A 138386-nucleotide genomic window follows, 5' to 3' on the forward strand; every position below is an offset into this window, starting at 1 on the left:
CACAAGTAACTGTAGTTAGATGCAGGTAACATCTGTAACATCTCAGATGGTGACTTGGGCGGGACACTTGACAGGCTGTGCTCAGCTGAGGTGTTGAGGTGGCTGAGTCACTGTCTCTTCTCATGTAGTTTCAGGGCTTCTCAGTCTCCATGTGGCCTCTCCAGCAGGGAATCGGGGCTTATGTATCTGAGCTCTCAAAGGCACAGAAGTACGTGCTGTCAGACCTTCTTTAGGGCTTAAGTTTGGAAATGGCATCACTTCTGTCATGTTCTGCTGGTAAATATGAGTCACAAGGCCAAGCCCAGAGTCAATGTGGATTGGAACTGGGCAAGGTGGGCCTACCAAGAGGCTCATGGGAGGCCATCTTTGGGAAGCAGCTACTACTGGGCCAGAGGCTGGAAAGTCTTTGCCTGCAACGTGGGGATGTAGTGGTGGGTGATAAAGCTGGAAAAACAGACAGGGCAAGGGTCAAATGCAAGTTTCCATGCCCTGCAATCCCAAGTTGGGGGGGGGGGAGAAGCACCCCATCTTTGTGAGAAAGAAATACCACGATTCTGGCAACTGTCTCCCCAAACCCAAAATGCCATCAGTCGTCTCCCCATCTCCATGGAGGGGGATGATGGTTAGGGGCCATGTAGGACCCACCGTGTGTCAGAGGGGCCAGCACTCTCCCTCCCTCTGCCACAGCAGAAATTGAGATCTCAGAAGTCTTTAAAAAAACAGTCTTTTACATCCTAAAGGTAAAAATCAAATCAGCTACTCCCTGCTTAAAACTTTTTAACACTCGTGACATAAAATCCAAATACCTCCCCACAGCCCTCGCCTACACGATTTTTCTCATTCTGTTTTCCTCTCCTACTTCATCGTGGACCACTCTTGCCCTCACCAACTCTGCTCTGACCACATCCACCATCTCACATCTCCTTCAACCCTCCCTCCTGCCCCAGGGCCTTTGTATCTGCTCTCCCTTCTACCTTTAGCTTGGAATGCCCTTCCCCCTGCTTTTTTATGGCTTACTGATTACTCTGATTTACCACCCATCTGCAACATCACCACCCCCTCCTTCCCATTTTCATACTTTTTGCATTTCCTGCTCAGCAATTATCAGTGTTAGATTATTTTTAAATGTCTCTGTTTATGTCTCCCATTTGAATGTGAGCTCCAGGAGGGTGGGTTGGCTTCACTGCTCCTGCATTTCCAGCATGCAACATAAGCTCAACACATAGTAGGTGCTCGGAAAATATGCACTAAGTGAACAAATGGCCTTTTCCTCATTGTGGGAGAGTTTGTCCTTTACCTTGGACGGTGACCTTTACCTTGGTCAGTCTGACCAGAGTGACATGGTCAGACTTCTGCCTTTAAAGGTCCACCCTGGTAGCTGGGGAGAGGTTGGGTTAGAGGAAGGATGCACCTAGGGGAGGAAAATCAGAGAGGAGGCAGACAAGACTGGGAAGGGAGGGCAAGGGCAGTGGAAAGCAGGTAAGAGACCTCAGTCCCCAAGGGCAGGGGATCTGGATGTCAAAGAAACGTTATCTTACAAGAATCAGTTCATTAGCTCCTGATCTCTGTAGCTTTGATTTCCTCCTTTTGCTGACTTGCTCCTTTTCTATCACATCTTGGAGTTCCCAGGCTATCTGCGGGAAAGAGATATTAGTTTCCCTTTAATTGCTTTGCTGGAAGCCCGTGCCTCAGTCCATCCATGCCCTGTATTTCATCATTGTTTGGCCACAGACCCTGGGAGACTGGCTTTGGCAAAGTCCGGGCCACAAAGGGGTTCAATGGACTATGTGCAGCTTTGCCTATCTCCCTCTGTGTGGTCCTCTGGGGGTACCCATACTTCCTCCCAGAGAGGGAGCCAGGGCTTAGCAGAGAGCATTACATGTAATAAACACTTTAAAATGTTAGGTAGTAGATGAGTGGGGATGGCCAAGTGAGTGGGTGGGTGGGTGGAGGATGGATGGATATTTGGACTGGAGGATAGGTGCATGAGTGGGTGTATGGATAGGTGGATGTGTGAGTAGGTGGGTAAGTAATTGGGTATATGGGTAGATGGGTGGGTGGGTGGGTGAATGGGTAAATAAATGCACAGTTGGATAAATGGTTGGTGGGTGAATGAATGGGTGGAAAGATGGGTAGTGAATAGAATATGTGAATGAATAGAAACAAAGATGGATGTGTGAGTGTATGAGTACATGGACTGATAGATGAGTGGGTAGATAAATGGCTCAGTGTGTGGTTGGATAGTCTGGTGGCTATATGGTTGGATAGTATATGGATGGTTGAATGAATGGCTGAGTTGATGGGTAGGTGGTAGACAAAAGATGGAAGAAGAATGGGTAAATGTTTGGGTTGGTAAGAAACCCAGACTCACCCATTTACCAGGAACCTGGGCCAGGAAACCCAGGGCTGATAAAGGCTATCAGGCTAGCATAGAATGGGCACTAGAATCAGACATCTGGTCGCTCAAGGGTCATCCAACAGCTAATAGGTATTTATATTAGAATATTCAGCCAAAGGGTGAGAGAGCTAGAAAGACTCTTAAGTGAGGTTAGATACATGCAAAGCATTTAGTACAATGCCTGGTATATAGTAACAGCTCAATGTTAGCTGCTATTTTCCAGTTGTTGGTACTACTGTTATATTAATGTGTACTTCTTAGTGTTAATCATGGTGCTAAGCACTTCATATGCATTATCTCATTTGTCCCCCCAGCAACTCCGAGAGGTAGATGCTATCATTAGCCCCATTTTACTCATGATTATGATTATTATTATTATTATTGGGTGTGACAAAAGAGAAACAGGCAAGAAGACTGGAGTTCAAGCTGGTGGAAAATTCCCTGGGGCTGCTGGGAGTTTGGGCAAGCCACAGCAAAGAGCAGTTGTCTTGAGTGACATCTACTCAGAGATGTCAATGATTTCCCTTGAGCCTTTGGGTGCCCCCATAACTACCCTCATAGAGTAATTATTCCTTCCCAGGGGTCTGTGGGGGAGAGGGGAAAGGGGATTAATTAGTCATGCTCAGTGCCCAGAAGTGCCAAGAAAACTGAGGACACTCTGTGGGGTTATAAATAAGTGATGGCTGTTATTATGGAGTTTAAGAAGGAAAAACTGGCTTCGAGTGGATAGATCACTTGCTACCACAGTTTAGAGGGGGTTCACCTGTATTTACAGTGACGAATTGGGCTGATTTGATGTCGTTCGGCCTCAGGTAAAAATCTCAACACATTTTAGCAGGAAGTCTGCCAAGAGGCCATGAGCAGATAGGGTTTGTGACTTGCTGCTCGTACTCAGCTGTCCACTCTCTGGTTTGACCTTTGCGATGCTGTTCCCCTTGTGAGCTTTGTATCTTTCCCATCTGTAAAATGACATGTATCTTTCCCATCTGTAAAATGACCTGAACTCTTACCGGGGGACCCGTTCTCTATAAAACATTTTGAATTTTGTTGTTCTTTTTGCCCTGGGTCCTGTAAGTTCATTTTCTTTTCCCCTGTTTCTTATAAGTACGTTCTAAGGAGATGGTAAACTTTGGGTTTGTGGAGAAAGAATTGTATCAGTTGGCTCTTTGGGACATAAAGGAAAATATCATAACTTAATCTGGCTTAGGAAAAAAAGGGAGTATTTAGCAGCTCACACAGCTGGAAAAATCCAGGGGTATTACCTTCAGGCACATCTGGATCCAGAAGTTCTAAACCTATATTGTCAGGACTACTATCTCAATCTCTGGGTCTACTTTCCCCTGAATTGGCTTTATTTCTAGGTAGTCTCTCTTCCTACGATGGCAGAAAATTCTAGGCAATGAAGGCCAGATGTTTCCAAATAGTTACAGTCTTCATTCAGAAAATAAAAATTCTAAACTGGGTACAGTGCAGAGCCTGGGGAAACAGAGAGAGACTAGACCTATTCCACTGTCCGCACTTCCAAGATCCAGGCGTGGGTCTAGATGTTCTTTATCTAAACCCGGAACCAAACTTTGCAGGAATTGGGCCACCCAGAGGGAAGAATCTGAATGACAAGGAACATCTAGAAGTAGCCTCGGGCTTGGGGAAGCCCCCCAGCAGAACCCCCCCCCCTCCCCACCCCCCAGCAGAACCCTGTGGCTGTGAAATTTCCTAGCCACCTTCACCACCATCATCCCAGCCCAAGCCCATCACCTCTGGCCTGGACAATTGCAGATGTCTCACAAGGAGTCTTCCTGCTACCTTTGTCCCCCAAACCCTTCATAATGCAGCTGGAAGAATCAGTTCAAAAAATATATCAGCACATGGGACTTCCCTGCTTAAAACTCTTATCATGGCTTCCCATCAGGATTAGGAAAAACTCAAACTCATTCCTTAAACTTGAGAGTAAAATCCCAACAAGGCTCTGCATGACCTAGTCCCGTCCACCTCTCTAACCTCCCTTCCCAAGGTCATTTCCTCCTTAGGGCCTTTGCTCTCTTTGGCTCCCCTGCCTGTCCCCCCTTCCTCGGAACTTCACATGGTTGTCTTGTCCCTGACCTCAGGTTCTCACCTTAGATATATCACCTCCTCTGGGAAGTCTTCCTTGACTGTCCAACCACTCTATCTAAAGTCGCTGGCACCTCTCTCAGACATGCTCTATCACTTCCACTTGTGTACTTTTCTTCATGGTATTTATTACAATCCAAGTGATCTGGTTTCTTTATTTAGCTTGTTTATTAACTGTATTCCCCACCAGAATATAAGTCCATGAACACAGGGTCTGCCCATTTTATTCTTCTCACTGTGTCTCCAGTGTCTCGAGTAGCGTTTGGCATATAGTAGATGCTCACTAATTAGTGGTTGAGAGAATAGCGTTTCCAGACCAGCGAATACCTTTGCCTTCTGCTAAATTGATCTAGGGTTTCTCAGCCTTGCCACTATTGACATTTAGAGCTAGAAAATTATCTGTTGTGGCTGTCCGTCCATCCTATGCACCTGGAGGATGTTTCTCAGCATCCCTGGCCTCTACCCACAAAATGATGACACCTTGGACAAGGCTCATGATGATGGAGGTGATGAGAAGTAAACAAATTTTAAAAATATAGTAATATTATGCACAACACTATGGAAACGAATCCCTTCGTTTAAGAAATGAAGGGAAGAGCCAGAGAGGGGAAGGGGCCCTATGGCTTTAGTCAGTTTTTGTCTTTTAGGGAAGCTTTGCTCATCTCTTCAGGTAAATCCTTTGGTTCTACATTCATTTCTGGAGATTATTTGATGGATTCTGTCTCCTCCACTGGACAGGAGATCCAAGGGAGGATGCTTCCTTTGCTGAGCCTGGCACAGGGCCAGGCACACAGGACGTTCTCAAAAACCAGATGCCCAAGGTAACATGAATAAATGAATGAATCACCAGGCTGTATAAATCAGCTGACCCCTCACTCTCTCTTCCTCTCACCCTACTTTATTTTTCACCTTAGTGATTATCACCAGCTGCCACATTGCATATTTATTTGTTGATGTATTTCATTGTCCGTCTTCCTCCACTAGAACCCAGAATTCCATTCTGGAATTAGGTTTTAGCAACTAGCATGGAAGCTCATGAAAGCAAGGGCTATTTAAAATTGCAGTCTGCCCCCACCCCACCCCTGCCTCTATCCCTCTCCTCTTCCCTACCCTCTCAGCGCTTATCACTGCCTGACATATTTCTACTTGACTTTCTTGTTTTTCATCTGTCTCCAGCCAGTTCTACCAGGGCCGCACGCTGGTGTTTGGTTCACAGCTGTTTCTCAGACGTTTATCCTAGTGCCTAGCACATAGAAGGCACGCACCCCCACGTTGTTGACCTGACAAAGGATGGAGGGATTGCGACTCAGCCAGGGAAGGCAGCCCAGGTGGGAAGGGCCGGACCGCCAGGTGCATCTCCTTCGCCCAAAGCCCCAGCCCGCCCCCAGCTTCACCTGGAGGCTGGGCCGGGCAGGCAGGAGTTAAGCGGTGCTCACGCTTCCGACCCGCAGGTGGCGCCGTCCCGCCTCTGTGCCAGACTCCGGGCGCTCCGAAGTGCGGGACAGAATCGCAGCCAGCGCGGAGCCGAAGCTCAGCCCCGACTTGTTGATCTCGCTCAAGCAGCAGCCGCCGCCGCCGCCGCCGCCGCGGGAGCAGGAGCAGGAGCAGGAGCAGGAGGAGGTGGAGCAGGAGGCGCCGCCCGACCGCGGACCTGCCACCCGCGCACCCAGCGTTCGCCCGCGCCCCCAACCTCGGAGAGGGCGCCCGGCCCCGCGGCGCCTGCAGCCCTAGCGCGTTGCCTGCCCGGCCGGCGTAGGCCGGGCCCGGCCCGGCCCCGGGTCCGCCGCTGCCCGCGGGCGGGGGCGCCCGGGCGGCCGGGGCGATGCGCGGTCCCTGGCCCCGGGAAGCGGCCGCCCTGGGGGTGAGTGTTGAGGCTCGGGGACACGGGGGGGGGGGGGGGACACCGAAAGGGGGCTCGCCTGCCGCGGCTCGGCCTGTTGGTCTACCCGGGCTCCGCGGCTTCAGACCGGGGAGGGGGGTTGTGTGTGTGTGTGTGTGTGTGTGTGTGTGTGTCGGAGGGGGGGGGGGGGGTCCTCGGGCAAGGATTGGGGCCTGGGTAGACGCAAGGGGAGAGGGAGTCAGGCTCATAGGTTGGGGGGCTCAGGACTGCCCCCGAAATCACTAGCGCGCGGCGGGAGGAGGGCACGTTTTGAAAAGGCCAGAAAATTCAGCTCCTTTCCCCGCCTCCCACCTCCCCCACCCCTTCCCTTCCAAGCCCCGGGAAAGGCGCAGAACCCGGAGTTATAAAAAGCCATCGCTGGAGAGGAGCGAGGAGGAGGAGGAGGGGTGGGGGGAAGGAGGAAAGGAAGAATGAAGCAGGTGGATCCGCAGGACTCGGCGTGCCCCTCCTGCGGGGGGGGTAGGGGGCACAGAGGGAGGGGCGGGACTCCTTTGCGGATCTCGGTTTGGCATCTTCATAGCTCAGTTGGTCCCCAGAGCGACCTCAAGAGACGCTCCCGTGGTTTAGGGAGCGGGGTCGCTCCGGAACAGCGACGCGGTCTTGACCACCCCATCTGTTGTGACCCCCGACAGGTGGGCACCTGGACCCCCACCAAAAAATTCCCCCAAAGCTTTTAAGGTTTAGAAAAAGCAAACCCGCTGCCACCCCCCACCCCCCACCCCAGAGCTCTCAAATTCTAATTATTTCGGAGCGGGGGGAAGGAATCGATGAGAAATCTAAAAAAAAAAAAAAAAAAAAAAAGTTTTTCATGCAGCGCCCCTCTCTGCCCGTTGCGGGGCCTGGTTCGGGACTCGACGGGGAGACCCAGAAAGAAGAGAGTTTCAGCACTCGAAGGGGAGGACAGCGCCCCGGGCGGCTGGGTCGGGCCTGGGCAGCAGAACCCCGGGGTGGGGCCTCCCGGGTGCCCGGTGCGTCTCTTGGGGGCCCTCTCCCCGCCCCGAAGAGCGGCCCCTCCCTCCACCCGTGGGGTGGGGCGGACTTCAGCACCGGCGGGAGGGACAGCGCCAAGCCTTTCTGCACCCCCACCCCCCACCCCCTGAGCCGCTTAAGCACCGGGAAGGTCAAGGCCGCTTGGGGTCCCGGTGGAGGGGTGGGGAGGGGCCGCGCCCAGCTCTCTGTTTGCTGACCCGCGTCCGCTTCCTGCCTTGCAGCGGTCGGGATGGAGGTGAGAAGACGGCCGTGACGCGCGCCCGCGCGGCCCCCTGCACCCCCAGCAGCCCACAGCGCTCCCTGCCCCCCTCCCCCGCGGCGGCCGGCCTTGCCGTCCAGTGACAGCGGCCTGGGGGGGCAGGGGGGGCGGGGGCAGCCGGACCAGCGATGCCGGCGGGCATGACGAAGCATGGCTCCCGCTCCACCAGCTCGCTGCCGCCCGAGCCCATGGAGATCGTGCGCAGCAAGGCGTGCTCAAGGCGCGTCCGCCTCAACGTCGGGGGTCTGGCGCACGAGGTGCTCTGGCGCACCCTGGACCGCCTGCCCCGCACGCGGCTGGGCAAGCTGCGCGACTGCAACACGCACGACTCGCTGCTCGAGGTGTGCGACGACTACAGCCTCGACGACAACGAATACTTCTTCGACCGCCATCCAGGCGCCTTCACCTCCATCCTGAACTTCTACCGCACCGGGCGGCTGCACATGATGGAGGAGATGTGCGCGCTGAGCTTCAGCCAAGAACTCGACTACTGGGGCATCGACGAAATCTACCTGGAGTCCTGCTGCCAGGCCCGCTACCACCAGAAAAAGGAGCAGATGAACGAGGAGCTCAAGCGGGAGGCAGAGACCCTGAGGGAGCGAGAGGGGGAGGAGTTCGATAACACGTGCTGTGCAGAGAAGAGGAAAAAGCTCTGGGACCTCCTGGAGAAGCCCAATTCTTCCGTGGCTGCCAAGGTGAGTCTGGGATCTGCGGGAGATTGTATCGGTGGCTCTGCTTGTGTCTCCAGATGGAGGACCGCGGCCTGGTGTGTGTGTTGGGGGGGGGGGGGGTCCTCTGGTTTAGTTCCCAAATGAGACCAGAAAGGGGAGGGGCTATGGCCCAGGCCTCAGAGATGAGGACCAACCCCTTTGGACTGTTCCTATTTGCATTGGTGACCTCATCCCTTCATTATTCAATACCTCGACTTTGTGGGAGACAAGGATTTGTGGAGGCATAAAAAATCCACAGCAAAGGGGTGGGCGCTGTAAATAAGAAAGCACAGAGCGACGTGAAAGCCTTGCTGGGATGGAGTAGAGTGTGGTCTGTATACACAGTGCTCCCTTGTGGAGTCCTAGACCCAGACTGGAGGGGGGGTGGTCACCTGCGATTCTAATACTTATCCCTGTATTCATCACCCCACTTTGCCCCAAGGAAGAAATGAAAGCAGCTTACAGACATGCTTGGAGGACACTGAAATACTGTCAGGCAGTTTTAACATAAGTAAGGAAAATGAGGCAAAGAGTCTCAGGGGTGGGTGTGTGCATGCATGACGAATGCAGCTGGCTGTGGATGCTTGTGGGCGAAGGGTCACCCCTGGTTTGTTCTTTCTTTATTTGTTTGGTGAGTTTATTCCAAGAATGATTTGGTGCAGCTTGTAAAGATGCTTTGGCTGTCGAAGAGGATGTAAATTTTGAAATAAGAGACAAAAATGAGGCAATGTGGAAAATGAAGCAGAAGGAGACAGAAAGGCTTCAGTCACACTGAGTGGACCAGTGTGCTGTTGGGTAAAGGCAGAGGCTGTAACAGACTGAGGAAGACTTGGGGTGGGGGGACAGGCCAGGGAAGGGGGTCACTGGTTGATGAGCGGCTTCTTTGTGTTGAGCTGGCTTCTGGGAAGGCCTCGGCGAGATGGGGCCTGTCTTCAGGTGGCCAACAGGCAGGGTGTCGGGAATAAATGACAACACAGTGTGCTCAGCACTCTAAAAGAGGTTGTGGGAGGCCCGGAGGGAGCCAGAAAAGAGAAGTGTTGATGTTGAAATCCAGGAAGACCACTTTGGGAAAGATATGTTGGACATAACTCACTTTCTTTTTTTTTTTTTTAATTTTTTTTTCAAACGTTTATTTATTTATTTATTTATTTTTTTTGGGGACAGAGAGAGACAGAGCATGAACGGGGGAGGGTCAGAGAGAGAGGGAGACACAGAATCGGAAACAGGCTCCAGGCTCTGGGCCATCATCAGCCCAGAGCCCGACGCGGGGCTCGAACTCACGGACCGCGAGATCGTGACCTGGCTGAAGTCGGACGCTTAACCGACTGCGCCACCCAGGCGCCCCGAACATAACTCACTTTCGAAGAGTGGGGCCAAGAGGAGGGTGGGGGTGGAGTGAGCAGGTAGGTAAATGTATTCGTGGCAAAAAGAAAAAGGCAGGAGGAAACATATATATCAGCATCATGTATCTGCTCAGGTTGCCTCCCGCCCGGCCTGGCCACTCCTTGTGGGATTCCCCTGGCTCAGGTAGCCCATTACTGAAGATCCACCTGCAAGGCTGGGTCCTTTCACTAGATCGGGCTGCCCAGGAAGAGGCCTCTGAGAATGAATGCAAGAGGAGGTGGCTGGTAGGACGGTGGAGGGAGGCCTGAAGGTTTTCTCTCTTCCCTGGCAACCCTAAGGAGAGACTTCTAGGACTGGTTTCTTCTTCTGTGGGCTGCCTCTGACCATAATCCTGCCCTAGGTTTCGTGTCCAAAAAACCTCTCTCTTAAGACAGTCACTCACCCTTAACCGGCTTAGGATCAGCAGACTTACTTTGCTATTTCCAGGCCTGACATGGGTTCTTCCTACACACACCCTATTTAGGTCCAAACATGACTCTTCCCCCTCCCTGTCCTGTCCCTAAGACATGAGACTGAGGGGCCACGGGGGTCGAGTCGCCCTCCCACAGAAGAAGCAGGCAAAGGACCGTGTTTGGGTTGGAGTCTGGCAGCGAGATAGGGGAGCTCAGGCTTGCAAAAGACGCCGTCTGGCAATAAACAGCCTCATCTTGCCCTCGGGTTAATCCGCTCGCAGGGACGAGCTTCATGACCTCTCCGTGATCCCAGGCTCAGGCTGTCAGCTCACATTCCTGGCAGATGGACAGTCTAGGATATTCTTCAGGCAGAACTGAGATGGGGAGGCAGGCAGGCTCATTGATCCTCAGCAGAAATCCTGACCACCATTGATCAAATATTTTACTGTGCACGAAATGTAACAACACAATTAATCCTTACACCAGCTCTCTGTTGTTATCCCACCTTTCACAAATAGGTTCAGAGAGGTTGAATAACTTGCCTAAGGTCACACAGCAAGCAAACAGGCGTAGCCAGAAGTTCAAACCCAAGTGTCATTTTGAAGACCTTGTTCTTTCCATAATGATTTAATGCCACAGACTCCTCCCTAGTCTCCCCGCTTCCACTTTTGCCCCCTGCGATCCATTGCCCACACAGCAGCCAGAGTGAGCTTTTCAAAATATAAATTGGATCACATTATTCATCTGCTTAAAATCCTCCAGAGATTTCCCACAACACTCTGAACAAAATCCACACCCTCCACCATGGCGTACCTGAATCGCCACTGAATCGGTCCCCACGTCCTCTCTGAATTCACCCGTTCAATCTCCTGTCATTCACTGGGCTCCAGACCCACTGGCTTCCTTGCTATTCCTGAAACCGGGCAGGCTTTAGCCTTCCTCGGGACTTTTGCATTTGCTATTCCTGCTGCCTACAATGCTCTTCCCCAACTTGTCCCGTGGCCAGCTGCTTCTCCTCATTCCTCATTTGAGCAGGTCCCTGTCCAAATAACCCCTCCGCAGAGAGACTTTTCCTAACTCCAGTCCAAAACAGCCTCCTTCTCCTTACTCTCTGCGACCTCACTCGGGGTCTTTCCTGCATAGGCTTTAAGCACCATCTGAAATTGCGTTTGCTTCCTTTCCTTTCTCCCCCTCAAGAGTGTGAGTGCCACGAGTTCCATTTGCTGCTCTGTTCCCGGCACCCATCAAGGTACCTGGTACAGAGGAGCTCCAAATGACTACATGTGGAATGAATGAATGAATGGATCAAGCAATCCGTCAGTCAGGGTGTCTCAGGTTTGGGGGCTCTGTCTCTCCTTCCTCACTGCCTGCCTGCAGCCCAGCTTCCCGGGCCTCTGGCCTCCTTCAGTTGTCTGCACTTTGCCCATCCCACCCCGTCCATCCCCCCACTTGGTTGTCTTGCTTGTCAGAACAGTAAAGCCTGTGGAAGTTTCTTGGAGACCACAGAAGGAGATGGTCAAATGAAGGATCATTCCCAGGTGGTTGTGAGATACAGAAACAACCTTACCTCATGTGTTTAGAGCAAGGACAGACCAGGGGTCTGGGCCCAGCCGCATCACCTCCCCAGTTTCGGGCCTCACGTAGGTTCTTCGCCTCCGTAAACCCTAGCCTTCCACCTATAAATTGGAGCTAAGAGGCCCACCTTGCAGGGTCATCAAGAAATCATGTTTGTCAAGATTTATAGCACAGTGCGCGGAGGAGTAGGTGGGGCTTTCTTGCTATGAATAATGAGCGCAGGCCCTTCTCTATGACCAGGTGGGCTGAGTTGCGACAAACTATTTCCTTCTGATAGCAGTACTGGAAGACAGAGCTGACGCTGTTAATAATTGATGGGATGTTCGGCAACGGGAGGCAAGCCAAAGCACAGGCCCTGGCCTTCACCGTCAGGGGCGTGGAAATCAAAATCCATTAGGCAAAAGGCAACGTGATTGATTCTTGTTGGGAAGCTGGGGTCAGCCCCGTTGGAGCGACGGGGCTGTGGTCCTGGGCCACCCCCGGGTTTCTGCTTTCTCGGAAAACTCTACAGGCTTTTCTCAGCGGGAGAGCAAGAGGGAAATAATTTGCGAGGCCAGGAGTGTCTGCCCTCCCTGGAATAGTCTCACGGCATACATCTCAGTCTGAGATAATTTCCTGATTTCCAGATTGGCTACTGTTTATGGTGCTAGGCACTGATTAGAGGTACTTTATATGTCCTGTCTCATTGAAATCCCTTCAACAATCCTGTCAGATAATCTGCCAATTTGGACTGCAAGTAATGAACTAGAAGACTCAAAGTGGCCTCTGCAAGAGGGAAGATTCTCACATAACAGAAAGCTCCAAGGTAGCTGGTTTCTGGTTAATGGCTCCATGATGCCATCAGGATTCTAGAATCTAGAGTCCTCCAGCTGGCTTGGTCCTCAGGCTGGATGCCTCATGTCACAAGAGGGCTAATGTAGGCCCATGAGATCCACCCAGGGAAGAGGGATATTTCCTCCTGTGTACCACCTTTTCTCTGAGAGGCAAACCTTTCCCAGGAGGCTCTATGAGACTTCTTTTCACATCCTATTGGCCACAATCTGGTCACATGCTCCTGTTCTCACTGCAAGGAAGCCTGGGGGAAGCAAGTGTGGCATTTTCAGATGCGGGAAAGAATGGCTTTGATGAGGGGTATTAAGACTCAGGGGCACCTGGCTGGCTCAGTCAGTTGGGTGTCTGACTTCAGCTCAGATCATTTTCTTGCGGTCTGTAAGTTCGAGCCCCGTGTTGGGCTCTGTGCTGACAGCTCACAGCCTGGAGCCTGCTTTGAATTCTGTGTCTCTGGCTCTCTCTGCCCTTCTCCCACTCACGCTCTCTCTCTCTCAAAAATAAATATTAAAAAAAATTTTTTTAAACGGATTCTTTCACAGAGAGTAAATGGAGGCTCTGAGAGGTGAAGTCACTTGCTAGAACTCACATAAGCAAATGCTCAGCGAATATTTTTTGAAGGAATGAAAATGGGGTTTGGACCAGGGTTTGAAGCCAGCTTGGTCTGGCTCCCAGCCTGCGTTTCTTAATCCTGGAATCTTGGGTAGACCTTTCAAGCTGTCAGAGCTTCAGTAAGCTCATCGGCCAAATGGTAGTTATAGCCATGCCCACCTCTTGGGCTGTTTTGATGACTCAGTGAGATTTCAGATGTGAATATAATTTGCAAGTGGAAAGTACTTTATATGTGTGAATAATCATCATTATATATTATTATATTCAAAAGCAGGAATGGTCTTTATGTAATGGCAGCGATCAGTATTTTGCCCACCACAGATTTGCTTAAGAATCATCTCAGGTGAAAGGGTGGGGGCGGGACCTGGCTGGCTCTGTCCGGGGAGTGTGCAGCTCTTGATCTCAGGGTTGTAGGTTCGAGCCCCACTTCGGGTGTAGAGATTACATAAAAACAAAATCTAAAAAAAAAGAAGAAAAAGAATCATCTCTGGGGTCCAGCAGATGTGATTCTGTCTCAACTCCATGGCTTGCCAGTAATATGACCTTGGAAGTTCCTTTCCTTCTGTGACTCAGTTTCCTCATCTAGGAAATGGGAATTATAAGGGAGCCCACCTCAGAGGGCCATGAGGAGATAAGCTGCATAAAGTGCCTGGCACGTGGTCAGCATTCGATAAATGACAACAGTGATTATTAACGTTATCATGGAATTCCTCTATACTAGCTACACCCTTGGTTGGCAGCCTTTCCTATTACAGTGTTGTTAATTGCCGGGTCACTGCCTGCCCCTTTGGGACTTCATGCCTCTAATGTGATGATGCTTCTGCTTCCTTGACCTGAGCCAGGGGGCTTCATGTATTATCATTAAGTCGTCCGGCTGAGGTTCTTGCCAGCCCCAGGTCAGTCATCCTAGATGTCTGTATTTATTCCTTGGAGACGAAATTGCAGAGATCCGGAATCCTGGCTGTGGGGTCACACAGTCCTGGGTTGGAATCCCAGCAGCTGTAGCTTCCGTTTTCTAATCTGTAGATGAGGATGATAAGAAAACCCACCTCATGGGGTTGCCCGAGGGATTGAGTAAGATAGGGGATGTAAGGCATTGAAGTCGGGCTTCAGAAATGCCGTACCCCCTTTTGATACAAGGAAACACGGAGGATGCTTCAACTAGCCTGGGTCCTGCATCGAGCTGGTGAAAGGTCAGGGACCGTTTCCAGGCCTTTCTGACCTCACTGGTACCCTCATCAAGGCTCAAAGATCTTTCCATTCCTTTGGAATCGATCAGGATCGCACCTTGGCAGTGGGTCTCCCGGGGGTTTTGAAAGGCTACAAGATATGAAAATGTGAAAATGCTTAGGAAGGAAAGTGTTGGCCAAATGAACGTTTGGCCAAAGCTTCATTAACTGAAAGAGAATAATAAACACCAACTCCATACCCAGGACTTTGTGTACTTCCTAGACTTAATAGTATCATGGACGGGAGCCCTGATTTTAGAGCTGGGTCGCCCAGGTTCAAAGTTGGGTTCCTTTACTCACTAACCGTGTGACTTGGGACAAAACGCTGTGCTTCTCTGTGCCCTGGGTCCTTCGCTCATAAAATGAGGGCAGTAACAGTGCCTGTCTCCTTGAATTGCTACCAAATTAAATGGGTTAATGCACGCAAAGCACTTCGAATAGGGTCTGGCACAGAGAAAGCATTCAGTAACTGTCGGGGGGGTTTGTTTTGTTTTGCTTTTAATTGTCATTGTCTCATTTTATCCTCCTGATGATCCTGCCAGATCAATAAGCTCCTTTTCAAAGAGTTGTTCTTCTTTTAAAATGGTACATGCTCATGGTAAGGTGAAGTTCTATAACTTGCTCAACAGCAAGAGGGGCCATCGGGACTCGGCCCTGATAGAGGGAGGACATGCGGGTCTTACCCAGATCCTTTTAGCTCTTTCCATTTCGGGGCCACTAGCCCAACCCCCAGCCACCTGCACCTGCTGTTCTTTGCCTTAGAGGCTCCCTCTGGCCAGTGGAGTCCAGTAAAGACAGGGACCTAATGCCCCACCCAGAGCAGCCCTCAACTGCTGCCTGATGGGGGAAGGTGGCAAACACTCCAGTTCCCTCACCCTGGAGGGGGTTATAACTCAGTGCCGGGTGGTCTACACTGGGCCCCAGAGTTCCTGAGAAGAATTAAGCTCCAGGCGCCTACGGTAAGTAGTTCCTTGCTTGACAATACACCCAGTTTGCTTCTTTCCCTCCCCGTCTCACGTCCCCTCTCCCCTACCAGGGTTTTCTGGGATCCCTTCCCACATCAGCTGCTTGTGCTTGGATCCCTGACTTCGATTCTGGTCCTGGGGGAGCGAGCCAAAGATCTGTGGGAAATATTGTCTTGCGGGCCAGAAAGGCCTCTTATGACAACACCCCCACCGGAGACGGTCTTAAAAGAAGAAAACCCAGGGCCGGCGGCCTGCGTCGGCCCCTTCCCCATCCCTCCCCGATAAAATGAGAAACAATGGCAGCCGTAGCTACCACTCACGGCTTCCAGTGAGGAGAGCCAAGCACAGTGCAAGGAACATTACATGCCCACCGGATCTGATTCCCACATCACCCAGTGAGGGAGGGAAAATTACCCTCGTCTTGCCGCCATGGAAACTGAGACCCCGGGAGGCAAAGTGGCCGGCCCACGGTCACACAGGGAATAGGAGGACTCCCTGACCGGGAGCCCGTGGTCTGGCCTCTGTGCTGTGTGGATAGCCTTCCAGAAGTAAGAAGCGAGCCCAGGGATGCCACCCCCAGCTTTGCCTTCTCACCGTAGGGAGAATGGTGTGAGGGGAGAGATGTATTTGCTGTCTCCCACCTGACTTGGGGGTGTTCCTGGCTCCTGATCCATAAGGACCTTGCCCCCAAAGGCTTCTGGATGGGACCACTGGAGACGCAGGGTTAGCATTAAGCATTATTTTCATAGGTAATTTCACCGATAAAGTCCACGTCCCTTGAGCTTTGAGAAACACTTCTGCCTGGGCCCCACAGTAGGAATATAACCCCCAGATGATTTCTTGCTTTATTTATGGCAAAATACATATAACATAAAATTCACCCTCTTAACCATTTTTAGGTGTGTAGTTGAGTAGAGTTGACTGTATTCACATTGCTGTGCAGCCAGTCTCCAGAGCCTTTTCATCTTGCAAAACTGAAGCTCTGTATCTGTTAAATTCATTCCCTACCCCTCAGCCCCTGGCAATCATCATCCCGTCTCTATGAAGGTGATTGCTCTAAGTACTTCATATAAATGGAATCATACCGTATTTGTCTTTTTATGACTGGTTCATTTCACTTAGGTCAGCGTCTTCACAGTTCATCCATGTTATAGCCTGTGTCAGGATTTCCTTCCTCTTTAGGGCTGAGTAATACTCCATTGTATGTGCGGGCCATCCTTTGTTTAGCCCTTCATCCATCCATGGATGGTTGGCTTGCTTCCACCTTTCGGCTACCGTGAACAATGCCGCCATGACCATGGGGGTACAAATACCTCCTCAAGACCCTGCTTTTAATTCTTTTGGGTACATAGCCGGTAGTGAAATTTCTGGATCGTGTGGTAATTCGATTACCACCATGGAACCGCCATATTGTTGCACCATGGTGCATTTCCGCCAACAGTGCACAAGGGTTCCAATTTCTCCAGTCCTCACCAACCCTTGGTATTTTCTGTTCTTTTGATAACAGCCACTCTTTTGGGTGTGACGTAGTATCTCGTTGTGGTTTTGATTTGCATTTCACTAATGATGAGTGATGTGGAGCATCTTTTCGTGTGCTTTGCTGGCCATTGCACACGTTCTTTGGAGAGATGTCTATTCAAGTAATTTCCTTATTTTCTAATCAAGTGGTTCATGTTCGGTGGTCGAGTTGTAGAGTTCTTCATATATTCTGGGTATTATAACACCCCTTATCAGATATGTGATCTGCAAATATTTTTTACCATTCTGTAGGCCTTTTCCCTTGAGTGATTGTGTCCTTTAATGCACCTAAGTTTTTAATTTTGATGAAGTCCTATGTGTCTATTTTTTTCTCTGGTTGTCTGTGCTTTTGGTGTCGAAGTGAAGAAGTCCTTGCCTAATCCAATGTCCTCCATCTATCTTTTCTTCTAAGAGTTTTATACTTTTAGGTCTTACGTTTAGGTCTTTGAAACACTTTGAGTTAATTTTTGTGTGTGGTGTAAGGTAAGGGACCGACTTTATCCTTTTGCACGTGAGTGTCCAGTTTTCCCAGCACCATTTGTGGCTCCAGATGCCTTTGACTCCTGGGAAGAGCCCTGGGGTAAGGAGAGTCAGAGGTCCTGACAGATGTAGAGTTCTGTACACCGTGCTGGGGATGTAGAGAGGTGCCGTCTGGGTAATTGTTGACAGAGATAAGGGACAGTCCCTGACACATCCAGCATGGCCCCCCCATTCTCCTTTTCCACTGAAGAAAGCTTTGTGGAATGCCAGTCTCTCTCTCTCTCTCTCTCTCTCTCTCTCTCTCTCTCTCTCTCTCTCTCTCTCTCTCACACACACACACACACACACACACACACACACACACACACACACGTGGGTGACCCCTGTCCAGAATGTGGCCACTTCTCACTGCCCCACTGCTGCGTTCCTGACTCAGGTCCCCCTCCTCTCTTATCTGAACCACTGCAGGAGCCTCTTCCTGTCTGTGCTCCCACCTCCCCACACCCCCGCAGTCTATCCTCCACATGGAGCCAGAGGAACTTCTGAGTCAGATCTGCTCACCCGCCCTGCTCAGAATCCTCCCATGGCTCCCATCTCCCTCGGAGAAAAAGCTCAAGTCCTATCATCCAGGGCCCTTGTCTGGCATCTTTCCTCTCTCTTCCAACATCCTTCCGGCCCCCTTCTCTACCACCCTCCCTCTCTCCATCACTGCAGTCTACCCACAGTGGCCTCTTTGCTATTCCTCAGGCATACCAATCTCCCACCTCAGGGCCTTTGCATTTGCTGTTTCTTCTGCCTGGTAGTCTTCCTGCAGATAGCCGTAAGACTCACTGCCCACACTCTTCAGATCTCAGTTCGAATGTCATCTTAGCGAGGCATTCCCAACACTCTCCATCCCCCTCTCCTGCTTTATGTTTCTCCACCTGACCTAGCATATAATTACTTAATTATGCAATTACTTTTTCTGTTCCCCACTTGGATACCAGCTTCAAAGGGCAGAGCTTTTGTCTGTTTTGTTCACTGTTGTGTCCCCAGTGCCTAGAACAGTGCCTGCCATAGAGCAGGCACTCAGTAAACGTTTGTCAAATGAAAAGTGTTATCCTAAAGATAACTGATAATACGCACTAATTGATGAAAAAAGCAATTTGGCGTACCAACTTTGGGACTTTCATTGCTGTCACTAACACATTTTTGGAAGTCTGACTCGCATGGACTTCAGCTAAGCTCTGGATGCAGGATACTTCTGGACGTGGTTTCTCAACCTCAGCACTTTGGACATTTGAAGATGGATAATCCTTTGTTGTGAGGGGCTGTCCTGTGCATTGTGGACGTCCACCCCCTGGATGTTGCCTGGAAAGTGGGCATTTTACAGAAATAAAGGATGACCGGCTGCCAGGAGGATGTTGCAATGTTCCAAGCAAGAGAAGATGGCGGCCTGGGTGGGGGAGGGTGGGGGCAGAGGAATCTGTGAAGACTATGTGGGATGTGGGGGCAGTTTCTGGGCAGCCATAAACCCTCAGCCTCCATCAGCATCCGCGGACGCCCAGTCTGTGTCTCAGGTCTTATGCCCTGGCCATTTTCTAGCTGTGAGTCCTTGAGCCACATGGCTCAGTTTCCCCTTCTGTAAAATGGGTCCAATCATAGCCCCTGCTGCACAAAGACCTTATGAGGATTAGATAAGGTAATATGGTAAATAACGATAAGAAACATGTAATGCCCACAAGATCAGTATCAGCTGTACGATTATGATTGGCTGTGTTCATTCAGCAAGATTTGTTGAACACCTACTGTGTGCTGGGCCCTGTGCCAGGTACTGGGGACACAGCAGAGAACAAAATAAAGATCCCAGCTCTAATGGCACTAATATTCTAGTAGGGGAGAGAGTGAAACCATTCAAAGCATTAACAAATACGGAAACTGACCAGAGCAAAGCAACTGTGAAAAAGGAGTCATGAAATGACCGGGAAAGATGAACACTGGCTGGATATTTGGTGCTATTGAGGAATTAATGCCATTTTTTAGGTATGATCATGTTATTGTGGTTGTGTTTTAAAATACTCATCTTTTAGGGGTGCCTGGGTGGTTCAGTCACTTAAGCGTCTGACTTCAGTTCAGGTCATGATCTCACAGTCAGTGGGTTCGAGCCCCGCATCATGTTCTGTGCTGACAGCTCAGAGCCTGGAGCTGCTTCAGATTCTGTGCCTCCCTCTCTCCCCGTGCCTCCCCTGCTTGTGCTCTGAATCTTTCTCTGTCTCTCAAAAATAAGTAAACATTAAAAAAATTTTAAATATTCATCTTTTAGAGATACAAACTGGAGTATTTTGGATGAGATTACAAGATCAAATAATGTAGTATTTTGGTTGATAACAAATGCCATGAAGAAAGGTCAGCAGGAAGGAGAGAGTGTATTTGACCGGGGTGGGGGGGGCAGTTTATAGGAAAGGGCTTACCAAGAAGATGCCAACTAAATAAAGACTATCAGAAGAGGAGAGGAGGAGGTATGTGGACTTTTGGGGAAAGAGTGTTCCTGATGGAGAAAACAGCATGTGCTAAGGCCCTGGGGCAGGAGCATGTCTGGGTCATTCAAGGAACAGCCAGGTGGCCAGTGTGGCTGAAGCAGAGTGAGCCATCCCGGGAGGTGGGGAGATAAGATCAGAGGGGTGACCTGTCACTGTTGGAACTTGACCTTTCCACTGAACTTCCACACTGGCCTCCCTGTCTCCAGCCTTCCTCCTCCAGTTCATCCTCTGCAGAGAACCAAGAGGCATCTTTCTCATATATAATCTGCTCACATCCCCCCTTCCAAAAACCCCTCCATGGGTCTCACTACTCCCAGGATAAAGCCCAAATTCCTTAGCCTGACCTTCAAGGCTCCAGCCAACCACCCCATATTCGCTTCTGCCCATACGCTGTCCACGACCCCTCTACTCATACCACACTCAGCTTTTTGCATTCCCAGAATGCAAAAGTCCTGCTCCATACTTTTGGCCAGACTGATTCTTCTGCCTTGTCCCCTTTCTTCCTCTCATCTACCCACAGCTTCTCTTCCTTCACCACCCACATCCTCTTCAGGCAGCACTGGCTGCTCCCTCCTCTGTGCTCCAAAAACCTGATGTTCATACCTTCCTCGCACAAAACACTGTTAAGTGTAGCTTCTGGGTTGTTATGTGATGCCAGGCCTGCCCCACAGAGAGACAGGAATGCTTAAAAAAGTAGGCTCTGCAGCCTGACTGGCCGGACTCAAATCCCAGCTCAGTGACGATTCAAGCTGTGTGTCCTTGGGAGGATGACTTAACTTTTCTGGGCTTTGACTTCCTGATCCATAATTTGAGGAGTCTCACAACAGCCAGGGTGACAGTTCTATCTAAAAAAAAAAAAAAAATTTAATGTTTATTTATTTTTGAGAGACCGAGCATGAGTGGGAGAGGGACAGAGAGAGAGAGGGAGACACAGAATCTGAAGCAGGCTCTAGGCTCTGAGCTGTCAGCACAGAGTCCGACGCGGGGCTCGAACCCATGAACCCTAAGATCATGATCTGAGCCTGTCGGATGCTTGACCAACTGAGCCCCCCAGGCACCCTGACAGCTCTATCTGAAGCACTCAGAGCAGTCGTGGGCACTCAGCAAGTGTTCAGTACAAGTTAACTATTGTTGTTGTTATTATTTTTGCTTAAGTTAAGTGTTAGTAAATGTTTGTTGAGTGAATGAGTGTGCAAACTTGCATGATCGTGTGATGATTGGTCAGAGGGATCTCCCCTACAAACAAGGGTCTCTCAGGTGTACCTCCTCCGTATCCTTCCACCTTCCAGGTCTCTACCTGCCCACTCTCAGGCCCATGTTTCCTGGGCCAGGAAGAAGTGGCCTCTGGCCTTCATTCACAACAAGGAGACACAATTAAATTAGACACTTGAGGTGTTTGCCTCATGCCCTGACTGTTCCATTTTTGCTCTGCAACAAGGCTGGTCTCCACCACAATTGCCCACTGTGGCCTGGCAGGCGGACGCCGTCTACGAGAATAATGTTACGTTTGCCAATTCCACACCATCACTCACATCCACCAGGTAATGGACCTGGAATCAAACAGCTTCTAAAAAGAGGTCATCATATTTCACTTATTGCTACCCAGGGCCCATCCTGGAGTCGTTCAAGGCCTGTGTGATCCACGGGGCCCTTCACCGTGGCCAGCTCTGCCTCGTAGAGTCCTCGTGGACCCAAGGGCCCCAGTGAGGCAGCCCACGACTCCCCTGCCAGGGACACGTGAGGAGCAAAAAGAAGGTAGAGAGGGGATGATGATATTGGCCCTGTCTTCCGTCTTCTCTTCATGCCTGGAATTCCCAGCGTCTCTTTGAAGGGGTCGACTTTCCTCCATCTCCCGTGCCGTGCATATGCATACACATCATTTATTATTGTTTCAAATAGTGACCACAATTTCAGTCATCCTCTCCCATTCCTGGATTCAAAGTTAGCTTCCATTCTGGTCTCCTCTGGTTCTTGTAACTTTATATGGATACGTGTGCTTGTTTTGAGGTCCTGCTTCAATGCCACAATGTTGTTTGTGTGACAAACATCCACGGGCTTGTTACTATATGCTAGGCACCATGCTGGGTGCTTGGGAAGGACTTGTGTATCTATTGGTTAGGATTCTTTTGGTTGCAAGTAACAAGTATACAGCTCAAACGGACCTAAGCAAAAAATGTAACTGAAAAGTCCTGGGTTAGGGATGGCCTCAGGCAGGGCTGGATCCAGGGGCTTAAACATGCCATCAATACTTAGTCTCTGATATCTCTAAGCTCTGGCTTCTCAGCAGGCTATAACATGGCTGGAAAGATAATCTCCAGCAACTGCAGGCTTCCATGGTGGGGGGGGGGGGGGGGTGGGGGGGTGGGGAGCAAGTTTCTTTCCAAATAAATCCAGCAAAACCCCAGGGCTGTTTTCGTTGGCCTGTCCCTAAGCCAATCACTTCACCAAGTGTGGATCACATCTTAGAGCTGGGAGGGGACCCAGAGATGGAAGTAAAGGAGATGGCACCCCAAGGAGAGATTAAGTGCTGCTACCAAGACGGGAAATAAACGTAAGCTGGCAACTCTACAGCCGCCATGGAGTTTACAGCCTACTGGAGAGAGAGATGCACTAAAAAAAAAGTAAATGAAAATAATCACAGAGCATAATGTGTACAACTGTGAAGGACAGAAGCAAGGTGGGTTTTTTTTTTAATTTTTTTAACGTTTATTTATTTTGAGAGAGAGAGAGCACGCGCGCTAGCAGGGGAAGGGCAGAGAGAGAGGGAGGCACGGAATCCAAAGCAGGCTCCAGGCTCTGAGCTGTCAGCACAGAGCCCAACATGAGGCTCGAACTCACAAACCGCGAGATCATGCCCTGAGCCGAAACCAAGAGTCAGACACTTAATCGACTGAGCCGCCCAGGTGCCCCTGAAGCAAGGTATTTTGACAGAGAACAAGAGGGTGTGGTCAGAGAGGGCCTCACAGGGCAGATGGTCCTTTCTGAGAACCTGTACTTGACCTCCTTCCTTCCCGAATTGCAGAAGCAATCTTTCTTCAAGTTCTTTCTCTGTTGCGCCATTTAGCATCCTTCCTCTTGGATTCTATTCTATTTTCTTCTGACCTTGTCTTATCTCCATGAGTAAGGCAGGAAGTTCTCAAAATCTAGGACTGTTTTGTATTCATTTCTGTGTTCTAAAGCCGGGTAGGTGGGTTGCTTGTTTTATTAATAAAATTCTACTGGAACGTCTGCCACATTCACTTACCTGTTATCTGAACCTGCTTTTAGTTACAATAGCATTTACAGGAAAAGTTTGCCGGCCTGTATTCTAAAGTTGCCTCGGGGCCTGATGCAGAGTAGGGGCTTTGTCAGGAGGGCTTTGGAGGATGGCCAGAGGGAATGAAGGTACAAGCTACCTGTGTGACCTTGAGCAAATTACTTAACCTCTCTGGTCCTCTGACTCCGGATCTTGCAACACCAGCTGCCTTTTCTCATCCTTCAGATCTCGGCTCCTATGTCACCTGTTCAGAAAGGCCCTCCCTGACCTTGAATGACCAGTTTGGATCTGATGGCACTTACACTCTTCCCGCGATAAGATGTCTCTCTGCTTTATTTTGAAGTTAGGGCCACCTGGGCGCGGACACCCTTCTCCTCACTGGTGTTTTCCCTCATCTCCTGTGCCACCTCCCTGGTAGCATAAGTGGAAAGAACTCTGGACGCCTGGGTTCATAATCCCAACACTGCCACATATGAGCTATGAAAACCTGGGCAGACAGACCCTTCATCTCTGGCCTCAGCTTTCTCAGCTGGGAAATGGGTACGGCATCGTCAAGCAGGAAAGATCTGCGCGCCGGATTGGCCAGCACTGAGCCGGGCCAAGCGCACGTGCTGTGTTCATGATGTTTTTCATCTTTGCCTCCTTTTCTCAAGAGGGAGAGAAGAAAGATAGTCGACCCCAAACCTTGCCCTAACGAGGCCTCTGATGACACCTTGCCTGCCCGAATTCTTCGCACGACGCCTGTGCCAGGGAGTGGCTGGAGGGTAGGCAGCTTTATCTTACATAAAGCTCTGTGTAAATGCAACCCAAGGCAAGTCCCGTAGTCCCCCTCCCTCTCCGTCCAGGTTGCTGCCCCCATGCCCCCCACCCCTACATAAAAGTCTGAGACCCTTGCCGGCCTCGTGATTAACAGACCAATTCAAAGAGGTGGTTTTCCAGACAGATTAGAGAAGTGCGCGTGCGTGCGCGGGCACGTGTGCGTGCACGCGCGCGTACCGGATGCCCCTAATGACTGAGTGATATGCTGACCCGGCTGGTTGCAGAATCTGAGGGTGGCGGGAGGGGTGCGCTGCAAGATGAAATGCAGTCCCCCTTGTGCGAAAACCCCTAAGCATTTCAAGACAGCGACAGCAGAGCACGCAGCCAAACTCGGGGCCCTTCTGGTCGCAGGGCCCCGTGGGACCATGCAGGCTGCACCCCCCCCACCCCCGTGAAGCCGGCCCTGCCTGCTAGGAAGACTCAGAAGTCCTGGGGGTGAGGAGTGTGGAAAGTCCTTCAGTCCCGGTGACTCTATCAAGGAAAAAGTACCTCCCCAAGCTCCCTGCCTTGGGACACGGAGGCCAGAGCTGGGACCTCGGACTCAGATGGCCACAGGGGCCAGGTAGGTAGTGATAACAAGTGAAGCAGGTGGATGGAAGAACTGTAATAAGGCAAGTTCAATGAGCAAGACAGTTAACACTCAGCCTCAGTGTCAAGGAGGCAGCAGGGAGTGGTGGGGACTGGGGCATATGCGCCCATCAAGAGAGGCAGCTGCTGTTCAGCTCCGGGCTGGGTTCTGGGCCCACCCAGCGATTTTATTTTTCATTTGAGACCTCCCAAGTTACTAATGTTGGCAAGTAGTTTTTTAAAAATTAAACCATTTCAGTGGGCCAGACAGAGTGGTCTTGTGGACCACTTTCAGCCATTAGGGCTCCACGTTTGATCCTTGAAGCAGAGAGCCTTCTGATGGCTAGAAGGAGAAGGAGGAATCATTTCTCGCCTCTGAGGCCCTCCCGCCTAGAAGGGAGAGGTGAGGGTGGGGCTTGGGGGACAGAAGCAACGGGTCCCCCTCCCCTTTTCTTACTCTCTGCTGTCAAGCACAAGACAGGGTGGCAAGTGTTTGTTGAATGAATGACTGTCCCACCCAGCTGGGACTTGGCTTCAAAACTCAAGTCACCCCCAGTGGATGTTAACACAAGTCAGGGAAATTCACAGGTGAATCGTTAACTAATTAGCTAATAAGATCCAACATCCCCCTACCCAACCTCCAACCAGAGCAGGAAGAAAAGGCTACTGCAGTTGCTGTAAAAGGCACTGGATATTAAGTCAGCAAACTGGATTGGATCTGAGCCTCAGTTTCCTCATCAGTAAAATGGGGTTGTCTAGAGAACTGAATGAGAAAAAGCATGGAAAGTGCTCAGCAAAGTGCCTGATGTGCAACCAATATGAGCTGGTGCTATTTTTTACTGTTATTTTCATCTTTCTTCCTTATGCAAGCATTTGGCTTATTTCTAGGGACTGTGGGCCCATGGAAGCATTTATTGTGTAGAATTAAACCTTACATCCTTGCAAAGTAATGTCAGCTTTACAAATTCAGGCTGGGAAGCTTGAACATTCGGGAGTTCTTGGTAGAGACGGGGTGCCCAGGGTTGGAATTCTGACGTTCAAGATCACAGCAGTGATGTTCGTTGTTGGAACACCGCTATTCAGGGTCGCAGTTCTGGGATTCAAGGTGGGAAGGCTGCCATCCATTGTCAGAATCCTCAATCCGTAATTGGACCCAAGGGGTACACGGCCAGGGTATCGCCACTCGTGATCGAAACTCTAGCGGGCAAGGTCGGAACGCTGATGTTCCAAGTTGGAACTGATGTTCAGAGCCTGAACTTTGAAGGTCGAGGTCAGGTCACCTCAGTGGCGTTCTGGCAGGCGCACTGAGAACATTGATGTTTGGAGTCAGAACTCTTGTTCCTGACTCGTTATTTTGTGGGTTTCATCCCTTACGTGTGTCATTAATGCTTCATCATCCACCCTCCAGGGAGCAGTTCCTGAGGAAATGCAAACCACAGGAAGTCCCCAAACCTCCATCTCGCCTCTTTCTCTTGCTGTTTCTGATGCCCATCCCCTCAGGCGGCGCTGTGAGAAGTGACACGATCCTCAGGAAAGCGGCTGCACACTGACTCCCCAGCCAGAGACCCTTGACCTGTTGTCAACCCCATTTAATCTTCTTTGTCTTGCCGGTTGACCTGGAGCGGGCCCAGGGGAGCAGCCCTACCAACCCCAAGGGAGTGGGGGGTGGGGGGCAGTGGGCAACCCGGATGATCTCACCTGGGTCCCATTATCCAGAGAAAGGCAAACGGTGTCAGGCAAGGGTCCGAAAGGATGCCAGGGGCGTGCGGCTTCCTGGCTCTTGAGAGGCGTGGCTGGCGGCAGCCTGTGGGGAAGTGGAATAGTGTGCTGGTCACTGTGGTCCCCACAAATGCACTGTGAGTGCCAGCTGGGCGGGGAGCTTCATTGGCGGTGGAGTGGACAGGTGCTAGGGAATCGTCTTTACAGCCTACTCACGTGCGCATGTGCACACGATGGGCACTCAGTGGCGCTTGGCAGGGACAGGTGGCTCGCTAGGTCTCATCCCGTAGTAAATGCTAGACAACCCCTCCCCGACCTTCACGCGCCCTGCTCTCTGACCTCCACCTCCTCCCTCCCCGACCTTCACACTCCATTCCTTTATCATCCCTTAGTTTTTTTCAAGCCCCTCTCACCACCTGCTATATTCTAGGTTTATCTGACTCATCTCGCTACATTATAAGCTCCATCAGAGAGAGAGTTGGTCAGGTTCTGCTTGTGTCTTCTCATCTTCTCGGTGTTAAAACTGTGCCTAGCATATAGTAGCCACTAAATAAATATTTGTTGACTGACCGAATGAACGTTGCCACTTCAGATACTTAAGAGAGTTTTTCAAGCCTCGTATTATTTCATGCGGAGTCTGCCTCCTGTCTCATCCACTCTGTCTGTACAGAGGTTTTGGATGGGGATGAGGGGAAGTGGCAAGAGGGAGGGGCATTCACCCCTCCATGATTTCTCATTGCTCTCAGGATAATTTCCAAAGCCCTTATTTGACCACTAAGGGCTTATAAGAACTACCCCTGCCTTCATATTATACACTTTAAATGACTTCCTATCTCTTTTCTCGGATCCTCAGGACTCCATTCTGGGTCTTACCTCAGGACCTTTGCACATGCTGTGCTAACTAGAACAATCTTGCAGCCCCCCCACCCTGGCCCCCTTGGTCTCCTTAACTCATCTTTTACGACTCTACTTAAATAGCTTCCTCCTGACTTCCCAAACTGAATGTCATTTCCCTCATGATGGGCCCTGGCATTTTTTTCTAAGAATTTGCCATTAGCCCCCTCAGTCAGTGCTTTTGGATTCCAAAGTTCAACAGTGGGGGATAATCTTCCCTGAACTAGAGGTTTCTTATGAGGGAGGTGGCAAGAGCCCCTTCCTTTTTACTCAGAAAACTGTAGAACCTGGCCCTTCCCCCAGATATGAGATGCTCTCACTCAAGGGAGGAGTTCTGGTCTCCCCGGGAGATTTCTTAGCTGCCTTCCAAAGCTTGTCCCATACAGCTCATCACCACGGGCCCTCTGTCCCCTCAGCTACTTCTCCCCCTCCAGCTGTCCTGGAGACTCTGAGGAGTTTAGAGACAGACTGGGTTCTGACAAGACCCGCATAACACCCACGTATCACTCCTACGTCCCTCTTGACGGACAGACTGGTGAACTCGTTAATTCGTCCAGCCCTCACTGCACCCTATGAGGAAAGGACTGTTATTATCCCCCATTTTACAGATGAGGAAACTGAGCCCAGGGAGGTCAAGTGACACATGTGAGAATGCAGCTAAAAGGTGCAGATTTGAGCCCAGGCACTGAGCCACTGATGCCCTCCACTCCCCCTGGAGCTTCCCTCCTTTCTTCGTTTTACTCCTAGACTGCTTGTCTTTCTCTTTCTTCTCTTCTCCCTTTTCTCCGCAAGCAGCCCAAACTCCTCTCGTTGTGTGTATGCTTTGCTGTACTACTCAAGCCCAGAAATCATAAGGGCAGCGTTGTGTTTGGTTTCTTCACATCTTTATCATGTAAGGGAGGGAGGAGGGGAAAGGTGGGAGTTTTCCATTTGACTGGAAGGAAAATGGGGCGAGGAAAGGGGGCACATCTTCTCCCAGGGGTCCAAAAGGCTCCATGTGACCAGCCACTCACCCCCGACTTCATCTCCTGGCTTCCTGTGTGCAGCCACACTGATCACATACTTACTAAGGGCCTTTGCATATTCTGTTCCCTCTGCCTGAAATGCTTTTCCTCTCTACTTCACCCAGTTATTGCCTGCTCATCCTGAAGCTTTCAGATCGAATGTGCCTTCTTCATCCAGGAAGCCCTCTCTGATCTCTGAATAGGCCAAATCCCCAGTTATGGTTTTCAAAGTTCTACCCGTCTCCCTTGGTTTGGCCTTGTTCCCACTGTAATGTCACATTCATGCATGCAATTATCTGATTACTGCCTGCCCTCCCCCACTCGGAGTGGACTGTGGGCTCCCTGATGGCTTGACTTGTTTGTGTATTCACCTGTCTCTTCTGCACCTGGCATGGTGCTTCCCTCCTTAGGAGTATGCTGTAAAATTGTGTTGGATAGATGGATGGACAGACAGAAAAACGGAGGGAGGGATGGATGGATGGATGGATTCAGAGGTTATCACAGTAGGCAGAAAGCAGGCATCACACTCCTTTCAGGGGGGTGTGGGTGAGATAGTCTGAAATGTCTAGCTGAGACTCCAACCAGAAGTTTCTTACCATCCAACCCTGAAAGGAACAAGGGTGCCAAAATCTTTGCACATAGCCAAATCTTCTCTGGTGCTCAGGATGTGCTGAAGATAATGACGGTGTCTTTTATCAGCTTTTAAAGGTACCTGCTTGGGTGCTATTGAATTTTTCTTAAATGCTGCATATAAAGACTCTAAACCCAGGTAACAGAAGTTCTGAGGGATCCCAGTGAATTCCCCCAGAAATGTGGTTTATTTGGAAGTTATACTACCTTTGGGGACATGGTTCCAATCTCAGTTCCAGCCCTAGTGCCTGTGGCCTTAGAAGGTCACTCCCCTCTCTGAAGTGACATTTTCTCCAGACTCCATCCTACAAGCACCAAGGCCAGCAGAAAGAGAGGCCTTTTTTCCCGGCTATTCCAGCAAAAGTTCCAGAATTGGCTCTGACTGGGTACATTTTAGTCACGTGCTCACCTCTGAAACAATTCTTGTGGCCAGAGCAGAACGTAAGTGAGACCAGTTTGAGTCATAGACTACTGGGTCCAAGGGAAATACCCGAAATAGAATTTGCTTAATATTCTTCTTTAAATTAATTCACTTATTTTACTGAAATCAAGTTGTTTTGCGGGGAAATTTGGTATCGTGAAGAGTTGGTACCATTAGTTATAAATCATGTTGTGAAATTCTAGCCCGATGCTGGAGGCTGACACCTGCTTTCTTCGGGTTAAAAGGGGAGATGTACACGTGTTAGAGAGGTGTTAAAATCCCGTTAGCTTAAAAGTGGACTTTCCCCTTAAGGGAGTCCAAAGGTTTGAAGGAGAATCAGAAAAGCTAGCGCTGCTCACTCTGGATCAGTGTGAGTTGATGTCTTGTCCCCGTGTGGCTAAACCAGTCTCGGCTGCACATGAGAACCATCTGAGGACCTGTGAAAGTCCCAATGCCAAGTCACCACCATCCCCCCCACCCCAGACCAATTAAATCAGAATCTCTAGGGCGGGCCCCACGGCCTGGTATTTTTCAAAGCCCCCAAGGTGATTCCACTAACGGCGAGGCTGAGAAATCCAGATCTCAGTGCCTCTAGTGCTGCTGGCATGTGCCCCACTTTGGCATGGGCAGGGTCCACCGGGCTGCAGGAAGGGGCTCACTGGGAGACTGGGCTGCCCTGGGCCGGTCAGAGTGCGACGGAGAGTAGGATCCGGTTTCTCCAGGGAATGAACTGAGTAGGAGTCCGGTGAGGGCCGTTTCACACTCTCAAATGGGAAGGAAGTGCAGGTTCCTGGGATGAAGCTCAGCTCTCACACTGATCCCACCCCCACTATCTGGGACCCACTGCTCGGTGCCTGAACCAGCTGGGAACTCTCTCCATCCATGTGTCAACCGCCTCAGACCCAGCTCTGCTGCTCGTTAGCTGTGTGGCCTCGAACAAGTCACCCAGCTTCTCTGGTCTTCCTTCAGGTTCCCCATCTGCATCATGGGAGCACACGGCTGAGCCCTGTGATCCTTAAGTGCCTTTCCCCTTTGGGCACCTGTGAGTTTCCATCAGGGAGGCAGCCGTGGGCCAACCCCACACCCAAGCCTGAGAGGTCAGGGGTTCCCAAACCCGAGCAGAATTCAGACTCCCAGGTCTCTCCCCCCAGATCACAGAATGGAGGTCTCTAGTGGAAATACATTCTCACAAGGATCTCCGTTGCTGCTGACCGAAGCGGCCCTCAAAGTGTGCTTTAAAAGCGTATTGCCGGGGCGCCTGGGTGGCTTGGTCGGTTAAGCGGCCGACTTCGGCTCGGGTCATGATCTCGCGGTCTGTGAGTTCGAGCCCCACATCGGGCTCTGTGCTGACAGCTCAGAGCCTGGAGCCTGTTTCAGATTCTGTGTCTCCCTCTCTCTGACCCTCCCCCATTCATGCTCTGTCTCTCTCTGTCTTAAAAATAATAAACGTTAAAATAAATAAATAAATAAATAAATAAATAAATAAATAAATAAATAAATAAAAGCGTATTGCCTGTGCCTTAGGGTTCATCACGAGAGCCCCTTATCCAGAGGTGCAGCCCATACGAGCCCCGTCCTCCTCACAACAGCCTCCTTTTTGCAGGTGAGGAAACGGAGGCTCAGAGAGACCCAGTCATTTGCCCAAGACTCTGCCAGGGCTGGGATCTCAACACTGAACCTGCCAAACTCGAGAGCTGGTGTTCTCCCGTGTCTCACCGTCCATTGTTAAACGGCCACCTCTACCGGCGGCACTCTTTCTCCCTTCCCCGCTTTATTGTTACTTTTCCAGAGCAACTGTTACCGTCTTGCTCTCCACACCCCTGAACCCCTTGCATATATGCTCCATGCGAACGGGGTTTCTGTTCACTACAGTCTCCCCCACACCGGAAGGAGTGCCTGGTACACAGTAGGTGCTTAATCAACATTTGTTAACCAAGGGGGTCACTGTGCACCTCTCTAAGCCTCAGTTTCCCCATGTGTAGCATTGAGCCCTTGGCTCGCTGAGCTGCAGGTGTTTTGCTCACTGTAGAGTGCTGTGCCCAGGGGAGGGAGGGTTCAACTTGGCAGAGGTAAAGGTGAGGAGTGGCCCTGCCCTAGGCCCTGCTCAGGGCTGCTCAGGGCTCACAGCTGGGATGGGGGCTGCAGGCTAGGCTGTCACCTTCCCAGGGACCCTCTGCCCCCTGGCTCCTACTCCATCATGCCACCTCCCCACAGGGTCGGGTCTGCCACCCCACCCCCACCCCTCTCCCCGCCTTGGACGGTCCCGGAGCCTCCCCTGAGGCCCAGCCAGGCCGCTTTGTCTTTCTTGACCTTGTAACTTCATCTGCCCTGCCTGGTCCTGGAGCCGGGCCCCATCCTGTCCTGGGTCAGGCCTCTGCAGCGGGCATATCCGCTCAGAGAGCCTGGAGGCCACGCTTCCAATGTGCTACCCTCGGTGCCTTGCAGACTCTGGAATCCTGTTAGCCTGGACATGTGAAGTGCTTTTATTTCTTTATTTTGGTTTGATTTTTGTTGTTGTTCTTCAAACACCAGATGCAATGGCCTGCAATGGAGGGGGGTAGAAGAAAACATCATATCTTTTCAGTTTTTTCCTCCTTTCTCGTGAGGGTTGGCCCTAAGGCGGGGAGGTGTAGGTACCGATGAATTAATGCAATGAGAGGGGCAGTCATTGCAATGAGTGGTGGACACAGTGGGGCCTCACCCACATCCCCTTTCCGGGCTGGTGCGGCCCACCGACTGTGAATAGCTCATAGTACCCTCGGCCAGTGGGAGTGGCCTGCCTGGGGGTCTGCAACCCACAATAGCTCCCACCCCGCTGCGGGCGGCCTGCAGCCAGTGACTCACCGAATCAAGGGTGCGGAGGCCTTCTTACTTTAAGGTGAGACCAACTCCGGGTGCTGTCCACACTCCTGAGCTCCCCGTGGGCTCAAGCTGAGCGAGCTGCCTGCTGAGACCACTTTCCAATGCAGGTCCTGCCCTGGCAAGTCCGGCTTCCCTCTCTCTCCCTTCTCCCAAAGGTACTTCCTCAATGCATCTGCTCCCTAACAATCCTCGCCTCAGGCTCCGCGTCTGGAAGCACTCACCTGAATCCTGAGAGGAAGTGGTCAGTGTGTTTAAAACTTCCATCCATGTGCAAGTGCTGGGGATTGAATTAAGACTGACCCTCCGCCTAGGGCAGTCTGTCCCCTCCCCCAGCATCGCCGTCTCCCCTCGATCTTCAGGGTGGGCTCTTATTGGCTCAGTCCTCACGAACACAGTCCCCCCCAGGCCGCACCCCGTGCAGTGTCCTGCAGGGCCCAAGAGTTTTGCTTCTTCTGCTGACTTGGTGGGGACCATGGCCAGAGTGGGCTGCAGTCCAAGCATGTGTTTGCAGAGTGCTTTTAAAGGTTGGCCTGGCCCTCCCTCCCCACCCTCTCTGCCAGGAATGCTCCCCCTCTCCAGTGGAGAAGCTCTGGCAAGCCCTGGCCTTGTTTCCCTTTGACCGGCATTTCCTGAGCGTTAGCCTGGCAGGCTTCTGCACCGACCCTGGATGGTGTAATGAGGTTGGGGAGGCTCCGTGCCAGCTTCCCATTAATGTGGGCCTTTGCGAGTGCGTCGGGGGCTCCCAAATCTTTTGGCCTGCTCAGGTCAGGAAGTAGAGAGGGTGAGCCAGGCAGGGAGAAAATGATAGATTCAGGGGCGCTAAGGCACGGTGTGACCTTGGACAAGTCACACCCCTCCCCAGGTCTTAGGTCCTCCTGCTGTAAAGAAGGGCACTGGGCTCCCTGCTGTACGCATCCATTGGAAGAACATTTATTGAGTACTGGGTATATGCCAGGCACTCTTATAGGTGCCAGGAACATAGCAGTAAACAAAACAGGCAAAATCCCTCCCTGGTGGGGAGAACATCACCACCAGTGGGGAAAATAGCAAGAATGTGGGATTCAGAATTAGAAGATCTGGAATTTTTGCAATTGACTTCTTTGAACCTCAGTTTCCTCATCTGCAAAATGGGGTTGTTCTGAGGCATTGTTCTTGGTGGTAGCCACATCAGACATTGATTAAGTGCCTGCCATGTGCCGGGCCACAGACAAAGACGATAATACCCTCATAGTCTCCCCGTGAGCCGTGATACTGAAATGGTGGCAAGGGGAGAATCCAGAGCCAGACTGAGTTCATACGCAACTCTGCCATTTCCTCTGCCGTGTGACCTCGGACAAGCTGCTGGGCCTCTTTGTGCCTCGGGTTCTTTACCTATAAGAGAGGGGTCATACATAACTATATCTAGACCCTAAGGTTGCTGGAAGGATGCACTTGGGTTAGGACTGGTGCATCCCTTAAAACAATGCCTGGCAGGATAGTAAGTGGTCAGTCCGGGGAAGTTATTTATGATGAAGTGGGTGTTAATCATCTCATTTTACAAAGGAGAAAACAGATTTTAAGTGTTTGCCTGAGGTCATCCAGTAAGAAGTTGCTGAAGGAGATGTCGGAGGAGACTTCCCAAGGTCTGGACCCAGGGATGGGAGCCCCATTACCTCCCTGAGCCACCAGAAAGCCTGGTGGGGCCAAGCCGAGCTGCAGACTGAAGCCGAGAGATTTACAGCTTGGAAATACTGTGTGCGTGGGTGCGTCCGTGAGTTCCCGGGCACACATGTGCAGGTGTATGTGTCTGTGTGCACTCGCGTGCCCACATTTGAGCACGCGTAATAGTTATCATCAAGAAGAACATACAGTATGGTTCCATTTATGTGGACTCCAAGAGTAGGCAAGACTAAGCTATGGTGCGAGAAATCAGACCCGTGGTTGCCTTTGGGGATATTGACTGGAAGGGGGCCCGAGGGAACTTTCTGGGTGGTGGAAATGTTCTACACTTAGTTGGGGTGGTGGTTACACAGGTGTAACCACTTATCAATGGTTAAGCGCTGAACGCTTAAAACTTGGACATTTTCTGATGTGTAAATGATACCTTAATAAGAGGGTATTGGGGGAAAAATGATGCCTATGAGATCTCATTCATTGAGAGCTGACTAACCACATGCCAGGCACTGTTTCAGGCAGACGTGGCTCCATCAGGCAAGCACAGTAGGGAGGTGACAGGCGTCCCAAGGATTTGTGAGCTGCTGTTGGCTACAGGTCTTGCCCTGAGAAGAGCCTATATGCTTAGCGAGTTAACAGAGCCTTCCTGCCCACACCCTTCCTGCCTCTGGGGAGGACCCGAAGGCTCAGAGGGGATGAGCAAGTTATCCAGGGTCAAACAGCCAGTAGGCCACTGACCCAGGGACTGAGCGTGGGTTTCCAGCCTTGCAGGCATTGAGTCTCTCCCAACGACAGTTCACACCCACGAGCAGCTTTCGTGATTTTTCTGCCATTTCCTTTCACTAAAGGTATACTATTTTGTTAGTATTTTTTCCCTTAGCCAGCTCTGTTTTTAAATTTAAGTAAGTTTATTGTAAAAGGAACCTGCCATTAATGGAGAGCTGGGATCTGTTACCCATACATTGAAGTAGAGTGACCACCTGTCCCGGCCTCCACTTGCCTGGAAACTGAGGCGGTTCTCGGGACATGGAACTTTTCCATTTAAAAATCAGGGTTTTAAAATCCTGGCAAGCCAGGTTGAGTAGGTCAACCTAAATGGAAGACGTTTAAAAATAAATACTACGATGGGTGCCTGGGTGGCTCAGTCGGTTAAGTGTCAGATTTCGGCTCAGGTCATGATCTCATAGTTTGTGAGCTTGAGGCCCGAGTAGGGCTCTGTCCTGACAGCTCAGAGCCTGGAGCCTGCTATGGATTCTGTGTCTCCCTTTCTCTCTCTCTCTCTCTCTGCCCCTCCCTGGCTTGTGCGCGCTCTCTCTCTCTCTCTCTCTCTCTCTCTCAAAAATAAATAAATAAACATTTTTAAAAAATGAATACCGTGAAAATGAACTAGATCGTCAAGCTGTAACTGGCCCCCGTGGCCTGCCACAGGTTCTGAACCCAGAGCCCATTTTCTGTGCTGAGAACAGAGCTTGGTTAGGCTGGCAGGCAGACTCACTCTGATTGGCTTGAGTCAGTGCCCAGACCCAGCCAATTGGCATCACCGGGGGAATGTGCAGTTCTGATTGGCCAGGCCTGGAGCTAGAGCCCGGGGTTAGCCTCAGGAGGGGCATGTCGCTCCAGAGTGGAGGGTTGGTTTCCCAAAAGCTTGAGAGGAATTTTTTTACCACAAGGAAGCCCCCCGACAGGCGTGACACAGCCGAGGACCCCTCTGCCCTCACAGGCCCTGGCTTCCAGTCTGCCTCCTGCTCCCTGTAACACTTCCTCTCTATGGGCCTCAGTCTCCTCATCTCTGAAATGGGAACGTTGAGGATCTCTAAGCTTCTTCCAGGCTTCAACATTATGGGATTTGTCTTCCTTGGGACACTTATCACTGAAGTTTGGTAGTGTCTGTTGGTGTGTTTCTCCCTCTCTCTTGCTCAGAGGTAGATGAGAAATGGGAGGTCTTGAAAGGAGCATAAGACATTTCCAGGTTCAAATTTGGGGCAAGTCACTTCACTTCTCCAAGCCTCAGCTTCCTCGTCTCTCAGCTGAGAAGAACAATAACATCTTTTCAGAAGGGTGATGATGAGGGTTAACACTGGGGGGAAAAACAACTTTGATAAAGGAAATATGTCTGCAAGGGTGAATTTGGATGCAAGAAAGAGAAAGTCAAATCAAGCGGACATAAACAATAAAGGGCATTTATTGGATGGAATAACTGAAAAGGCCCGGTGAGGTTTGATCCAGCTGGGGGAGGGATGTCTTCACCATGTCTCCTCTTGTCCTTCACGGTCATTTAGTGCGAGGAGGAAACTGAGGCTCAGAGAGAAGAGGCTGGTTCCAGGTGGAAAACGTAGACGGAGATCTGCCTCCGGCTGAGTTGCCGTAAGACCCCACTGAAATAGTAACAACGCTGTGAGAAGGAGGAGGAAGAAGGAAAGACTAGAATGCATTGCACACCTTACCCCCGTGCTAGGTTTCCCACATCTTCATGTGACTTAAACCTGTAGCCACCCTGGAGAGCAGCTTCTGTCCTTGTTCCGGGTTTACAGACTTGAGACAGGAGACCAAGCAGGCGAAAGTGGCTTACGCAGGGTCACAGACCGGGAGGCAACGCAGCAGGGGCACGAAGCTGGCTGTGTTCGATTTCTGATCAGGACACTTGCTTTAAGTGTGCATCTACTCTGTGCTCCGTGCTCCCCGCTCCCCGACCCCCGACCATCTTTTTCCTTGAGTAGTCAGTGGGTCTGCCCCATTTTGCAGATGCCCCCGTGTTCTCAGGAGATAATCAGAGATCCCTTCTTGGTTCCCAGAAATGGTCTATTTTTCAAGTTGTCTTTGCCCCTCCTGGGGCTTGTGACTCCTTTTCTGCTCTTTCTTTCCGTCTCCAGCTCCCCACCCCTCCAACCTTTTTCAGCCCTGGCAGCTGAGCTCCCCATTGGGAGCTGCTGAGCTTTCCAGGTTCCTGGTATCCAGCCCTGGGGCTGGGTGAGGAAGTTTTTCTGCAGACACCGGGGCCTTTGTCTCCTGGGGCCTGGGGCTGAACCCCTCCCCCTCCTGGACAGCACCCCCTACCCCCCCCACCCCCGCCCGCACTGGTTTTGTGCCAGTGTTTGGGCTGCTATGGCCCTGGCCAGGCTCGAAAAAGGAATTATTTCTGTCTCCTTGCATAGTTCTCAGCCCAATTCCCAAAATGGGAAGAGGCCTGGGAGGGCCTCCCCACCCCCAGCTCCAGTGGAGGAGGGAGGAAGCGAGAACTTGGCAGAGCTGGGAGAAAGGAGGGGGCCCAACAAGACTCTACACACCCCCCAACGGACACAGACACACACACACACACACACACACACACACACACACACACTCACTCACTGCAGCCCCTTCTCCAGGCCTGTGGCCTGTAAAAATAGTAAGCCTTTGGGGTGTTCCCAGGCCCTGGCAATGTGTTCCTGTGGTTCAGAGGGAGAAGCGGTGGCTGCTGGGGATGGGGGGGGGGGGCATGCTGTGGATAAAGAGGTGGGGGGATGTGTGTGGACCCCATCCCCTTGGCTAAAAAAACACTGCGGTTAAGGAAAGGAGGGTACAAACAGGAAAAATGCCTCAAATCCTGGCCAGGGAACAGGCAGCTAGCCTACCCAGAATGCTTTGTTCTTGCCGGCTGACCCTGGTCCTCCTACCTCCTCTTCCAGGAAGCCTTCCTTGACTGCTTCCAGGGCTATGTCAGAGTCTTGAGAAGCGTGTTCTGACCCCAGTCATTCTGTGAGCTCGGGACCACCTGTCATATTTCCCAACATCCCTCACAGAGTCCAGCTACAACTCTCCTCAGCCTGAATGTCCTCGTAATAACCAGCTGGGTGACTGGCCAGGGGGTAGGCTGGGTCTGTTTGACAGTGTCTGACATCTGATTTGTCCACCACACCACTGGCTGACAGACAGAGTATCTGAATGACTGGCTGTCCGCCTGCCTGATGATCTGTCCAACTAACAAGCTGATTATATGCCTAGATCACTGTCAGTCTGTCTGGCCCCCTTCCTGGGTGTTTGGTTGGCCGGATGGTTTACTGGATGGGTGGCTGTCTGACTGTCTTTCTGTCCACATAGGTGTCTGGCTGACTGCCATGTGTCCACCTGAATGGGTGATTGGCTGTTTGTCTCCCTGTCTGACTGTGTTGTCAGAGCTCTGACCGAATGGATGGCTGGTGGACCATCCGTCTGCCTGTCTGACTGACTGTTGTATCTAATTAGATGCATAACAAATCTCCTCTCTGCCCATTTCCTCGTTTAAATGCCTTTCTTAATGTCTAATTGGCCATGTATCTGTCTGCCTCTGAGTGTCTGACCCAGTGACTGAGCGGCTGACAGATGATCTGCCTGTCTCCATGTCTGTCCAACTTGCTGACAGTCTGTTTGGCTGTCTGTACTTAGGTGAATGACCTGAGCCTATCTCTCCATCTCCTGGCCTGCCTACTGGCTGTCTCCGTGTCTGACTGACAGGATGCCTGCAGACAGCCTGATTGTCTGTCTGTCTGTCTGCTAGGTGTCTGTTGTATCTAACAGATGAGGACAGAAAGTCTGTCCATCTCCTTGTCTGGCTGACTGACTGACTGACCATTTGTCTGGTCAAATGGATGAGTGATTGACCGTCACCTCTCTCTGTATCTGACTGGCAAGATGGCTGACCGGCTGACCGGCTGTTTTTCCACCTCTCTGTGCACCTGACTGGCTCACTGGCTATGTATGACTCCTGACTCCCCAAGGAGGACACTACCGAGGGGCTGTCCTAGGTAGTGGTAGGGCTTGGATGATGCACATCTGAAACACCCCCACGCTTCTCTCCTTCCTTCCGTGGCTCTCCCCACTCTCAACCCAGAGGAGCTAAAGTCTTTTCCCTTCCAGAGACGAGAGGGGAACGGGGCAGAAAGTTGAGCACCTGCTCAGTTTCCTCGATTTCAAATGCCTGCACTCTGTGTGGGTAAGGAAGGCACGATGAATGTGTGTTCCCCACCCCATTCCCCAGCCCCATTTTAAGAACACCCGGGGCCTGGAGGCAACTTCACTCCTCCAAGATGCCACAAGGACATTTTCCCGATGTCATCCTTGGAAGCACAAATCTCGACACACTTGTTCAGACACTGGGGCTGATTCCCAGGACGGGGGTGGGGGGGCAGACAGCCATGCCGGGAGGACAGGCTCCCTGGGTCAGCACACCTCCAGCACCAGGAACTCCACAGTCCCTCAGAATGAACCAGGGCAGAGTGAGTAATGCTTTGCTGGGAGGGAGAAGGCACAGTCTCTTCCTGCTGGTGACACTGCCTCCTGATGATAGGATCCTGCCCAGCTGCTGGGCGGGTTGCCGTCTGACCCCCACTTCCTTAAAGACAGAACTCCGCTGATGAATTTTATTTTGGGATAAATACAAGCATGAACGTGGCAGGAGATGGGCAGGGAGAAATTGGAGTGTGAGAGCCTGTGGACAGAAAAAGGGACCTCCCAAAAACTTAGCTCTGTTTAAATCATGCCTTCCTTTAGGGCTGGCTCCCCAGGCCCCCCAGATTGGCCCTTGGAGACAGCAGGCTGGACAGTCCTTGCACAGGTAGAGGGGATGACTGGTCCAAGTTCTGGGGGAGGTGGGAAGGGGGCATTCTGGGAGTTCTCCAGACCCCTGCACAGTGGACAGCAGCATTTGGAGACGGCTGTGTATCTGAGGTCAAAGTAAACTCAATGTGTGACCAGAGTCAGGTCTCAACCAACGAGAAGGGTCGGGATTAATGTGTGACCTGGGTCATGACTCAGCCTAGGATCAGGTCTGTGACCGAAGTCAGGGCTCTGTTTTGGCCAGGGTCGGGGTTTAGGCTAGGACCAGAGTCATGAAGGAATCTGTGGCTAGAGTCCAGATTCAGTATGACCAGAGTGAAGTCTCCGGTCAGGACTCATTCAGGGGCTGGAGTTACATTCAGTCTGGATCCTTGGCTGTAAGAGTCAACCGAGATACCTTAACCCTAAAGGACAGGTGGGAAGAGGGGCCAATATGCTCCTGTGGTTCCTGTTCATCCTTACTCCCTCCGCCACCTGGGCTCTGACGACACCACTAAGATGCCTCGTGAGCCCCTGGGGCAGGTGAGGGTGTGGACGGTTGTTCTCCAATTCTTGTGTGTTCTGCCGAGGTGAGACCAGAAGGCCAGCCTCATGTCTGGGGGAAGGTGTGGAGGGCAGGGGACTGCTCCTGATGAGCAGGGAAGAGAAGGAAAAGTCGAAGAGAGTCAGGAAAGAAGTAGTTACAGTGTGAAGCACACAACCCAGTTTCAGTTCTGGTCTGCCACTTACTAGCTGTGTGACCCTGAGCAAGTTACTCATCCCTCCTGTGCCTTAGCTTTCTTATCTGCAGAATGGGGACAGAAGTAGTGTTTACTTCCTGGGGGTCTAGTAAAGATTAAATAAGCTAATACGTGCAAGGTGCCTGGTTGATTAGCATTTGTCCATCAGTTTTAGCTCTTCTCATTAGCTCCACAGACATACGGGCCACACCCTGTGAACAGTGCAGGGTAGAAGTCACATCGGCGAGAGAGGGCCCAAGCTCCTCCTCCCCAGATCTGTAGGCCACCCCTCTGTGAGGTTCTGAGGCCTCCCTAATCCCCTCCGTTGTGAGAGTACTGGTTCTTGTAAGTTACTTCCCTAATGGCCGTGTTCCCCCACCAACTAGACTGTCCGCTCCCTGAGGGCGGTTTGCTTATCTTCCTTGCTTCCTGCCGTGTCCTCAGCACCCAGCACAGTACCTGCACGTGGAAGGTGCTCAAGGAACAGTTACGGAATGTGTGATCGTACTAAAAGCAACCATTTCCAATGGACCAGGGGCTGCACTGGGCCCTCCCTCTAATTATGTTCTGATGCAGTCTTTTAAAAACTGAAAATTACCGTGGGTGCATACAAGTAGTGAAGACCGGCTTAAACAATACCCAGGGGTCTGCCAGGGAGAGAGAGAAATGTCACCCCCGCTTCAACAGGTTCAAAGAGGAGCCTCGCTTGTGCGCCCTTATAACATCTTCATGTGTTGTGTTTTTATAGCCGCAGTCTACCAGCTCCGTGGAAATAGGGATTTGTGTCTGTTCTGTCCATGCTGTGTTCCCACTGCTTAGAACAGTGTGTGGCCAGGAGTACGTTTCCGATCAGGGTATGTTGAAAGTTCAGGGGGTTTTTTCCTAATACCAATGGGATTGTCTCATAGACACTGCTCCGTACCTTGCTTTGTAACTACACATAAGCTAATAAATCTTAGAGATCTTTCCACATCAGCAAAAACACATTAGTCTCATTTGTTTTGATGGCTACACAGTCTTCCGTGTTATAGATGTACCGTAATTTATGTAACTAAACCCTGCATGGAGGCAGTTTCTGGCTTTCGTTTTTCCTCGCCCGTAATGATGACACGTTACTTCAGCTTTTCACGTTTCAACTCTGCGAGCAGTTATCTCTGATTTCGGCTGAGAAGACTGTAGCTCCGAGGTTAAGACACTCATGTGGGTCACACAGCTGACCTCCAAAACCCACCCTACCACCTGCACGCAGGTGCCCCTCACTGAGTTTTCCCCTCATTCGTCTCAGAGGAGGCTGCCCTGTGACACTTGCGTGGCCTGGCAGGGCGTGGTCCTCGGGCAAGGTCCTCTCAGCCTTTGGCCGTGCCTCCCAAGAGCCAAAGCTGGGCTCAGGAGGCTGGGAGTCCCCAAAAGGACACAGAATCCGTTCCTCCAGAGCTGTGGTTGCGATAGAGGTTCTCTGCCAAGGGCGATTTGGACCCCCCCGGGGGAGACTTCGCAGTGTCGGGGACATTTTTGGTCGTCATGCCAGGAGAATGGGTATTACTGGCATCTAGTGGGTGGAGGCCAGGAGTGCTGCTAGACATCCTGCTCCCCACAACGAAGAAGGACCCAGCCCCAAACGTCACCAGTGCCACGGTGAAGAAATCCTGTGTTAAGGGCACCGGACTTTCTGGGGTCCAAGCCCCGGCCTGCCACTTGCTGACTGAGTGAGCTGAGGCAACTTGTTTAACCTCTCTGTGCCTCTTTGGCCTTATCTGTAAAATGGGGATAAGAACGGTCCCTCTCCTCCAGGTTTGTATAGATTATGTTTGTAAAGAATTTTGGCAAGGGCCTGACCAACGCGAACTCTCGGTATATGAAACCATAATTGGAATCGTTGCCCTGAGAGTCTGGGTGTCAGAGAGCTGGAGGAAGATGTGATCCATGGAGAAAACAGGGCGGCCAGGCTGTTCCCTGCTCCCGCAGCGTGGCCTCCCCCAGGGATTGTGGCCACAGTCCACAGATAGAAATAGAACCCCCTGGATGCGCTTGACCTCTGACCGGTCAGGAATGGAGGAAAAATTGCTCAGAAGACTGTTTCCATTTTCGGGGCTGAAAAGCAGCTCCCGGGAGACCCTCAGACGTGGGGATTTTCCAGAAGCTGAGCACTAAAGGGTCTTAGAGATCAACAGCTCCGAGTGGTCTCCAAGATGGGGAGACTGTGGCCTAGTGAGGAGGCAGGACTTGCTCACACGGCAAGGCAGTGGCACACCTGAGCTGGAAGCCAGCCTAGGACACACGTGGATCTTGCCACGGCTCCACTCTAATGGTCCTTCCCAGGTTAAGACCGGGACCCGGTCATATTCACTCTTCCCGCTTTGCTGAGAAGCCCTGAAATCCACCCTACGTGGAAAGCAATGTCGTGCAAGTGTTTCTAAGCACAAGTTCCACCTGTTACCTGCAATGCCCTTGGGAAGGCCACGGACAATTCCCCAAGCGTTATTCTATTTTGTTGCTGAAGGGGTTAGACACCGTGTGTAGGTAGGCTAACACGTAGCCGGTGGAATGCAAGTCGGCCAAACCTCTTTCATTCAGCAGTTCTACTCCTTTAGATAAACCCTTGCACGTGGGGAATGAAATATGTACCTGGATAATCTTTGCGAATTTGAGAACAATCCAAATGTGGCCCAAGAGCGGACTGGTTGAAGGCTCTCTGGGGCATCTGTACAAAGCCTTTGACACATTAATTAAAAAGCTTGGGCAGCTCTGTGCCTACCGATTTGTAACAAACTCTAACAGACGTCGTTAAGTGAAGAAATAAGATCCCGAAGGGTGAGCATAGGGTATGCTACCGTTTTTGTGGGGAAGAAAGAATGTAGATAAATATAAATGGTTATGCATGCACAGCACACGGGGAAGGCATGCACACAGGCAAGCACACGTTAGGAAAGCATGCAGCCACGAGGAACAGAAAATTCCACAAGTGATGGCCTGAACAAACACAAGAAGTCCAGAGCCGGGTGGACCGGTGCTGGCACAGCTGCTCAAGGACTGGGGCGTCCTCCTCTTTCCCACTCCACCATTCTGAGCATGAGACTTTGGTCTTCATGTCCTCCAAGTGGCTGCTCTGGCTCCAGGCATCATGTCCACATTCCAGGCAGGAAGAAAAAGGAAGGGCAAAAGGAAAAAGAAAAAGACAAAAGTCTTCTCTTTCAGTTGCCTTGTCTTATGGGGAGGGGAGAGGGGGGTAGAAAGGAATGCCCTGCCTAGGGACTGTCACCTACATTTTATGGCACAGAGCTGGGTCACATGGCTGCTCCTAGTGGCAAGGGAGTCTAGGAACCTGAGTATTTTTAATTTGGACACATTGTCGCCTGAACAAAATCGGGGTTCTCTTGGGCGGAGGATGGATATTGGGTAGGACATCGGGTAGTCCATCACTGCGAGGATCCATAAGAAAATGGGAAGAGTCGTTGCCTGCGGTGGGGGGGAGGGAAGCTGAATGGCAAAGGTTGGGGACAGAAGAGACACACCCTTTTAACTGTATATTCCTTTCTACCTTTTTGATTTTTCCAACTGTATGCACCTTTTCAAAAAAAAAAAAAAACTTGTGTAAAATTACAGTCTTTAAAGAGGCAGCTGGAACATAATAAGCTTTCAACAAAAGCAGCTTTCCGTCTTTGGTCACTTAGCATCAGCTGTGGATTACATTCCCAGCGCCGTCCAATCTAAGTTTGGTGACTTTGGGCCTGTTCCCCCCTCTTTCTGTGCTTCCGTCTCCATGAACAAGATACAGATAGATCTATCCTTTTCACGGCTGGCAGGAGAATTCCTCCCAGGGGCCCAGTGCTGCTCTGGATGGCATCTCAAGACCTCCTGAAATGAGTGAGCCCCTCTGGGGTGTGGATGGGTGGGGCCAGTGCTGCCCGGAAAGGGGGTGAGATCGTCGGGCGGGCGTCCTTGACAACATGATCCCCCTCGCCTGGCCACCTTCCAAATACCCCTCGCCACTGATGGGAATACAGCCACACAATAATAATAACAGCCAACGTTTATTGAGGGCCAGGCACTGTTGTAAGTGCTTTGAGGTACATTCATTCACTTAACCCTGGCAACAGTCACCGGAGGCATCTACTATTATTCTCCCCATTTTATAGATCTAGAAGCTGAGTCTTTCGTTGCCAGAATGATCAAGAGTCGGGTGGGGTTAAGTGTCTCATGGAAATCGATAGTGGGGGGCTGAACCAGGGCCCGGATGGAGTCAGGACACTTGGATGCAGGGGCTGAAGCAGCAAGGACCAGGAGTCTACGGATCTGTGGGATTTTTCAGAGTTCTGAGCAGGGGCTGTGGATGTGGGATGGACCTTGGAGAGTGGGAGGAGTTCGGACTGTTAAAGGAAGCCCTGCTCCCAGCTGACCGCTGGTCTCATCTTAAATGGCAACCAGTGTCGCCTGCAGACATCGGGGCTGTGGGGCGGTTGGGCGAGGCCACAGACGGGCTTGTCTGCCGACCACTTCTCCACGCTTTCCTCCTCTCTGCCTCCACCCCCCAGGCCGAGCCCCCATCGTCTCTCACCTGGTCTGTTGTGGCCTCCTCGCTGGTCTCCCGCCTTCCATCCTGCCCACCTCCTCCCCCCTGTCCATTCTCTATTTGCAGTCAGAGGGATTCCGTGAACACTTCAGTGAGAACACATCCCTCTTCTGCTTAAAACCTCCTGTGGCTCCTACAGAATAAAATAAGGGTTCCTATGAGACCTTCCATGATCCAGCCCCTGACAATTCTCTGATCTCATCTCCTACCACCTTCCCACCGGCCTATTGCTCCCACCTCAGGGCCTTTGCACTCGCTGCGTCTACTGGTGCTCTTTCACCAGGTATCTGTGGCTCCCTCTATCTCTTTACTCAGATCTCTGTTCACGTGTCCCCTCCACAGAGTGGCCTTCCTAGACCTTGATTCCTCTCCTCCACCATCTAAAGTAGCTCCAGCCCCATTCATTACACGATTCCCTTCCTGCTTCATTCTTATCATGAGTCAAATTACTCTTTTAAATGTACTCTTGTCTCCTCCTTGTTAACTTCCTGACAAGGCAGGGATTTTCTTCTGTTTGGCTCACTTGACTCAGTAGACACTTCATAAACATATTATCTCTCTACATATATACAACAGCTTTGTTGAGATATTACTGGGCGGGGACATATAATTCAACCATCTGAAGTATACAATTCAATGCTTTTTAGTATATAGAGACTTGTGTGCCCATCACCATAATCGACTTTAGATTTTGACCACCCCCAAAAGGAACCCCATGCCTATTACTAATTACTCCCCATTTCCCCACCACCATCCCAGGACTAGGCAACCACTAATCTGTTGTCTGTCTCTTCGATTTGCCTCTTCTGGACATTTCATATAAATGGGTCATGTAATATGCAGCCTTTGATGTCTGGCTTCTTTCACTTTGCATGATGTTTGCAAGGTTCATCCATGTAGCATAGATCGGTACTTTGCTATTTTTTATAGCTGAATAATAGTCCATTGTATGCATATCACACTTTTGGATTATCCTTCATCATTGACAGATATTTGGATTGTTTCCACTTTTGGTTATTATAAATAATGTTTCTGCAAACATTTGTATATAAGTTTTTGTGTAGACATAGCCTTTTTTCAAAAATTTTTTAATATTTATTTTTGAGAGAGAGAGAGAGAGAGAGAGAGAGCGCGCGCGCGCACGAGTGGGGGAGGGGCAGAGAGAGAGAGAGAGAGAGAGAGAGCGAGAGAGAGCGGGGGGAGACACACACACACAGAATCCGAAGCAGGCTCCAGGCTCTGAGCTGTCAGCACAGAGCCCGATTCGGGGCTCAAACTTACAAACTGTGAGATCATGGCCTGAGCCGAAGTTGGACACTTAACTGACTGAGCCACCCAGGTGCCCCTGTTCCTAGTGTTTTTGTTTGACTTGCGTTTCCCTGTGCATCAAATGACGTGCTGTGAGGTGAGGGTCCATACCGGGGTCTGCGTGGCCCAGCCCCCTCAGCTGCCCTCTGGGCCACGGCAGGGCTGAAGCCTGGAGCCCGGGTGACCCCCAGGATGTTGTTCGAGGCTGGACAGCCTCCCGGGTCAGGCCAGGCCGGCCCTCCGTGCTGACTCAGGCAGCCGATGGCCAGCTGGGTGGGAAGAGGCTTGGTGGGCAGCGAGTCCTGACATCCTGGGCGAGTCTGGGCCACTGACCGGCACTTATGGCCAGCTTTTCAGAGCTAAGCTCTAGGAACAGGGACATCGCTGTGGCTCCCTCACCGGCATCACAGGACCCTGCCAGGGCCTTCCCCCCTTCCTTCTGCCCCTCAGCTTTTGTGGGGGCTGCCGTACCTCCTTTGTACAGGTGAAGAACGCAAGGCTCAGGGAGCTGATTTCCTGCCCCAGCACACCAGAGCCCTGTGCTGACTCTGGGGGTCCAAAGTGACTGCGACAAAGTGCCAGCCCAATGGAGCCCACCCTCTAGTGGGAGAGACAGGTGGCACAAAGTAGACAAGCATGTAAGATAATTTCAGGAAGGGGTGAATGCAATGAAGAAAAACAGAGAAGGAAAGGGGAACTGAGTGACAGGTAGAGGGGCTGCAAATTTAGATGATAGTAACAGTTCCGGTCACTTCTGTGGTGTTTACTGAGTGTTGGGTGCTGTGGAAGCACTTTACATATATTACCAGGTGAGGCAGTCAGAGAAGACCTATCACGCTCCCCCAACACACACATGCTTTGTGGCCCTTGAATTTAAACCAGAAAAACAAGTAGCCTTGCAAATAGGTGCATGACGGCGCTCTGGAAGTGGAAGCAGAAAGTGCAAAGGTCCTGAGGTGGGAATGCCTTTGGTAGATTCTGGGAACACTAGGGAGGCCAGTGTGTTGGCATGGAGTGAGGGAAGGGAGGGTGCAGGAGGTGAAGTCAGCAAAGTCGGGAGGAGGCACAGATCAGGGTGCATGACCTTCCAGGTCGATGTACTGGTAGAACCCAGGTTTTAACATAGGGCTTACAATAGGCCTCAGGACTCAGCCTTAGCACTCAATCAGGGGCCATACACTTCACTTCTGTCACCCACGCTCTCTAGTCCATTCCCAGGACGTAGCATCCCCTACGGGTCTGTGGGTCCCTGCCTCAAAGGAAGAAACAGGACCCCCTTTTCCCTTCTCTGCTCTGGTCCAACATCAGCCTTCATTAAAGCCCCGCTCTGCTGCCTCCTGACTGTGTGGCCTTAAGCAGGTGACTTTACCTCTCTAGGCCTCAGTCTCTTCCTCTGTCCAAAGGAGATAATCCTGGGACCCACCTAAGAAGGTTGGTGTAAGCATTCAAATAGGCCAGGATATATCGAGTGCTTGAGAAATTTGGGGTTCTATTATTTTGACTGTTATGCTTCCATCTTATTTTTGCTCCTGGTCTGTGATGTTTGCGATCGGCAGTGGTTCCTTTTGTATGGGTCACAATACAGTCCTGGCTGACAGAAGCTGGGCAGCCCCCCTCCCTTGCCTGAGCTGGCCAGAATGGGTGCTCTCTTTCTGATGGAATTTAGGGGCATTATTTGATGTATCTAGCCTAATCAAGTGCCTTGTGAGTTTTCTCAGAAGGTCAAGGAAAGCATTTACCCTTTAGAGGAAAGGAGGGTAGGGAGAGAGAGGGGAGAGGCCCTGATGGTGCACTTAGCAGGGGGAGGTGAGGGACCACGTTACTGGAGACTCTGTCTCCCCTGAGATTTTCAAATAAATCATGCTTCTGACTCCCAGGATCCCAGAACCTTCTGGAAAGGAAAGGAAGTAACTCCTCTGAATACCACTTTGTGTCAAAAGCTTCCACTGATGTTATTTCACTCAGTCGTCACTGTTATTAATTATTATTATTAGCCTGTTTTGCACAGGATGAAACGGAGACTCCATAAAGCAAGGCTGATTGCCTAAGATCCCATGGTTAGGGGAGGAGGGGGAGGAGATAGAGAAGGAGAGAAGGAATGGAGGCATGGGAGAGGAGGGGACAGCAGAAAGCAGGACCATGTGATGAGTTTCCCGGGCCCTGGGGCCCTTGTGCCTTTTCTCCATAAAAGCTTATATTTTATAGCTGCATTGGTATAAAGGTAAATGTATTAATACTACAAATCAAAATATTTTCTGCAGTCTAAAAGTTCATTTTCCCCCTTCTAATTATAAAAGAGATGAAAACATTGGGGAGGGGCCTCGGGTGTCTGTGAGTTCTAGGCTCTGTATCTCCTGTGCCTAATGGAGACTTGGGCCCTGGCAGGGGAGAGGCGGGGAGGGACAATGAGGAGGAGGGAAGAAGGGAGAGGAGCAAGGAGCTGCAAAATGAAAAATGACGGGCAGCAACTTGAACTCCCTCCCTCTGTCCTTAGCCCAAGCCTTTGCTTCCTTGGGGCTGGCTCCCTTGAGAACTCCTCTCGCTGCCCACCAGGCCTCACCCCTCCCTGGAAGCTCCTCCTCTCGAATCTCCAGACATCATTCGCCTGAAGCTTCAGCCTCGCAGATCAGATCTGCCCCAGGGCCCCGCTTGGAGGCAGCAGACACAGAGAGGGTCCACCACGCCTCCTGCCCCCTCACCCCGCCTGCCCTAGATGCCGTTGTCCCACTTCTGATTTATGCCATTGCCTCGGAGGGCCACACCTGGCTAGCGGCCAGCGGCACCGTTCCCTTGTGCTGCCATTAATGCGGCTATTTACCCCCAGTAAAATGACCTTAATTTACACGGCATTATGACTAATACCAGATGATTATGGCCATTAATATTTATGGTTGACACTCTCAGAAGGGGACCTGGGTGCTAATTGGCACTCCTCTCTGTGCGCCTTTTCTCAATGAGGCTTCCAGTTTCTGCTGCTGTGCTGGGTCTCAGCCTCTCCGTTTCACAGGGAACTATTGCGTGGGGCATTTCCTTATTTCGGACGGATTCTCATGTCATTCCCTTATTTCCTCCTGATTGTGTAAGCAGCCTAGAAACATCCCGATGCGCTGGGGACTCCAGGATGCCGCAAAGGGCTGGGTCACGGCTAAGGGGAAGCTGGCTGCCGTGAGCTGCAAGGAGAGTCTGCTTTTGCCCAGAGGAAGTGAAGGGGAGGGCGTCGACAGGGAATGTGTACGTTTGCCCAGAATCAGAGCCCCGGCTCAGACACCCACGCCTTCCTCTGTCTCTAATCAAACATTTTCTGGTTGTTTTACATAAGATGGAATCTCAAACAACCCCCTTCCCCCAACGCCCCGTCTCTCGTTTGGTTGAACACGTGGGGGTGTTTGGGGCATCTGCATTTGGGGGCCAGATTGGAGAAGGCAGATCACACTCCTCCCCCTTCTTGCCTTAGATTTTTGGGGTGCCAGGAGCTGAGAAGGGAGATGTACTCGTCATCTGTGCATTCAGGTGGAAGGTGTGTTTACCAATGGCAATGTGTTGCCATGGCCACCGAGGGCTTCCTTCTGAGAGGGGGGGAGAGTGTCCTGCCTGGGGTCCCTTCGTGGCCTTGGCCCCTCACGTTGGACCCATCAGCTGAGGCTGGGTTGCCATCTCAGGATACCCCTGGGACTAGGCAGGCCTGTACATGGGCGAGGGCTAGGGGGGCCCTGGGGTGGAACGGAGCGTTGGTATCCCTACTGAAGGGGCGCCCACCATCCACCTCCAAGAAATGGCTGCCATGCAGAAAAATGGGTACAGTGTTGCCAAACCTTCTGATTGTCCGAGAGAAGTGGGAAATTTGGATTATAGGCACACCGTCCCAGTTATTTATGTTGTTGGCAAAGAAGGCAAACAATACAATTTTTTGAACTGAGTGGGTTCATGGGCCAGCCATTTTCGCTGCCATTTTGCAACTGAGCAGAGCATCTCACTGACAAAATCGCCACCCACTCAGCGTGCTTTTGGGGTCATGAGGGAAGGGAATCTAGAAAGACAGCCTTGTAAGGAGATGGGACCCCAAAGAGACTTAGATTTATCAACCAGAAACTGATCGGCCAGATCGTGTGTCTCTGAGCAACCAATTGGTGTTGATCCAGGTTTAGGAAAGGGCACATAGATCCCGGCCTGCCTCTGTCCGCAGCTTGCTGAGTAACCTCAGACTACGGTCTCCTCTCCTCCAGCTTGTCGCCCCATCTGTACAATGATGGAGTCTTGCTGGTGCCTCTGCTTGTTCCGGAATGTGTCCACAGCATCCACTCTGGGTGACTCCCAGGAGCTTCCTGAGCTGAGGTTTCTCGGTCAAGAGCGGGTCTCCTCCATCTGATTTGCTTATTCTTTAACAACAGTATGTTGAACAACTACTGTGGCGGGTCCTGAACTGGGAATGGGGATAAACAAGCGGGCGGGACAGGAGACTCCCTGCCCATGTGGACTCACATCCCACCGGAAGAGGCAGCAAAGACGGAGGAGGTCATCTGCGTTTCTGCTCATCCACGTGGCCAGGTGGGAGGCTTGACTCGTTACCTGGATCGCTTTAGCCAAAGTCCATCTTTCTAGACTCTGCTGAGCTATTATACCCTCTAGGAAACCTTTCCCAACCAATTCTCCCACCTGCTTCCACTTGGTGCCCCCGTGACTCAGGATTTGATTCTGATTGGCCCAAGGCAGGGTTTCTCAACCTTGGCACCATTAACATCTGGAACATTCTGTGTTGTGGGAGCTGTCTTGGGTACTGTAAGATATTTAGCAGCATCCCTGGCCTCTACCTATTAGATATCAATAGCAACCACCCCACACACATACACACATGCATGATAACTATTACAACCCAAAATGTCTCCTAATATTCCCTGGAGGAAAAAATTACCACTGGATAAGAACTGCTTGTTTGAGACAATCATGGTGACCCCATTCCTTTTACCAGTGATGGTTTACAGACGGATATGTGATGGGTGGCCACCCACCAAGTCTGCCGGGAAGTTTCTGAGAAGGTTTTCCTCTATCTCGGGAAATAATAGGAGAATGAGAGGATCTTTTTTCCCCACTCTTGGGTGTGGTCATGTCTTCATGTGATGGTTAGAGCAATGGCAGCCACATTGGGTCCACGAGGTGAGCCAGCCTGGGAATGGAACCAGTCCTTAGAGGACAGGAGAGCAGGTGGTAGAGAACTTGGATCCTTGTTTCAGGACTTTTTGAATATGTGGGATGATAAATCTCCTGGTTCCCTCAACCCCTGTTAGCCAACATTTTCTACTTCTTTAAAGCAAGCACACTGCTCACTGATAAGTCATAAATCCTACTTATCCCACATTATCAACTTCCTCAGAGAGTCCTCTCCTATTCCACAAATGAAATTAGGTCCCCCTTATTATTCTGAACTTTTCTTCAGTGACATTCATCTCAATGTATGTTAACATTTTGTGTGTCTACTGAGGCTTGTTTTCCTCCACTAGACTGTGAGCTCCATGAGGACAAAGCTTGTATTATCTTTCCTTTTACTGTACCCAGCGACTAACCCAGTGCCAGGCACATAGTAGGCCCTCAATAAATGTTGAATTAATGAAGGAATGAAGTAAATGGGGAAATGGATGGGTGGATGGACAGACGGATGGACAGACAGATGGACGGACGGATGGATGGATGGATGGAGACGTGAAAGGGTATGTGTTTCCAGCTCTGTGTGTGCACTTTGGTGGCCAGCTCTCAGACCTCTAAACTCCAGAGCTGCACCTAAAGAATCAGAAGAAGGGAGAGCCCTTCATTTCATTTAGTGCTGAGAGGAGAGAACACATAAAAATTGCATCATGCAAATGCTTCACAAGGCAGCAACTCTGTCTCCTTCCTTGAACCCCACATCAGGGTTATTTGAGACGTGGTGACAGAGTCCACGGCCCACAGCAGCGTGCCAGACATTAGCAGGATAGAGTCGAGAAAAACAGCACAATCAAGCCTAGAATCTGTGGCAGGTGGGGCCCTGGGAAAGATGTTTGGCTTTGTTTAAATGGAATCTGATGAAATGTGGAGCACCATTATATCAGTGGCAGATGGGGATGCTCTGACCGAATGAAGCCTCTACCCGGACGGTGAAGGTCACAGCACATGTGACCTTGGGCAAGTCATTTCCTTTTTCTGAGCCTCTGTTTCTTTGCCTGGATAATGGGGTGATGATGCTGCCTTGCACACAGCAGGGCTGTCTGTCGCATGGCTTCCATGACATATCACCAATAGAGCCCCTGGACCCCAAGCAATGCCCAGTCATCATACTGGGTTCCTTTTCTTGACCCTGAGTGGGATATCTGGGAGGGCTGCCTGGAAGAGGTGCACTGCACATGCTCAATTCTCTAGGAACAAGCCCTCAGGCGAGTCCTCGGGGCCTGGGGTCGAAATCCTTCCTGAGACACCCAGGAAGACAGGACGGGACTGCCCATGCCGGGAACATTGTCTCATTTGTGTGTTCCCCCTTCTAAAACTCCCTTGTCATGGAAATGCGTCTCTGGGTCTCCTTAAAAAATGGTTTGGTCGGGACATAATTCACATGGCAATTTAAATGTATAATCCAGTAGTTTTTAGTGCAGTCACAGGGTTGTGCAGCCGTCACCACAACCTAATTTGAGGACATTTTGACCACCCCAAAAAGAAGCCCTGTGCCCGTTAACAGTCGCTCCCCAATCCCACGTTCCCTCCGCCCCTGGCAACCACCAGCCCACTTCCCGTCTCCGGAGATTTGCCTTTTCTGGACATTTCATATCAATGGAATCATACGCTCTGTGGCCTTTTGTGTCTGGCTTCTCTGACTCAGCTTCGTGTTTTCACATCTCGTCCGTGTTGTAGCAGGTGTCAGTACTCCCTCCCTCTTCGTGGCGCAATCCTGTCCCATCGTACGGATAGACCACATTGTGTTCGCTCTTCGTCGGCTGACGGACATTTGGATGGTTTCCACTTTCCGGCTATTATGAGCGATGCTGTCGTGAACATTCATGTACAAGGTTTTGTGTGGGTAGACAATTTTGTGTGGCTATCTTGGGTCACTCCCCAGGAGTGGGTCAGAGGGCGACTCTGTTTAGCATTTTGGGAAACCGCTCTCTCAGTGTCCCTCTTCCCCCCGGAGATTGTCTAGTGGAATTCAGACCAGAGCTGTCCTCAGGGATCAGGCTGTTTACCTCACAGCTGGGGGCTCCAGGGTCTCTTCCTCTACTTGGAGATTCAAGGGATGACCAGCTTTACAGGAAGATGCTGTGGATGCAGATCCTGCCCCTGCCACTTCCAGGCTGTGTGATCTCAGGTAGGCAGCCAAACCTCTCTGAACCTGCAAAATGAGGAGAAATGTCATTCCTGGCTGCAAAGATAATCATGGGAATGTGGGAGAGACTTATTCGTAAAGGCTGAGAGCAGCTGCAGAGATGTGATGTATTCTTCCAACACGTGTTTATCGAGCACCTGCCATTTGCCAGGTGTTACGGGGATGGAGTTGTGACCAAGGCAGACAAGGTACAGGCCCTGTGAGACTGCATAGTCTGATCTCTTCAGTCGCAAGTTGCGGCCAACTGCTCTACAGTCTTGAGCAGCCCGTGCTTCTCTCTCAGGCCTCAGTTTACCATCTGTAAAATGAGTCAGCAGGATCCATCCAGGTACAGGTGGATCTCTGCTTCTCCTCTCAGTAAGACGGGCATGAGTGTACGACACGACACGGACTTTCCGAGCTCCAGGCAGCATCCTTGGGGGACGAGGAGAGTGGACTCGTCCAGTCAAAGGGCGTCTGTCTAGGAGGGGCACGTGCACCGGAACGAGCTGCCTTCCCCTCACCTCCACGTCTCGGGGACTTCGTGACTACCATCGTCCCCGTGCCGCTCCCGGCCTAATTGGCATGATTCCATTACATCTGCTGGTTCTTGCCTATAACGGAACCCAGCCTGGTGGTCCAGACCTGGCTGCCGGGCCACAGCTGAGAACGGGGCCCCCCAGGAGTGCGTGTTCCTCACGAAGAACAAAGATGTAGGCAGCAGCCTAAAATAGACACGGAAAAACAGTGTTTTTTGTTTTCTCTCTAGAAGGATGTCTGAGAGATCCGCCGCAGGGGACCCAGAATGTCCAGATTGAAAACACTGTTATTATAAGACAGCCAGGAGGGAGCCGGGGGGCCGCGCGTGGAGGTGGGAGACACAGCCCTCTCACCCCTGTATACGCTCCACACTGGGCTTTGGCCCCAAGAGAACCCTGAGCCAGACTTGATATCAAGGGTGATTCTCATTCCCCCCCCCCCATCTTACTGCTAACTCTGATCGTGTCTCTCTTCGTGCTCCAGAATCTTCAGTGGCTCCCCATTATCCTCAGAAATTGAAGTGATTTATCAAGATACTCAAGGCCCTTCAAGGTTCTAGTCCCAAATGACTTTGCTGGCTTCTTCCCACACCAGACTACTTATTGGCCGTCCTTCTGGTTGTCCTACATTCTCACACCTCTGAGCTTTGGTTTACCCAGTGCCTTCACCTGGGATGCCTGGATGAGTCCAGAACCTCAGTTCTTCTGATGGAAGCAAAACAATTGCCATGCTGTCTACTCCTTCCATCCCAAACCAAAGACCCTTAGAGAGCTCCGACTGGAGGCCCAGGTTGTAAGCACAGAGTGACAGAGGTGTCTGCGGCCACATAAATGAATGATGAGGGCCAAGTGGGGCCCCTGGCAGACCGGAGTGCTCACGCCTTGTCCAAAGGGGTGACCTCCACTCAGCCCCAGCCAGTTGCCGTTACAAACGCACGAATGTGCACCTTGATCCTCCGGTTTTTCAAGAGAAGTTGAAAAGTGGGATTTAAAAACGAAATCTCCCACATTCTATAAATGTCAGCGACTAATTCAACTTTTTTAAAACACCATTCAGACAAAACGAAACCTATCTGTGGACCATATTCAATCCGTAAGTCACTAACTTTCCACTTCCCTCTCCTTACCATAAACAGAGGAAACCAAGTCATAATTTGTGTTCTATTGTGTGTATATTTGGCCTTCTCCCTGGGGCCAGATTGGGTGCTTTCTCCTAGGGTGGACTTAATGGTATCTCTCTGAGATTTGTGCAGAGACTTAAAGGGGGTAAGGCAGTCAGGCTGTGGCTATCTGAGGGCAGAATGGTTCAGGCAGGTAGGACAAGGGCAAAAGCCCTGAGGCAGGAAGTGCTGGTGTGTTCAAGGAACAGCAGCAAAGGTAGTGAGCTAGAGAGGAGTAAGGGGGGGGGGGGGGAGAGTGGAAGGAGATAGAGAGAGAGAGATAACCAAACCCAGCTCTATGTAGGGCCCTTAGGACCCTGAATATAATTCAGAAGGAACAATTAAGAGGATGGATGGATGGATGGATGGATGGATTCCAAACTGCTTTCACTGGAATATTCATACCAGTGTGGGGGTGGCCGATGGGTCATACGTTCTCAAGTCTTCAGAAGGACCCTGGAAGATGGATCTGTGGTCAACACTCCAAGCTGCCATCAGTCTTTAGCTGTTGTAATTGTGCTTGGTTAGAAGGCTCAGATGGAGAGGGGTCTTTGTCAGGGTGGGTGTGTATGAGAGAGAGAAACCAAGGGAAACCGAGGCAAAAAGAGGTGGCACTCAGCAAAATAACCCTCGGTCAAGTACCCTCATCCCAGCCAGCCAGGGACGCTGGGCCTTCATGGGCTGGCTCTGAGCTCACACGCATGCCTACAAGACCTCCTTCGCACCAGTCCCCACGACCCCCACAGCGACCCCTGGTGACCCCACTGCTGATGGCGTGTGGCGGGCCTGCTACTGTCCTTGGCCACACTCGGCCGTGAGACTGTTTTCTGCTTCGATTCAGGCGCTGGCATCCCAGCTGCTGGCAAGCGGGTCGGGTGGGTTGCCATGGCAACCCTCAAGCATGGATTCCCAGAGATGCTCCCTGCATCCTCCCAAGCCTGCCACTGCTGACTGCTGGGGGAGAGCGTGACTCACCGTTAAATATATCGCGGCCGTCCCGAATTGGCTGCTCAGCCCCAGCAGCCGGATGTGGGGACAGGCAGCATCTGGGGGTGTGCGGGGTGAGGAGGCTGAGAGGTACGACCTTCTGTGTATCTTTGGAGCTTTCAGCTCTCATCAGTATCAGCTGGTGCCTTCACCAAACCCCCTCCTCAGGTCTCCTGCCTTTCCCAGTCTGTCTGGGTTTCAGTCCCAGCTCCGTCACTTGCTAACTGTGTGACCTTGAGCAAGAGCATTCAGTTCTCTGGGCCTCAGAGTCCTCATCTGTAGAATGGGGGTGATGTGAGTGCTGACTGTCAACAAACACAGAGGGTCTCAGGGGCATCTGGGTAGCTCAGTCGGTTAAGCATCCGACTCTGGATCTCGGTTCAGGGTTTGAGCTCAGAGTCGTGACTTCCAGCCCCGCGTTGGGCTCTGCACTGGAGGTGAAGCCTACTTTAAAAAAAGAAAGAAAAAGAAATGCAGAGGGCCTGAGATTTTACTTTGTTTATAAGCTAACAGGTGAGCCTGCCGGTTTCATAAGTGCTGGCAGAAAACACGAGACTCTTGGGTCAGAGACAAAGGGCTTTATTACTCACAGTCCAGCAGGTGGAATGAGTTCACATTCACATCAGTTCTCTTTGCCCCTAAGTTCCACGGGAGCATTGCAAAGCACCCCACATAGATCCCACACCACCTGCATTTGCCACAACTGGGGATCCTAAAGCTTAGGAAATCCCCAGTCTTATAAGGGGGGCTCCTGGCAGACCTGCCCAGCCTTTGCCCTGGAGAGAGATGTTCTTTATTATACTGGTTAGGAAACGACTCTGCCCTCTGCCCTCTACCCCGGAGGGAGATACAGTTTTTCTCTTCCAAGGCTGTTTGCTATACGACAATCTTGAGAAGATAGTCCAGGGCAAAGCTCTCTGTGTCTCTTGCTCAGAAAACATGCAGACTTTGAGAGGCCTGTGGAGAATTGTCTCCCAACATCTCTGTGTAGGGCTGGTGGGGGGAACAAAAGAGTCCATGCGTATAAAATGCTTTACACAACCTGGCATAGAATCAGAACTTTAGTAAGTGTTAGCCGTTATCATTATAATTCTCAGCATTTATCCTGCTCGTGGTATAACCTCTTCCTGACTAGTAGGAAGTCAGAGGTCTTCTGCTCTGTGATTTCCCCAGCTACTGACGAGACAATCATAGTTTCTATCCCTTCTGAATAGTATGTAACCACTTATCGCCTATGTTCCGCGATGCCTTAAAAACCCCCAGCGTTCACCTCCGTCTCCTCCCTCTGACTTCCCTGGCTTCTCGTTTTTAAACCGCTTTATTGAGGACTGATTTATAGACCATGAAATTCATTCATTTTAAGGGTATAATTCAGCATATTCTTTAGCAAACCTACAGCGTTGTGCAGCCATCGCTATGATCCAATCTCAGAACATTTCCAAAAGACACCGTATGCCTCCGTGCGCTCCCTCCCCGTTCCCACGCCCCAGGCCACCACCGATCTGTGCTCTGTCTCTGTGGATTTGCCGCTTCTGGGCATTCCGTGGAAATGGAATCCTACGACATGTGGCACTTTGGGTCTGGCTTCTTTCGCTCTGCGTCGTGTTTTGGAGACTTGTCCATCACACAGCACTCGGCAGTATCTCCTTCCTTTTTAGTGCTGAGTAGTCTTACGTTTGGATGGACCACGGTTTCTATCCAGTCACCTTGGCTTCACTATCTTTTCCAGCATGCTGTTGATGGAAGCTTTTGGGGGCTCTGTCCGTTAGGGAGCAGGCACTGACTGCTAGCCCTCAGATCCCTGTCTTTGTGCTTCCTGGGCATTGTCCCGTCGTCATGGTCCTTTTAGGAGTTCTAGCTAACTTAAGAGAGAGGGACAGTTTGGCAGACAGAGTTTTGGAGCCTTTTTGAATCACATGACAAGCCTACTTCCATGGAGCCGGGCCAAGCCCCAGAAAAAGAGGCATGCACAGTGATTTTATAGGCTGCCTTCCTCTACCTCTTCCCGGTTTCATCTCCATGGCAGCCCCACACAATCGTTAAAAGAGCAGAAGGAAAGGTTTCTGGTGCTTTCCTATACAGTGGCCTCGTTTCCTTTGATATTCCAAATAGGATGGTAACTACCAGCTAATTCCGTGAAAAATGTCTAAAATCCTGAATTAAGGGAAATCTGCCTTTGTCACCCTAACCCCCGACCACAGAGCATCTAGGGGTGTGTTTGGTTGACCGAGGATTCTATCTGCAATAGGGAAGAGCCCAAGACTATTCTTAGCTATTCCAACCGATGAGATGAAGTTTTCCGACCTGATTTGCTAGCCTTCCTTCAAACGACCAGACCTCTCTGTTATTATTAAAGTCCTCCATCTGGATTTGGGGGTGCTGCGAGACCCAGGAATTCCTTCTAATTTGGGAAGGTGTTCTGCTTACCTGTTGGGGTGTAACATACAGCCACCCCCAAAATTTAGTGGCTTGGAACAGAATCAGTCACTTGTTATGGGTCTGCAGCAGGTGCAGGGCTGTGTGGGGCCGGTTCACTTCTGCCCCACACATGGTGTCCGCGGGGGTGGCTTACCTGGGGCTCGCCCACGACATGGGGTTGTTCCTGGCTAGCATCTTCTCTCCGTGGAGTAGCTTGAGCTTCCCCACAGCAGGGCGACTGGGTTCCAAGAGTGATCAGACCCAAAAACAGGAAGGGAAAGATGCCAGTTTCTCAAGGTTTGGGTTCCACGTATTTCTGCCACAGTCCGCTGAATAAGCTATTGCAGAGCCCAAATTCAAGAGGAAGGGGCATAACCCTTGCCTTTTGATAGAGGAGTGGCAGGCAAAGTGGGGGTGATGTTTGAAGACCCACGTAGCTGGAAAGTGATGTCAGTAGGTCGAGAGGTTTGGGAGGAAAATGCTCCACAGGACTGTTAAACCATGTGGACCCGTCTCAGAATAAGACATTCCTTACCACTTCATGTTGGCCAAAGTTGGTTTGGGCCAAATTCCATTTTGCCTTATGGGGCAAGCCTGAAGCAAGTCCCCACCCTGTCTGTTCTATGCCCCCAGGGCAGTGCCCCTACCCCACCCCCACCCCCACCCCCACCCCCACCCCCAAGGGACTGTGTCCTTGAAAATCCAGGCTTTCTTGCCCAGCCTGAGAACTAGAAAGACCCACAGGTGATTTGGTGGGGACAAAGCACCTGTTGCTGCTCTAGGCCCCTAGCACCTGCTTTAATGGAATCCAAAGAAGGCTTCCCAAACACAATTTCCCTCACCTTTCACCAAAGCTTTTAGGAGAAAATGGCCAGAGCTCTCTGGATACCTTCTAGGAACACACAGTGAGTCATAACCCCAGCCCAAACCCAGTGCTGCATGACTGACTGGCTTTGTTGTTTGGACGACCTAGAATTTTTTTTTTCAGGCCCCGGTCAGCAGGCCTGTGCTCATCTGCATGGGCTGTCTTAGCAGCAGATTGCCAGGGCCAGGGTCCTTTATGGACCTTTTCTAGGATTCAGGGTGAGAAGACCAGGGTTTGAGTGCTGACTTCTCTTCGTGGCTGTAGGACAGCCCGCAAAGCATTTCACTTCCCTGGGCCTTGGTTTCCTTTTTCTCTCAGGCAGGGATACTATTCAAAGGTATCTTGAGGATTGGGTAGACAGTATACCCAAAGCAGTCCACAGTGCCTCACCCCATAATAGCTGCTCAGTTAATGGTAACTATCATGAATGATTATTTTCTGCATAATAATGAGGTTTTTGGAAATGGGAGCCACCCCAAGGGGAGCCAACTTGACATAAGATCTCATTTGCTATTTTCAAAGAAATAATCCCTGGGTCCTCTTTGGTCCCTCGTAAGCCACACATTTGGAACTAGATGTCACTGTATACATTTTACCTTGAGCTCCAGAAAGTTCTCATTGTGTTTGTTTGACTACCTTGAGGAAACAGAGTGTGTTTTGTCTCCAATCAGAAAAACGTACTCACTGGGTGCTGTCACTGTGGTCTCAGACATGTGGCCAGCGGGTAAACTGCCCAGCCTCAGTGGGAAGGCTCAGTCAGAGCCCAGTGAAGTTCATCCGGGGACCTAGAATTCTCACGTTTGTCCTTCCGACAAATCCTTGTTATCTACCGTATACCAGCCCCTTGCCAGGCCCTGAGGTTCCAGCAGTCAAGAAAAGGACCAAGACCCCACAGTTTATTCCAGAAGGGAGAGAAGAACAATAAACAATAAGATACAATTAAATATATCTATCCAAAGATGTAATATGTCAGAAGTAAGGGTGCAAGTATTAACTGGGGTGGGTGCCGTTTGAAATGCAGAGGTCAGGGAAAGCCTTTCTGGGGATGTGACACTTGAGCAGAAACATAAAAGAGGTAAAGAAAGGAGACCAACGTCCACGTGGGTGAGAGAGTAGCAAGTGCAAAGGCCCTGAGACAGGAGAGTGCTGGGTACGTTTCAGGAGCAGCCAGAAGGCCGGGGTGGCTAGGATGCAGTGAGAGAAAGGAGTGGAAAGAGGTGGGTCAGAGGTAAGGAGTAGCCAGGCCATACAGAGCCTTGCGGGCCATTGTTAGGACTTTGGCTTTTGCTCTGAGTGCATTGGAAGACATGGGGGTGTTTTGAACAAAGAAGAATTATGAGATGTGGGTTAGGTTCTCGCAGGACCCCAATACAGGAAAGTGTAAAACGGAGTGTGTTTTTACTGTGGGGGACAGAAGGAAGACAGGAGGTGACTGCATTCCTCCAGGAAGAAAAGGATGGTGACCTGGCCCAGGGGCCGTCCGAGGTGAGAGGTGGGCACGTGTCTGGCAGATACCTTCTGGAGGCAGATCTGGCAGAGCTTGCTGAGCCTGTAGATATTCTATGATGCCCTGTGGGTGGCTCCACGGGAGTCCCTCATTACCAGGCTCAGCAGGACAGGTGGCTGGACCCACCTGGCCTCTGCCCGCCTGGCGAGAAGGGGCCTCGCACATCCATGCCCTGGGACCCAGGCACGAGCTAGACCTCCCCTGGTTTCCTCCAGGTAGTGTCTCAGAGAGAGCTCTGGACTGGAAAACCTAACCGGTGTGTGACATTCCCCAGCCGTGTGACCTTAGACGAGTCCCTTCCCCCTCTGAATCTCAGCTTTCCTGTCTGTACAATGGGAGCTACGAAGCCAGCCCGGCTACCTCCTAGAGGAGTCGTGACAATCCAGTGAGATGCAGGTTGGACATGAGCTTCGGATGGCAGCAAAGGACGACACTCACGAACGGGTCAAAGTCTCAGATATCCTTAGTAGGGGCTGTTGAGCATTTCAGGAAACTTTGACCTTGGCTCAGGTCAGGCCACAGCCACGGCTAAATCAGCATCCTTCACTTTGACGTAGTGGCTAAAAGGCCCTGGATTTGGACAGAACTGAGGAGAGTTCTAGCTCCATACTGTGAGGGGCTGTTTCCAGAAGAGGCAGCTAAAAAACAACAGGTAGTCCCCCCAGTTTACAGCAGGACCGGCCTTCTAAGCTGGGGTTTCGCTTGTGCCCACATTTATCAGGAGCCACATTCCCAGTGGCAGGGCTGGCCCTGCTTCTGGTCATTGTCCCCCAGGGGCAGCTAAATGTGGAACTGTGGATTTACTGTTCCTGTCCTCCGAGCCTCCCCGGTCTCTCCCTGAAGAGAACTGGGACAGGGTCCCCTCGGGCCAACAGAAGCCTGGGAGACTTCTAAGACTTCTATTTTTTGAGACTCCCAGAATATTAATTTATCTAAAAACAAAACAAAACAAAACAAAACAAAAGAAGACATCCCTAAAGTTACGGTTCACTTAAAATATTCAATTGACCAAACTCATGCTTTTGACCCACGTGCATGAAATTACCATGCAACATAGAAGTGTGAGGCTCACAAGATAACTGCGGGATTTGTTTTCTTTATCTATACATTTATATTCTGAAATTTCACGGTGTTTTCTCCGAGTGAGCTGGTGACAGAATGTAAGGGTGACGTGGCTCAATGAACCTAGCCTTTGCTCATCCCCTCTCTGTCTCTGTTTGTGTGCGTAACCCATTTAGAGATAAGGTCAAAATCCTAAAAATGTTGGAATGCCAGTTCTGTGGATAGGTAATATATTTTCTCAGTATAAAAGTCAACGTGTTCAAAAGGGCACACGCTGAAAAGTCCTTCCCTCTGCCCCTGTCCCCGGTCCCGCTGCCCACTCCCCCACCAGAGGCAGCCACTGTTACCAATTTCTTCTGATCCGTTCCAGAAATAGTGTATCCATATATAAGTAAATCCAAATCCATATGTGTACCTTCTTTTTTCTTTGCTTTATTGAAATGGGAGCTGGTTGTACATGATGTTCTCATCTTGCTTTGTTTGTTGCTAATAGGAATTGTTTCCTATGTATGCATATTGGGCCACCTCATTCTTTTATAGCTGCGTCGTATTTCATTGTGTGGATGGCCCACTGTTGATTTAACTTTTCCCCTGTTGATGGACACTGAGGTTGTTTCCAAACTTTCTGATCTAATAAGCTATGGTGCAGTGAGTAATCTTAAGTCTCTATCATGAAAATTCTTGTTTAAGCCCTTTAGGGGTTGTGAGGTCTGGGAGGAATGGCCTCCCTTTTGCACACTCCCAACCCTTTCCTGGAAGCTGAGGTTTGAGGATAACGTCACAAAATGGGGGAAGAACGTTCCGACAGAGGGGACTTCAGTGCAAAGGCCCTGGGGCAGAAATGAGCTCAACACAGTAGGAGAACACCGAGAAAGCCATTGTGGCTGGAGCATGTGAGGGGGTGAGTAGCACAAGATGAGGTTAAAGAGGCCGTGGGGGGCCATGGTGAGGTGGAATTAAGTGAGTAAATGAAGCCACATCTATGACAACCGAAAAGACATTATGTTGCAAGAGACCGACATGGCCCTCTCCTGACCTCTGGTTCCTGGAGAGACTGGTGGTCCCTCCCCTCTTAGAGCATTCCCCAAGGTCACCCCCCAGAAAGGAAAGAGCCCAGTGCCTTGCCACAGCTCTGCAGATTTGCCTCTGGCCCATCCCAGTGCCCACACTGGCCTGGGCCAAGCACATTTTAGGAAGGATGGGAACCTGGGGGGGGGGGGGGGACTGCAGTAGGGCTGGGCATATACACCCCTCTAGCCACCCTACAACACTCTTTGTTCCATCATTTGGTGGTCAGCCCCCTGTCTGTCTTAGCTCAAAGATCCCCTTCTCAGGCCCCTCTTCACCCTTACCCACCTGCCCACCCCGCCAAGAAGCCTGGTCTGAGGCCAAAGCCGGTCTGCCCCAAGGGAACTCAGTTCTGCCCCTGGTAAGCTGTGGGCAGCCCGCTTCACTGCTCGTAGGGGTGAAGGTGGTGAAGGGGCTCATGGGGGTGAACAGCACCTGCCTTTTGGGGCTGGAGCAAAACGTAGCAGGTAAAGCACGCAACGCGTCCTGAACGAGGCCTGGCACAGAATGCTCAGGAGGGTTAGCCGCCTGCTTTTCCGCGGGTGCCAACCCCTGCTCTGTCCTTTTAGTCAGTAGCTCAGGAAGAGGGGTGTTGCCAGCCGGGTCCAGCCCTGTGCCCCCAAGTGGTTTCTTTTTTAATGTTTATTTTTTGGGAGAGCGCAAGTGGGGGAGGGGCGGGGGGGGCAGACAGAGGATCTGAAGCGGGCTCTGTGCTGACCGTGTGGAGGCTGCCTGGGAGTCTCTCCCTCCCTCCCTCTCCGCCCCTCCCCTGTTCTCGCTTGTGTTCTCTCTGGCTCTCTCTCTCTCTCTCTCAAAACGAACTGTAGAGAATGGGTGGTAGGGGTGGGGGAGGACGCAGGACACCAGTGAGGAGGCAGGTGGAATAGTCCTCGTGGGTCATGTCCGTGGCCTGGACCAGGTGATGGTGAGGTGAGAAGTGGTCAGACTCTGGGTCTGTTTTAAGGGTGGAGCCCACACAGCTTGCTGGTAGACAGAGAACAGTCGAGGAGGCCTCTTGGGTTTGTGGCCTAAGGATCTGGGAGGAGGGAGCTGCTGTTTGCCAAAGCAGGAAGAACCCAGCAAGGAGCAGTTGGTAGGTTATCAAGAACTTCACTGACCCTGTTTTCAGTTTTCGTTTTTTTTTTGAGTAGGCTCACACCCAATGTGGGGCTCGAACTCATGACCCCAGAATCAAGAGTCGCATGCTCTACCGACTGAGCCAGCCCAGGCACCCCCTCCACTCGACCTGGTGAAGTGTGACAAGCCCATGGGACATCCAGGTGTCCAAACACATCTCCTCCTCCCCAGCCAGGCCCCACCAGCCCAGACGGTGGTGGAGGGGGAGCCCGCCCTGTGGGCAGTGATGAATTCCATGACCCATTTTTGTCTGCCTCCGGCTATCTGGGTCACCCGGACTGCAAGACCTCACCCCTCGGAGCCCATCCTACCCCCAGCCGCCTTTTTTCAGTTCTGGGAACCCTGCTGCCCTTGAGAACACTGAAAGAGGGGAAACCAGAACATTCCTCTTCCTCTGGCCCCTCTCTGAACCCTGAATTTCTCTTCCTCTTTGCCTTTGCTCTTGCTGTGCCCTCTGCTGGATTCCCCTTCCCCTCTGCCACTCTCGCATATCCAAATTCTTTCCATCCTTTTATGCGAGCCTGGAAGCCTCCAAGAAACCTTTTGGGGTATCCACTAGCATAACAGGAACCATATTTTGAATGCCTACTATGTATGTGCCAAGCTCTGTAGAAAGTAATTTAACTTTCTGATCTCATCTAATCTTTGTGGGTAGGGATTATCACCTCTGGTTTACTGGTAAGAAGTTAGAGATGACAGGTGAAATCACTACTTCGAGGCCATTTGAGAGAAGTGGCAAACCCAACACTCTGTCATGTTCTATAAGGCAACTTAGGTACTTATCCTGCATAAGGGCCTTTGGGCTCCTCAAGAGCATAGATTGAATTTATTTAGTTTCTGCATCTCCAGAATCTAGCACAGGTTCTCCATAAATGCTTCCCGGATGGATGGATGGATGGATGGATGAAAGGATGAAGTAGAAAAAGAAATAAGAGAGGTGTGAGAGAGAATTTCCATCTGAGAAAGCTGTTCTTGCACATTAAGTCATCAGGCTCCCCTCTCACCTTGGGAAGCATGTAGTTAGGACACCATCTCTTTTCAGAGAAGGCAGGGAAGGGAACCCATCGTCTACTGAGCACCTATTATACACCAGACACTTTCCTAAGAACCTTATGTGCATTAATTCAATCAATCCTCACAAAAGCCCTATGAAAAGAGTACCGTTTATCCCATTTCTTAGCTGAGAACACTAAGGCTCAACGAAATCAAGCCACCTGCCACAGAAGTTAGAACCCATGGATGATCATAACACAGCCTGTTGGTGGGAGGTGCCCTGGCAGCTACAGAAGCCCAGGGGAAGGGGGTCCTCCCACCCTAGGGCATTTGCACTTACCGGTCTCCTGCCTGGGGTTCTCTGCCTCAGGTGCTTCTCATAAGCAGCCCCTTCACGCAGTTAGCTCTTAGCTCAAGCATCTCGTCTCAGAAAGGCCATTATTGGCCACCCCACTTAGTATGACTCCCGGGCATTTTCAGAATCACTTAGGATACAGATTGGCTCTTGCGATAGAGACTCGAGTAGCAGTGACTTGAACAATATCAGAGTTCTTTCTCAGTAAAGAGAGGTCACCGGTTCTTGAAATACGGCGTCTGCATCTGAGGCTGGTGTGGCCCCAGCGAGGTAGGAGAGCACAGTGGTGACCAGCATGGGCCCTGAATCTGTCTCCTACGACTTCAGACCACTGCTGCTCTCAACAGAGACTGAATGGACCTAGCACGCGCATCTCAGCCTCTCCGAGCCCCTGTTTCCCCCATCTGAAACCAAGGTTGTGACCACACGCTCATCTCGTAAGGGTCCCAGGCACGAATCCCTGCAAAGCGTGTGGAACAGGGTCAGCAAACCTGGGCCCACAAGCCAAATTGAGCCCACGCCCTGTTTTTTGTGTCAAGGTAACCGTGGCTTTTACACTCCCAAGACACTGAGAAGTATCAAAGAAGAGTTCCATTCATGACAAGTGAAAATGATACGAAATTGAAATTTCAGTGTCCGTTCCCTAAAGGTGCCTCGGAATGCAGCCATGCCAGTTTGTTTCGGGTTGTCTCTGGCTGCCTTTGTGCTGCCGTGCAAAGTGCAGTCGTCGTGACAGGCACATGGCCCGCGGCCTGAGATACTCATCATCTGACCCTTTACAGGCAAAGTGTGCTGACCCCTGGGCTAGAGAGCATTGCCCGTACACAGCAAGCCTCAGTGTGCTATAGCTCTTTGTTTTTTTTTAATTTTTTTTAACATTTATTTATTTTTGAGACAGAGAGAGACAGAGCATGAACAGGGGAGGGGCAGAGAGAGAGAGGGAGACACAGAATCTGAAGCAGCTCCAGGCTCCAAGATGTCAGCACAGAGCCCGACGCGGGGCTCGAACTCACGGACCGCGAGATCGTGACCTGAGCCGAAGTCGGACGCTCAGCCGACTGAGCCACCCAGGCGCCCCGTGCTATAGCTCTTTGTATTCAGCTCCTTGGGAAGCAGCTGTGGGGTGGGGACCACACTGTGTTTATTAAGCCAGCCGGCCACCCCCTGGGGGAGCGGCATCTATTTGTCATCTCCACAACACTTCGAGTTAGGTGTGACTGTCCCCATTTTATAGATGAAGAAACTGAGGCTCAGAGAGGTGACGGCACTTGCCAAGGGCACCCAGCTGGTTATAAGGCGCAAAGCTGAGGTTTGAGCCTGCAGTCTTTTGGTTCCACTGACTAGCCCCCCTCCCCCCTCCCCTCCCCTCCCCTTCCCTCCCTCCCCTCCGTCTCCATACACCCCCCTCACACCCTACTGCCTGAGCTGGCTCTGGGGAAAACGTCAGCACCTGGGTCTCTCCAAGGCCGTGTAATGGAGTCCCCTTAAAGAGTTTGTCTAAAATGCAGATTTCTGGGCCCTACCACAGTCTCCTGAATCAGTCTCTCTGGGGAGAACCAGGAATCTACATTGCCAGCAAAATGATTTCAATATCAGAGAGGTGCTCAGGAGAGGAAGAAGTCGCCATGGGCTGTAGCTGTCAGAGAGGGCCTCCTCAGGAAGGGTGGGCTGAGGAGAAGTTGGACCAGTTAGGGGAAAGGAAAGGGCATTCCAGACAGAGGAACCTGCCTGAGAAAAGGTGGGAAGGCAGGAGTGAGGCCAGCATGTGCAGTGAGGTATCGTACCCAGGGGCCGGCTATACACAAACCAGCCAGATTTCCAGGGGAGGGGTGACAGGTTCTCCTGTGAGCCCTGGTGCTCCCAAGAGATAAGGCAGCTCTTCCATTCAGGGCCAGAGCCTTCTCTTCCTCTGGGTTCTTAGAATAAACTGGAAGCTCCCCCTTCCCCCCACTCTGGCCTTCAAAGCCCTGCGTGATCTGGCTCCTGCCTACCTCTCCGTCATCATCTCTGAGCCCCCTTTCCCTTGCTTCTTCCACACTGGCCTTCTTTCTGGCCCTTAAACACACCTTGTTCCTGCCTCAGGGTCTTTGCACTTGCTGTTCCGGCTATCTTACTCTATGCTCATCCTCAGACCTCAGCTTAGCAGGTGTCCTCAGGGGGCCCTTTCCTGACCAGCTGTCTACCTCCCACAGACACTTCTCCCCATCACCCATGAACACCCTCTCTGCTGTTTGTCCATGCGTGTGTTTGTGGACTCCTTCTCTTGCTTAGGACAGTGACTGCTGCCTCATTCCTGTTCTGCCCCGGAGCCTAGCAGAGTGCCTGGCACACAGAAAGCACTCAGTATACGGTGACTGAATGAACATAAAATACAAAACATGCCCGAGCCAGAGAAGGGCCGAGCCAAGCTTCTGGGGTCCCCTCTTGGTTAAACACTCAGTGCCCGGCGGGGGGGGGGGCTGCTGGTTAAGGGTTCGGCATGATGACTTTGTGGCATGAACATAGGCAAAGAGGGGTGCTGGAGAGAATTCTTAAAAGAGAAAACAAGACCATCGTTTTCCTTTTCCTTCCTCGACTCTCTGGAGGTGAGGACGCACTGCCACCTTCTAGAATTCTCCAGAGCATCCCCCTGCCTCCACAGACCCTGGAGCTAACAGCCACCCCAGCTCGCCTCATCGAACAAGCCCTGGGCCAGCCTTCCACATGAACAGTCTCATCAAAACCTCACAACTCAATGACTGACGAAGTATCACTGCTCCATTTCCCAGATGGGGAGACTGAGATTCAGGAAGCTGAAGGAATTTCTCCAGGGTCTGGGCTGGAAGCCAGACACTAGACCCCAGTTTGGAGCCAGAGTCCGTTTCCTCAGCCCCTGTGTTGTGCTGCTCACGGCACACTCCTCCATTTCACTGTACGTAACGTGCCGTCATTAGGAAGACCTTCCAAGATCGACCTCAGAGCCTCAGCCTATCACCGAGGGGGAGGGTTCAAAACCAGCTTCTGTTTCTGTTTCCACTGTAACTTAAGGGCTCATTTCTAACCAGAAGGGCATGGAAAGTGGTGAGCAGAGAGGTCACAAGAAACCTGAACCCCCGAGGAGGTCACTTCTCAAAACGCGACTTCAGAGAATGTGCTGGGGGTCACAGTGCCTGAGTTCAAATCCCAGCCCCCCCCCCCCCCCCGCACTTCTCTGTGTGACTTTGGTCAAGCTGGTGACTCTCTCTCTGTTTCTCTCTGCCTGTGTGCAAAAGAGGGGTCTTAACATCCAGGCACCTATGTCCAGGGCGCTTTGAAGTTTGAACCAGAGAAATCAAAGTGTGAGCTGGAGAGCTGGGGGCTAGTGGGGATCCCCGGGCGTGTGGGGAGAAAGCATGGTTTCTCCAGACCAGTTCCAGACTGCGGTAGAAAGGCTGGTGATTAGTCACCAAGTAGAAAGACAGTGAGATCCGACGGGACCTTCCCAGGAGCCGATGTGGCCCAGAAGCAGGACTTGATTTTTATGCGGACATCTTCACCTCAGTACCGCTGATGTTGGGGGCAGGAAAATTCTTTGCTGTGGGGCTGTCCTGTGCACTGTAGGGGGTTTAGCAGCCTCCCTGACCTCTGCCCTCTAGATGCCACTAGGCATCACTCACGCCCACCCCACTCCAAGCCCCAGCGTGACAACCCTTCTCCAGGGGACACGCTGCCTGTAGCAGAAAGGAGAATGACGAGGGAAGTAATTTATACTAGACTAGTATGCAGTTCAGTGTGCAGATGCCTGATCACGACAGAGACACCAGAAGACCATGAAAGTGTCAGGTGCTTCCACTATACACAGAAGCACTGTGAGTGTGACAGTGACAGAAACAGAGACAAGCGGCATTGCCGTCAGCCGGCTTTTCCGATGGGGTGACTAACTCTTGAGAAAGTTCCGAACAGAAAAAAGTACAGTCCTTCTGCTTTACCTAGTGGTTGCATTTCTGGAAAATTCGGGGTATATTAAAACCTTGGCAGAAGATATTCGGTGTGGGGGCGCCTGGGTGGCTCGGTCGGTTAAGCGGCCGACTTGGGCTCAGGTGATGATCTCGCGGTCCGTGAGTTCGAGCCCCGCGTCGGGCTCTGTGCTGACAGCTCAGAGCCTGGAGCCTGCTTCCGATTCTGTGTCTCCCTCTCTCTGGCCCTCCCCCCCCACCCCCCCCCCATTCATGCTCTGTCTCTCTCTGTCTCAAAAATAAACATTAAAAAAAAAAGAAGATATTCGTTGTGTTTATATGTAAAGCGGAGTCAGAGTCTAGGTTCAGGAAGCCCTAAGCAGCACCGGCTTGGGTATTCAAGGTCACCTGGCATGCCAGCCTCCACCCACTCAGTGCCTGAGGCGTCCTCTCCCATCCTCAGGACATCCTCATGGATTTCCAGAACCAGCGCTCGCTGAGCAGGACCGCCCCACTGAGAATCCCTGGATCCAACCTCCAGCTACCAGCCAGCCAGTCTCTGAGTAGAGGGCCGTGTTTGTTATCTGTCGTTCTGTCCGTTCTCAACCTAGCGGTTTATTTATTTACACTGCCTTAGAGTTTTTGCACGCTGTGAGGGGCTTGTCTTTTTGTCCAATTTGTGCACAGCCTTGGTAACTGCCCTTGGAAGTCAAGGAGGCAAAAACAGCACACATTATCTCCTGACTGGTCCGAAGCAGCCTCGCTACTCATCCCTGCTGGAGATGCCCGTGGAAGTCAGCAGCTCCTGGCTGGATCCACTAAGGACTCTCAGCCACTCCAGACGAACACTGTGGACATTAGCCAGCTCCCACTTGTGATTCTAGCCACAAACAGGGAGCTCGTGGGGTCTGGAACCCCTGCCTATTGTTTCCTAGATCTGGAACCGTAATGAGCTTTTTGTACAGGCCAGACTTTTAGCTGGAACAGGTTTTCTTATCCCAGCATTTGAGCTGGGAAGAGAGGAGCACCTTGGTGTTTCAGTCAGTTAAGCATCTGACTTCGGCTCAGGTCATGATCTCACAGCGTGTGAGTTCGAGCCCCACGTCGGGCTCTGTGCTGACAGCTCGGAGCCTGGAACCTGCTTTGGATTCTGTCTCCCTCTCTCTGCCCCTCCCCCGCTCGCTCTCCTCCCTCTCTCCTTGCTCTCGCTCTCTCGCTAAAGATTTTTTTACCCTCGCCTGTATTTCTATCTCTTTCCCTAACCGCTCCCCACCCCATCAGACATTTACATCCTGCCGCATGTGAAATAAAGTTCATTATGTCTCGCCTTTTGGACTTGCGAGTTTGGGGTTGTCACAATTGAAAGGGATTTTCAAGAGTAAATGAAGAATGTTCTCCTAAACGACACCCTTGGGGCAAACCCCTGGGAGACGGGCATGTCCTGGGTGTTATTTCCCATCTTCCTCACCACCTGCAGGGTCTCCCCGTTCCCATGGTGCAGACGAGGAAACAGGAGCTCGGAGAGGGCTTGTCCCGACAGGGCTGGGATTTGTCCCAGATCCGCTGCCCCCAGCGCCCATTCTCGTGCCGCTCACCCTGCTGCAAAGTCACTTTCCTTCTCTCAGGGTGGAAATAGCTGTTTACCCTATTTTCTGTGAACAGGTTTCCAAAGAGGCCTCCAGAATGTGCGTGATCGAGCCAACAAATTCAAAAATACAGCACTTATTACGGAACTTAGTATTAACCAGCCACCCACCCGCCTGGCTCTAATTAAAGGCCTGTCTGTCTTCTGCTTTACAAATCATGGCTTTCAGGGGCCTGTAATTTAACCAGCTACAATCAAGGCCTGGCGAGTTGAGGGGGGAGGACTGGTTGCCCCGCTCCCCGGGTTATTGAGGGTAGTGATAGAGAGGCCCAGGCTGTACCATTAGTACCTAAGGCCTTGGGTTCAAACCCTGGTTCTTGCTCAGGGTCAGGACTAGGGGGAGGTAGGTGAGGCACTTACCCCAGGCACAAAAACCCAGGGTCCGCGTGATTGATTTGCCTTTTCTCTCAGACTCCGGGATGGCTCGACATGGCAGAGGCTACCTTTACGTAAGATTGAGATATTGTGTTCATCTTGAGCTTTTTTGACTTTCTAAAATAGTGCATTAAGGGCTTACTTATCTGGATTCCTGAGTTTGGGGGACTCCCTTAAACTGCTTCACCCTGGTCTTGGCCGTGGGCCACTTCGTGTAACCTTTGTTCAGTCACCCCAGCCCCAAACTGCAGTTTGTCTTTCTTTGAAGGTGGGATGCTAATACTATCTACGTCCAGGCTACTGGATCTCAAATCTCTGGCATACAGCTGGCACTCAATAATGGCTGCCGTTGTCCAGGGAGAGCGAGAGCTGGGGGCCCCACTGGCATGGGGACGGGATCAGGATGGAAGCTCAGGATGCAGGGCTGTTTGCACATCACAGGGCGTCTTCCGTCCCTGGTTCCCACCCAGCACCCCCCACCCCGTCACCGTGACCTTCAGAAATGCCTGCCCACCCTCACTTTTCTCAAGTGCCTCCCAGGGGTCAGTGCCACCACCCGCTGAGCTAGATCTCAGTCTTGGAGTCACGCAGACCTGGGCTCAAATCCAAGTTGTCACTTACCTATGTGACCTTGGGCAGGTTCCTTAACCCCCCTGAGCCTCCTGTTTCCCTCACGGGTAAAATGGCAATAAAAGTATCTGCTAGGAGGGATTGAAGTCTTTGGACATCCAAGTCGCGGTAGCTGCTACTGTTGTTATTAAGTCGTTTGTATTCAACGCGATAAACTCTTCTTGGAGCAGAGGCTCTCCGGCGGCAATTTGTGGGGGAGGAGGGAGCGGCTCACAGACGACTTGTCAAGGGGAAAGGCGCAGATCTAGCCATTTAATGTGTATTGTTTGAACTGAACTGCATTTGCGTATTTTAATTAGTTGCCAGCGTTAACAATTTGGAAGATTTCAGCAGGAAGAACTCGATTTTTTTGTTTCTCTTGAGAAGCTGGAAAATGAGGCCACCTTTGAGCCATCTCTGTTCCCTCCTGGAGCTGGCCAGAGGTGGCCTGAACATCCCTCACCCTTCCTGGCATTTTACACCCAGCCGACGTTGGTTGTTCGCACTTCCTGCCTGGCCCCTGTCGAAGGCTGCGTGTTGGACCCCAGGCTGCCTGCAAGGGCTTGGGGGTGGTGGGGGGGAGAAGAACACCACTCAGGAAACCGGAAGGAAGGTTTTTAAAAGGAAGCACGGGATTGGGGCTGGGTTGTCAGGAAAGATAAGAAGTCCTGTAGGAATTCAGAGTGCTTCAGAAAGTGGCTCAGAGAATCAGGGTTTTTGTTTGTTTATTCAATCTTGCTTGCTCCTGGCAAATTGCTTAGAGCTGGGAAAACGCTAACAATCTAGGAAAGGAGGCTGGGAAGAGGCGTAGCAGGAACGAAAACCTGGAGGCTGGAATCATCCTTCATCACCCAGTGAGACTGGGTAGGGGCTGGGAGGCAGTGAGGTGGGGGACAGAGCACCAAGTCGGGAGCCCCCGACTCCAGTCCAGGTTCTGCCACAGACCGGCCCGGTTAGTCATCCCCTCTCTGGGCCTCTTCCGGGGGAATGGGTGAAAGAAAAGGGTAGGGTTGATCTGGGAAGAGGCCTTTAGGCTCAGAAATTTTTAAGGTTGTCCTCATTACACTCCCCGTGATGCCAGTACACAGTAGGCGCTTAAGCAGTACTCTATTGTTTTTGTATGCAGCTGCACAGAGTTATGCAGCAGTTGGGCCCCGCCCAGGGCTGTGTTCTCTGAAGGCAGGGGTTAAGAACGGCTCCCGAACAGCCAAAGAGAGTGGTTGTGTTTATAGCCTCTGCCTGGTCTGCAGGCTGCAACTCTAGGGAGGATTCCAAACACAGGCAGGAAAGGAAAATGGCTGAAGAGTTTCGTGTGCCTGGGTGAGAGCTGGGGTCCCTCAGAGCTCAGGAGACAGACTGTAGGGACGGGGTGACGTTCAAGTATGCTTCCCCTCCCCCCCCGAACACTCCCCACCCCAGGAGGGGATCAAGTGATGGTGGGTCACTTTGCCTGTAGCAGCTGACGCAAGACCTGACAGGTTGGTGGTGAAGTAGGTGGAAGATGGGTGAATTTAAAAATGGAGAATGAGGGGCGCCTGGGTGGCTCAGTCGGTTAAGCCTCCGACTTCAGCTCAGGTCACGATCTCGCGGTCCGTGAGTTCGAGCCCCGCGTCGGGCTCTGGGCTGATGGCTCAGAGCCTGGAGCCTGTTTCAGATTCTGTGTCTCCCTCTCTCTCTGCCCCTCCCCCATTCATGCTCTGTCTCTCTCTGTCTCAAAAATAAATATTTTTTTTAAAAATAATAAAAAATTAAAAAAAAATGGAGAATGAGTAGACACAGGACAGAATGAAGGCAGGGAGAGGAGCGAAGGGAAGGGGAAGAAAGAATGGGCAGGTGGAGAGGTAGGTGCGTGGGTGCATGGAAGGAAGGAGCCCTAGTTCTGTCTCTGAGAAAAACAATCCATTAGTAAGCATTTACTGAGCGCTTACTGTGTGCGCAGCCCCAAGCTTGGCACTGTGCAGAGACAGAGAAGTCAACTCAGTAAAGGATCCCTACTCACCCCAACACACCTACACAAGGAACTCTGGCTGGCTGGAAAGCAAGAATCAGAGGCTGTCCATTGCGCAAGGCAGCTCAGGTACGAGGTAAAAAAAAAAAAAAAAAAAAAAAAAAAAATCACAGCAGCCCTTCAATTCTGCCTACAAGCTGGGCTCTTCCATCATAGTCTCAGAACCCCAAGGAGGAGAGAAGGATCCTGGCCGGGCTTCCTGTGCAGCCTGCAAGGGGGTCTCCTTGGAATGTCCTAGAGCCCACCTGACCCAGCTCAGTGAGGGCAGGAACCAGGTCTGTGTTCACCCAGGCATTCGAGCATCTAGGGGAGCCCATCTCCACGCAGAAGGCAGTCGGTGACATTTCTTTAAGAAACGAATGAGGAGATGAGTGAATGAATGAGTGAAAATCTGAGCAGCCGCGCCTGTGGCTGTAGGCAGATTCCATCCTCTTTGCAAACTTCAGTTTTCTTGCTCCTCCAATGGGACCTCAGTGGAACCCGGCTTGGGTTGTGCAAATGTCCTGTATGCTGGGGACAGATTTACAGAGGGAGAATGTGACATTTGCAGAGGTGCCGGCATCAGTCGTAGGAGCGATCATGGCCCCAGGGGTAATTGGGTTCATGGTGACAGTGATGGTGTTATTGCTGGCGGTGGTAACACAGGTATGCATGAAAGTTGTAAAGGTACACAGGTGACGGCAGTGCTGGTTATTTCCTGATGGTAGGAAGAAGAATACTTGGTGGCAGGGGAGAAGAGAAGGGAGCACATTCCAGGAGAAAAAAAAATGTTCGCATTTCAGTTGCAAGTGACAGAAATCCAATTCAAGTTGGCTTAAGCTAGAAAAGAAAGAGAAGGGTGAGTTATTGGCTCCAGCAACTGGCAAGTCCAGAAGGAGCTCTGGCTTCTAGCTCCACACACACAGCCCCTCGAGCGATGTTGTCAGGACTTGTCATTGCAACTCAGTTTCTCCCTGTCTTTTGTCTCTGCCTTCCCCTGGGCCAGCTTCACTCTCAGGCAAGCTCTCTGGTTTTCCACACTTCCAGCCTCCCAGCTGGACTGTGCCCCTCAAACAAGAACTCGTCCTCCCTGGCAGTTCAGCCAAAGTCCCAGGATTTGCTCTCATTGGCCCATCTTGGTCACATGCCCATCCTTCAGCCAATCACTATGACTAGAAGGGTTGAACTATGGGGGTTGGGCCAGAATGGGTTGCATGGCCACTGTTGGAGTTGGAAGTAGATACAGGTGACGACAGAGAGGAGGAAAGAGACGTACGTGGCAGGGGCGCATGGCAGGGGACCATGGATAGTCTTCGGAGGTAAGAGCAGGTAAAGATGATAGAAGTCAAAGAGCCTGGTGCTTGGTAGGTGCTCAACAATTGATTTTTCTCCTCCCTATGTTCTGAGGATAGGGAACAACCTATATAAGCTGGAAGATAGAGCAGACCTGGGTTCAAATCCCAGCTCTGCTACTTGCTAACGGTGTGGCCTTGAACAAAGTACTTAACTTCTCTGTGAGTCAGTTTCCTCATCTGTAAAATTGGATGACAGTCATGGATTTGGGGAGTATTGAACAATGTATTGCGTGTAAAGTTCTTAGAAGAGAGCCTGGCACATAGTAAGTGCTCAATAAATGGAGGTAATAATGTCAAACATGATTTGTGAGGATTGAAATCTCTTTCCTCTGCCCGGATGCTCCTCTCCTGGATCTTCACAGAGCTGGATCTTTCCCCTTCAGGTCTTAGCTCAGATGTCACCTCTTCAAAGAAGCCCTCCCTGACCACCATAGCTAATGATGCCCCCGCTACACCCACTCACTCTCTATCCCAGTAGCCCATTTGCTTGTCTTTGTAGTGTCCAAAGTGACCTTGCTAATTCATGTTTCCTCATTTCATATCTGCTCGCCCCCACCCAAATGTCAGTTCCCTGAAGACAAGATCTGCTTTGGTCACTGCTGTATCCTGAGAATCTAGACCAGGGTCTGGCACATAGTTTGGGCTTCGTAAATGTTTGCTAAATGAATGAACGGATTCCTCTCTTCTTCCCCGACACAAAGTCTTTGTACAGCATTTCCCCCAACAGGGCTGTAGGACAGAGATACAAGAACAGGGGAGGAGTGCAGAGATGCACTTTCCAGACTTGCAGGGGTGGAGGGTGGGGGAACCCTGGGGGAGCCTGCCGCCTTCTGCGCTCCAAAAAGGCCTCCCTTTGGTCTCTGTCCTTGGCTATATGAAGGGTCTCAACTCTGGGGAGCCTTGGGAGGCCAGGGCACCCACCTTAACTTGGGTCATCCTCAGCCAAGGTCAGGCTAAAGCCGGCTGGACAGGACGCTGAGGCCTTGGATTACACATCTTTACACATCCGGCTGCTTAGCCGGGATTAGTCCACACACCACGCCTATCCTGTCCAGGCCCAAGACAGGGGTATGGGTCACAGGCCGCCTCTTCCTCCCACCCCTCAGGCCCGTCCTCCCCTGGGGAAGCCTCCAGACCCACCAGAGACTGGCCCAGGGCTGCAGACAGTGTGACTATTTTCTGTGCACTCTTATTTCCATTTCTTGAATGCCTAACGGATACCCGGCCCCGAGCCCGGCACGTCATAGTATCTCAGTTGGTCCTTACAGATGGCAGACGGGGGCTTTTTCTTCTGAATTCAGTTCCTCAGTAAATGGTTATCAAGCACCAACTGTGTGCCAGGTACAGGTCCAGGCAACGGGGGACACAGAAATCTTGAAGATGGTCCCTACCTTCACGGAGCTTTTAGAGGGGAAGACAGGCAGTCGGTAATTCAATAAAGATTTTCTGAAGGCACTTTGGCTCCTTAATCAGGAGATGGAGAAGGAAAGGGAGGGAATCCATGGGTCAGCAGGTGAGATCCCTTGATCCACACCCTGGTTCCAGGAAGGTGGTTTGTACTCCCAAACCCATAGCTGGTTGGGGGAGCTTTGCTGTCTGCGAGAGAGCAAAAGTGGACCACTGTCTCCATAAACGTGTGTTAAAAGACTGAATGAATATTCTGCCATTTTCCTTTCTTTCTTTTTTTCTTGTAACACTGTTTTATTAACAGTGAACCCTTTTAGGTATTCCTAAACCATCAACAATGGGAAACTGAGCTATCAAAGGGAACATATCAGGAAGCCTTCCATAGCTCCCCGTTACCTACAGGGTCTCATCCAGACCCCTCAGCCTGTGCTCACCACCTGTCCTGATCTGACCCCAGGTACCCCTCCAGCCTCTTCAGGATGTTCCGCCCCGTCCTTCTATCTCGGGAAATGCCACTCTCAACAACACCCAGGACTCTTCCTTGACTTTTCTTTGCCTCACCCCACACATCTGGGCCATCAGCAAATTGGTTAGTTCCACCTCCAAAATATGCCTTGAATCTGTCCTCTCTATTCTCAACAGCCACAGTCCCTCACCTGGACACCTGCCAGTCCTCCTCACTTAGATTCCTGCATCTGTTCCAACCCACCTACAGTCTGTTACCAAACACAGCTGGAAGCTCTATAAACCCACATTTGGCCATGTCCCTGGTACACTGTTCTCCTTTCTGTTCTTATATGTCAGTCTCTTCTCTGCCTCAGGGCCTTTGCACTTGCTGCTACCTCTTCCTGGAACACCCTGTCCTCAGATCAAATCCCAGGATGAGGGGCAGCTGGGTGGTTCAGTCAGTCAGATCCCCACTCCAATGTCACCTCCTCAGAGAGGCCCTCCTGGGGCACTCTATTGTTTGTTATGTCATAACTTTGTTTTACCAGCAGAGCAGGTGGTGGAGAATGGGAAGGGGCTTCAAGAAGTCTGGAAACAGGAGAGACAGGGGAGAACACGCAGCCAAGGACTCCAAGGAAGCGGCAACGTGGCTTCCCAGCAGACCAGGACAAGCAGGCCACAGTACAGATGGGTGAGGGGCTCCCGTCCCCACTTGCCTGATTCGGAGCACACCGTGCACCCAGCTGCAGGCCCAGCATTCTGAGGAAGCCGTGACTGTTTCCCTGGCACTGTTCAATCCTTTCCCTCATCGCTGGCCACACTTGCAATGATTTATTCCCAGGCTCACAAACCGAGATCCCTCGCAGACGCCAAGCAGGCCTCATAAACAACTCCTGCGGGCCGTGTGTAAGACTTTAAAAGCACAGGCCCGGATTAGCTGGCGCTCAGATCCTGCCCGGTTGCCACCGAGGAAGACATGTCCAGAGTAGCCAGAGCTACAGCTTTGTTTTTTTCTTTTTTTGAGAAGCTGGAAATCTGGATTCGTAGGGGAAATAAGTGTTGGCAAATAATCCAGTGTGTGGGCCCAAACAACCTGCCCACAGGTAGGTGGAGCCCTCCAGCTGGCAGGGCGGCCTCGATTCACACGTGGCGTGGCCACTCACCCTTCCCTGGCACCAAGAGGCATGCCCTGGGTGCATTTTCCACCCACGATTTTCACTGCTGCCTCACAAGCACCCATTTCACAAATGAGAAAACTCAGGCTCAGAGAGTCGACTTCGTTACCCATGAGCGTGGCCCAAAAGCGGAAGAGGTCCCAGTGTCTGTCCTAAGAGCGTCTGTGTGCTTTGTCTTACTCTTTCTTCCTAATCTGCCCCTTCCCCATTTCAAGGGGAAACCAAGTCTCAGAGAGGTTAAGTAACATATCGGAGGTCACCAAGCTCACACGAGCCAGGATTGCCACGAGCCAATTCCAAGTCCGGCATCAGACTGTGCAGGCTAACCCCTTACTTGCTGGTCAGCTCCAGTGTGAAGGAGCTTTGAAAAATTCGAATGACCACAGAGTCTTCGGCAGTCCTGAGTCTGTTATCTGTGCGAGCTCCTACCAAGTGTAAGTCTCTAAGAAGTGCTAGGTCAATTAAAAGGGGAAAAAAAAGAAGGAAGATCAACTGTACTTTAAATCAATAAGTAAGTAAGTAAGTGCTAAGACCTCAGGTCTTTCCCTGGAAACCCTGGGTTACAGCCAGGACCCTCAGAGGGCCTTTTTTGGAGGAGTGGGGACCTCAGGAATTTTGTTCACATGCAGACATCCTGGCAGCCAGTTCACTTTACTTGCCAACTCCTGCTCCTGCCAGACCCCAGTGCAGTGTAGAGGATTCCAGAAGGAACCCAGAATCTGCCCAACAGCTTGGAGCTCCAGGGTTCCACATGGTATATGTTTTCCAGTCCTTTGCTCTACCATTTCTTGGTCAGTGGAAGAAAAGAACATGGTATTTGTGGAGGACCTATTAGATACCAGCTACCTTCTATGTGATATCTCAGTGTGATTCAACTACTTCCTGGCTGTGGGATCTTAGGCAAGTCACTTTACTTCTATGAATATATTATCTCACCTGCTAAATGAAGATGAGAATTTTGTTGGCCAAGTCACTTTTTATTTGCAAGGGTCAAAAACCCAACCCAAACTGGCCTAATCAAAATAGGGTGTTGATCAGTTCATGTCATTGGAAAAATCCAGGGAGACTGGCTTCAGGAATGGCTGTATCCAGGTGCTTAAATAGGGTCATCAGCAACCTGCCTTTGTCCCTTGGCACAAAGTCCCTCAGCATTGGCTATATTCTTTGGAAGATTCTTTCCAGAGGTCCAATGAGGACTCTGGCCTCTGCAGGTTAACATCCTGATAAGTCAGTAGCCCTTGACGAAAGGGAGCACTTCTTCCACAATAGTTCCAGGAGAAAAATCCCAGGATGAGGGGCACCTGGGTGGCTCTGTCATTTAAACACTACCTTCGGCTCAGGTCATGATCTCTCGGTTTGTGAGTTTAAGACCCGCATCGGGCTCTGTGCTGACAGCCAGAGCCTGGAGCCTGCTTCTGATCCTGTGTCTCCTTCTCTCTCTGCCCCTCCCCTGCTCATGCGCTCTCTCGCTCACTCACTCTCTCGCGCGTGTGCTCTCTCTCTCTCAAAAATAAAATAAACATTAAAAATTAAAAAAAAAAAACCCAGGATGAAACTTGATTGGTCAGTGTGAGTCATGTCCACACTACTGAACTGTGGTTTAGGGGTATGGATTATCCTAAATGGTAAACTTGGGTCTCACTCTTACCCACTGGGACTGGGGAGTAAAGGCAACTTGTCTCAGTACATGAGAGTGGACGTGGGGTGATGCTCAAAAAATGATGCTAAGCAGCCCAAAATCATATCCACTGCAGTAATGCCTCCTGGGTACTTGTAAGGATTGAACAAGATAATATGTTGTGCTTGGTTCTTAGTACGTGCTCAGCTAAAAGGTTGCCTTTGTCTTCTCCCTCTTGGACCCGTGAATACCTCTCTGACCCAGCGTGTCGACCCCAGAGTTAGGCGGCCTTGAGTTCAATCCTAATTCTGATGCGTGACTCTGGGCAAGTTATTTAGTTGCTCTAGGCCTCAGATTGCCCCTCTGAAAAATGGAAATGAAAAGAGGCCCTGCCTCCTGGGATGGTTATGAGCAAATGCCTTGGGACATGGCATGCCGTAGGCGCTCACTAAGTGGTGGCTTCCACTTTTACCAGCCTTCTCTCTCTGTGCACACCTGTCCCAGCCATACTGGGTTGACTGTCATTCCCCACTCCCAAGCCTTTGCACCCGCGGTTACCTCTACCTAAACTCGTCCTCCTCCCATCCCGCCTGCTGGAATCCATCCTTCAAAGCCCAGCCCAAATGATTCCTCCTCCATGAAGCCTCACTTCTGTGAGCCTGGGATTCTGAGAGTATCTGCCTCTTAGGGTTGACATCAGAAGAAATGAGACAAGGGGCGCCTGGGGTGGCTCAGTCGGTTGGGCATCAGACTTCTGCGTGGGTCGTGATCTCACCATTCATGAGTTCGAGCCCCGCGTCGGGCTCTGTGCTGACAGCTCAGAGCCTGGGGCCTCTTTTGGATTCTGTGTCTCCTTCTCTCTCTGCCTCTCCTCCGCTCGTGCTCTGTCTCTGTCTCTCTCTCAAAAATAAATAAACATTTTTTTAAAAAAGGAAGTAAATGAGACGAGCTATGTAGAGTAGTGGACACAGTGTCTGCCATGGGGAGGAACCAATACACTTTGGCTGTTATTATTATGTCATTGTTATTAGACATTGAGCTGCTGATTGAAGCTCGTATTTCATCATAGTGCCTCGTACAGGGTGAGGACTCGATAAACATTGCATCTTGAGCGGTCCAACTTGGGCCATGCCTTCTAAACCCATCCTTCCAACCATCCGTTGATCTACCCATCCATGTTCGTTGAGTGCCAACACCGTACCAGACCTCTGTGCCGGCCCGTGGGGATCCAGCTTTGCAAGACAGATACAGTCCCTGCCGTCACAGTGCTAATCTGGGTCGGTGGGAAAGCAGAAAATAAATGAGTGAACAAATAACTAAACACAATGACTGTAAATTGTGACAAATCACCAAGGAGGTAAAATAATGTAGGAAGAATGAGTAATGGGAAGAGTTTATTTTTTTTAAGACTTTATTTTTAAGTAATCTGTACATCCAACATGGGGTTCGAACCTATAACCCTGAGTCGCTTGCTCCCCCACCTAGACAGACAAGAGCCCCCGGGGGGTATTTATTTTGAATCAGGTTGTCAGGGACAGCCCCTGTAAGGAGGGAATATGAGGGATACGAAGGAGCCAGCCTTAGAGAAATCTGGAAAGAGGGCATCACAGGCAGAGAAGATAGCAAGTGCAAAGGTCCTGAGGCAGAGATGATCTTGGCATGTTGAGGGGCAGATCGATGGCTAGTGTGGCTGGAGGAGAGTGGGAAAGAGCAAATCTAAGAGGTCAACATGGGGGCCAGATCAGGCAGGGCTTTGTAAGCCCTGTAAGAGTTTGGACCTTGTTTTGAGTGCAGGAGGAAGCCACTGGAGGGTTTTAAGAAAGAGAGTGACAAGACCTAGTTCCTCCCTTAAAGACTGCTATGACAAGGACAATGAAAGGGTTGAGTGACACATTAGAAGGGGATGTAATTCAGTCTGGGGAAAAGTTGGAAAGGCTTCTCTGAGATGACATTTCTGCCAAGTCCTGAAAGAAAGACAAAGCCAACTGTGTGTGCAAGAAGGGACGGGAAAGGGGCTCTCCAGGCCCAAGGGACAGCAAAGGAATCATGCTGAGGGCTCTGCTGACTTCTCTTTTATAACAGGAAAATGAGAGGCTACAGAGGATCCAGAGAAGAAAGGTGTTAAAGAAAAGGTATTTAATGACACTTGTTATAGACGGTAAGGCGGACTTTATCCAGGACGTTGCGTGCCGTTAGGGACCACCGCGATGGGATCTTACCGCGGGTAGAGAGGTTGGATTCGACTCCCAGTACAGCACAGGCCAGTGGGAATTTACAGCCAAGGAGCAGGGTGACTTCAGTGGTTGGAAAATCACTAAGAGAAAACAGCACATTAAGGGGGACACTGGGGGCGCCTGGGTGGCTCAGTCAGTTAAGCATCTGACCCTGGAGTTTGGCTCAGGTCATGTCATGGGATCAAGCCCCACATCAGGCTCCAGGCTGACAGCATGGAGTCTGCTTGGGCTTCTGTCTTATCCTCTCTCTCTGCCCCTCCCCTGTTCACACTCTTTCAAAATAAAGTTTTTTAAAAATGGGGGAGAGGGGGATTCTGGCTGAGTATCTGAACATCTGAGGGACTCTTCTTGGACACAAGAATGATTGTCCTTATTTTCCAAAGCGGGCCCTTAGTGGGGCATTAAGAAGGAGTCAGAGGAAGACTACTCCTAACTATATTAATGAGAACCATACGGTGTTCTGCACTGTGCGTGGGAGGCCTGAAGACCCTTGAAGTTCTGCCCCCGTTCCCTCTCCTGCCTCATGCATCTTCTCTTCACTTGCCCTACTCGAACCACGCTGGCCCAGCCTATTCCCACCTCAGGGCCTTTGCATTTGCTGTTCCCTCCGCCTAGAATGCTTTTCCCTCTGATGGTCACATGCGCAGCTCCTCCTTATTCGAGTCTCCGCTCAAATGTCACCTCCACCGAGACGCCCTACCTGACCACCTCAGGTAAAGTAAACACATCTCCTAGTCATTTCCCTTCCTACCAACCTGCTTAATTTTTTCGAAGCAGTTGGCATCACCCAGAATTATCCTGTTGATCTTTTATTGTTCACTGTGTATCCTTTCCCTTTATAAGATGGTCAGCTCCACACAAGCTAGGATTTCTGCCTGCTTTGTTCGCTGCTGTATCCGGAACCTCAGGTGGTACCTGGCACATCATTGAACGAATGGATGGATGGATGGATGGATGGATGGATGGACGGACCAATGAACAAGCGAGTTTAATCCTTATGAAAATCTGACCTTGTACATATTATTATTCCCTTTTTATAGATGAGGGAATGGAAGCTCAGAGAGGTGAAGTTTCTTGTGTAAACTTAATACAGCTGTGTAAGGGGCCCATGGGGAACATTGATTGTCCAGGGGCAGGACTTGAACCCAGACCTCACCAACTCCACCCTTTTCTTCAGTAGCCCTGCCAATGAATAGTAATAATAGCTTATTGTAACAGTGCCTGCATTAGAATGGTCTTACATTGAGCTCGCGTCTTTCTTCCAGTTTAAAACAAGTAAGCAGCAAACATTCCCTGGGCCCTTACTACATGCCAGGCACCACATGCATGCATCATCTCATTGAATCCTTAATGAAGTAGGAACTATGGTGATCTCCATTGCACAGATGAAGAAATTGAGGCTCAGAGAGGTTAAGTAACTTTCCCAAGGTTGCACAGCTGGAAAATTGGGAAGCTGGGATTAAAATGCAGGTCCAAGTTCTTAACCGATACATTCTAGTGCCTCCCTCCTGCTGGACTTAGTTTATTCATTCATTTTTCTATTCATTTATCATGCCTTCTTTCTGTGTTCGATAGATGAATGAAGACAGGGTTCACTGTAAAAGACAGGATGAAATTCAGAAATTCAGATTACAGAGTCTTCCTGGTAATTTTGACCCTTTTAGTTAACTTTTTGTCTGATCTGATGAGACCATCATTGTCTTTAACCTCTTGTTGTCAGTCCCCAATGGGCTCATACCAGGACGGGTATCAGTTTAGCTCTTATCTTGATGCTTACCTGGGCTCATGTCTCTAATACCTGCTCCAAGCTGTTGTTTCTTTACAAGGATCTTTGTAAGCCGTATGTCTTTGCCTGCAAGGACTAGTTTGCTTAAAAATGGAGAACAGAATCTGCACTCCAACTCAACTAGATGAATTAACCAGAATACGCTAGATTATGCTGCAGTGATGAAGAAACACACCATCTCATGACTTGACACATTGAAGTTTTGTTTCTCACTTGTGTGATTGCCACTAAGGACCCGGGAACCATGCAGCACAGCTCTCTTCCAAGTGGTGACTCAGGATCCGATAGCTGTCATCTTAACATGAGACCTCCATTCTTTTTTTTAATTTTAGAGCGTGCATGCACAGGCAGGGGAAAGGAATGGGGTGGGGGGGGGGAGAGGAGCAGAAGGGGGGGGCGAGATAGAGACAGAACAAGAGAGGGAATCTTAAGCAGGTTCCACACTCAGCATAGAGCCCAATGTGGGGCTCCATCCATGCCCCTGGAATCATGACCTGAGCCAAAATCAAGAGTCAGACACTCGACTAACTGAGCCATCCAGGTGCCCAAGACCTCCATTCTTGCTGAGGACAGGAAGACAACCACATTCACTCACGCTCAGCCCAGAAGCGACCTACATCATCTCTGCACACGGCCCATGGGCCACAGCCTGCCACACCTTCTGCACAGAGAAAACAGAGCCTTCCAACGTGCCCGGGAAGAAGACAAGAGCCAGACAGGAGTGAGTGCTAGAAGGTTCTTCCACCCCAGGCATATATACACTGCATTGCTGCAGTCAAAGATATGAGGGTTTCTTTGCCAACCCGCTGAGCCAAGGTCTCCCTCGCCTCCTTCAGGGCACTTCTGTTTCCCCTACTGCTGTCTCATGTACAGAGTGAACAGGATGCCAGAGTTGATACGTGGACTCAATGTCAGTAAAACTGGATTTCTTATTTTATTTCTTTTTTTTAAATTTTTTAATGTTTTATCTATTTTTGAGAGAGAGAGCGTGAGCAGGGGAGGGGCAGAGAGAGAGAGTGACACACAGACACACACACACACACACACACACACACACACACACACACACACAGAATCCGAAGCAGGCTCCAGGCTCTGAGCTGTCAGCACAGAGCCCGACGTGGGGCTTGAACTCGTTTACCGCAAGATCATGACCCGAGCTGAAGTCGAAAGCTCAACCGACTGAGCCACCCAGGCGCCCCCTTATTTTCTTTACATTGAAAAGTAGAAATGCCGGTATTTTCTCTCTTTTTTTAAATCTGCCTCTAATGTTATCATTTCTCATTAAATCTGTCCCAGTTGTTTTTATTATGAGAACACTCAGTGCGACATCTACCCTCTTGTTGGTGTGCTGGCAGGCGTCTAGGACTTCCTCACCAGGTGCCAGCCACTTCATCCTGCACCTCCCCAGGGCATCACGTTGCACACACCTGCATTGGAGGCCATCTCCTTAGCCTTCGTGAAGCATTCTATAGGTCTCAGAGCGCTTCCTTCCTCCCCATGAGGGAGGCAGGGTGTAGATCTCAGACCTCACTGTCAGGGGAGGGAATGACCTGTATCATTTCTGGTCACGGGCAAGTGTGACTTCTCCAGGCTATCCCTTCCCCTGCCTTGGCAAGAATGGAGGCCACAGATCGAGAGGACAGAGCCACCGGTTCCCCGAGTCACCGCTTGGAAAGGAGCTATGCTGGAGACCCAGCAGACTCTCAGTGGCTGTTCGGTGAGAAAGACCAGAGATGTGAAGACACTTGCCTCAGGATGCCCCGCCAGAATAGGTACGCATCCATTTAACCTCAGCGTGAGTCTCTAGTGAGACTAAGATACTACATGAAAGAAGCACCTGGTGGCTCAGTCAGTTATGTGTCCAACTGCGCTCAGGTCGTGATCTCACGGCTTGTGAGCACGTGAGCTCTCTCTGCTGTCAGCATGGAGCCCGCTTCTGATCCTCTGTTTCTCTCTCTCTCTCTCTCTCTCTCTCTCAAAACTAAACATTAAAAAAAATGCTACATGAGAAAGATCTCTTGTTACGCCACCCCACTGTCTCCTTCTAAATGTAAATTGGACATTAACCAGAAAATCTGGCTATTTTTGAGAATGAACACTCATGGAACCATCATTCTGACATTAGCCAGAGTGGTGTCCAATCCCAGCATCCAGACTAATGTATTTAGCTTCCCTTAACACCCCCAGCTGCCCCGGCCAGGCTCTCAAACATTACCCGCCCCGCTCCCCATCCTGCCAGATTCAGGGGGCAAGGGGACAGCTTTGTGGCTCAGCAGGACCCGTGGACACTATCCTTACCTAACATTTCCTGTTCTCTTCCTTTTTTATTCAATACACTGCTCTCTGCAGCATGGATGGACCGATACCATTCATCACTGTTGAGACTGACGGTCCCTTCCTCAGTTCCGCACGCCTTCAGCCGATACAGGGAATTGGCGATCCCTCAGGCAGGAAGGACACTGCTCTGATCACGCTTCTCACTATCACCCCCTTCCTCTGCAGGGACCAGAGTCAGGTCTCCACCGCCACCACCACCACCAGAGACATTGTCCTTAGATGGGCAGGAGGTTGTTACGTCACCAGCTCCCAGAATCCCTGCTTTGACAGGGCTCACGGGAGCTTAACTGACCGGTTAGGCGAAGGATGCCCAACCCAGAGAAGAGTCGGGTCACCTGGGGGAGATGGTTCAAGTGAGGACATGTTAAAAACTATAACCTGAACCCCAGGATTCTAGGGTAAGAAAGGTCCTCGTGTGTTAAAACAAAGAAGGGCTTTAGAGACTAGTACATACGGTATGAAACGCTGCCTCAGCCACTTCCCTCGTTGTCACTTTGGATGTTGTCTTTCCAAGCCTCAGTTTCCCCAATTATAAAACGGTGGCAAGGGCACAGCACAACCTGCAGGTGGGTTTTGGGATGGAATGCTTCTTCATTCCGTAAATACGTATCAGGAATCTATGGTGTGCTCTGCGGATTCAAGATTCAGAAAAATCAGACAAAACCCCTGCCCTTAAATGGTTTACATTCTATAGAGGTGGACATTATTGTAAAATTGCAACTTGGACAGCATTATGAATAGAAGGACATGTACTCAGAAAGCCTGTAATTAGGGATTTGATCTGATCAAATCAGGGTCAGGGTTGGCTTCCTGGAGGAGGTGATGCCTGCGCTAAGCAGGATGACTAGGAGCTGACCAGACAGAGCGGAGGTAAAAGCATTCCAGACAGAAGAAACAGCATGGGCAAAGGCCCTGTGGCAAGAAGGATCATGAGAACCGGGAGGGACCAAAGGAAGACCCATGCACCTGGAGTGAAAGAGCAAAGGGGGGCGTGGTACAAGATGAGGCTGGAGAGTTCAGCAGAGTATAGGCTAAGTGATTGTAACAGTGAGACCTCAAAATACAGTGGCCTAAACAAGATAGATACTATAAGGTAGACCAGGAGTTGGCAAACTTTTTCACTAAAGGGCCAGGCTAGGGCTGGGATTAGCTTCCGTCTCAGATCCAAGATAGTTGCTTCAACTCTGCCCATCACATCTGCCTCCCAGCCAGCAAGAAAGAGGAAACAAAGACAAGCTTCATTTCTGCTCGTGTTCCATTGGCCAGACTTAGTCACATGACCACACTGCACTGCAAGGGAAGCTGGGAAATGTAGTCTTCATTCTGGGTAGCTCGTGTCTAGCTAAAACTTTATTACAATGGAAGAAGGGAAGAACAGAGATTGAGGACATCTAGTGGTCTTTGCCACAGTGAGCCAGAGTGTCTTTGGGGAAACCAGGAAGATGTCTGTTTGCAGTGGTCCAGTGGGAGGTGATGGTGGCTTGGGGCAGGGTGGTGGCTCACAGGTAGAGGGAATGGAACAGACCCAAAGATGTTTGTGAGCCAGAATGGACACAACTTGGTGGGGGATTGGATATGGGGACAAGGGTGACCCCCTAGGTTCCTTTCTTGTGCAATTAGAGGCAAATCTTGTCTGGAAAGTTCTTCATATACAATAGCAAGTCATTAAGTGGTTACGATCTTCGATATTGTGTCAGTGGGTCTAGAACTGCAAGCCCAACCCGTACCGTGACCTGACAGATAACAAAAGGAGTCAAGGGGCCTCTAGGAAAACTGGGGAGCCCATGCCCTGTCTAAAGGGGCAGCTGCTCCTTAGCTCCTGGCAGTGGTTGCTGTCGGGAATGCAGGGTGAGTGTAGGTACATCTGATTTTCCAAGGGAATGTGAAAATCTAGATTTTTATGTGAAATCTTGCCATTTTGAAACTTAGGCAAATAAGTAAAAATAAATTTCTTATCCCAAGGCTTCTGGTTTATAATGCTTAGGATGCCCCCAGCCATGCCACTGTACCTTGCCTTTTCCACCTTTGTGACTCGGTTGCCCTCTGATGGCGAAGGCCGCTGTTGCTTGGCTCACCCCAAGGCCTCTGCCTTCCTCTTTTGTGGTCCAAGCACACGATCCCTGGATTCCCGTCCCTTTGTGCCCAGGAGCGCCACCGGCAGGCTTCTGATTCCAACTTCTTACCTATCCCCCACTGCCGGCCCCCACCAGCCGGGGAGGGGGGACAGACCATCAGCCTGCTCCCAATCCCTTTAATCGGATCTGCACCAGTGACCCTTCTAATTAAAACTCCCCGGCTGTAATCCCCCTTTAAAGCTGCGGAAGCGGAAGGGCCATAAAAGGAGCGAAAGGTTTGATGGTCCGGAAGCTGCCTCCTCCGGTGTCCTTGAAAACCTCTTCAGGACACCCACAGACCAGATCTACCTCTCACGTGTTGTGTGGCCCTGGAAAAGTCACTTCATTTTCTGGGCCTCCGTTTCATTCATCTGCTTGTTCATTCATTCGTCAACTATTTAGGGAGCACCTACGCTGTGCCAGGCACTGTTTCAGGAACCAAGGCCACAGCAGTGGAAGACAGACTCAGCCTGGGTCCTCAGGAGCTGACATTCTTTGCAGGGCACAGAGGAGAAAATTCCACCTCAGCAACATCAGTGCTATGTGGGGCTTTGGAGGATGGACACACCCAACCTAGACCTGGGGGTCAGAGCAGGCTCACTAGAGCAATGGCCCCTGAGTTGGGGCCTCATGGGGCAGTAGGAAGCAGCCAGGAGAAGTGGGGGAGGAAGAACACTGAAGGCAGAGGGAACAGCATGGTGAGAATATCAACGTATGAGAAACCATGGTGGTACAGCAGGATTCGGTATGGAATATGCAGTGGGAAATTCAGAAAAATCTGGAGACAGAGAAGAGAGGTAGTCGATATAAAAATCCAAATCTCTTTATCATTCTTCATCAGTTCCTCCTGCCTCTCCAACCTCATCTCCTCCAACTCTCCCTCCTACTCACTCAGTCCCACCTACACTGAGCTTCTTTCTATGGCTTGATCAGGCCAAACTCATTCCCACCTCAGGGCCTTTGCACATGCTATGCCTTCTGCCTGGCATGCTCAGATCTTTGAACGACGCACTGATCATCCTCAAGTCTAAGCAACCAGGATACCTCCCAAAATAGGTCTGCCCTGACTACCCAACCTCACGTGGACAGCCCTCCTTGCCTCTCCACTGATTCCCCCTGGTTTGTTTTTCTCAGTAACGTGTAGTACGTAACACTATCTGACATCATCTTGTTCTTTCTGGGCCTATGGGTTATTTTGTCCACTTCTCCCTAGTGGCTCCTTGAGGCCACAGAAAATGGTCTTTCTTATCCATGCTGCATCCCCAGCAACTAGCATAGCATTTGGTAAGTGCTCAGTAAACACATGCCAACTATATGCAGAGAATTAGAACATTATCCGAGAGCTTGGAGAGCCATTGCAGGGTTTACAGCAGGGCTATGGCTTGCTTGGAGTTTTGCTTCTCTCCTATGATCTATCAGTATGACTGTGAACATCAAAAGCAATCAATGGGATAGGGTGGCTCAGTGGAGCATCTGACTTTTTTTTTTTTTGAGAGAGAGAAGCTATAAGTTAGCAAGGGGCAAAGAGAGAGGGAGAGAGAGAGAAGCGGGGCTCACCCGATATGGGGCTTGAGCCCACCTGATGTGGGGCTCAAGCTCACCCAAAATGGGGCTCAGACTCACAAACTGTGAGATCATGACCTGAGCCAAAGTTAGATGCTTAACCGACTGAGCCACCCAGGTGCCCTGAGCATCCAACTCTTGATCTTAGCTCAGGTCTTGATCTCAGGGTTATGAGTTCGAGCCCCACATTGGGCTCCACACTGGATGTGAAGTCTACTTAAAAAAAACAAAAACAAAAACAGGGGTGCCCGGGTGGCTCAGTTGGTTAAGCGTCCAACTTCGGCTCGGGTCATGATCTCACGGTTTGTGAGTTCGAGCCCTGCATCGGGCTGTGTGCTGTCAGCTCAGAGCCTGGAACCTGCTTCGGATTCTGTGTCTCCCTCTCTCTCTCTCTGCCCCTCCCCCACTTGTGCTCTGTCTCTGAAAAATAAATAAATGTAAAAAAATTTTTAAAATAAAAAAGGCAATGGGATACTCCTTATGGAAAGCAAAAATTTTATAACTTTACCAAGGCTTATTTTACATATCATACGATTCCCCCACTTCTGGTGTGCAGCTCAGTGATTTTTTTTTTTTTTTTTTTTTTAGTGAATTTGCCAAGTTGTGCAGCCATCACCCTTACCTCAGTGTTACGACACTTTTATCACCCAGTGAGATCCCTCATGCCCATTGACTACGGTTAATCCATAGTCCCACCCTGGCAGCCACTAATTTGCTTTGTATCCCTGTAGATTTGCCTTCTCTGGACACTTTATTTAAATTGTTTTTAATGTTTATTTCTGAGAGAGAGAGCATGAGCAGGGGAGGGGCAGAGAGAGGGAGACACAGAGTCCGAAGCAGGCTCCAGGCTCCGAGCTGTCAGCACAGAGCCCGACGCGGGGCTCAAACTCACGGACCGTGAGACCATGACCTGAGCCGAAGTCGGACGCTTAACCGACTGAGCCACCCAGGTGCCCCTGGATAATTTATTTAAATGGAACCAATCAGTATGTGGCCTTTTGTGCCTAGCTTCTTTCACGTAGCATCATGTTGTCAAGGTTCATCTGCCTTGTAGCAGGAGTCAGCACCTCGTCCCTTTTTCTGGATAAATACTATTCCACTGTGTGGATAGACCACGGCTTATCCAGTCATCAGGTGATGGACATTGGGTTCACTCCACTTTTTAATTTACGGATAATGTTGCTACGAACATGCTTGTGCATGAAGAAGTTTCCGCATAAGAGCGCGCTTACCACAGTGAGCACCGAGTCATGTATTAACGTATCGAATCGTTGAATCGCTGTATCATACACTGAAACTAAGAGAACTGTTGTATGTTAGCTATACTGGAGTTAAAATTAGAAGAATTGTTTATGACGTTTGTTTTTTTAAAAAGGGTGGGGCAGCTTCCAAGCCCTGAACAGCTCTCAGCTTGCAGAGCCTCTGGTCACTATATGGATTTGACCCCAGTGGGCTGTGTGACCATGAAAGGGTCCCTTCCCTCTCTGCTTGAGTCTCCCCATCTTTCAGACAGGAGCCTGTGCCCTTTTATGCACAGATATTCTGTGCCTTGTTCACATTCCTGGAAGAGCAGGGGAATGTGTGCAGGAAATGATAAACAGTTTGTATTTATAGCTGCTGAGCCAAAGGTGGGCATCCCCGTGATCAGCCACCAGAGCCGACAATCAGGAGGAGGGCTTGGCTCCAGCACCCCCTGGGTCCCACCCTGAGGACTCCCGCTGCTGCTCTCTTCCCCCGAGAGAGCCCGAGCCTCCTCCCCCATTTTGGTGCAGACAGGTGGGTTCCAGGATCCAGAATCTCCTCACAGGGAGGGAATTTGAGGACTGCCTCCAAGTCCCTTGTCCCGGCTTTTGCCTTTGCTCCCCGGGTTCCTGGAGTCCTGCCCAAACCTGATTGGGCTCAGATCCCAGGCAAACAGGGCTGGGGATGCAGAGGCCCAGACAGAGTTTTGAGCAAAACCTGGGAGGGCTCTGGATGTTGGCCGGTCCCCCCATCCCTGGGGTCCATCCGGAGACTGGGTCAAAACTGTTTGGGTTTGAGAACAGAGCCCAAGCTTGTAGGATGTCTGCTACCTTAGCCAGGCACTGGGGTCCACAGACCTAAGCAACCAGTCCAGGGGCTGGGGGTGGGGGCGATGATAAACTACCCAGATAATAACTTAGTAACATAATGTGTATTAAGTGGCTGTTATGTGGTAAGTGCTCGATTGCTTTCATCTGCATTCTAGACAGAAGGAAATGGAGGTTCAGAGAGGGGCAATGATTTGTCCAAAGCCACACAGCTCGGGATGATAGTGGCAGGACTCAAAACCAGCTCATAAATAAGTGTAAGGCTGGGGATAATAGCAATAAAAGCTGAGCTAAGGGCCTTATGAATTCATTGAATTCTCATTGCAGCCTTGCCCTGGACACCTCCTCCCCCACCCCTCAGTCTTACAGATAAGGAAACTGAGGCACAGAAGGTTCAACACCCATTTGGAAGTTCCCCAGCCACTTCCTGACTGGGGAAGTGTGGCCCTGACTCTAAAGGCTTCAGTGGGTTCAGGAAAGAAAACTATCTCGTGGGCAGGGCCAGGAGAGGGTGCAGAGAAAGACCCTGCATGCTGCCTTCGGGGAAGGAGGCTTGAGGTGCTCTGACCTTCCCAACACAGCCCTGAGCAGCAGGCAGCCCTCCCCCAGGACCCAGGGAGGCCTCCGCCCCCTTTTCTTCTTTTCTAGGCATCCTGAGGCTGAGAGGAGGGACGGGGAGGGCCCATTCTCAGGTACAAAGGTGGTGCCCGCCTTAAAATAACAAGCCCTAAGGACTGTACATAATATGCCGGGTGCATAATTCATGCGTCTGTCAGCAGAACAGCAATTATGTGGGCCTTCCCTGGAGTTGTCTAGGGGTTAGAAACTGGCTCAGGCTTCCCTTTCCAGCCTCTGGGGGAAATGGGACCTCCCAGCTGTTAAAGGAACAGGCTCCCCAGGAATCGGGAATCAGCTCCTTTCCTGCAGGCTCCCTCCTGGCTGGGGGGTCAGTGCCCAGAACCGCAGCCTGCCAGGCTCGGCCCAAGACCCTGGCTGGCCGCCCCCACAAAGTCAGGCCCACCTGTGCTGGTACTCTACGTGCATAATCTCCTTGTCCCCCACTGTACAATTTAGAAGGGGCTGGCTACCAGTATTCCCCAGGGTTTCTCAACCTTGGTACTATCGACATTTCGAGCCAGGTGATTCTTCATTGTGAGGCTGTCCCGTGCAAAGTAGGATGTTCGGTAGCGTCCCTGGCCTCCGCTCACAGGCTGCCAGTATCGCATCTTCCTCCCCCAAGTTGCGACAACCAAAAATTTCTGTGGAATTTGCCAAATATCCCCTGGGGGGGGGGGGTCAAAATCATCCCCAGTCATGAATGACTAGAATATCCCTATTTTACGCACTTGAAAAGTGAGGCAGGCAAAGTTTCAATGCCAAGGCCACCCAGCTGGGCTCTACCTCTAGGACCCACACTCCTAACTCAGTGCAGGAGTTGCCAGAGTATGCTGCCCAAATGCTTTATTCCAATAAGCACATATTTATGTTAATGAATATTTAACATACCTTTCCCTGGCACCCAAACTCAGCATCTTTGCAAATGTCATTTCTCAGGACGAGACTAAAATAGAACAGAGAAGGTGAGCCGTGTTTGTGGTTGTTGTTGTTGTTTTACTACTGAGTAAAGAGTACAGGCAGCAAAAGGACACATACAGTAGGATGTCAGTCCTGAGCAAGACACAGTACCAATTTGTGAGGGCCATCTACCTCTGCATTAAACACTACAGATGGGGCACCTGCATGGCTTGGTTGCTGAAGCATCCGACTCTTGGTTTCGGCTCAGGTTGTGATCTCACGGTTCGTGGGTTTGAGCCCCACATCGGTTCTGCACTGTCACTGTGGAGCCTGCTTGGAATTCTCTTTCTACCTCTCCCTCTGCTCCTCCCCTGCTCGAGTTCTCTCTCTCTCTCTCTCTCTCTCAAACATAAACTTAAAAAAAAAAAACTCTACAGAAAAGACAAGGGAGGAGAAAAATTTCTGGTTACCCACAGGGTGGGGAAGGACCTGTGAGAAGTGTCAGCATTTCTGTTGTGTACCCTGTTTCTTTGCCTGGGTGGTGGGTTCGTGGGTGTTCTTTTGATTATGGTTCAGAAATATATATAAACTTGACCTACTTTTGTGTATCGGATATTTCTTTTTATAAAGTGATTACAGAATTTTACTTTTCCGGTGAGTGCAAATCAAGGTATTAACACTCAAAACTTTTGTTTAAAAGACACCGGGTACTTGGGGGGGACACCTGGCGTGGCTCGGTCGGTTAAGTGTCCGACTTCGGCTCAGGTCATGATCTCACAGTTCATGAGTTCGTGCCCCGCATGGGGTTGTCTGCTGTCAGCATAGAGCCTGCTTTGGATCCTCTGTCTCCTCTTTCTGCCCGTCCCATGCTCATACTCTCTCTCTCTCTCTCTCTCTCTCTCAAAGATTTAAAAAAAACAGTAAAAATAAATAAAATAAAAAATAAAAGACACAGAATACGTTGAACATGAGTACAGCAAAAAAAAACAAAAAACAAAAAAAAAAACCAAAAAACCAGGAAGTTGATAGAGCACCTGAGGTTGGAGAAACGCATAACACATCCTTTCGGCATCTGGGCTGGTGGAGAAAGGGCTTTCTTGCTGCTCATGGTGCCCCCAGTGCCTAGCAAAGTGCTTCGCATGTTGTACATGATCAATGAATAGTAGCCAGATGGACCACTGGATTCTGGTCCTGTTCCTTCCGCTTGTCACTCTGTGAACCTGGACTAGCCCCTGCCCTGGGCTGGGTGCTGGGAGTGCGAGGGGCGCAGAGACAAAGCTCTGAACCCATCCCTCGTCCCCCCGGAAGCTCGCAGATTCTGGGCAGTGATGAACACACGCGCCTCTGTAATGGGATGCGTTGTGAAAGCACGCAAGGGAAGGCGAAGTGGTGAGGGACCCCGAAGGACGGAGCGGCCAGTCCCACCAGGAATGACCTCTACAGAGAGGGGTCACGTGGGCTGGGTTTTTAAAGGTGGATCGGAGTTCACTGAACGGAGAAGAAGGGACACAGACATGTGGGATCGGCCAAAAATGGCGTGTGGCCAGAGAAGTGTGACGTTTGGGAACCCGTGGCAGGAGAGACCCCAAGAGAGGGGTCGAAGTAAAAACGTAGGCTTGACCACCCTGTGTTGTGCGTGAGGACTGATTGCAAAGGACGGAAAACTCTCACATGCATTTGCTCACAGGACACAACAGGACATTTGGGGACAGGGCAGGAAACAAAGGCCAGCTGAGCCACGCGGAGCCTGGGTGGTCTCAGCTGACGGCATGTTGTGGGGTGAGGGCTGAGAGGTCGCCCCCACGAAGATAGCGGGTGTTTATCAGACACTCACCATGTGCCGCTGGAAAATGTCCTAAGCACTTTGCACACGTTAACGCATTGACTTTTCATAGCAGCTCTCTGAAATAGACACTGTATTTGCCCTCCCATTTTGCAGATGAAGAAACTGAGGCTTAGGATAAACACCTGGCTCCAGGTAAGGAAGTGGCCGAGCTGGGATTTAAACCCAAAACAACCTGACACCAGAGTCCAAGCTCTTAAATTGCTGCTCCTCACGCTGTCTTTCAAACCTGCTGTGTCCTCACTGCTGACCCCTCGGGCTAGAACAGTTAGCTTGAAATCATTGCAGTCTCCGGGCTTTGGTTTTGAATGGATTCAAAAAAACAAAAATGGATTTGAATAAATGATCTTTTTAGCTCCAACAACCAGTCATTAAGTGACAAGTGAGATGTGACAGTGCCCTTGAACTGTTGAGGGGCACCCCGCAGAGTCAGGGTGTTAGGATGATCATCCTACTGGAGGTCGGTAACTAAATCCCGCTCTCTTCTCCTTGCAGATCCTTGCCATCATTTCCATCATGTTCATTGTCCTCTCCACCATTGCCCTGTCGCTCAACACGCTGCCCGAGCTGCAGAGCCTTGACGAGTTCGGCCAGACCACAGACAACCCCCAGCTGGCTCACGTGGAGGCCGTGTGCATCGCGTGGTTCACCATGGAGTACCTGCTGCGGTTCCTCTCCTCACCCAAGAAGTGGAAGTTCTTCAAGGGCCCACTCAACGCCATCGACTTGTTGGCCATCTTGCCCTACTATGTCACCATCTTCCTCACCGAATCCAACAAGAGTGTGCTGCAGTTCCAGAATGTCCGCCGCGTGGTCCAAATCTTCCGCATCATGCGTATCCTCCGCATCCTCAAGCTCGCACGGCACTCCACCGGCCTCCAGTCCTTGGGCTTCACCCTGCGAAGGAGCTACAATGAGCTGGGCTTGCTCATCCTTTTCCTCGCCATGGGCATCATGATCTTCTCCAGCCTCGTCTTCTTTGCTGAGAAGGACGAGGATGACACCAAGTTCAAAAGCATCCCAGCCTCTTTCTGGTGGGCCACCATCACCATGACGACGGTTGGGTATGGAGACATCTACCCCAAGACTCTCCTGGGGAAGATTGTCGGAGGACTCTGCTGCATTGCAGGTGTCCTGGTGATTGCTCTTCCCATCCCGATCATTGTCAATAACTTCTCTGAGTTCTACAAGGAGCAGAAGAGGCAGGAGAAAGCAATCAAGCGGAGAGAGGCTCTGGAGAGAGCCAAGAGGAATGGCAGCATTGTCTCCATGAACATGAAAGATGCTTTCGCCCGGAGCATCGAGATGATGGACATTGTGGTAGAGAAAAATGGAGAAAATATGAGTAAGAAGGACAAAGTACAAGATAATCACTTGTCTCCCAACAAATGGAAATGGACAAAGAGGACACTATCTGAAACTAGCTCAAGTAAGTCCTTTGAAACCAAGGAGCAGGGATCCCCTGAGAAGGCCAGATCATCTTCCAGTCCTCAGCACCTGAACGTCCAGCAGTTGGAAGACATGTACAATAAGATGGCCAAGACCCAATCTCAACCCATCCTCAATACCAAGGAGTCAACAACACAGAGCAAACCAAAGGAAGAACTTGAAATGGAGAGTATCCCCAGCCCTGTAGCCCCTCTGCCCACTCGTACAGAAGGGGTCATCGACATGCGAAGCATGTCGAGCATCGATAGCTTCATTAGCTGTGCCACAGACTTCCCCGAAGCCACCAGATTCTCCCACAGCCCTTTGGCCTCACTCCCCAGCAAGACTGGGGGTAGCATGGCCCCAGAGGTGGGCTGGCGGGGAGCTCTGGGTGCCAGTGGTGGGAGATTTGTGGAGGCCAACCCCACCCCTGATGCCAGCCAATGCTCTTCTTTCTTCATTGAGAGCCCCAAGAGTTCTATGAAGACGAATAACCCCCTGAAGCTACGAGCACTTAAAGTCAATTTCATGGAGGGTGACCCCAGTCCACTAGTCCCCGTTCTGGGGATGTACCATGACCCTCTTAGGAACCGGGGGGGTGCAGCTGCTGTCGCTGGGCTAGAGTGTGCCACACTCTTGGACAGGCCTGTACTGAGCCCAGAGTCCTCCATCTATACCACAGCAAGTGCTAGGACACCCCCCCGGTCGCCTGAGAAACACACAGCAATAGCATTCAACTTCGAAGCAGGTATCCACCAGTACATTGATGCGGACACAGACGATGAGGGGCAGGTTCTCTACAGTGTAGATTCCAGCCCTCCCAAGAGCGTGCATGTGAGCACCAGTCCCAAGTTCAGCGTCGGGACAAGATCAGAGAAGAACCACTTTGAAAGCTCCCCCTTACCCACGTCCCCTAAGTTCTTAAGGCAGAACTGTATTTACTCTACAGAAGCATTGACTGGAAAAGGCCCCAGTGGTCAGGAAAAGTGCAAACTCGAGAACCACATCTCCCCTGACGTCCGCGTGTTGCCAGGGGGAGGAGCCCACGGGAGCACACGGGATCAGAGCCTCTGAGCTACCCTACCTGCAGCAGAGACCTGTGGCAAGACCTAAGAGGCGTGCCGTTCAGCTTACCTGCCGCAGAGCTTTTCCACACGAACTCAGACAGACAGGCTCTGCAGAGCCCCCAGGCAGAAGAGAGACTCCAGAGGAGGCTCCCTAGGGCCTGGAGAGCCGTGACAGGTACAGCAGGATGAAGTGGGCCAAGCCACAGGCTATGGCGTCTCCTTGTGACAACTCTGCTGCCCTCTTTGGGAGATGACGTGGGCAGAACTCATAGCCACCACTACCACATGCTAGACCTCACCAAGCCCACCTAGTCCCCACTTTTCTGTCACGGCTCTCCATCGCAGCCTCAGGGGGCAACATCTCCATCCCTTGGGCTTCGGCTGGAGACGGACGCCGGACAACAAGTGGCCGGGTTGACCGATTTCGTTTTGGGCATTGCCCAGCCACCTCTAGGAACTCCTGTCCATCGCCTCCTGGATGGATCCCACTGTCAGAAGGCTGCAGAGGATGCTTGTATCGTGGGGAAATTTCTGCGCCATAAAGCACGGTCCCAGCGCAAAACCCTTCCTCAAATGTCGTCATCGACTTCAGTGTTCCGTAGTACCTGAGATTTAACTTTGAGATATCATCAGGGTGAGTTGCACCACTTGTTCCTGATTCTGATTGCCCCCTGGCAACGTGGGAAGGGTTCAGACGGCAGGCACTCAGCCAACAGTGTGAACTGTGAACATTGCTTTAGGGTTGTATAAGGAAAACCCTCTCTGTACATCACTAGCATAGCCTCAAAAGATATGGAAGTGTCAAATATGCAAAAGAAGTAGCTTATTCAAAGAGACTGTATGTTACCGAAGAACAGAATAAAATCTGATTTTTTTTTTTTACCTGCAAAAATGGAAAAAAAAAAAAAATCCCCAATTGAAATGCCCAGTTCAGACTTTTGAATACTTCCTGTGGCAGCAGGGAAAGCATCTACTATGATAGAAATTCTTTTTTGTTTCCTGTGGTATTCAAGTTAAAAAAAAAAAAAAGTTAAAATAAAAAGCACTTTATGTTTTTCAAAAATAGGTTCTACCAGGGACAGTGTCAACATCTTGCACTTTAAAACAAGCACTATTTCCCGTGGGCCACTTTTTGGGACTACAGTTGGGCTGTTAACTACATGCCTGTGTCGGGCCACGGTGGGTGATGTTGTGCGGGTATTGCTGTCTGCCACGTTGAAGTCTGTGGGCTCCTTCCCTGTCCCTCTGAAGCTTCCTGTTGGCCCCCTTGCGAGGAAGGGTACTTGAGCCCTGGAGCGGGGCCTCTCACAGAGTCCCGTGTGCAGGAGACACGCGCGTCTCGGAAGAATACAGTAGGTGGTGGGCACTGGGTGTTTACTCTGTTCTCTTTCTCGTCAACCAGCTGTTGGTATGTTTTCAGTGTCACTGTCTGTACTAAAACTCAGCCCTCCTTTCTGCAGCCATCAATGCAGCTAGTACGGACAAAAGCAATAAGTATTTGTGTGCGTTGTGAGTGGTTCCGGTGTATTTCTTGGTGTGGGTCTTCCTGTCCTAGTTCGACGACCTGGCGTTGGCCTGCCTGATTTGGGTCCAGGAAGGACGGTGGTGTTGGCCGTTCCTCAGTTCAGACACATTGGGTTGAGCCACCGGTTAGCATGATGCCCTGCTGTTGGCCCATCTGTCAGTCAAGAAGACGTATCTGCCTGTCTTTGGTACAGCGGACCGATGTCGTTCCCTGAATACAACGCGGATGGACGATGTCCCAAGTACAGGAGCGTAGATCTGCCGCCCACAACACGGTGACAGGCACACGTCTTCCTGATGGAACAAACACGGCGTGGGTCTCCTGTTCCTCCTACAATATGTCATTGGTCTGCCTGTGAGTGTGATGGCATGAGCCAGAGTCATTCTGCCTGCCCTCTGCACAATGGCATGCGGTTGGACCACCTGTCACAGGTGTCCACAGGAGTCATCCCACCGCCCTTAAAAACACCTGTGCTCTGCTGAATATGTACCCGGTTCATACTGCTTCTCAGTGTCTCCGGGGACTGTGGATCCTTCCAAGAGGGTGCAGTCCTGTTCTTTGCTGTGTTAACAAAGGCTACGATGCCGATGCCGAAGTATCTTGCCACTCTGAGGTATCTTCAGAGCATCCTCGCAGCCACCGCAAAGGGACTTAAGGGGCAGGGAAAGTGTGAGGTCATCCTGTGCTGGTAGCACCAGAGAGAGAGGAAGCAGCCACGCCCCCAAGCGCTTTGCCGGGCACACAGCGCGCGGGCTGGGGGCCTACTGAGGAGCGGCCGACGACAGTCCTCCCCGGCCCATCTCATCTCACCTGCCTCTTCTTTGTTTTCGTGACCATTTACGTCGGCCATCAGCACAAACGTGAAAATTCAGGGAAAACAAATGCTTTTTGATAAAAGTAAATAGTTGTGATTTCCGATTCCGATATTTTTAGAGCTGATGCTATCTGTAAAAATTAGTAACAATAGTAATATAGTCTATTTTACATATCAGGAAAGTGAACATGTTTAAATATAGCCATATACAGCGAGAAGGAACTTACCACCCCTTCTTCAAATCAAGGCATTTCATTTGTTGGTTGAAGCCGATGAGAAGTGTACAGATTGGATATGATTTTTTTTTTCTTTCTTTTTCTTTTTTTTTTTTAACTAATAACCAATTGGTGCAACTCTCCTTGTAACCAAAGGCCCTTTCTGCCTTGTGTGGTCACACAGGACCTGGCCCTTCCTTCCCTGTGTAGTTTGTCTGACCTTAAAGTAGCATTTTATGGAGTCACTTTTGAAGGACGAATTCAGAAGTATCATTAAGAACCTACCTTTTCAGGCTTACTAGCCAGAGTCCTATAGAGTTCTTATAGAAACAGAATAATTGAAACTCAGCATATACTATGCTTAGAAAGTATTGCATTATGTTTTGGTTTTTTTTTTTTTTCCTTTTACTTGTGTATGTATTGTGGGAATATAGCTTTTCCCCTGTGCCCAATTCAAAATAGAGTATTGTAAGTTTTCCCAGGCCCCATCTGCCAAAAAGGAGCATACCCCGATTTTTAATACGTGTACACCCTACCTGTACCTGTGTATATGCACTGGGAAATCTACCTAAGAGTCTCCACTGAGAAGCTGACCTTGACAGACAGGTCCTCACGGAAGAGAGGAAGGCATGGTCTGGAGGCAAATACCACTTTACCTTGGTGATCCATATCGCACCCATTCCTGAACCAACAAAAACGGGGGGGGGGGGGAGGAAAAAAACAAGTCAACCCAAAGAAACCAAGCTAGGGGCTCGCGCGGGTGGATGCCTGGTCCCTTTGGCGAACTCAGTGAAATTCGCCGAGAACCCAGCCGAACTTGGCTTCCAACTTCCGCCATTATCAGTAAGGGCTAGGGACCAGGCGGCTGTGTGTCCCGATCACGCAGGGGAGTCTGCGACCTGCAGAGAGAGGAGGGCCAGCTCTGGAGGAGTCGGTTTTTTCACCTTTTTTTTTTTTTTTTATCTTTGGGTAAAAAAAAAAAAAAGAAAAAAACAGGGCTTTGGTGCAGATTTCTCAGTGCCTTCTTTAGGAATTTTATCTTAAGCACACTTGACGGGGAAAGAAAGAAGAGGAGAGGACATTTGTTCCCGTGAAGGCCCTTTCTCTAAAAGCACTGGGGATCAAGAAGAAAGAAGAAGACAGAGAACGGCAAAATCCTGAGGAGACCACTTCCTTTCAACTCACCCGGCTTGACCCCCACCCCACCCCCCCCACCCCCCGCCCCCAAAGTGCTGGCGACCACAAACTTGGCCAAACTGATTCCCAGCTCTCCTCCACCGCCTCTTGGTGACTAGCTTCAGCCCTGCCCTCTCTCCTAGTAAGATCCCCTTTTCTGAGGAGAAAAAGAAACAGTATTCTCTTCTGTAAAACTCTGACGTATTCATGTTTGTAACTATCGTACGTTTCTGTCCTGCTCCAAGTCATGGCTGGAGTGTCTAGTCCATGGACAAGGGGAAACTCAAACTTCATCGCGGAGAAGGGTCACTGGAGCCAGGTCTCTCTCTCTCTCCCCGTCTCTCTCCTTCCCCCCCCCACCCTCGCTTCTTAGTTCTCTGCTAACTAGCCCCAAGTAACATAACCCCAGGCTTCAGCCTCCAGTTAGGTAACTTTGAATCCAATGAGAGCCAGGCAAACCGCCTCTGGGGCATGATCCTTTTTTGGGAAATGGCTCTTCCTGTGGCGAGAGGAAGAAGAGGTCACCTCCACCACCCCCAACTGGACAGTGGAGAACCTCCAGCCCTGAGTTACAGTTGCCCGTTTCTCACCACACACATGACCGCATCCAAATGCTTTTGCTCAGCCAGGGGGACCCAGACCAGCCTGGCTACGCCCAGAAATAAAAAAGTTACCTCTGCATTTTCTGTTGCTGTTTTTCTGGCTCTAGAAGTGTCTGACGCGGGTCTACATCGTAGGATATCCATGTGTCTCCGAGTAGCCTCTTGTTCTGTTCAGATAAAAAGTATATAGATACATAGGTGTTTTTAGCCAATTTGTAATAGGGCCGCTTCGTCTCATGGCTACTTTTGTAATCTAGAATAACGTCTTAGGAGTTTTATTGTTGGGTCATCACCATAGCTGATACTCTCTGGTCTTTTTCATTTCCTCCCATTGCCCCTTGGGCTTACTTTCTTTTCTTCCTTTTGATTCTGACTTTCTGGGGATAGGGAAAGACTTGGGGTTCTGACCTGCTCACGCAGGCGTTTCCTGACACTTGGCCTAGAGTCTGCGGACACTGTTACTTCCCTCGTTCTGTGTGTTTCTTCTGTTCTTAACAATCCTGGGCATGGATGCAGGAGTGAGACCAGGAGAAGCAGGGCCGTGGATGGCCCTCAAGATCGGGATAGAATGTGGGCTGGTTCAGCTCATTCTCCCCCACCCTGCTGGCACTTGGAAGAGACTGAATTTTCTCATCCCCAGAGATCTTGGAACCAAAAATCTCTTGCAAGCAAACTTCCTGCTGGGGTCCAGGATACACCTAAGCCCCTCTCAGCTGGCCTGTTGCAACACCCCTGCTCCCTTGTAACATCAGTTGGATCCGAAGGCCAGAGCATTTTCAGGTTCTTGCAAACCTCGGAGAACATGCTGGGGCCTCAGATCTCATCAACTTGTTACCAGGTCCTCATTTTAATCCATTTCCAACAGCCTCACCAAAAAGCAATAGACAAGCCTGCAGCCGAACCCTGAGAAGACGTGTCCCCCAGAATCTGCCAACGCATCTGTCCTCCCCTTCCCAGCTGCCTGGCTCCCTAGCACCAGAGACGTGTGGCAAGGGCAGTGGTGTTTCTCCAGTTCCCACCTATCCAGGCCCCGGGGAGTTTCTGGAGTGTCCTGATTAATCCCCCCCAAGCAGCTTCCAGCCTCGGGTGGGCAGAGGACATCTCAGGAAGCAGGATCTTCAGCAGAAAGTGATTCTCCACTCTTCAACTCCTACAGGAAATTGAAGAAAACCCAGATAATCTTCAGCTTCCATTCATTTAGGTGTTCATACCCCCACCTGCCTCACTGTTGGCTTCAGGACTCTGGCCTCTGGCCAGATCAGAGATTTGAGCCGTATCTGGACCCCCATGGCAGTGAACCATCCCTTTGGATAAACCCCAAGAGGAAACCAATTGAAGGACAAATGTGTTATTCTGGACTATGACCCTAATCGGAGTTTTGCTACCCCCAAAAGTTCCTGGTAATCTGGTTTGGACCAGAACCAAATAAAACAGACGAGATTTTTAAAAACTTTTGCACAAGAACAAAACAAAATTGTCTCCTAGTAGTTTGCTAGGTTTGATGCCCAGATAAGCAAACACTCTAGCCTGTGGCTGTTTTCATCTAGAGAGAGATTGTGTCATTTGGGCTTCCCTCCACTGCCCCTGGTTTTGTCTTAACCTGGAATTTCTCCTGAACTTCCCCAAATGCCAACCTGACGAAATGGATTTGGAAGGGGCTCTGGTGAATCCAGTGGTCCCTCATCTTTTTTTTCCCTCCGATTCTAACTCTCCATTCTTCTCTGCGGAGATTCCGAAAAGATCTTCTAAGGGCTGGCCAGGATGGGGAGGGAGGGGGGCCGTTCTCCTGAAGAAGACGTCATCTGCCTGCAGGATGGCTGCGAGCGAGCCTCTGAGTGAAGCCTCTCTCTTGAGTGAGAGGAACAAGGTGGTCAGTTTCAGCTCAAGTTAAGAAAGTGCTTCCCGCAGGTGGGGCTGCCTCACCATGGAAGTCGGTGCCGTGTTGGGGGATGAGCTGGTGAAAAGAGGCTATAGATCATGCACAAGATGGATGTTTCAGAGAGACCCTCAATTTGCATGGCAAGTGGACTGAACAACCAGGGCAATTCTCCTTCTCTCTGGGGTGTGTGTGTGTGTGTGTGTGTGTTTTGGACATCTAGGCACAGGCTCAAAGCCTTGAGGCAAAAGCAATACAGTTAGCAGGAATTCAAATTCTAGGATTTGGAGTTTTCTGCAGGGGTGCCAGGGAAGGAAGTGGCAGCAAGATACCCTGCTTCCCCTCTGCTTCCTATCTTGGGTAATTTTAATGACCCTGCTGGTCACTCATCCAACCTATCCCCAGTGCCCTAACAGGAGCCACACTGGCTGGGATGAGGCTTATGCTGCCCTCACCAGACCAGCCAAGGAACAGTCCCTCTCTGGCTGACCATGTCACGGTGCTGCTCTTCTGCCCAGACCCTGTGCCCTCATGGGCCTGAGGCTTTCTGTACAAGAGATGCAATGATCTTTTATCCATTAGCCAGCCGCCTAACTGCCTAGGCAACAGCAAATGGCACCATTCCAAAAGGGCTCCCCCCCCCCCAACGGCAAGTAAAACAGAAAATCCCATTTAAGATGTTTGAAAATCCCCACCCAATGAAGTAAATCCAGAAGGACCAAAAGAGAGAAGCAGATGTAATCCATTTTTACAGCAAAACTAGGCTTCAGCTGCCCGGTCGCCCACATCTCTAGCCCCTTCCCAAGTGGGTCTGGATACTGCATTCTCCAAGGAGACCATTTGACAGAAGAAGTTTTAAAGTACCCCCCCCCCACAACTGTGTCTGGTGAGTTTGGAGGAGGTGGGCCTTCCTCCTCAGGATGACCCCAAGTCCAGGCAGTGATAGGTGGTTTTATTATGAAGTGAGGCAGGACAATAGGTTTGCATGGATAGCCTGCATGGATAGCTACTTTCCTTCAAAACAAAGTGAAACAAAAACCCAGTTCCCAAGATCCCCCTTTGAGGCTCTGTCCTGCAGAAATAGCTCACGTTAATGGCTCCAAAGGCATGTCGGTTCTAGAAAACGAAGGGAGGCTCCCAATTCTGTTCCATTAAGATGCTCTCGAGGATCATATGTGGATCGTCCCATGCTTCTTGCCTCCTGAGCTAATCCAGGTTTGCACAACAAGGAAGGAAGCACAAGAGAAGATGCCCAAGAGATTCAGACTTCTCTGTGGCTTTGGATCATGGCCCCCTAAGGCTTCACTAGGGTTTCGGGCTCTGTCTTTGGTAGGCTTGACATCTAAGCTCCGGGTGCCTGATGGGTGGAGAAAAGGAAAATCAGCAGCTGCTGAGCTGGGGGCAAGTTGGTCTCTTTGCTCTCCAGACCTCCTGGCTTTGATCCAAAGGCAAGAGCTGGAAACACCATTTTCTGCACCAGGAACTCAGGGTTATCCCCCAGTGTATGCCCTTGGCACATAGTGCTCACCCAACCCGTGTTCCTTTGAGTGAATGAATGTGTAAATGATTGACTTCTGAATGAGCGAATGTGTGAGTGAATACAGGAGTTCATTAGTTAGCTAACTGGGAAGGAAAGAGAAATGGCGGGGCAGGGAGAGGGGGCTCTCATTAAAACCTGTAAGTTCCACCAATGCCATCTAGCCTTTGATTCAATTAGGGGCCAAGGTGATGTCCAAATTTGACACTTGTCTGCCCTCAGGGCCCTGGTCTTCTCAGAGCAACACTTCCAGGGGCCCCATGGGGCAGCCCCAGCCTCCTTCCTACTCTCCTATCCTGCATTTTCAGCCTCATGTTCTAGTTTAGCTCACAAAGAAGGGATTTCTCCTGGTCTGGGACTTGCTGGGGCAGGAATTTGGGAGCTGACATCTGGAAACTGGATTGCAATCCCTGAGCCATGGGAGTCCAGCTGGAAAAGAGGGCCAGCCTGCCCTCCAACTTTGAGAGCCAACGGGTTTTCCTATTTTCTGAGCCCCAGTGTCTCCCTTGGTAGCATGTGCCCCAATTCCATTAGCTAAGACCCTCTGTCTCGCCCAGGAACTATGGTGTGAGGTTGAGGCTTTTCTGCCAGCAAAGCCATTCTGATTACCCCACCCATGATGGGGGCCAAGCCAATCACATTAGCCATAAGTGACCAATGTCCTTAGCCGCTCTTCTCTCGGGGTCGCATTTGTGGGTCCTGTTCATCTCTGGTCAGTTGATGTCTCTAGTCCTTCCTGTAAAGGTGACAATGAGCATTGTGTGTGCGTGCTCAGGCACACACACACACACACACACACACACACACACACACACAAAGAAACCAAACAACAAAAAAACCCGTGTCTTTTTATGCATGTGATGGGATGAAATTGTGACCTCCAGCTGCTGTCCTGTCTTGTAAAATATGTCCAAATGTTTAAGAATTTCTAAGCAAATGGTCCTTTAATGAAGTATGCACAGTACAATAAAAAGGTATGGAGAAAACAAGCTTGGTGGAGTTTGTTTTATTTTCTGGAGGGCACAGGGAGATGGGGGGCGGGTGAAGATCTGCACAAGAGGCTGAATTGGGGGACGTGGAGGGGCAGCACTGATTGCCTTCACCTGAAAGAGGGTACGAAAATGTAACTGGCTTGTCACCCCAGTAGGCAAGCAGCGGTAACCCACCCCATGCTATGTTCATGGACCAAAGTCCAAATTCTGGTTATTTGGCTCTCGTGTCAGCTGTACCTGGGTATTCTCAGCCTTACTACCACTCTCTCATCAAAGTGTCTCATGGGGCCTTGGGGACACACACACACACACACACACACACACACACAACTTTTACAATCTGTCCCCTTCTCTGCTTCATTGTTCTCCATAACACCACCTCTGACACACTATATCTTATTTATGTATTTTGTTTATTGTTTACCTCCCTTCAATAGAACGTAAATCCCTCCCTCTGAGAGAACACAGATTCCAAAACTGGAAAGCAGAGAGAATAAAGACTAAAAAAACAAAACAGCAACAACAAAAACAAAACAGAACATCCAAGGACCACGTGTGTATCTGTGTGTTTTGCTTTTTTTTTCTTTTTTTGCCCCACACAAATAGTAACATACCATAAACTGTTCTGCATATTGCTTTTGTCATTTAATATATCTTGAAAATCATTCTGTATTTCTGTATTAGTGCACGAAGAGCTTCCTCATTCTCCTGGGAAGCCTGTGCTGTGTGCTGTTATGCACAGTAATGGCTAGTCTCCTACAGCTGACCATTAAGGTTGCTTCCAAACTTTTGTGATAACAAACAGTGCTAAAATGAATGGCCTGTCAGCGGTTCCTGTGGGCTCTGCCTCCAAAATAGATTTGGAATCTGTGCTCCTCGGCCCTGCACTGCCACAGCTCTGGGCCACACCGTCATTGTCTATTGCCTAATGATTACAGCAGCCTCCAGACCACATTCCCCAGTTCCACCCTCGATCCCTTTCAGGCTCTTCTCAGCACAGTGGCCAGAGGGATCCTGTCAAACTGTCAGTCTGATCATGTCACTTCGTCATCAAAATGTTCCAAAGGCTTCTCATCACATTTTGAATAAACTCCAAAGTCCTTGGCACTATCTGCAAGGCCTTACATCCCCTGGTCCCACCTGTCTCTTTGATTTCACTTCCCCCTGCTGTCCCCTGAGGGTGCTGGGCTCCATTGTCGCTGGTCTCCTCACTGTTCCTCAGACATGCCCAGTGTGGACTCACCCAGTGACGCTGTCCCTTTCCAGCCTCCCTCCCAGACTCCTCAATCCTCTTTGACCCCCTAGCTTATTACTCTTCCCTTCCCTCACTCCCCTTCAGGCACAGTGGCCACCATTCAATTTTCGAATACGCCAAGCACACTTCCACCCCAAGGCCTTTGCACTGGCTGTCCCCTCTACCTAGAACATCTTTTCCAAGCTAGCCACATCGTTCATTCCCTCACCAGCTTCAGGTTCACCTTCTCAGCATCGCCTTTATCTGAAAATCCTAGGTATAATGGCAACCTCCCCTCCCCCCCCGCACACACACATGCACCTGTCATCTCTGTCCCCTAATGCATTTGTTGTTTCTCCATAACACTATCTCTGACACACTATATTGTCACTTCCCTCCAATAGATCATAAATCCCTCCCTTCAGTAGAGCATAAATTCAAAAACTAAAAATCAAAGAGGATAAAGACTAAAAGAAACAGAAGATCCAAGGACTGTGGGACAGTTACCAAAGGAATAACATCTGCATAATGGGAATACCAGAAAGAGAAGAAAGAAAGAGGGAAACAGAAGAAATATTTGAAATGATAATGACTGAGAATTTCCAAAAGTTAAAATCAGACACGGAACCACAGATCCAGGAAGCACCAAGAAGCATTACTTTCCCAAAATAGCTACAGTAGGCATGTCATTTTCAAACTACAGAAAAATCAAAGATAAGAAAAAATCCTGAAAGAATCCAAAGGAAAAAACACCACACCCTATAAAGGACCCAAGATAAGCATCACATCTTCTCAGAAACCATGCAACAGGAAGTGAGTGGAATTGAAGATTTCAAGTGTTGGCGGGGGGAGGGGGGGCGGGGGAGGCGGGGAGGGGGACCCACCAACCTAGAATTCTATACCCTGCAAAATTACCCTTCAAACGTGCAAGAGAAATAATGACTTTCTTAGACAAAAATTGAAGGAATTTGTTGCCAGGAGACGTGCCTTGCAAGAAATGTGAAAAGAATAACAGGTCCTAGAGAGGGAGGCTGCAAAGAAGAAAAGATAAAATTGGGTAAAGAGAGAAATGGGGCAACAAAATAGCACCTACCTTATAAGGTTGGTGTAAAGATTAAACTGTATGATCTGCATTAAGTACCTTGTATAGACACACACGCGTTGCACGAACGTTGGCCATTAATGTGGTTTCAGTGCTGGCTCAGGGACCACACACGGGTTAGACACCCCAGGGCACTGCTCCCCTGACGCTTACAGCTTAGGACAGTGTTTCATAAACCATGAGCTGGGGCCCACTCATGCAGGGGCTCTTCAACTTTGTGTGCCCTGTCCCCCCATGCAGTCTGATGAACCCATGGTCACCTTCTCAGAAAAATAATTTTAAATGCATGAAATAAAATACACGGGTTTACAAAAGAAGCCTATTGAAATATTTTAACACTGTGATATAGTAATACATGTGCTTCCTTATTAACAAATAACAAGATCTAGCAGTGGGTCTAGTAATTACCAAAACATTGAGGTCATGCAGAGCGTAAATGCTGCTTTGAGTCATCTGCAACAGCCATAATGCAATACAGAAAAATCTACGATTTCTATTAGTGACGATGTTGCAAGTACTGTTAATACTACTATGATTTGCTGCCCATATTCATAACTGAAGGAAGTGTTGCATTTCAGCCAGAGGTCAGTGAAGATAAAGATACAGAATTTTGTCCCATTCAAGTTCACAGACCCACGTTACAGACCTGGTATTAGGGAACTTTGAAATTTATTTCATGGGTCACGACTATACTTTTTTTTTAAGTTTATTTATTTATTTTGAGAGAGAGAGAGAGAGAACAGAGGAGGAACAGAGAGAGAGAGAGAGGAGGGAGAGAATCCCAAGCAGGCTCCCCATGGTCAGTGCAGAGCCCAATGTAGGGCTCGAACCCACCAACTGTGAGATCATGACCTGGACCGAAATCAAGGGTTGGACACGTAACCAACTGAGCCACCCAGGTGCCCCATGACTAGTACTTTTTAAATGAAAGAATAGTATAGGCTGGAATAGAATAGAATAGAATAGAACACAATAGAACAGAACATGCATTGCTCATAATGTGGGTACAGATTCATGAAGCTTCCCTTTTAATTGTGTGTGTTACAGGTCATGGTGAAACAGACTAGAACAGAATAGAATAGAACAGAATAGAATAGAATAGAATAGAACAGAATAGAACAGAACAGAATAGAACAGAACATGCATTGCTCATAATGTGGGTACAGATTCATGAAGCTTCCCTTTTAATTGTGTGTGTTACAGGTCATGGTGAAACAGACTAGAACAGAATAGAATAGAACAGAATAGAATAGAATAGAATAGAACAGAATAGAACAGAACAGAATAGAACAGAACATGCATTGCTCATAATGTGGGTACAGATTCATGAAGCTTCCCTTTCAATTGTGTGTGTTACAGGTCGTGGCGACAAAATGTACTTCTTCCTGCAATTCAGAAATAGCTGAGAAGCAGAGACATGGGAGAAAGCAGACCCAGGACAGCCACTAGCACACTGCAGGTGCAAGCACCCTTGTCCCTCCCTCGAGGCCCCATTTGCCCTCCTGCCCATACACAAGTGCACACACAGACTCAGAAAAGGCTGTGTTATCAGGGGTTACCCAACTGTTCCCCCCCCTCCTCGGGGAGAGGAGCAGGTGTGGCGATGCCCATGTCCTGAGCTCATCGCCTGTCTGGGGACATGCCCCTCCTGATGGCCACATGTCCCCACAGCAAATATTAGGAGAGCTTTTGTGAGGAGCCAGCTGGCGGCGTGTCTGGAAGTGCCTGGCTGCAAAGGTTTGGGGCTAATTAAGCTGCCTCTGAGGAGACACCACAGGGAACTAGGGCTGAGCAGGCAGTTTTGTGCTTTTCTGGATGTGTGTGTTCTTCTTGTTCCCAACCCTGGATATGGAAGGAGCGGGTCTGGGAGAGGACACTGGAATCAGAAGAAGAAAATTTCTAAGGGACCCGCTCTCTGGTCTCCGGAGGGAAAGGGAGCTTGACACTTGCAGAAGGGAGACGCAGGAACAAATGATTTGCTGGTCAGATGTGTTGGCAATTTTACCCCTGTGCTGATGAACAGGAAATGGCTGAGGGAGAACAATGGGCTTTGGGGTGGGAGGGGGGGTACGTCAATCTGCAGCTTGGGCTAGTGGTGCCGAAGAGAAAACTTGGGGTCCGAAGCATCTGAGTTCAAATTCTGGCTATGGCACTTCCTTGCTGTGTGACCTAGGGCAAGTCATTTTCCCTCTCTGGACCTTGGTTTTCTAGTCTGTAAAATAGGAAAATAATAGCATCCACTTCAAGGGGCTGCTGGGGGGCTTCAATGAAAAGACGTAAATTGCTTAGCCCAAGTCTTGGAATAGAGCTGTAGCTCTCATAGCTACCACAATTTTTATTGCCACTACAACATAAAGCCTAGATCCATTCTTTCACAGAGATCTATTGTCTAGGCTGAGCTCCTACCAATGCCAGAAATCACGGAGCACATGAAACCATACCAGTTAATATTTACAGAAGGTTTACTGCATGTCAGGCACTGTTCCAAGCACTTTACATGCGTTTGCTGATTCTTAGCAACAACTCTATGAAATACAACCTGTGAAATTATCATCGTGGGTATCATCATAAGATTATCATTACCAACAGCCCTGTGAACTGAACATCATCCTTATTTTACAGATGAGGAAACATGTCAGTTATCTACTGCTGAGTAACAAATTATCCCAACACTTAGTGGCTCAAAACAACAATAAGTATTTATTATCTCACACAGTGTCTGTGGCTCAGGAATTTGGGAGTGGCTTAGCTGCGTGACTCTGGAACTTATGAGGTTACAATGAAGATGTCAGCCAGATCTGAAGGCTTGACGGGTGGAGGGCGGACTTCTAAGATGGCGTCTCCACATGGTTATCAGGCTGAGATGTAGAGGTGATGGCAGGAAGCCTCTGTGCTTCACCAGGTGAATTTGTCCACAGGGTTCCTTGAGCGTCCTTATGTACCAGTGGGGGCTTCCCCAGAGTGAATGATCCAAGAGAAACACAGAAGCTACAATGTGTTTCCTCCCAATTATTGTTTTGTGACAAAATACACATCATATAAACTTTACCATTCCCAGCCATTCTTTCCCCAAAGATTATTTTTAAGCCCTCTCTACACCCACCATGGGACTCAAATTCACAACCCTAAGACCAAGAGTCACATGCTCCACCGGCTGAGTCAGCCAGGAGCCTTCCCCACCATTTTTAAATGTGCAGTTTAGTGGCATTAATTATACCCACACTGTTGTGCAACCATCCCCACCAGAGTTTTTCATCTTGCAAAACTGAAACTCTGTCCCCATTAAACAATAACTCCCCACTCTCCCCCCACCCCATGCAGCCCCTGGAAACCATGCCTTGACTTTCTTTTTTTTTTTTTTTTAAGTTTATTTATTTATTTTTGAGAGAGAGAGAGTAAGCAAGCAGGGAAGGGGCAGGGAGAGAGGGAGAGAGAATCTCAAGCAGGCTCCCCACTGACAGGACTCAAGCCCACGAACCGTGAGATCATGACCTGAGCTGAAATCAAGATTCCGATGCTTAACCGACTGAGCCACCCAGGCGCCCCAACACACCTCTACTTTCCATCTCTATGACTTTGACAGCTCTCAGTACTTCACATAAATGGAATCACGCAGTATGGGTCCTTTTGTGCCTGGCTTGTTTCACTCACCATCATGTCCTCAAGGTTCATCCATGTTGTAACCTGTGTCAAAATTCCCTTCCTTTTTAAGGCTCAATAATACTCCACTGTCTTGTCTTTTTATTATCCAGACTTGGAAGTCACACACACACTGCCCCTTCTGCAATATCCTATAGGCCACACAGGTCAGCCCTATTCACTGTGGAAGGAGATGACCCAAAGGAGTGAATAGGAGGAGACGGGAAGCCATCTTGCAGGCTGGCCACTGCAGAACTGAGTCCCCAGGGGTTTGGTGATTTACGTAAGGTCCCACAACAGGCGAGTGACAGACCCTGGATTTGAACCCAGATCACGATGAGTTGAAGTATACCCATTCTATGGTATTAGCACCCCTCAATCTACACCTCAACGTGGCTTCCACTGATGAAGGAAATGGTCCCTGGTGGGGTAGAGGCAGCCTGGAGAGAAGGTCAGGAGGCCTGGGTTGGAGTGTCAAGTCAGGCACTAATTCACTTACCATGTGACCCTAGGCAAGGCCCTGCCTCCCCCCTCCAGGCCTCAATTCCCTCAGCTGTCAGGCAGGGGCAATAATTACTTCCCAGGCTGTTGAGGTGAGTAAAGAAAATGAACACACTAAATGAAGCTTAATCCACAGAGGTATGTGAAAATAATACATTCCCTTCAAGTTTTTTTTTAATGTTTACTTATTTACCAGGTAATAATTTCAAGAGACGCCAATTGGAAAGGTATGAAAGGGTACGCAAGGAGAATCTCCCTCACACCCCGTTCACTCACCACCCAGTTTCCCTCTGCAGAACCAACTACTCTTATGAGTTCTCATTGAAATGCCACATTTCTTTATTTCTTAAACCAACCTAATATCCGAGGACCTGCCAAGCAGGAGAGGAGGTCAACTCAGCCTCTCCTGGGTCTGGGGAGCCTGGCTCTCACCTGGCACCACAGCATAGACCGTGGAGGGGCAGGGGGCAGGGTCTTCTGGTTATCGATGATTGAACCACCTTAGTGACTTTGGAGACGCCCCTGGAGCCAAGGGGAGGAGGTGGGATTTGAAACCAGGTCTGGAGCCCAAGCTTTTAAGGCCTCCATTGCCTCACTAAGCTTAGGGAGTCGATCCTTGGAGCATTTGGGAGAACATCAAAATTGCAAGCACACACCTGCCCAGAATGATGAATAGCACTGTCTCTCCCTGGAATAATATGCATTACTTAAAAATTTAGCTGTGGACAGTGTGGAGATGTTAAAAATTCTTAAGCTGTAATGTAAACTTAAAAATAAATAAATTCCAGGCACAGCTAAGGCACCACATCTCTTAGGGAGTTTTGTTGATCCTTCAAAGGCAGGATCAGGCGGTTTTTCTCCTGGCCTCCCACGGCCTCCTGAGCTTACACCAGTGCAGCCCTTATAGCAGGAGGCTCTAACTTCCTGTGATTTCAGTGAGCTGGTTAACCCAGCAAATGTGGGAGCAAGATGGCCTGCGTTCGAATCCTGGCTCCTCTAGTTTCTGGCTGTGTAAACCTGGGCAAGTTATTTCACCTCTCTGTGCTACCTGAACTAGTACTAGAAACAGCTAGTTCCAAGGGCTTTGGTGAGGGCTGATTGTGTTCTGTCTTGTAAAGTCCTTGTCATACTCAGTAATGTGTGTTTGTTACTGTGGCTTGTCCCTCTCTGCACCAGATTGTAAGCTGTAAGATACAGGGTGACCGAGGACTCTAGGTGGGCAATCAGGGAAGGCCTCCCAAGAGGTGGTGATCATAAGACGAGATCTGATTGGCAGAAAAGAGCCATCCACACCAAGAGCTGGCAGAATGGCATTTTAGGCAGAGGGCACAGCAAGTGCAAAGGCCCTGAGGCGGGAATACTCTCAGGAGGCCATCTTGGCTGGAGAGGGATGTATGAGAAGAGGGGTAGGTAGGACATGGGAGAGGTCAGCTGGGGCCCATCACACAGCACCTTGTCAAGCAGGGTTACTTTGAGCAGTGGGCAGCCACTGGGGGAGGTAAGCCAGATAGCAACACAGTCCTTGCATCCAGGAGCCTCCCACATAATAGGAATGGTCCCAGCCTAAATCTATAGGCATCTGCTTACCCAAGGCAGCGTCTGGGCTCGGCCTGGAGCAGCTCAGCCCGGGAGTCCCTACCATCCATCCTCGTCTCAGCCTCCCTACAAGCCAGACTCGAGGCCCCATTAATATAAATGAGGTCCTTTGCAGACTCGATTTCCAAATGAGTCCAGCCGTTCAAGATCTCTATTCCAGGAAATGTGAAATTTATGTAACGAAAATTAAAAGAGAAACTGGGGAAGTGGCTCTTAAGTGCCCACTTCCCGGGTCAATGAGCCAGGTCTGCGCATCTGGCAGGAGATGGGCGAGGGCACCACCTGAGGGCTGCTGGGAGCCTGTTACCAGCAGGGAGGCAGGGAGCACGTTGGCTGTGGGCAAGGGGTAAAGCCCCCAGACCCACTTCCTTCCCTCAGAAAAAGAGCCATGGTAACAACAGCTCATGCTCACTGCTTCAAGCCCAGCCCCGTTCTAAGCACTTTACTTACATTGCTATCACATTTAACCCCACGACCACCTAGTGGGATAGCCACCACCACTTTCCTCACTTCACAAATGGGGAGACTGAGGCTCATGTTGAAGAAATTACTTGATCAAGGTCACACAGCAAAATGGTGGCTAATTTGAGACTCGGTTCTTTTGTCTATTACCCCCACAGACCCTCTTGTCCGGAGCTCGGACAATGTGGAATGGAAGAAAGTCTCAGGAGTCAGAACGACCTGGGTTCAAGTCCAAGCTCCAGCTACTGACCTGCTGTGTGACCCTGGACAGGCCACTTGCCCCCCTGAGGCTCAGTTTCTTTGTAATCCTAGCCCCTTTTTCACAGAGTTCATCTCTGAATTCAAGGAGATAATGTATAAAGATGCCAAGCACAGGATTTCAGATGCCCTCTCAAACTGGCTTAATTAAAAAAAGTTTTTTAAGTAAAGTCTTAGAACTGGAAAGTCTTAGGGTAATGGCTTCAGGTATGGCTGGATCTAGGGGCTCTAAAAATGTTATAAGGGCTCAGATTTTTACCCCTCTCCGTGTACCGGACCTTCACTAGGAGCTCCAGGGTTATACCATTCATATTGCTACAAATCTTAGTTGAAAGAGAGCTCTTTTTTCCCAGAAAGGCAGCAAAAAGAGCCAGAATTCACTCTGGAACAATGTGGGTCATATGCTCATCCCATAATCAATCTCTCCATCTCTATAGCCGGAGGGATAGACTATGCTGATTGGGCCGCCCAAGTTGCATGCCTACCTGTGGAGCTGGGGGAGGGGTACAGAAAGCCCAGGTTGAACCACTTGGACTGTGAGGGGAAGAGACTAGGTTCCCTAAAGAAAAACTGGGGTGCTGTTACCAGAAAAATAAGGCATAGATGCTGGATGAGCAGGAATACCAAATGGTACTCCTGGCACATAGTAGGCCCTAAATAAATATATGTTCAATCAAATGAACAAATATCTACACCAGAAGCTGGTTGTAAGAATAAAACGAAATAATGTATGCAAGTCCCTGGTATGTAGTCAGCACTCAGTAGATCTTATCTTCAAGGAACAGGAAGTGCTCAGACTGGGTTTGGATTCTGGTTGAGCACAGACGCTGGAAGAAACTGGAAGGAAAGGCTTCCCTTGCCTCAGCCAGGCCTCCCCACATTCATTTTCCGTCCCTGGGCCAGAGTAGGGCCAGGACTAAGGTGAGGAGAGTAAGGCACTCGCCATGGCATAAAATGTAAGAGGGCACCAAAAAAACTCAGTAATTGAGATAAATCCTATTTTTAAAAATCAACATGAATGCAAAAATGCATGATAAGCAAAATATTAACATTTTAAATAAAGATATATCCATATACACACATTTACGTATCATTTATTTCCAAATGTCCAGACACATGCACTTATAGACATTTTTACAGACATGTTTTTATAATATTTACTCACAAATATGCATGGGGCCACCTCTAGGATGTCGCATTCCATTGTAATCTACATGGATGGCATCCCCTGAATTGTTCAGGCACAGCCTCCGGCTGGACACAGCAGGCCTGTGCATGAACAAACATGTACAAACATCTCCATCCAGAACCACCCACATACCACTAAATGTGTGTCACCTAACATCACATGCAGACATGCCAAGAGATAGAACTACACTATACAATGCCATACATGCTCACTTTTCTGCCCCAGGGCCTTTGCACTTGCGGTTCCCTTTGCCTAGGATGCTCTTGCCCCAGTTAGCCACACAGCTCCCTCTTTCACCTCCTTTAACTCGTGCCCAAAGGTCCCTTTCTTATTGAAACTCTGGCACCCTCACATCCTGCCACTGTCTGAAACTGTAACCCCTGCTTCACAGTCCACATCCCCCAACCTTGTTTTATTTTTCTTCTTAACACTTAAAATCATCTGACATAGCATGTTTCCTTTTTCTCATATTTAATGTCTATCTATCCTGCAAAAACGTCAGCTCTACGCAAGCAGAGATTTTTGTCTGCTTTGTTCCCTGCTGTGTTCCCAGCTTCTAGAACATTGCCTGGCACATAGTGGCTGCTCAATAAATATTTGTTAAATGAATGCAAAAAGCCAGGGAAGTGGAGATCCCAGAGAATGACGGAGAACCCATTCCCCACTACCGCTGCAGGAAGGCAACCTGAAGTCAGATGTAAGCTGATTTCCAGAACTCAGTAACAATGCCGGGCACATTCTAAGGGCTGTAAGAGTACCCTGTCATTTAATCATCCCAATGACCCTGTAAGACACTACTGTTTATGCTGTCTTTACATTGAAGGGAATTTAGGCACCAGAAGGATAATTCACTTGCACAAGGTGTCACGGTGCAGAAGTGGCAAAGCCAGGATTCAAATCAGGCATCTTGGCTGCACACAGCCCAGACTCTCCCCTACACACATGCGTACACACACATGCACACACACACACACATGCACACACACACAGACTTACGTAGCCTCATTAGGCCCTTCCAGCCTTCAGGCAACTCTCAGAAACAAGACCTCCTTCCCCCATACTGGGCGTTTAGGGTCCCCATTGTCCCGACTGCATCCCAGCCAAGAGTAGACCTCCTCCCTAGGGATGCAGGAAGCTGTAGGTTGTCCAGTTGTCATGGAGATGGCCCCAGCTCCTGTAAATAGTCTTGCCTCCTGGCTGCCTGGCTGGCTCACTCTTACCACTCTCAGAGGCTGCTCCCTGGGCCTTACTCCTCGCTTGAACCCTCCAGGGAGGCAGGGTGGGCCCAAAGGTCCACATGTCTATGCTGTTCCCACCTGGGGGCCACAGGAAGCTTGGAAGCAGGGCACCTAGATCCCCATCTCCCTTCCTGCCCCTTCCCTGGGTATGTGACCCTGAGTAGTCACTTCCCCTCCTGCCCCTGCTTTACAGGACAGTCATGAAGAGTTAATGAGTTCAGCCATTCATTCAACAAATAATTATTGAGCACCTACCATGTGCCAAGCAACAGTCTAGGTGCTGAGGATACAGCAGTGACTAAGACAGACCAGGTCCTCTGGGAGACGGAAAACAAGTTCTGGGAAGAAAATAACATAGGTGAATGTGTGTGACTACTTTACTAAAGGTGGTTGGGGGAGGCCTCTCTGAGAAGATGACACCTGAGCTAGACCAAAATAAGAAGACAGCCATGCAAAGATATAGGGAAAGAGTATGTCAGGAAGAAAGAGCAGCATGTGCAAAGGCCCTGAGGCAGGGGTGACTTGGCCTATTTAAGGAACAGAAGCTCTTTCCTTCAAAATGATGTTTATAACTCTACGAGGGTAGGCCCAAAGTGTGAACCTGGATATATTAATGCATTTAACCTGCACAGCAACACTATATTATTATCCCCATTTTCCAGATGAGGAAATCGGGGCTTAGGGAAGTGAAGTCATTTGGCTGTTGCTAATATTTGCTGGAACTGATCTGAGGTGGCAGGTGAGGGAGAACAAATGGGAGGAAGGGGAGAATAAGAGAGGAAGAGAAAGATAAGAAGAAAAGAAGCCATCTCGGGCCTGTCAACCCCCCCCCCCAAAGCTGGTCTCTGACAAAACTGAGTGGAATCTGGGGAGGCCACCGCACCCGGGAGAAGGGCCTGTGGCATTTCTGAATCACGGTGCCATCCGCCCCGGCTTGGCTCCTCTCCGGCGATCCAATTACTAAATGCAGCCGCATTCTTTAAAAATGTCTTTCCTCTTATGTAATGCAATAGTGACAAACGCCAAACAGATGGTGCTGTGACAAGCTTTTTCAAAGTTGATTAGGAGCCCATCTTTCAAAATTAATGTATGGGCATTTAAACGAGTTTCAGCTGGCCACAAAAGCCCATCAAGAATCCATACGAGATAAATTGCTTGATGGACTGGCCACGCTCCCCCCCTCCCTGGCCAGCGGCTGACGTGACAGGCGGTCAAGTTGACTTGGGAGCAACGGTCAGAAGATACCTGGTTTGGACGGAGAGGAGAAACACCTCGGGCCTCTCAAAAGCCCAAAAAGCTGGAGGCTTCTCAATGGATTACCAAGGCATTCTTTCAGACTTTTACGTCTTCTTCGAGCGAGCAGACCATCTCTCTTTCCGGAGAGAAACGGGTTAGTCACAAATTATGTCAGATGCTGCCAGTGAGCTGTCCCCCCCCCCCCCCCGCCAAGCCGCCCTTCTTCCTCAGTGTTCAGGGATGAGATCATTTCATTCGGAGCCAATTATAGATGGAGAACACTGGAGATGTGCAAAGAAACCTCCTTGGAGCCCTACCCTCCCACCATCACAGGCTGTACCCTGCCGGGATGGGCAGAACGGGAGGCTGGGTGTCCCGTCCCAAGTTCAACCTCAGGGTTTGTGAAGGCCATGCATTCCTAAACCGCAGCTTGCATTTGTTAAGCTAGGAGGCAGGGCCATTGGCTAAGTGAAGCCTATTGGCCTCAGAAGCACAGAGCTGGATGAATCCGTGGAGATGATCACTATACAGACGGGGAAACTGAGGCTCGGGGAGATGAAAGGGCTTGCTCGAGGCCACACGGCAAGTTGGTGGCAAAGCCAAACAGCTGGATAACAGCCCCTCCACTTGCCAGGAGGAAGACATCTGTGGTCTTGGGACCTGCCCAGCTCTCATTGCTGCTGTTGCTGCTACCAGCACCTTGCATTTTCCTTGAGGGTACTACCCCTTCCCCATTCTTGGCCTAAATGGTTCAAGAAGAAGTGACCCGTCCCCTATCTCCAGGGACGCATGCTTGGTGCAGTCCCAGTCAATCAGAGCAGTCCATTCCCTACTTACTGCCTGACTGGCTCAGGGATAAGCAAGTGAGATGAGCCAGACAAGCAAGTAGCAACCCCAGCACTTTAGCTAAGGATAAGGCTTTTGGGAATGAGATGCTGGACTGGGAGGAAGAAAGTCTACAGCTCCCGGCAGCCATCGATGCCACCACAAGATGTCTACCTAAGAATAGAGCCAACACAGAGGAGAGCATGGCCAAAGGAAAAGGATACAATGAGCTTCAAACTTTAAAACGCTAGATCCAGCCAAACCTGAAGGCAGACCTATTCTGGATATTTTAGTTGAATGAGTCAGTGGTCTTCCATTTTTGCTAAAGTTGGTTGAGTTCGGTCACTCATCCCCAAAGGCCTTTGACCTGAAGTCCGTAGTGTGGAGTCAGTGGTCTTCCATTTTTGCTAAAGTTGGTTGAGTTCGGTCACTCATCCCCAAAGGCCCTTGACTTGAAGTCCGTAGTGTGGGGCAAGGTTCCAGGAACACCACACTGCTCACTCCCCATCTCCATCTTCAACACATTTCTGATCTTTTTAAGTATTGACTGCATGGAGATACCTCCCCCTCCCCAGCAGATTCCCCAACTCTGCACAAGCTCCAGCAGCATTCTCCAGAGGGGGTACCCAAGGTAAATGCCCCATTTCGGGATACCCAAGAGATGGCTCTGCCTTCTGGGCACCCGTTACCCAGCAGCCTCTGCCTTCCTGTTCGGTCAAGAGCACAGGCTTTGGAGTCCAGTTTGAATCCCAGCTCCAGCATTTCCTAATCATGAGACCTTGGTCTGATGAGACCTTGTCACCTGACTTTCCTCAGCCTCAGTTTCCTCTTCCGAAAATGGGGAAAAGATCACCTAACTTACGGGGTCCTTGAGGGGATTAGAACAGGCATCACTCCTTGGGGGCTGTAAGAGTGGTAGCTATGAGGGGCTCCAAAAAGTACATACTTCAGAGCTTGGGCAATTCAGGCACTTATGGTTGGCTTGGGAAGACAGCAGCTAAACGCACACAAAAGGATCTACACACACACACACACACACACACACACACACAAACAGGCCTCCTGTAGTCAAAACAAGTGTAGGGGTCAAAGGCAGGGAAAGCCTGGCCTGGATGTGAGTCAAGTCGTGCCCTCCCTCGCCTCCTGGCCCGTATGCGCCTCTCTCCCCTCCACTGCCCCAGCTCCTGCCCCAGACTGGCACACACAGGTGTTTCTCAAAGGTTTGCCCAGTGACTCATTCGCACTCCCAGAGAGGGGAACAGACAGTGATTCCCAGGAGTGCCCAGAGTCCTGATTGAGGAAGGAGAGCTAGGTAGAAGCAACCTGTGGGCCAGTTCCTGCCCAGCCCCAAGGACAGCTGAAAGATACACCCCTCCCCCAGCTCCATCCTTGGAGCTCCTGGGTCCAAAGGCAGGGAAAGCTGGGCCAGCACCACTCTGAGCAGGGAGCAAGCCACAGCTCTCCGTTGCAGCGATGCCTCCCAAAGTGGTTGTTGAGATGATTTTACACAAACCCAGCATGGGGCATAAAAGAACTGATTCTTGGACAGCTACCTGCTCCAAGATGGGTGAACCTTGAAACCATGATGCTAGGTGAAAGAAACCAGACACAAAAGACCATTTGTATGATTCTATTCATACGACATGTCCAGAACAGGCAAATTCTTTGAAACGTAAAGTAGATTAGTGGTTGCTAAGGACTGGAGGGATCTGATGAGTCGGGGGTAAGGACTCTTGATAGGAGACTTCTTGCGGGGGGCGGGGGGAGAGTTTAAAAAGTGTTCTAAAATTAGACCATGGGATGTTTATACAACCCCTATGAATATACAGAATATACCTTACGAATGGACAGAATGGTCCGCTTCAAATGAGTGAATGGTATAGTATGTGAATTTTGTCTCAGTAAAGGTGTTTAAAAGTATATTGACAACAGTTGACTCCCAAAAGGGAGAAATCAGTCCCTCTTTCAAGTCCCTTATGTAATTCTTTCCATTTGTCAAAGAACAAGTCTCCGTTAGACTCATGCTAATTTCCTGTTTGAAGGAGAAGAGAGCAGACTCCATGCTCAACTCCTTGGGCAGGTTTGTTTGGTTCCCACTGTATTTGTTTTTCTGATTGCCTTCGAGGTATGGCAACTGACCATTCATCTACTCACTCGTTCATTTATTTATTCAACACATATGTCCTGAGCATTACTGCATGTTCTAAACACAGGGGACACAGCAGGGAACAAGACAAAAACCTTGCCCTCAGGAGCTGATGCATTAGTAAAGCAGGGAATCTCAGCAGGAGATGTTGCTCTTGGGTTCAGATCCCTCACTCTGCCACTACCTGTGTGACCTCAGACTAGTGGCTTCACCTCTCTGTGCCTCAAGATCCTTACATGTAAAGTGGGGATAATAATTGCACCTCACTCGGGATCCAGCGAGGCAACAGGTTTCAAGGGTCAGGACAGTGTTTGACACACTGTAAGTACTTGAAAAAAGTTGGCTACCGTTGTTTGTTCTTATTTCTAAGGACAAAACACTCCGTCTTCAAACACCTGCATTTTAGTGTAAGCTTCCTTTTAAAACAAATCTATTTAAGTAAAAAAAAAAAAAAAAAAAAAAAAAAAAAGGTAGGGGTGAGGGCACCTGGCTGGCTCATTCAGAGGCGCATGTGGTTCTTGGTCTCGGGGTTGTGAGTTTGAGCCCCATGTTGGATGTAGAGATTGCCTCAAAATAAAATCTTAAAAAAAAAACGTAGGGGGGGGAGAGTCAAAACATGAAAAGGTAAGTCTACAGGCGAGGAGAATAGGGTAAAAGTCAGGCGAGTGTGTTTTTCAGAGATGAAATTCGGGCCGCCCTGAACTGGCAGGAGATGTCAGCAAGGCTGTGACTCAGCCAGCACGGAGGGAAGCACGAAGCTATTTTCAGTGTCAACAGAAGGACAGGGCAGCTCCTCCAGTCCCACATTGGCACACTTCTCCCCACTGCCTTCTCCTTGGGAGCCCAAGCCCTGGGGGATCTCCCTGCCAGCCAGGGAGGCTCGGGACTTAGGGGCTCTAGGCAGTGAGGGGGCCCCGGGCGCTAGATGAAGACGAGGCCGTGGACCTCGGGGCAGGAACAGTCCCGGAGCTGCCCGAGCCTCTCTCCCAGGTCCCTCGGCACCGGGGGTGGCCGGCTGCTTGCCACTGTAACAGCTGGTTCCTACAAGACATGGGACTGACTCAGTGGCCTTAGGACTCTCCTGGGCTCCAGGGATGCTTGCCTTTGTGAGCCCCTTCGGCCCGAGAAAATGTTTTACATTCATAGTGTGCGGCTGTATGGTGTAAAGACAAATATAATCCAAGCTGGACTTACAATTAGATCTTCATTATTATTATTCATCTTTTCTCTTCTGATTTTAAAAGAAGTTAAAATCAAAGCATTTTCGTGGGCCCTAAAAGCATGCGGGCGCTGCGGCCTGATAGAGAAGTTAGTCCCCAGCTGACGGCACAGCACTGACCCCAGAGGCCACAAGGGAGCAATCCAGACTCAGCTCGGAGGGTCTGGTCAGGTGACACGGTCACATCCTTGCTGGGCAAACTGGGCAAGTTGCTTAACTTCCCTGTTTCCCCTCCCCCTCCTGCTGGAAGGCAACACAGTGCAGCGACGAAGAACACAGGCTCTGGAATCAACGGTGTGCGCGACCCAGCTCCTGGAAGTGCCCACGCCTGTCCATAACCTTCCTTCCTCTGAAGCACTGGCGGGGTTCTGAGAGATGCCTTGTGCAGAGGAAATAAAAGCGATCAGGACACATCAGCTAACCATCTCGGCAACAGGAATGAACGCTGTAGGGGCGCCTGGGTGGCTCGGTGGGTTGAGCATCCGACTTCGGCTCAGGTCATGATCTCACGGTTGTGAGTTCGAGCCCCGCGTCAGGCTCTGTGCTGACAGCTCAGAGCCTGGAACCTGCTTCCGATTCTGTGTCTCCCTCTCTCTCTCTGCCCCTCCCCTGCTTGTTCTCTGTCTCTCAAAGATAAACATTAAAAAATTAAAAAAAAGAAGAAAGCTATAATAAACTTTAAAGGGGGGGGGCCACCTGGGTGGCTCAGTCAGTTAAGCATCTGACTCTTGATATCGGCTCAGGTCATGAGCCCATGGGTTTGTGAGTTTGAGCCCCGATACAGGCACTATGCTGAGCCTGCTTGGGATTCTCTGTCTCCCTGTCTCTCTGCCCCTCCCTCGCTTGCACGCACGCTTTCTTTCTCTCTCAAAGATAAATAAATAAACTTAAAAAAAGAAAAGAAATCTATATAATGGATTACCATAAAAGTCAGGATGGCAGTGTCCCTTATGGGGAAGGGAAGGGTTGTGGTTAGCAGGGGCGGGGGGGGGGGGGCTGCCCAGGTTCTGTTTCTTGCCTGGGTGGTAACTATCCATGTGTGTCTCCTTTCCAAACATTAGCGTTTAAAAACATTTTTAAAAAATATTTATTTATTCTTGAGAGAGAGACAGAGACAGAGCATGAACGGGGTAGGGGCAGATAGAGAGGGAGACACAGAATCGGAAGCAGGCTCCAGGCTCCGAGCCGTCAGCCCAGAGCCCGACGCGGGGCTCAAACTCACAAACCGTGAGATCATGACTTGAGCCGAAGTCGGTCGCTCAACCCACTGAGCCACCCAGGTGCCTCCAAACATGTGTTAAGCTGTTTGTATATGTTTCCACCAATTCTCTGTAGGTATAATTCAAATCTTTAAAAAATGCAAAATAAGAACTCACAATGACAGCCAACACTGATTGGGTGCCTATTAGATGTCAGGCACCGGCCTAAGCTTGGCACATAACAGGGACGTCACGAATGAAGCACCATTATTTTTGCCATCGTCATTACATAAATGGAGTTCATGCCCCTTGTCTCAAAAGGGCTTGTGAGCTCTGAATGAGCACTCACATGTAAAGCACCTACTTGGCACACGGCACACAGTAGGTGCATGGCTACGGCAGGTGTTCCTCCCGCCTGTCCCCAACTCACAGACACTTCTCGGACTAAATAAACCCTCCTGAAATCCCCAACCGACAGGCTAATCCTTCCCCAGGCCCATGCCCTTTGCAGGCCCGCCCTCGCCAGCTGCCCGCGGAAAGAATCCGGCTGACAGCTTGTCTCCGTCCCCGCTTTGATCCCCCTCCCGCCCAGTCCTGCCTGGTGAGCTCATGTCCCAATCAGACCTTCCATCACCTGTTCTGGGAGCCTGGCCCCCGGTAGGGCGGGGCGGGAAGAGATGTGTCCCCCGCACAGCCCAGACTCTGCTTTCCATGCTGCCCATCCCCAGTGGGAGCAGGGCTTCCTGTGACCCCCATCTCAGCCTCACCCAAGTGCCACATTCCTCATCCTGGAGCGTTTGCATCCAAAAGAGAAACTGAAGCCTAATCAGAGTTTGGGGGCTAGAAAGGCTTCTCCAAAAATGCACGGAAAGACCGAGGCTCTAAGCAACGAGCATCTAACCCAAAGAACAAATCTGTAATGGCAAAGCCTCCAGTCTAAGACAGGTAAGTGGGAGAGAAGCTGGAGGCAGGTGGGCAGACAGGGCCTCCCTGGAGGGTGATCATAATGCTGCCACTTGTTTACTGGCTACCTACTGTGCACCAGGGTCACCACGCCCACTCCATCTCGTTTTCACAAAGTACATATTATTATGCCTATTTTTATAGGTTAGATGTGATGATAGCAGCTTCCACGACTAAGCATCTCCGAGGGGCCAGGTGCTGTGCAAAGGCCTCAGGATCCTTCTACCGGTCTGAGAGGTGGAGACCGTCAGGGTCAGGAGGAAGGCTCGCTCAGAGCCACGCGGCTAGGAAGGGCCAAAGGCAGCGTTTGGAACCCAGATCTGTGCAGTGACAATGCCTCTTGTTCAGATACATCCGTCCCTGACACGCCATCTGGCATTGGCATTCCCTGCTCCAGGGCTGCTCAATTTGGAAAGGAAGGAAATTAATACCCTTGCAAGTGTGAGAATAACTGCCCGGTCAGACCCCAGAAGAGAGGCTCTCATATAATAGTCCCCGAATTAGGAAAGCACTGTCAGCGAGAAACAGTGTAGTCTCTAGAGCTCGGGGGTCGGATCAGTTCGGGTTCAAATCCCGTTTCTGCCGCTTGCTCGGTGTGTGACCCTAGGCACCTCTCTACACCTCCATCTCCCCAGATGGAAAGAGAGAGTCCTAAAAGTGTCCACTCTGAGTTCTTGGAATGTTTCAATGGCATCATATGTGTTAATGTGTCCCCACTTCCTTCCACACTCCCCCATGTTTTCACTCCACTCTGGTCACAATGGTGGCACACTCCCACCTCAGGGCCTTTGCACTTGCTGTTCCGGCTGCCCGGAATGCCCTTTCCCCAGATAGCCACATGGCCATGTCCTCATTCCCTTCAGATTTCTGTTCAAATGTCACCTCCTTAGTATCGCTTTCCGTGAAAAATAACAAAATTTCGCCCGATTTTGCTTTCTTTCCCTAACGCGTATCTCGCATCTGACAAATTACAGATTTACTTGCCTAATGTCTGTCTCCACACAGCAGAATGTTGTTTCCATAAGAGAAGGGACCACATCTGCTTTGTTCATTGCGTCTCCCCAGTGCCCAAAACATTGCCTGGCACATGCTCAATAGTAAGTGCTCAACAAATATTTACTGAATGAATGAATGAATGAATGAAAAAAAAAGACCTTAGAATAATGCTCAGCACATAGTAAGCACTCAGTAAGTGTTAGCTACTATTATAATTAATATACTAAGTGTTTTCTGAGACATCTACCTTTCTAGGAGGCAGTGTAAGAGGCTGACAAAAGCCAAATCTGGGTCAAATCCTGCTGTGTGATCTTGACTAAGTCACACTGCCTCTCTGAGCCTTGGTTTCCCCATCTATAAAATGAGGGTAGCCAAAGCTGGCTTTTAAGGGAATTGTGAGGATTCAATAATAATACCAGCTCCCTTTCCTTGAGTGCTTTCTGGATGCCAGCAACTATGCTCTCTCTTCAATTTGCAAAATTTCGTTTAACCCTTACCATTGTCCCATGAGGAGGCCCTCTTATTAGCTGCATTTTCAGATGAAGAAACTGGAGTTCAGAGAGGTTATGAGATTGCCCAAGGTCACGCAGCTGGAAGAAGCAGGAGCTGCTCCTTCTAGGACACTGGGGCCAGGATCCTCACGGGCCCCACCCCAGCCAGGAATCAGCATCTCACTCCTACAGCACCTCTGTCTCCCAGGCAGCAGGCTCTACAATCATACTTCCCCAAGCCCAAGTTCCGCTGCTTACCCTCCGGTCCCACCGCCATCCCCATAGCAGCGCCGGCTCCTGGCGCCCTGGGCAGGCCACTCACATCTCACACAAACCGTGTGGCCTCGGGTCAGGTACCTCGTCCACCGGGCATGCAGTGCCCTCACCTGCCGGCAGCTCCCTGGAATGGGCCCCAGCTGGAACCGAACACAGTACCTGCAGCCACACAGGGAGACACCACCCCCAAACACCCGTGAGCATTTATGGAGCACCTGCTGGGTACCTAGCCTTATGTAGACCCACGTTGGTACAGTCTCTCCCTGAGAATAGAAACCTTCCCGGCAGCCCAATATTCATCAATTGAATATGGTTGCATAAAACAAAAGACTGGCTCTACTCTTTAAAACCAACCTCACTGAGGGGGCGCCCGGGTGGCTCAGTCGGTTGAGCGTCCAACTTCGGCTCAGGTCATGATCTCACGGTTCGTGAGTTCGAGCCCCATGTCGGGCTCTGGTGCTGACAGCTCAGAGCCTGGAGCCTCCTTCGGATTCTGCGTCCCCCTCTCTCTCCGCCCCACCCCTGCTTGTGCTCTGTCTTTCAAAAATGAATAAACATTAAAAAAAAAACTAACATCACTGAGGATTTCTGTGTATCAAGCCTCTTCAAGCATCACATCCATATCACATAATCCAAAAGATTATGTGGCTTATTTCTCACCTGCGTTCCCACGATAATGCCAGTGCCACAAGGGCACAACTCCTGTTTATTCTGGTCACAGTTGTGTCCAACTCCTAGAATAGTATCCAGCTCCATAAAAATTTGCTGAATGAATCATTTAAGTGTTGCCCCACTTTACAGATTAGGAAACTGAGCATCAGAGAGATAACGTGCCTAGAGTCACACAGCAACTAAGTGGCGGTGCCTAAAATGGAACCACCTAAACCCAAAAAAGCCCAAGCTGACACTCTTGAGGGTGCCACCGCAGTTTGCAAAAAAATCCTATTCTATAGAAAAGATGTATCGGGAGAATTATTTAAAAGGGCAGTTCCCCATTCTGGAGTATCTGAAATAATGAGCGAATTACAATTTTACTTCTACCCAACTTCTTCTCCAATTGGCAGGAAATGACACCCCCCCCCACCCCCCCCACCCCCCACCGCCCCGGTCCTTTGGGAAGAGACACAGCCTGTGGAGGACTTGGGGGAGACTCTGTGTGGGGCTGCTGCCCCCTGGTGGCTGCAGCCTCTGGGAGGCCTGAGGAATAGACTGTTTTCCAGGACAAGCCAGAGCTGTCCACAGCCCCTTCCATTCTGTGCTGCCCCAGAACCCTCCAGAATCTGTCTCTTACCAAAAGCCTGTGGAAATTGGAACGTTTGTCTTCCCAGTACACTTTCTCTTCCCCTTTTGGCGGTTTATTTGGAGGATTCTTGCCCTCATCCTGTGAGTACCCTGCAAGTAGTTCTGTCCTTTTTTGTTCCTTGCTGTAGCCCCAAGTACCTGTCATATAACGGGCGTTTAATAAACACCGAGTGAATGAATGAACAAACGAACGAAGTTGAATGGAGACCCATTATTAAGGACTTCAAAATCCATGTTAATGAGCTTACAAATGAACCAGGACAAGAAATGGGGAGATGTTGATGCTATCAAAGTAAGAGAAAGGGACAGGATGGAAATTTAATCCAAGGAAAAGTGTTCACAAATTTTACCTTGACTTTGGGTTTATTTGCATTCACTTACCCTAGTGTCTCCTGCTCCTTGGGGACACCTTGCTTTTTCCGCTCTTTCCCATAGCTATCTGTGGCTATCAGAGCAGGGACTGTGGGCCAAGGAGAAAACAGAGTTAGGTAGCCCAGCACCCCCCCCCAGACTATGACACCACAGGAAGCAGGGTCAGATACTGCTGGTGTTTGAGCTATTTCTATGGCAACCCAAAGGAGAACGTGGGATCTGGTAACTGGGTAGGTGAGCCCCACTTGTACCATTTAGCAACTCTGGGGGCAGGGTCAGATTGATCTCTGTGTCTCAAGGCCTAGCACAGTGGGCTGCGGAGTGGGTCTCAATAAAAGGGTTTCAAATGAATGATTTTCATGAATGAATGAGTAAAACAGAGTAGATAAAACCTCCTAGCGGAGTGAATGGATGGCTGGCTAGCTGAAATGATGGAAGAAAGAAAGGAAGAATGGATGGCTGACGGATAAATAAATGGGAAGGTGGGAGGATACATGATTGGTAGGAGAGCTGATGAATGGAAAGAAGGATGGATGGAGAGATGACAGGTGGATGGACAGATGAATGAAGAAAAGAAATCGATAGACGGAAAGGTAGACGGATGAGCAGACGAATGAGTGGATAGGAAGATGGAAGGATGGAAGAAAGGAGGTATAGGGGAATGGATAAATGAACCAATAAAAATATTTTGTTGAGCCAACTGCCAGGTTTCTTTCTTCCTAGAGCAGACAGAGAGCAAAGAGGAGGTGAACAGAGAGTTGGTCCATAAGAGAGTGGAGATTCCTCAGGAAAATTAAAAAGCCAAAGGACATTCCCTACCTTGCCCCATTCCCTGAATGATTCGGCGTTGAACTAAATGATGCTTGTGACCTAGACGAGGGCCGCACCAGGGCATCCCAGGCCTCTTTCCTTGCTGCTGCCATTAGGGCTGGGTTTGGTCTTTGCCATAACATATATAATAACAATTGGCCTTTCCTCCTCTCTTCCAACATCCGTAGTGCCTTTTTTGGTGCAACCTACAGCCCTGAGGAGAGTCCAGAGAAGCTCTCCCTCTTACAGCTGAGTGATGTTGGTCAAGTTCCTACTCCTCTCTGAGCCTCAATGTCCTCGTCAGCAAAATGGGGATGATATTAGTACCTATTCATAGAGTTACGGTGAGAGCTGAATAAGATGTTACAGAATGAGCCGTGCACCCTGGGCAAGTTTTGCGCCTCTCTGAGTCTCGGTTTCCCTTCGGTGAAATGGGAACAGTAACACTGGCCTCATAGAGTCAATAGTGTGGCAAAGTGCTTGGCACCGAGATGCCCAGAGGAAGCCAGAGCTCCTCACCTCATTCACAAGGTGAGGAGGGCAAATCAGGGTAAGGGAAGACAAAAGTCCTAAACTCAGACCCCACCCAGGAACTCGTGGAAGGCCCTCACGTCCAGCCAGGTGGTTCCCCCCGACAGCTGCCCCACACCACCACCCGGGAGCCGCTCCAACTCACTTAGAGACTGCTGGCACTCTGCTCCCTGGCAGCTCTGGTCATCCACACAGCCGGCCCGCTCTTCCAGCAGGGGGCAGGGGGCACCCCCGTTCCTTGGCTCCCGCAGGACATGCCTCTGGCGGACGCGATGGGAGATCTGGCAGGGCTTGAGACAGCGACCCCAGCCACTCCACTCGGCCACGACACAGGAGACCCCTGGAAGAGAAGGCGGGGTCTCCAAGGGCAACTTGTGCAGAATGTGGCTGGCCAGCGGCCAGGTCTTCACCTTCCCCACACAAACCCCCCAAAACACCACATGGCCCCTAGAACTCGTGCAAACCTGAGTCCCTGCCTTCCTTGAAAGTTCCGCTATGACCACTGTTTATAGGTCCAAGGAAACTTGGAATTTCATGTTTTATTTACCCATCATCCTGCCGGTGACCATTGGGCTGTGTCTCCATCACTCATTCTTTCAATCAGTGTTTCCTGGGGCGCCTGGGCGGTTCAGTCGGTTAAGCATCTGACTTCGGCTCAGGACATGATCTCAGCGTTTGTGAATTCGAGCCCCACATCGGGCTCTCTGCTGTCAGCACAGAGCCTGCTTTGAATCCTCTCTCCCCCTCTTTCTGCCCCTCCCCCTCCTGCTCGCACGATCTCTCTCTCTCTCTCTCTCTCTCTGTCTCAAAAATAAAAGAAACATTTTTTTAAACAATTAAATGTTTCCTAAGCTCTTAAGGGCAACTGATTTCACCTCCCCATCCCTCAGTTTCTTCCTTTGTCAAACAGAAATAATAGCAATATTCATGTGATAGGGTGGCCTTGAGGATTCAGTCAGATGTGAACATAAAGTGCTTGCTCCTGGCACATAGCAAGTACTCAATAAACACTAGCTTTTCTGTTGCAGCAGTGAAACGAACCACAGCTGCACTAGCAACATCATGGGGTGGAAGGAAACCCCTTGCAGAAGCCAGTTCTGGTGTGATAGTATTTACAGTTTTAGAACCTGCAAGACGGTGCTCTACGGTGTTTAAGAATTCATACAGGTAGGGGCACCTGGGTGGCTCAGTCAGTGAGTGTCTGACTCTGGGTTTCGGCTCAGATCCTGATGTCATGGTTCGTGGGTTCGAACCCTGCATCGGGCTCCGTCCTGCTGGTGTGGAGCCTGCTTGGGATTCTCTCCCTCTCCCTCTCTCCCTGCCCCTCCCCTGGCTCACACTCTCTCTCTAAACAGACAAATAATAAAACTCAAAAAAATTAATTCATACAGGACTCATATACATGAGAATATATACGGTCAATCCTCATTATTCCCAGATTTTGTATTTGCCAATTCACCTCCTGCTAAAATTTATTTGTAACCCCCAAATCAATACTTTAAGGTGCTTCGGCGGCCGTTCACCGACACGGGCAGAGCAGTAAAAATTCTGAGTCACACGTTCTCGGCTGAGGTCAAACAGGCCGAGGTGCCTTCTTGGGTGGAGGTCACGGGTGGAGCTTCAGCCCTGGGGCCAGGTCTACCCGGTCTGAATCCCAGCTCCGGCACCCGGTAGGGAACCTCAGCTTCCTGTTTTGGAAGCCAAAGGAAACAGAATCTACCAGAATGAGTGGCTTTAGGATCTAAGATCATAGTCTCTGTGAGATATAGGTGGGCTTATTTCCCTAGGAGCAACGGTGGGGCATTCATTAAGTCAGTGTTTGTTGTGATTTCATGGAACATAACTACTGTGAATCATGAGAACAGACCATACATATGTATTCATTGCATATATTTGTGTATGTAAACACAGGCGTACATACGCAGGGGAACTGTAAATACCAAATGCAGCATAGCAGTTACCTCTGAGGAGAGAAGGAAGGAGAGCCACTGGGTGGGGGGCAGGGGAGGGGAACTCAGAAGCGCTACAGTGGCATTCCTCAGGACTTGTTTCTTAGCTTCGCATGATGGTTTGTTGTAGTGGAGTGTGTCTGAGATGGCTCATCACAATGAAAGAGGGAAGGCGCTGGGTGTCCGGGTCCTTGAGATGCTCTGTGTGCCTACCACGGTTGGGGGCTGTGTTGGGTAGGTATTTGCTCATGATGGAGCCCCTGGGACCTTCAACATCTTTGTCCAATTCCATAGTCCCGGATCAGAACGGGACCAAACGAGACAGAGAAGGGAATCAAGCCAAAACACAGGATCTGAGGACTTCACCGGGAAGAGAATTTCTACAGATGTGTCAGCACACTCACATACACACACGCACACACACACACAAGGCAGCTACAACTGTCAGAATTCATTCACTCATTCCACAAATATTTACCAAGAGTCTGCTATGAGCCAGGCACTGTCCAGGGGTGAACAAGGAAGATGAAGTCTGTCCTCATGCAAAGCACTCATCAGCTATGGGACATGTCCCACTTCAGCAACATGGATGAGGTATGACCACCTCAAAATCATTGACTGCTTTCACCATCCACCTAATAACGACACTGATTATGTCGCTGGTGCTGGACCAGGCAAGTCACATACTGACCTCATGTAATCCTGCCAACAATCTTAGGATGTTGTGCTCTCCTGGATCCTTCTTTGTCCTGTGCCCTCAGGAAGCCTGTGCATCACAGAGGCTCCCTGGGCAGCTGGCTGCCAGGTGACTTGGGGGAGGGGGTGGGGAGGGCAGGAACCAGCAGGGAAGAGAGCCCAGCCCTCCCTCCTGGGTGGGGGGAGCCTCAGCCACGGATCTCGCTCTCACCAGGCTCCCAGAACACCATTTCCTCCTGCACCCCTGCCCTCACCTTTGTGAATAGAGCCCTCATCAGATTCTCTTCCATTCAACTGTTCTGGGTGTACCATCTGTCGCCTGCCAGGACCCCGGCTCCAAATGTATTTGCACTGTTGTCAAATCCATCTCGCAGGGGAGGCAAGTGGGGCTTAAGGGGGTGGAATATCTGAGCCGAGGCAAGGCGTGGGCGTCGAAGTTGGATTCAAACTGCAGCCTCACAGGATCGGCGCAATGACAAATGAGAAGCACTGTGCAGACTGTAAATGCTCAATACGACGGGGGTCTTGATGCATTTAGGGCCTACTGTGTGCTAAGCACTGGTCTGGGTTCTGGGAACACAGACGAGCAAAGCAGAAAAAGCCGTGCCCTCGAGCAGCTGACATCCCATCCGGGAAACAGACAGTAAACAGCACATTATCCAAGTTCAGTGACTGATGCTCTGGCAATGAACAAAGCAGAATAAGAGGGGCAGCGGTGGGTGATAAGACACTGTTTCAGATGGAGAGGTCACAGAAGGCTCCTGTGACAAAGGATGTCTGAGGAGGTGAGGGAGGGGGCTGTGTAAGCATCTGGGGGGGGGGGGAGTGTTCCAGGCAGAGGGATCAGGCGGTGCAAAGGCCCTGAGGCAGGGTCAAGGTTGGATGCTGGAGGGACAGAGTGGCTGGAGCAGAACAAGCAGAAGGAAAGTGATAGGAAGTGAGGTCAGAGAGGGAGAAATAGTGATAGCATCCAGGGCTCTGATGACTACTGTAGGGAGTTTGGATTTTATTCTAAGCATGAAAAAGAGCCATTGCCAAATTCTGAGCAGAGGAGTGACATAATCACATTTCAGGGTTTGGTTTTTTTTAATGTTTATTTATCTATTTTTGGAGAGAGAGAGAGAGAGAAGGAAGAGAGAGAGAGAGAGAGAGCATGAGCAGGGGAGGGGCAGAGAGAGAGGGAAAGACAGAGAATCCCAAGCAGGCTCCACAGGGTCAGTGCAAGCCCGACACGGGGCTCAAACTCGCAAACCGTGAGATCATGACCTGAGCCAAAATCAAGAGTTGGACGCTTAACTGACTGAGCCACCCAGCCGCCCCCACATTTCAGGTTTTAACAGGATGTCTCTGGCTGCTGCATGCGGGTGAGAACAGAAAGAGGGAGACCGGGAAGACTGCCACTGCTGTTGTCCAGACAAGAACGGATAATCTACAGTAGAAGAAGCTTCTAGAAGAAAGGAGTGCTACGTCACTGGAAGTGCTCACAGAGTGGCTGGACAACCTGGCAGGCAGACTGCACATCACAGTCGGGCACTGGCTTGGCAAAGTCCCACCATGATCCCCTACCCTGCCTACCAAGCAGGTGAGAGATTTTGCAGAAAATTAGGCAAGCACCACTCTGCAGATTCCTTTGCATGTTGCTGGCATCTGTGAAGTCAGCAAGGAGGATACACATGTGACACTCCCAGGGAACGGTCATCACGTCTCACCTGGGCCTGGGGTCGTGACCTCAATACATTCATGTGATTAATCCTATGTCATCAGCCTCCTCCACTAGCATGTCAGCTCCCCGGAAGCAGGGCCCCTGTTCCCTGCTGAATCCCAGTGCCAAGCACAGTTCCTGGCACACAGGGACCCAGTAAGTACTGAGTCCGTGAATAACAAACGAGCAAATCTCGCCTTAGCAACAGCAAAAGAAACAGGACCACAAGTTGGCGTTGCAAAAAGACACCACCAGATGGCAGTGTTTCTCAAAAAAGGCCATGCCCCTTTTTTCTGAGCGAAGGAGAAATTCTAGCAAAAAAAGAGGGGTTGGGGGGTGGTTTAAGGTTGCTCACCCAACCCTGGAGACTCCGGTAACATCGTGCCATCTGAGCCTGCTGGAGCCAGACCAAACTTCCCACAGTCCCTTTGGACCCCTGCCCCTACTCCAACAGGCCCAAGCTCCTGGGGAAATCCTTCCTGAATAATCAAAACCCCACCTTCTTCTCTGAACCCGTTGCCCAGCCCCCTGACTGTCCATCCTCCTCACTGCTTACCAAAAGGATTTTTCCGGAATGTAGTTCTAGCTCTAGACTGTTACCTGAAATCCTTTGTGTTTCCTGTCTCCTATTCATTGCAGTGTTCGCCGAAGCTCTTTTTTGATGGTGGATCATAGAGACCCCCAAGCCTAGTGACTAAAACTCATAAGTGTTCCTACAACACACCGCAGTCACTCACTCCTCCCATTTAATATCTCAGCACGGTTTTCACTTTGAGTTTCCTGAAATGCATGGTCTCCCACAGCTCAACTTTGGGCAGCTGTCATTTCTGCCCTCCCAGCCTCCTTACCCTCATCTTCTGGTAACACCACCTCAAGTTTTCTTTTGGGGAGCCAACCCTCCCCACTCTCCACCCACATGGTTTGAACAGAGTTGACCTCACGCTTTCATTCCTAGGATGGAGTATGTGACCCAGACAGGGCCAACTGCATATTTCTTCTCCCTAAGCTCAGCAATTGACTGGATCTGGAATGAGCCTGTGACCCAGTGGGGCCTAACAGAACCATCCCTAGGATTTTGATTGGAACAGCTGGGAAAAGGATGCTCTCATTTCACGAGGGACACAGTCTGGAGCTGTTGGGTATTACCTCTGCCACCACCTGGTGACAGTATGCCTGAAAATGAGCTAACACAAGCAGAGCTGAGTGGTGGAAAGAATCGTGACGACATCCGCGGAGTCCTGGGATCCAGCCATGCCTGGAGCCAAAATCCGTGGATTGGTTTTCAGTTACCTGGGCCAATAAATACCCTTGTTCATTTGCATAACAGGAATTATGCCACAACCCTAAGAGCATTGGTTAGTACAATGAGGGCTCAAGTGCATAAGTGAGGACATTGATCCTCACAGGGTTGAAGTGGGAATTATTATTTTTTTTAATGTTTTTATTTATTTAATGTTTTTTATTTTTGAGACAGAGACAGAGCATGAGCAGGGGAGGCGCGGAGACAGAGGGAGACACAGAATCCAAAACAGACTTCAGGCTCTGAGCTGTCAGCACAGAGCCCGACGCGGGGCTCGAACTTACAGACCGTGAGATCATGACCTGAGCGGAAGTCGGACGCTCAACCCACTGAGCCGCCTGGGCGCCCCTGAAGTGGGAATTAAAGAGAATATAGGGCGCCTGGGTGGCTCAGTCGGTTAAGCGTCCGACTTCCGCTCAGGTCATGATCTCACGGTTCATGGGTTCAAGCCCCGCGACGTGCTCTGTGCTGACAGCTCGGAGCCTGGAGCCTCTTAGGATTCTGCGTCTCCCTCTCTCTCTGCCCCTCCCCCACTCATGCTCTGTCTCTGTCCCTCAAAAAAAAAAATAAATAAACATTGAAAAAAAAGAGTATAAAATACGTGAAAACATTTGGTAAAGAACTTGAAAAATGTGAAACTGGTTTCTAACTAATGGCTCCAGCCCCACCCTCTCCACTCCACCCTCGCCAACCATTGCTAAGCTGCATCTTGCTCTGACTGAAAGTGTTTATTTCTTTCGTAGCTACCCAAATATGGACTGTAAGCCTGAGGCGAACCACAGCCTCATCTTCCTAGGCCCGACTGTTTCTCGCTGGCCTGGGCACACAGCAGATGACCACCTACTGTACCGCACAAGATGCGGGAAATGTCAAGGGCTGCTCTTTCACCTGGAGGGTCAAGCCTCCCTCGCCAACATGCCTCAGACGCCCCCTCCCTCGAGCAACCATATAATACTGTGGTCTGGAGCCAGCCTGCTGGGGTCCAAATCCCGTATCTGCTGCTTAATACCTGTGCAACTTGGAGCAGGGCACCACCTCTCTGTGCTTCATCTGTAAAATGGACACAACAACCCCATCTATTCTGTAAGGCCGTTATGAGGCTTAAAGGAGACAATTTATTTAAAGCACTTAAAACAGTACCTCCCTGGCACTCGGTATGTACTCAGTAAACGTTAGGGGGTTTTTAATCATCCTCAACATCACTGCCCACTACCATCGATTACTGAAGTCAGTAAATTCGAACTCCTATATATCTCATGAAAAAACACACTCTTCTCTCCTCCCCATCTCTTGCCTCCCTACTGGCCCCTGCATCCCCTCCTGCCCTGCTCCCCCGGGTGGTGGGAAAGTGAACCTATCCCTGTTCCATTCAAGCCCTCGGCCCCGCCCAGCCCAGACACAGGGGCAGATCCTAGGCCTGCTGCTTTTTTGCTGCCTTCCCAAAAGAACAAAACAAAGAGGACGGCAAAGCTTTGAGGCTCCTGGGCCCATGAGCCCAAGGTCTTTACGCAAAGGAATACGCTAGAGAGCTGATAAAATCCTGTGATTCTGTAGGTGTGGGTCAGACCGTGGGAAAGTGCCACTGATCCCTCTGCCTGGTCCTCTTCCTGAGGCCCCCATTCCTGGGCTGTGGCAGGGGAGCCCCTGTGGCTACAGGGAAAGGAGAGACGTCAGCCCCACACTCTAAATGACCCCATGGCTGCCTGCTCTCTCTGCACGGAAAGCAAAGGAGTACAAAAGTTGTCCCAACACAGTCCTTCAGCAAATTTAATCTGGGGGGGAGGCTCATTTGCTATGATTTAGGAATTTACCATTCCCCAAATTACTTTTCCTTCTCACTGTTGCCCGAATGTCCACCATTAGCCACTCAAACTTGTGGGAAGCTAGCACTAAGAGCTAGAAGACATAGGATTGGATCCAGACCCAAATCCCGCCGGATGGCCTTGGCTGGCCAAAACCCTCTCCCCCAAGCTAAGCTTCCCCCTCCCCCCCCCCCCCCCCCCCCCCACTGAACAGGCACATTATTGTAGGCCAGAACCCCAGAGTGCTGGCAGAAAGTAATCAGATTTGATGAGACACCCAGGGCAGCCCATGGGCACAGAGTACGTAGGTGATGATAAAAGTCAGGTCCCTTCAATTTTGAATTTTTAAAAATCGTCCCCTCTTTTAAATGTAAATTTCCTGAAAGAAGCCCCACTGATGTCTCAGGGTGGAAGAGTCCACCAGCTTTTCTCCCTGACAAAGGAAAGTTGGATCGCATCACTTTACAGGGTGCCACAATTTAGATTTTTGTCTCCAGTGGCTGTGAAAAATTTCCTTCCAGAATATGAAAAAGGCAGAGTCCTCCCATTACTATCTCAGAAGCAGACCCTGGGGCACGTGGCTGGTTCAGTCAGTGAAGCATGGGATTCTTGATCTCCAGGTCATGAGTTCAAGTCCCACTTTGGGCTTAGAGCCTACTTTAAAAAACAAAATAAAATAAAAAGGCAGCCCCTAATTTCCAAGCCTAGTGGATATACCACTCTGGCAGGGTCTTTATTAGAGGGCGTGTTGGGATCTTGGTCTGGCGGCCACAGGCCTGTGTTACCTACTTATGGATCAGGTCCCTCTGCCTCCGCTGGCCTACCCAAATC

The 138386-nt window shown here is 50.3% G+C and overlaps 1 protein-coding gene across 1 annotated transcript; it reads left to right on the forward strand.

Moving 5' to 3' along the window:
* Positions 1-5999: 5999 nt before the first annotated feature.
* KCNB1 (potassium voltage-gated channel subfamily B member 1) lies at positions 6000-98847 on the forward strand. Its single transcript, XM_019458187.2, has 3 exons — positions 6000-6368; positions 7619-8351; positions 95785-98847. The coding sequence occupies exons 2-3, from the start codon at positions 7785-7787 to the stop codon at positions 97789-97791; spliced, it is 2574 nt and encodes an 857-aa protein (XP_019313732.1). The 5' UTR covers positions 6000-6368; positions 7619-7784; the 3' UTR covers positions 97792-98847.
* Positions 98848-138386: the final 39539 nt, after the last annotated feature.

This window comes from Panthera pardus, unplaced genomic scaffold, assembly GCF_024362965.1.
Source record: "Panthera pardus isolate Hobbes unplaced genomic scaffold, ASM2436296v1 HiC_scaffold_25, whole genome shotgun sequence".
NCBI classification, from domain to species: Eukaryota; Metazoa; Chordata; class Mammalia; order Carnivora; family Felidae; genus Panthera; species Panthera pardus.

Coding starts and splice junctions, on each gene's coding strand:
- KCNB1 (XM_019458187.2), top strand. CDS start 7,785: ATGCCGGCGGGCATGACGAAGCATGGCTCCCGCTCCACCAGCTCGCTG. Junction 8,352..95,784: donor ATTCTTCCGTGGCTGCCAAG/GTGAGTCTGGGA, acceptor TTCTCCTTGCAG/ATCCTTGCCATCATTTCCAT.